Source organism: Megalobrama amblycephala, linkage group LG14 (assembly GCF_018812025.1).
Source record: "Megalobrama amblycephala isolate DHTTF-2021 linkage group LG14, ASM1881202v1, whole genome shotgun sequence".
Taxonomy (NCBI): domain Eukaryota; kingdom Metazoa; phylum Chordata; class Actinopteri; order Cypriniformes; family Xenocyprididae; genus Megalobrama; species Megalobrama amblycephala.
In genome coordinates, this window is record NC_063057.1 from 21,270,681 (window position 1) to 21,414,859 (window position 144,179).

At 37.5% G+C, this 144,179-nt stretch overlaps 3 protein-coding genes and 1 long non-coding RNA gene across 11 annotated transcripts in view; 1 reads left to right on the forward strand and 3 right to left on the reverse strand.

Moving 5' to 3' along the window:
- Window positions 1–16,965: 16,965 nt before the first annotated feature.
- LOC125246054 lies at window positions 16,966–21,490 on the reverse strand. 2 transcript variants are annotated; one of them, XR_007179699.1, is made up of 5 exons: window positions 21,193–21,490; window positions 20,329–20,444; window positions 19,187–19,361; window positions 18,653–18,800; window positions 16,966–17,376 (listed from the first exon to the last, which is right to left on the reverse strand). It is a non-coding gene; the product is annotated as an uncharacterized LOC125246054 (long non-coding RNA). The 2 variants fall into 2 exon arrangements; XR_007179698.1 differs by lacking the exon at window positions 21,193–21,490 and having other exon boundaries at window positions 20,329–20,758.
- A 2,357-nt stretch (window positions 21,491–23,847) lies between these two features.
- LOC125246007 (NACHT, LRR and PYD domains-containing protein 12-like) lies at window positions 23,848–81,490 on the reverse strand. 5 transcript variants are annotated; one of them, XM_048156839.1, is made up of 12 exons: window positions 63,717–64,174; window positions 61,517–61,572; window positions 55,036–55,125; window positions 54,826–54,960; window positions 53,716–53,763; window positions 47,143–48,922; window positions 42,344–42,517; window positions 39,047–39,214; window positions 38,778–38,945; window positions 36,431–36,604; window positions 34,100–34,146; window positions 23,848–25,099 (listed from the first exon to the last, which is right to left on the reverse strand). In XM_048156839.1, exons 3-12 carry the CDS (start codon window positions 55,103–55,105, stop codon window positions 24,570–24,572), a joined length of 3,294 nt encoding a protein of 1,097 aa, XP_048012796.1. In that variant the 5' UTR covers window positions 55,106–55,125; window positions 61,517–61,572; window positions 63,717–64,174; the 3' UTR covers window positions 23,848–24,569. The 5 variants fall into 5 exon arrangements, with proteins under 5 accessions (XP_048012796.1, XP_048012799.1, XP_048012800.1 ...); XM_048156842.1 differs by lacking the exons at window positions 61,517–61,572; window positions 63,717–64,174 and adding an exon at window positions 81,397–81,490; XM_048156843.1 differs by lacking the exons at window positions 61,517–61,572; window positions 63,717–64,174 and adding an exon at window positions 81,397–81,470 and having other exon boundaries at window positions 55,036–55,122.
- Window positions 81,491–110,037: 28,547 nt separating this feature from the next.
- Window positions 110,038–119,879, forward strand: LOC125246014 (oocyte zinc finger protein XlCOF6-like). 3 transcript variants are annotated; one of them, XM_048156859.1, is made up of 3 exons: window positions 110,038–110,319; window positions 115,988–116,655; window positions 116,827–119,879. In XM_048156859.1, exons 1-3 carry the CDS (start codon window positions 110,235–110,237, stop codon window positions 118,132–118,134), a joined length of 2,061 nt encoding a protein of 686 aa, XP_048012816.1. In that variant the 5' UTR covers window positions 110,038–110,234; the 3' UTR covers window positions 118,135–119,879. The 3 variants fall into 3 exon arrangements, with proteins under 3 accessions (XP_048012816.1, XP_048012815.1, XP_048012814.1); XM_048156858.1 differs by having other exon boundaries at window positions 110,039–110,319; window positions 115,988–116,739; XM_048156857.1 differs by having other exon boundaries at window positions 110,040–110,319; window positions 115,988–119,879.
- Window positions 119,880–137,750: 17,871 nt separating this feature from the next.
- LOC125246027 (gastrula zinc finger protein XlCGF57.1-like) overlaps window positions 137,751–144,179 on the reverse strand; it is a 9,735-nt gene continuing 3,306 nt past the window's right edge. Inside the window, exon 3 of the mRNA XM_048156873.1 lies at window positions 137,751–139,587. Within this exon, the coding sequence (XP_048012830.1) occupies window positions 138,374–139,587 (1,214 nt within the window). The 3' untranslated portion in view covers window positions 137,751–138,373. The remainder of the gene's footprint in view (window positions 139,588–144,179) is intronic.

The window sequence follows — 144,179 nt, forward strand, 5'->3', positions numbered from 1 at the left end:
GGTGCCGTGACCCGGATAGAGCTCTTCACCTCAATCCAGATTGAAACTTCAAGCACAACAAAGATCTGATCCAAAAGAAGATCCAAGCTGAATTTTCCTGTACACCCAAGGGTTGGTGAGTGGTACTCTATCCAAAAGAACCATTAAGACCAGTACAAATGTTTTATCCTCTGCGCCGTCAGAGAAGAGTTATCAGACAGCTGTAGGGTTTGGTTAACTAAGTTATCCTCTAAAAATGTTCTTTTAGAGATGAAGTTTATCCTCTCTTTAGGCAGGGAAGATTAGTATCACGTGATAATAATTGGGTATCTTCTGTTCAGGCAGGGAAGAATTATTGTGTAAAGTGCTAATAATTTGTGGTGTTTTCTGTTTAATCAGGGAAGGTGGTGTGTTAACAGAATAGTCATCCTCTACTTTGCTAGAGAAGAAGGTTCATCCTCTGTTAATTCAGGGAAGGTTACAACTGTTACAGAAGGTTGAATACATTACGATGTGTATTAACTAGGTTAACCTCTGCTCTGTCAGGGAAGTGTTGAAGTGTATTGTTGTGCCAGAAAGACATTACAAAATGCTGAGAAAGAATGCTAGACTAATTCCAACAACTGAGAAAGGTGGTCTAGCTACTCCTTTATGGACAGATAGTGAGTTCAAATCATTGTTAGGAAAGCACATGGACTCAATAGTGACTGAGTCAGTCATATTGGATTTGACAAAGAAATGTGGGATTCATCCAGAAAAAGTTTGGTCTATTGAAGAATGCAAAAAGGTACTTGGTGCTTGTATTCGGAAGAAAAATATGAAGGGCATTATCTGCTGCCACAGAGAATTTACTCTATCCATTGCACAAGAACAAATCCAACGTATTGCTAAAGCCGGGTTCACACTGTGCGATTTATAATAGTCCTTTACGATGGTTGCTTGTCAGACTGCACGAACATGATCCTCATGTCACATTGTGGGATCTCAGCTGGCATTAATGTCAGACTGCACGACAGTCAAGACGCGTTAAAAACGGACACGCCAATAAAAACTTGTCCGGAGTTATACATCATCAAAACATACACATTTGATGACTGTGAGCTGCATTACATGCAGGACTGAAATGGTGGCTAACAAAGACATCTCTATCATTAATTTTGTTCACGGCTTGTCTTGAAAAATGAAGACAATTTGACGTAGGAGAAGTCACACTGGAGGATTGTGCGCCAAATCTTCTGACACTGCCAGAACTTTGTCGGAGGAAAAATTTGATCGCAACGGTGATTAACCGGCTGTCAGTGAACATGTCAAACTAGCGATCAAAGACAACAGATTTTAGGCTAGGATTATAGGAATCTTTTAGGATTTGCAAAATTTGTCTCAGACGACCAAATCGTGGCTAAAATCGCACAGTGTGAACCAGCCTTAAGTTAGAAGAGCAGAACAAACAGTTGCACACTCGAGTGTCTCGTCTGACTCAGAAGTTGGGCCTTAACGAAGCCTCAACCAAATGTGACTCAAAAGACCAACAGTCAGATGAAAGCTATCCTGACTTACAGTCTTTCTGTAGACTAGAGGGCAATAGCAATACTGGATTCATGGATAAAGATGTAAATGCAGTTGAAGTGTGTGGAGCGAGACAAAAGGCTCAGAGTAGGGCAAAAGGGGTTGACACAGTTCCATCTGTAACCCCCATACTGCAGTTACAAGCAGTCAGCACTGCTATAGGTCCTGAAGACAAAGAAAAACTTGCTGAGAATTTGCCATCAGTGCATAGAAATTTTTCTGAGCTTATGATAGAGTTGTCCATAAAAATGAAGCTCTATGATATGTCCCTAGCTGAAGTCACACAGCTAATGTCACAAATCCTGAAAGAGTCAGAATTCAATGATTTTGAAAGTGCTGTAAATAGTTCTGAGTTTCAGCATTCCAGCAAAGGTGAATTGAGAGAAGGAGTTCTGAGAGTGTTACAGAACCTTGTTGGACCAAAGGTAGACTGGTCAAAGATCACTAGTTGTGTACAGAAGAAGGATGAAACTGTAAGTGAGTACACTGAAAGATTTTGTCAGTCAGCTGCAGCATACAGTGGAATAGTTGACACTCCAGAGAAGGTGCTACAGGATAATGGACCAATGGTCCGCATGTGGTTTGATGGGCTTTTATCAGAATACAGAAATGCATTGCCTTTCTTAGACATCACATGGTCCAGTGGAACCCTGCAAAACAACTTGGATAGGTTAGCTATTTGGGAAAGAGACTCCGATGTCAAGACAAGAGTAAAGATTGCATCAGCATCCTTTAACCCTCTGGAGTCTGAGGCTGATTTGGGGCCTGGAGAAGTTTGGACATGCCCTGACATTTGTGCTTTTTTCATTTGTTCATAAACACATTAATGACACAAGTGTCATTACACTGTATTCAGCACAAACTAGGCTACCATAATATGTGAGGAACATGTATGTACATGTTTGTGTTTTTGAAGGAATAACGTTTATGCGTGGTTATTGAAAAATAAAAAACTTAAGTCACTGAAATAAGGCCAAAAAAAGTATATTAAATCTTTGTTCACAAGACTTCTGGGTATTGGAGGTTGTAGACTAGAGTTTTTGCTTCAGAATTATGTAAAAATTATGCTGCCTACTCCTTCATATAAAACAATATATTGATTTAGTTTTTGTAAGTCACTTTTTGTCAAGAAACACATTATGCATGGAGGCGTGAATGATCATGAATAATGGGCCATTTACACCTGAGAAGACAAAAGAATCAAATAATAATGACCTGAAATGACTTGCATATTAATGAGGCCTTTGAGTCAGGTAGGGTGTGAAAAAACCCTCTGTAATCATGTCTCAGCTCAATTTAAAATAATGGTATTCTATTATATTCTTTAAAATATAATGTATTTCTGTGATGCAAAGTGTCTGAACAATTATGTTACCTCTATGGCATTTCATATAGGCTTTTAGCTTAAAGCATGCACATTTGGAGAAATATTGATGGATTCTTATATGTTTATGTCAAATTTCTATACAGAGGAGTAATATTTATTCTATATTTATTCTATATATCATCACTATGAGTGCTGGATACAATTCATACTTGCAGCCGGAGGGCGCTCTGTACACCTTTAGGCCACAAATCCATATAAAGAAGAAGAAGAACCAGGAACTAACTGCATGTCTTCTAGAGTTCGCTAACCATGGCTTTAACATCCAGATAAACACTTTTCAAGACAATAAATACATGATTGAGACGATGTATGCATGTATTGCTTCTGAATTTGCGTCTGAATAGCGCTGGCTCCGTGGGCGTGGCCGCATTAGCGGATAATGAGCTGAATCACTGACTTCTGACATGGCTCTCTTTTCATACAGATTACATAAACACAGAATGTTTGTTTGACTTGCACGATTTAAAACCTGACATTTCAACGTTTCTTTAGACATAAGTTTAATTTTTTTGTCATTCGTATTCACTAAGTTACAGTTCATTTTCTGAGAACTATCAGATTGGACTTCGTTCAGAGGGAGGCGAGAGATCACGCATCATGTTAGTTTTCTTTATTTTACAAAAAGCACAGCATTTTGTTTTTACTCTTGAGTGTACACAAATGAAAGAAGATATTCCACAGATTAAAATGGTGTATAACTCTTAATTGTATGTGCAACATTGACGGAGTATTTTGAGTCTCTTTCACACTGGTAAGAAAAAAACGCGGTGGTATCGCCAGCGATAACCTCAGACCTCAGAGTGTTAAGGTCAACACAGAGAACCGGCAGAAACATAAATGTCCTAAGAGAGAAGGCAGTTGTCATTACTGTGGTAAACCTGGACATTGGATGAAAGAGTGTTGGAAAAACAAAAAGACATTTAAAGAAATGAACAGATTTACTCAGCTCCTACTCAGTCTACTTGCTACATTGAAACTGCCCCTCCCCTCTTCTCCAAACTCTTGGAGCAACAGCTTGCTGACATGCTAACCATTTGGGCTGTGAGTGCGTAAATTTACAAGAAAGCTGAAAGATTCATTCTGAACAAAAAAAAGTTGACTGTCACTTCCACCATTTGGGAGACACTGGTTAAGTACACTCACAGCCTTAAATGTTATGCTACAACACACTCCATTCACTTATCCATCCTCAATGGATTATGTTGTCTGCTATGACTGATGTTTCAATGGAAGATGGAGATGTAGCACAGTAAAGTTTGCAAATTAACTACAGGGAGAGAATAGGACACACAGACCAGTGAGGAGCCCAGGGAAGAACTGAAGTGCAACAGGCCTTGGGCACCAACCCTGTGGTGAAGACTTCCTCATAGGTTTCCCCATCTCAGTACTTTATCCCCACCTTACTGGTCTATAGGTGTCAAGTTGATTAAGACTAGGTTAAGAAAAAGAAGAACAAAATCACTATACGATCACTAGAAGTTTATGATTATCAGAGTTAGACAGAAAAACTATACGATCATCAGAGGTCTAACGTACATAGAAAGTCTATGCATGAATACTGCTGGTCTGTATCATAACTCAGCAAGGCCTGCTTTACCACCAACATCATTTCCTTCTCCAATACCCAGGCAAGTCACTAAAACGTATTTAAAATAGTTAATGTAACTACATTAATTCAACTTTTCTATTCTACAAATGTGACACCTTTTTATAGAACAACAACAATATTGCCAAATATTTAACAACATCTAGAACTGTGCGATTTTAAAGCTATGGGATGCTTCGCCACTTTTACGAATCTATACACCTTTTTCACAATTCTACGTTCTTCAGTAACACAAATCATAGTAGTTGGTTCTGGTTCTATAGCACTGCATGAAACAATAGATTACATGTTTTTTCCCCCTTGTTTCTTTCTGTTAACTTCCATTTGCTCAAATGTGAAAAAAAAATCAACTCTACTATTGTGATTTACCTACTTTCAAAAAATACCGAAAACTTAACAACACTCGCAAGACAAAAACATATTTTTTTTTTACCATCACTATCATAGCTACAGTATTACAACCACCATCTCAGCAGCATTCACTACACTTTTGTACTTTGGTGCAAAGCTTACACTGCTATGTACAGGCTTATAGCTATACCTACATTTTTCAACAATGCCAATATAAAACCTTTTACTGCATGTTCACTGAAAATGCCCATTTAAACTCTCTGTAATACATTATTTCTAAACAGTGCTTCACATCCCCATCAGTCACGTGATCTACAACCATTTCTAAACACTTGACCATACATAGCCCTAATTTCCTAACATCAAATACTTTTGGCGTTCTAACTTACTAATAAGATGGTTCAACTTTGCAGGTTCACACAGCAGTGTTTTCAAAATTGCCCATAACTACACAAAATTAAATTGAATCGCTTTTTTCACACACTAGTATTCTCGTCGCTTTTCAATATTCAGGTTTAGCTAAGATTATCACATGAATGGTTTTACAAGTTTTTACTAACTTTTTGAACATTATGCGCCAATATTTCTCATATTATATAATATTTTCGTTTTGGGCCTACTACTTTACGCCCCTACCACTTCTTCCCCATCACATTCACACGCATCTTTCTTACTCACCGATCTCTCTCCGCACACTGAAAAATGTTGTGTTTTTGGGTGTCCAACACAACAATCCGACTGTTTTTTGCCGGCTTCCTGAAGTACAGCAGTAAAATACCGTGCGCTTCCCGAACCCGACTGCAGTACTGTGGACATGTCATGTATGTACCCCTCCACCTCGATACACGCTCGCTTCGGGCTAGCCATTTTGCTGTTGAACACAAACACACATAAAAACATCACTTTATAACACTTTCTCTGCAATTTCCACCTCAAATTTACATGCACATCTATCCAGATTGTCCTCTTTACATACTGTTTTATGAAAACAACGAAAGATGAAGCTAAAAAATAACACAAATGTTTAGAGAATAGAAAAATATCATAGATAAAGAAACTATTTTAGCCAAAGGTATGCAAATTATTTGTTTACCAGCAAATAAAAGATTTATAGAGCCTTCTGAGTCTCAGCTCTTATGGAACAAAAATATATGGTAATATACTTCAAAATATAATGCGATTATATTACATAATACATTTCCATATATGGAAAACTAGTGCTTATATTTTTCAATATACTGCAATATATGCATTGAACATGAATGGCTATATATTGATAAGTATAAAATATTTATAAATAAAGACAAAAATAGCATTACATTCATAAAGTTTCATCCTTTATTATGTACATATATTGCACATGTTCCCATGTAAATGTGAATGTATTGTACACACACATATACACACACATGCACAGAATGAGTTACAATCAGTGGTCACAACAGACTTCTAGTTCCCAGCATGCTTTGCTTCTGACTGTTAAAGGAAAGTAAATGTTAAAATTAAGTGCTATTTCATGTGTTTTGCTCAATATTGATATAGAGGGAGATCTTTTAGTGTTTAAAGTTGTATAATTTTGGAATTTAAAAGGTTTTCTGGTATGTGTGAGTTTTTGGGGTTACCATTGTGCTGAAGTGTAGAGCCTGTGGTGAGGTTTATGATTGGCTGAGCACCATTAAGACTATAATAACTTTATTTAAATAGTAGCAGCTGTGCACAGTATTGCACAGTGATAGTCTATTTCGTAGAAACTTTAGTATATGTGAATGTGTTTTTGCTAACTAACATAAAAATTTTAAAATATAAAAAATATTACATAAACATATTACAAAATATATTATGCATGCAATACCATATCTGATCACATATTAATCTATATAGTATATTACTGAATATAAAATTACATGCATTGTGATATATTAGTATATTAATATATCATCGCATATTTTTCAATTTACGAAAGGCTGCAATTCCTTATTTATTCAATATATTGTAGTATATTTATGCAGTATATTTTTCTGTATATTTTCAAATATACTGTTAAATCATGTAGTATACTGATCATTCATATATAGGGAAATATATTTTCTTTCCATAAGGAAGAATTGTTCTTTGTGTTTGTGACTAAGTTTCTCAACCTTGTATTCCTTAATTTTGAACCTTGAATCAACATACGAGATAAAAAGTCAAACCCTTTCTAAAGTTAAACACTCCAAAAACAATAAAACAATACCAAAATCACACACAAAAAAAATCTTTTACACATTTTAAAGGGAAAAACCCCAGAGATTCTCAACTTATAAGGTCTCTGTTCAATATGCAAATATGATATGAATTAGTAACACAGTCACAAATGTATGGGTTCTTTAACGTTGGTGCACATACAAAGCTGAGGACTTCTGAACGATAGGGATGGGCGATACCACTTACAGACTGTAAACGCCTGTCCAACAGCAGGAACGCGCTAAATTTACCCTGTGTTTCTGTATATAGTTATTGTACTTGGATTCATTTTGTTTACACTCATATAATTAAGGTTTATTGTTGTTATTTTGTTCTGATGCTAAATTGTTTTCTTTAAGGGGTGGTTCAGTGTTTTTTTTTTTCTTTTTCCGAGGCTTGATTGTGTTTTTGGGGTGTCGTTTTAATGCTTTGTTTTTTTAAAAAAACAACAACGTATTTTTCATATATTTTACCTTTTATTCTACACCTCTGTTTCCACTGTCATATGAACGGCTTGTTTGACTTCCTGCTTCTATGAAGCCACTCCCTCCGACATACGCAATGTGCTCAGATTGGTTAGCTGGCCCAGTGTATTGTGATTCGCTGAAGCGTCCGGAAACACCACACCCCTTACCATTCATTGTTATATGTGCTTCAGTGGAAATGTAAATAATGACGTCTATATTGCTGTATCAAATTGAGCCGAATCAGACCCAGATGAAGAGGGTCAAGCAGAACCTCTGCAATCGTGGCTTTTAAAGGATGTTCATGAATGGTATTTCATTTTGTATTTGTGTCAAAGTGTTCAGATGCTGTCACTGCTGTTTGTTAGCTTTCAATATACAGTTTTACTGTAGCCGAATACATGACTGAGTAGTAGCATTTTTGTAAAGGCAGCGTTTAATTTATAGCATAAACAGCTGTTTGTCTATGAACATAGAAGTTTGTTGGTGTTTGTAGAATTTAGCTAACTGGCTAGTGAAGCAAAATCATTTTGGTCTTTGTTTATGTCCTTGATGCAACCAAAAATAGCAACAGAACTATACATTTAAAAGACATGTACAAACAATAAAACGTACTTACAGTTTGACACCAATAAACAGCAAGCTTCTGCTTTTAACCCTCAGGGGTCTGAGGATTTTTGGGGCCTGGAGAAGTTTTGACATGCCCTGACATTTGTGCTTTTTTCAGTTGTTCATAAACATATAAATGACAAAAGTGTCATTACACTGTATTCAGCACAAACTAGGCTACCATAATATGTGAGGAACATGTATGTACATGTTTGTGTTTTTGAAGGAATAACGTTTATGCATGGTTATTGAAAAAAAAAAAAAAACTTAAGTCACTGAAATAAAGCCAAGAAAAGTATATTAAATCTGTGTTCACAAGACTTCTGGGTGTTGGAGGTTGTAGACTAGAGTTTTTGCTTCAAAATGAGGTAAAAATTATGCTGCCTGCTTGTTCATATAAAACAATAGAGAGATTTAAATTTTCTAAAACATCTTTGGTCAAGAAACACAGTATGCGTGGAGGCGTGAATCATCATGAATCATGGGTGATTCTCACCTGAGAAGACAAAAGAATCGCATAACCTTTAGTCCACAAATTCATATAATGAAGAACAGGAACCAGGAACTAACTGCATGTCTTCTAGAGATCGCTAACCATGGCTTTAACATCCAGATAAACACTTTTCAGGACAATAAATGATAATGAGCTGAATCACAGACTTCTGACATAAACACAGAAGGTTTGTTTTCAATTTGACTTGCACAATTTAAAACCTGACAACGTTTTTTTAGACATAAGTCTAATTTTTTTGTCATTAGTATTCACTAAGTTACAGTTCATTTTCTGAGAACTATCAGATTGGACTTCGTTCAGAGGGAGACGAGAGATCACGCATCATGTTAGTTTTCTTTATTTTGCAAAAAGCACAACATTTTGTTTTTACTCTGAGTGTACACAAATGAAAGAAGATATTCCACAGATTAAAATGGTGTATACCTCTTAATTGTATGTGCAACATTGATGGAGTATTTTGAGTCTCTTTCACACTGGTTAGAAAAAAAACGCGGTGGTCACGCCGGCGTGACCGCTGACCCGAGGGAGTTAAAGTGGGAACTGCTTCATCTTTCAGTAAAAGCCTCTGTGCAAATCCAGCACTGAACTCGTGTAGATTCTGGAAGCTGTCTTCAGCTCCGCATCCGGTGTAAAAAAAAAAAATCACTGATTATTATTATTATAATGGGTTCTATATCTTTTGACACGTCGGGCCGCTCACGTCTGGTGTACACAACTCTTCCGCTTCCACATGCTGCGCCACATGGCCTCGGCCACTTTGTTGCGTGTTCCCGGGGGCGTGTTTTGCAGGGTTTATGATGTCATCAACCCGGGAAGAAGCTCGTTGTAGTCCAAACCGGTCATTTTTGTAGGCATTAAACTGCCATAACTTTAAAAGACAATATCTCCGTTTGCGCAGTAACTTTGCAGATACTGTTTATGCTCAAGCAGCAACATTACACACTAACTGAAGTTAAAGTTAACATGGTTTAAAACCATGTTTGAGACCGGACAGCAGATAATCAGTGAATTCAATGTCCGGGTGGTGAGATGTATACATAATATATAATATTCACAGGAGTTGATCAGTAACTTTGTTTTTTTTATTATCAGCTTTAAACACGGTGCACACAGGACAAACATGAGCACTGCTACTGAAATTGCAGATGTGCAAGTACCGACATCGTTGTCTGTTGCACATGCCAATATTAAAGTTAGGGCTGTCAGAGTTGTATGGATTGATGATTGCTGGTCTTGGAACATACTTGGTGGATTTGACAGAGGCTGTGTCCGGGCAGTGAGGAATGGAGGTGTTGATTTGTGGGCATTCGACAGTAGAATGTGCTACTGACCTGCAAACAGTGCATGAAATATTCCTGCAGCCTAGGAATACTCTGCTGTGTAGGTCAGGGTCGAGTGAACCCCAGTAAGGGCACTGGTTCCACTGTGCAACCCTGACCGCGCATTTAGCAGAGAAAAGCTTGTGGTAAGTGTAGAAATGTCCTCCCCATAGGACAACGTGAGCTCAGCCATGAGCGTTAGGTAGTCGTTAAGTTTGCGCTGCTTATGGGGGAAGGCTGAACAAATTTATGTGAAGCGGAATAATTAACCTGATGTTTATTGAATTTATGGGAAAAATAACATACAGGGTGTTCGATGCCATCCCTGTCTTGCCAACACGATCACATCAGAATGCGTATCAATAGTACGAGTGTGTAATCTCGTAGAATATATACGGCAAAACTCATTTTGGCGTGCTTATGGTACGCAGTTTTTCGCGTGCATATGATACGCACTTTCTGGCGTGTATATGACACGCTCTTGGTTAGGATGGGGGTGGGGGGTGGGGGTTTCGTATGTATAATACGCCATAAAGTGCGTATCATATGCACGCGAAAAACTGTGTACCATAAGCACGCCAAAATGAGTTTTGGCATATATATTCTACGAGATTACACACTCGTACTATTCAATACGCAGTACGAGACCATCTTCATCAACACCAGTCATTTCAACGGAAGAAGAAACCTTGTTAATCACTGCAATGGATGAGATAACAAGTGCTGATGGTTGTTCAGCAGTTTCTTCATGTGCATTTTCTCTACAATTATATGCTTTCAACATGTTTAAATGACAAACTCGTGATTTGCGTTTCCTGTCAGGAGTGCAAATTACATAGTCTGTTTCACTCAAATTTTTCTGTACTACATATGGACCAGAGAAGCGAGCAGACAAAGCTGTTCCTGGGGTTGGCAACAGTACGAACACTTGGTCACTGGCATGAAAAGAACAAACTGCTTTTGTGTCATACTGACGTTTCATGACCTTTTGTGCAGCTGTGAGCGACTCCTTTACCAGCACCCAAGCATTATGCAAATGCTCTCTAAACAGACTAACATAACACGGAACATTAGTTTTAGGACTTGCATCAACTTCCAATATGTCTTCTCTTAGGAGTTTAAGCGGCCCTCGCACATTGTTACTGAAAACAAGCTGAGCAGTACTGAATCCGAGCAACTCTTTGACCGTTTTGCGCACTGCAAACAACATCAAAGGGACACCCTCATCCCAATCTTTACTTGTCCTTGCAGTACTTCTGTAACATAGACTTTAGCGTCTGATGGAATCGCTCCAGTGCACCTTGACTCTCCGGGTGATACGCACTTGAAACTCTGTGAGTGATGGAAAGTGACTGTAAGACTTGAGTAAAAATCGTATACATGAAATTTGTCCCTTGGTCAGTTTGTACAATTTTTGTTAATCCAAATGTAGTGAAGAATTTAACCAATGCTTTGATAATGACAGATGCAGTAATTTTGCGAAGTGGTATTTCCTCAGGAAACCAGGTACCCATTTATTAACCATTGTTAATAAAAATTGATTTCCTGACTTTGTTTTAGGTAGTGGGCCAACACAATCAATAAGTACGTGCTCAAATGTTTTTCCAGTAACTGGGATGGGAGACAGCGGAGCAGGTGAATTAGGTTTCCCCGTGCACTGACAAGTATGACGGGTGCGACAAAACTGAACAACTTCTTTAACCCAGGCCTAAAGCAATTGCAACACGCTTTCGGATTGGGACACACAAACGGTATTTTGTGTTTCTTTTCCCCATGACATGCTTGACCTGACTGCAGATGTACTCAACATTGACATTGTACTGTTATGCACTTACCCTTATTTTCGCTTGTAATTGCCATATTACGGCGAGCTAAACGAACACATTGGATTCGCTGTGTTTGGATGCCGATGTAGGTTCACGAGCCATGAACACAACGTCCGCCATTGTTGAAGGTGTTTGTTTCGTGCTAGTGTTGCTGGGAAAGATGAGATGTAGACAGTGACGTAAGACCTGGCTCTCTAGCCCATGGAAAGGCAAAACGGTTCTTAGAAGGCTCCTCAATTGAACCAACTCCGAACTGGCACTGGCACTAGCTCCGACCGAACCAGCACCCAGTTCATGCTGCTGGAAAGGGCGTATATGTTTCAAGGCAAAAAAAAAAAATTAATTATTGGCAAATACACCCCCCTTGTTTCACATAGTTACAGAGTAAGTACATCATCTGCAGGCCGTGAATTAAAAGTGGTACTTCTTACCCCTTTGTTCCACCTCGTTATAGAGTAAATACAACATTACACGTATACTAAAAATTTTAAAATAACAAGAAACTGTAAAAAGAACAGCTGGTTTGCTGCCTTCATTTATCAATTTTCAATTTCAGCTGGGGACAGGATGAAACAAAGAGCAGCAAATTGTTGTCATATGACTGCAAGGTTGTCCCTGCGGGATACTGTTACATCTGCCCGCTCTGATGCAATTGTGACATGTAATCAGAGAGGAATATATGTATTTAGCACGATGTCAAACAATGTTTTGCACCAGTACAATACTAACTAAGGTATCAGATAATGCATTATTTTGTGTGGGGGAATTCCATACCCACAGTGCTGTTGCTCCGACGTAACCATTCTCTTTCATCGGTTATTATAGTGGCATTTGTTTGAGCCCTCCAAACACACTCGGAGCGGTTCAGTGTGTCTATGTGAACAAACCAAGTGATCTCAGGCCCTGTCCCTAAAAGGACTCAAAAGCGAATTCTTGGTGATATGTGAAAGCACCAAGGTCCCGGTCCACTTTGCGTTTGGTTACGGCTTACTACTACACCCTTCATCTCACATACCCCAAGTGTGTGGAAACCCTGCTTTCTGTCATTCAGACCCAAATATTAGAGGACTCGATTCATGAGATTGATGCCACTGCTCCATACAAAAAAGCCACGGCAGAGTGGAAAGATTTTATTGGGAAGCAGAGGTTATTAGTGGGAATTGGTAGGAGGACCATACCAGATTAAAAGAAAGAAGAAGGCATCATCAGTGTTCTGGTGAACATCTGGAACGGTTGGAGGGACTGTTCTGTGTTCAAGGAATTTAAGATTTTTTTTTACTAAAGTTGTTCTGTAGTTTTATTTTATTCTCATTTTACATATTTTCCAGTAATGTCACAATGCATTCAGTGTTTTGTTGCATTAAGTTGAAGTATTTTGAGCAAGTAATGTCTTTACATGGCAACTACTGTTACAAGACAGTCTTCATTTGAATAAATAGTTGTTGACAATATGTATGCGTGATCTTGATTTTTTTTTTTTTTAATCTTATTTTAAGTTTAAATGCTTTTGTCTCATTTGAAGTCAGAATATATAATGACATAATTCTTAAATTCAGAAGAATTATCTTGTTTAGTAACTCTGGTTTAAAAAAAGCTAGTGCTAGTCTGCTTAAAAAGCTAGTTTTTAAGTTAAATAGACTAAATACACCGCTTGGAATAAGTGATTTAATGCTTATTTTAAGACATTTTGTTCTTTTCTGAAGCCTAGAGACATTTTCTTATTTTAAGAAGTCTTACCATGCATCTTACTGCACTGCAGACAATTTGACTTGTTTCTAGTCTTTAACTTCTTAAATCATGCATTTGTTTCTTATGTTTAGATGGTAATTTTTAACAAATGTACCTTCAGGCTCTCCATTCCCGCTCTTCCGTCACTGCTGAAAACAAGGTCCATTCACGGTCGTGTGCCGGGGGAATGCTTAATATATAAAATATCACATTCTTTTGCTACACTTAATATAAACCAGTCATGATCACTAGCGGCATGTAATCTTGGTTAATGTCAATATTTAATAACCCGTTATGTTTAGAATTTTACATAGTATCAAATTTCATAGGTTTTTGTATGCATAGAAAAAGTTATTAGCAGAAAAAATTGAGCAATATTCAGATATTAGGTACCACTGATACCATATTATGGGCCGCTGCACACCCCTAATATAAATGCTGTTAATTCATGATACTTAAAATAATTACCAAATTTAATGAATAGAACCTTATTGTTAAGTGTTTTATTGTTCTTTTTGTGATCTACAGAAGATTTACAGCAGACATGAAGATTATAATGAGGTTGAACCAATCGTGTGATGTGATAAACCTCTGATCAGTTATCTGCTGCTTATTCTTTCTGTATTTTTTGCCTTTTTCAATTGGAGAGATGCAGTAGTGTTACTGAAAACACATAAAGCCAGCGTCTGAGTTCTTATGAAGTTGTGGTGTGAACAAGAATAATTACTTACATGTATTTCTGCAGTTATACTTGACAAGGCCAAGGTGGTTTTGTCCACATTGTGCATTTCAAGGCTGCGGGGATGCTTTTAACTCTCCTGGAGGTTTTCAGGATTTGCAGGTACCAGTGTGTAACCTGCTCACTAGAAAGAGAGACAGTTTTGGTCATTATTATATCAGTTCTTCTGCACTGTGCTGTTGTTTGATAACTATATAACATTATTGAGTCCATACACATTGATTTCATAATTGTTTGTATCATTTGCTGCTATGCTGCTTTAACGTGGACTTTTACAATCCGTTAGTAATGGGACTAAGACCTCAGTTGGATGTAAACACCTCTAACAATCTGTGAGATTCTAGAAACATCTTGTGCCCTGTCTCTCTTCATCATGTGATCTTTCTCTGTACACCCTAAAAGGATGCAGGCCTCACGTCATAGTAATGAGTGAACTTATAGTCCTTTTATGTACTTCAGTTACTGAACTGTTAGTTTAATTATATAGTGGACCCCTGGACAATAAACTGTGTGCCAATGATTGAACTGCACTCGGTGTCTGTCTCATTTTTTGGCATCCAGGTACCTGCTTTTCTGTGCTAGATTGCTCAACCTGAACGACTTTCTCAAAATACTTGATCTCCAAATTATTTTATCTAACACTTACTGTACTTGTCTAACTATTATATAGATAACCTAAGTTGTGTCATAAGCTTATTAAAGTTACATGTATTAAAGGTGCTAAAGAGGATGTTTTGTTTTATACACTTTTGCAATATTACTTGAAACTGTCTTTACTAACTGATAAAAGACTATTTATTAGGTGCACTGAAAGGAATAATATTAATATACATCATCTGTGCACGAGGTAGGGCCTTAAAAACATCAGCCAATCGTTTACTGGCTTGTCAATCACTGCCGTGACGTTCCTTGTGAGAGACGTGCGCGGCTGCGCGCTCCAGTAACTTTCCACAGGCGCAATGTTTTTGTCAGGAGACAGGAGTAACAACTGCAGATTATGAGTTACCTGCGGTGAGTCCGACATAATGAATCCACTAACACGACACAGCGAATGCCGGTGGTAAACACTCGTGTTCCAGGCGTTCCTTTGAAATGAGCTGTGAAGGAGGGGGGCTGTTCTTACGCATGCGCTCATTTCAAAAACTCACTAACAGTCTTTAGTTTCTCAGTTGACGAAAAAATCCTCTCTATCACCTTTAAGATCAATGAAAACAAAAAATATGCTTAAGTTATATGCCCATTTTGATTTCTTTTAATTATTTTATTATTGTGGGGCTTGTGAAAATTTTGGCAGGGAAAATAAACATTTTAACTCTGTGGAGTTGGCTGTATTGTCTGTTTTTTTCTTACCTGTGTGAAAGAGACTAAAATTACTCTTGTCAATGTTGCACAAACATTTAAGAGTTATACTCCATTTTAATCTATGAAATATCTTATTTTGTTTGTGTGCAGTCAGAGTAAAAACAAAATGCTGTGCTTTTTGCAAAATAAAGGAGAGTAATATGATGCCCACAGAGCCAGCGCTATTCAGACGCAAATTCTGAGGCAATACATATATATATCAATCGTGTATTTATTGTCTTCAAAAGTGTCTTCATGGTTTGAGTCTTAGATCTTCTTCAATGATTTATAGTTTGTCAACTGCACATTAACATTTAAGCTATATAATATAACAAATATAGTAGCCTATATAAAATGCCATAGAGGTACACTGTAAAAAATTTCCCTGTAAAAAAACGGTAATCTACTGGCAGCTGTGGTTGCCAGCATGATACTGTAAAAATACAGAGCACTACCGTTTTTGAAATTAACAGCCAAATACCGTTTTTAAAAAACAGTATTTGGCTGTTAATTTCAAAAACGGTAGTGCTCTGTATATTTACAGTATCATGCTGGCAACCACAGCTGCCAGTAGATTACTGTGTTTTTACAGGGAAATTCTTTTACATTGATAGCTGTTAAATGATATACTAGTCACAACCAAATCATTCAAATTTTAAATGCTATAATAACTCAGCATTTTATATTTGTCTATGGGTAACTGTTAGGTTTTTGCTCCTAATTCGTGCCTCATCCCAGACCTCTTATTTGGCAATTGAATGAGCAATCACTCAGCGCTGAGGGAGAATATAGTCTCATTTTATTGATAAGAAAAGAGAGAATATATAGAAAGAGTACAAGGGGTGTAGTATAGTTTCAGCCAATGAGAAAGAGAATACATCATATAGCTGATGGTATAGGAATGTGATACATATAGAAAAACAAGTCTAAATATGGTCATCTATTGGTCAGGTACCCATGAGGTCCCTTAAAATCCCAAGGACCTTCTCCTATTCTGGTGATGCAGAAAAGCAGGGACCATTCCCTGTTTCACATTCACTCCTAGTAGAGCCTTATATGGAAATGGTTCTGGTACATAGAAAACCATATGTTAAGACATAGTATACAACTTTGACAGAGGAAAAAAAAGGAGCCTCAGTCCACATACTTTCAATGCTGAGACCAACATAAAATCTATCAGTAACAAAAAGGAATAAAGCCAAGTTAGTGTTTTTTTTATTCCGATAAAAATGTAAAAGTATTCAAGTAATATTCAGTGCATATAAAAATAAACACCCATCAACATATCAAAATACAAAAATGGCTAATGAAAAAGCAAAAATACAAACAAAAACAAACAATATATAGACAATCTACCTGTATATAAAATACAAATCAAATCAGGCTTCACCAAACATTACTCCAAATAAATAAATAAATAAATAAACACTCAAACAGGCTTTAACAAAGCATCAGCATTTTTAATACCTAAATAACTTGGTAAAACAAAGTATAACTCACCAGGCCAGCATATTTTTCAGAAACCAACCTGCATGGGTGTGGGGTGTGTCAACTACACTTTTTAAATGAAGTCCCACTCAAAGTCCATAAGTCTCTTTAAGAGGTTTGACACTTTGGTGTTGACAGTTATGGTTTTCTTTTGCACTTTTTTCCCAGTTTTTTTGGATGTAACTTTTCCCCGTGCAGCCTTGGTCCCCTTTTCCGGATTTATTCCAACAAAACGTCTTTAAAATAAGAGAGAAATATTTTTAGTGAACAATGATTTTATATGGTATGATCAAAATTTTGGTAACACTTTACAATAAAATTTAATTTGTTAAAGGAACACACCAACTTTTTGGGACTTTAGCTTATTCACTGTATCCCCAGAGTTAGATAAGTCCATACACACCATTCTCATCTCCGTGCGTGCCATAACTCTGTCTGACGCACCCACCGCTAGCCTAGCTTAGCACAAAGACTGGAGGTAAACGGCTCCATCTAGCCTACTGCTCAATAAGAGACAAAATAACGCCAACATTTTCCTATTTACATGTTGTGATGTGTATAGTTACATTGTGTACTAAGACCGACGGAAAATTAAAAGTTGTGATATTCTAGACCGATATGGCTAGGAACTATACTCTCATTTTTGTGTAATGATCAAGGAACTTTGAGCCGTCCCACGAGTGCAGCGGCGCAATAATATTACACAGCGCCTGAAATAGTCCCCAGCACTCTCTGTGTAAGCAGGTTGTCACATTAGTTATGTTGACGGAAGTTAGCCTATTTTCAGGCGCTGTGTAATATCATTGTGCCGCATTGTTCCTTGATTATTACGCAGGAATGAGAGTATAGTTCCTAGCCATATCGGTCTAGAAAATCACAACTTTCTGTTTCCCGTTGGTCTTAGTACACAATGTAACTATACACATCACAACATGTAAATAGGAAAATGTTGGCGTTATTTTGTCTCTTATTGAGCAGTAGGCTAGATGGAGCTGTTTACCTCCAGTCTTTGTGCTAAGCTAGGCTAGCGGTGGGTGCGTCAGATGAGAATGGGGTGTATGGACTTCTCTAACCCTGGGGGATACGATGAATAAGATAAAGTCCCAAAAACTCGATGTGTTCCTTTAACAATTTTAGTTAACATGAACTAAGAATGAACAATACTTCTACAGCATGTATTAATCTTAATTATTTTCAACATTTGCATTATTGTTTTTAAAATCAAAAGGGTGTATATGTTAACATTAGTTAATGCACTGAACTAACAATCAATGAACTATATTAAATACTGTAACAAATGTATATCTCTTTGTTAGTTCATGTTAGTTAAAGCATTCACAAATGTTTCCAAATGATATATTATTGTATTGTGATACTATGGCCTTTTAAAGAAAAAAAAAGTCACAAGTTTGAGAGAACAAAGTTAAGTAAATTATATAATTATTTTAGGTGGAACTATTTCTTAAAGGGTTAGTTCATTCAAAAATAAAATTTCTGTCATTAATTACTCACCCGTAAGACCTTTGTTCATCTTCGGAACACAAATTAAGATATTTTTCCTGTGTCAACATCACATGCATGTATGTCTGCTCACGTGTTCAGCTTCGGCCAATACTGTGTTGGCATTCGGATGTAAACAAGGAATCCTGCACTGAGTTCACTACGTATGACAACAGTTCATATTGTTAAATAAAGTCAATTTTTTTTTTGCTTTGCTTTTTTGGTGCACAAAAAGTTCTTGTCACAAATTTAAGGTTGAACTACTGCAGTAACGTTGACAATTTTTCTACAATTTGAATACACTTTTTGGGCTTCCAAAACTTGGACAAATGTAATGCCATTACAATGCTGGAAGAAGCCAGGATCTTATTTAAAATAACTCAGATTTTGTTTGGCTGAAAGAAAAATGTCATATTCACCTAGGTTGGCTTGAGGGCGAGTAAATCATGAGATGATAAATTTCATTGTTGGGTGAACTATTCCTTTAAGTCACCAAACTAATACTAACATATGAATTAATAATAAATAATATGAGTGCAAATTTACCTTTGAAGGAATTCCAGTGTGGATGCTGCTTCCTCCTGGTACTGCAAATTAAAGATATAATACAGAGAGAACAATGCAGCAAGTCCAGTGAGAAAAGTTGGCTGCACACCCTCGCAGATTATGCGGCCTTCCAGGCTGATCATCCACCGTTTCATCCATTGCCCCGGATTTTCACCTACACCATAAAGGAATGGATAGAACAATGTTTATTCTATGATCTCTAGAAAGTGTAGAAAAGGCAGTGAGAAAATTCTTTCATAACCTAACAATGTCTTTGAATGGTAAGTGACATTGCTGACCCATAGACAAATTCTGTCATTAATTCCTCACCCTCGTATCGTTCCACACCCGTAAGACCTTTGTTCATCTTCAGAACACAAATTAAGAAATTTTTTATGAAATCTGAGAGCTCTCAGTCAAAAGTATCTTAATTTGTGTTCTGAAGATGAACAAAGGTCTTACGGGTTTGGAACAACATGAGGGTGAGGAATTAATGACAGAATTCAAATTTTTGGGTGAACTATCCCTTTAATGGCAGACCATCTTTCAAGATGGAAAAAAGGTTAAACACAATAAATTGTATAGTGATTGTATAGTGATAAAAAAACTATGAGGTTTATATAGGTGAACTAAATTCTCAAACTAAGAATAAGACTTGGCTTAGTATATATTGCACATGGAAAAGACAGTTATTATTAACACTACACACAGTTTTAAATTGAACAGACACTGAACTGTTTAGTTGAATGTTTTTTTTAACATAATTAGAAACTTGTAAACTACATAAAAGAGGGTGTATGTTTATTACATTAGAAAAAAAAAAGACAAAATATCATCTTAACAAAAGCAGGGGTGTGCAAAAGATTGTGTGAATGTCTGTTTTCCAGGTAGCCACAGAAGAGTGAATAATTATGTGGTTGATTGATTGTGTGTCTGTAAGCTATGGGTGTATTCTGCATGCTACTGGAAACATGCATGTGAATTTGCATGTGCTTCATAAATGCACAGATAACACTGCATGTGTTACATGTGTGCATAAAGTTTGCAAAAGTACATAACTCTGATTTTACTAAATCAGGAATACATGTAAATCAATTTAAAAGCTCCTATAAAAGAAAATCAAACCACTTTTGCAATATTACCTGTTTATACTACAGCTGTTCAAGGCAGTAGTTCCAGGCATCTTGAGGATTTGACCGCATTACAGTTCCATATCACTTCGCCAAACGATTTCAGTTATCTCAAAGGTCCTTAGAGCCTAAAAACCGCAAAAGAACAAAACCCCACAAAGAAATTAATCAAGCAAATTATATAACAAACAAGAGGAAAAAAATGAAAAACCTTTTCCATGCTTTATTGTCATAAATGTTTTATTGTCGCATACTCTCATTCTCCCGCTCTTTATCACATACAAACGCACACACATATAGTGCAGACGCACATAGACTTAAAAATACACTGAAACTTTATCAAATAATTTTGCAATTAAAAAGCACTGTGACATTTTTCAGATGTGATGTAATAACGTAAGTTGTAAAATGACGATCTGAATTAGCAACGGAGGACTGGGATGATATGTTTAATAAATAATTACATACAATTTCGTTTTAAGAACAAAAACCTGAAAAATGTCTTGAAATACAACATCTGAACAATATCTTGAGGTGTGGTGACCGAGGAGGAATAACGTTACTGACGACGAGCCGCTTCGAGTCGTGGCTGCATTACAATCTCGGATAGGCCCATGCATTGTTTTTTCTAATAATTCAGCGGCCCGTCGTCAGTTATTCCAAAACCTAACGTTAAAATCGGAGTTTGGAGAACACGAACCACTGAAAAGCCTCACCTTTGATAACTGTCTATCGGTCTCTTTTACAGTCGTCTGTCTTTCAGTAGCCTAACACGCGATTCGCGCCAACAGCCAAAAATATCTCAAGAGCCACGAAAAAGGCGATTTTACATGTTGAGTGCAACATAATAAAAGTACAACAAAGAAATAATCTTACCTTGAACAGTTTTCTTCTTAAGAGATTCCATTGGCTGACCGCAGTACTTCAGCAGTAGTTTGAATGAGGCTCGTTGAAGATGCTCCGCCCCCATGTGCTGTTTTTTTGCAGTATTAGGCCGTTTTTCTCAGGAACAAACCTTTTTACTGTTGCTGTAAGTGCTGTAAATTTACTGCAAGTAATTAATTTACCGACCATTAGCTGTAAATTTACAGGATTTAACTGTTTATTGAAATTACGGTATTTTACTGTTGGAAATTGGCTGTAAATTTACAGCAATTTTTTACAGTGTACAGTAGCCAGCACAAATGTCAACTTACATAATGTTACATAAAGCACCATCACTTCAAAGGAATTATATTTGAAATTCTTTTGAATGATTCTGAATATATTACTATAAATTACAGCAACACCTCCCCCTTTGCCTTTCTGACGAGGATTGTGTCGATAGTCATAACCTTGAGGACTAGACTCATTTAAAATAATGTAATCGTCTGGTTTTAGCCAGGTTTCTGTCAAACACAGCAAGTCTAGTTTATTTTCTGTGATAATTTCATTTACAATAAGTGCTTTTGAAGAAATAGATCTAATATTCAGTAACCCAAGCTTTATCATTTGTTTATCTAATTTATCTGTGATTTTCATTTTTTGAACATCAATAAAATTTTTACCCTTAAAAGGTTTCGGAAGTTTTTTGTATTTACTAGTTCGAGGTACAGACACAGTCTCTATGTGATAATATCTAGGTGAAAGAGTTTCTATGTGCTGTGAATTATCTGAGTTCTGTGACGTGAGGCGGCTAGCAGACGGTCGGTTTAGCCAGTTTGTCTGCGTCCTGATCTGGGCCCTGGTTTGTCATGGTTTAGCTCTAAGACTATTTGCCAAATTTCTAGAGAGAAGAGCAGCACCATCCCGGGAGGGATGAATACCATCTCTTTTCAACAGATCAGGTCTGCCCCAAAAGCTTTTCCAATTGTCTATGAAACCTATATTATTCTGCGGACACCACTTAGACAGCCAGCCATTGAGTGATGATAACCTGCTAACTATCTCATCACTCCGACGAACAGGAAGAGGGCCAGAACAAATTACTTCTGCTGACATTGAATTTGCGAGTTCACACACCTCTTTAATGTTAATTTTAGTGATCTCCGACTGGCGAAGTCGAACATCATTTGTGCCGACGTGGATAATGATTTTAGAATATTTATGTTTAGCATTAGCCAGCACTTTTAAATTTGCTTTGATGTCAGGTGCTCTGGCCCCCGGCAAACATGTGACTATGGTGGCTGGTGTCTCTATTTTCACGTTCCGTGTAATAGAATCGCCAATAACTTGGGCACTTTCAACAGGATTCTCAGTGGGTGCGTCACTGAGTGGGGAGAACCTGTTTGATGTTCTAATCGGAACGGAAGAGTGGTGTTTGTTCTTGCCATTATGCCGCCTCACAGTCACCCAGTTAGCCTGCTGCGTGGCTTCTACAACCGGAACCGAATGTGCAGTGTTTACTAGGCTAGTCGCATCCAAAGCAGTATCTAAGGCCCTTTCATTCTCACTATCCTCAATTAAAGTTTGGATGCGTGTCTCTAGTTCTGAGATTCTCTCTGTCAGCCTGACAATATCCCTGCATTTATCACATGTGTAAGTCTCACTGCTGACAGAAAGAGCTAAGCTGTACATGTTGCATTTAATACACATGATAATCGTCGGACATGACTGACCGTGTTTTTGTAGAGTAGTCTGTCCGTCGCCGTCCGAAAAGCTGCATCGCACACGGGACTCGCTAGCTGGATGTCTCGGTCGCTTGCCGGTGCCTGGGGCAAGGGTGATGTGCGGGACGCTGTACCTCACGGTGGATCTGTGAATGCCGGGCAGCAAAGTCTCCACAGCTTCCCGATCTGGCGAGGACAGATCAGAATAACATACATCGGATAAATCCGCCATTAGATCGACAAGGAAGGTTAGTTTAGAGGAAAAAAATAGACGGTAGCTAGCAGGCTAGCGGGCTATGGCTGACACTAGGTGATTACGCTGGTAGATTACTAGTAATAAATCGTTCCGTTTAGTAATACAATGCAATAGGTTAAGTAATCTAGTGAAAAATAAGAAAGTTATATTATGTGAATAGGAATAAAGAGAAGGATTTAGGATAAACTCCACGAAGCTTCGAGCGTAGGTCAGACAGCAGGCAGGCAAAACACTGAGCAGAGAGGCAGACAGGAGCAATCGAGTCTGGAAACAGTATAGTGCCTATAATCAGTGTAATGACACTTACATCTGGTTCAGAATAATGCCTAAATTTATATACCTAACAATGTATGTCCTGTGTTAACTTAGTGTGTTTTAGGTGATTATAATCTGGATGTCCTTAGATAAAACTAAAATGCATTTCTGCAAAATGCATGTCTTTTTTACAGATGCAGTGATCCAGAAATTTCCTGGAACTACCAGGGGCCTACTAGGGGTCGCTATTAATCAAAAGGTCACTGAGCCGCAGACATCCAGAAAGTCTACAAACTTAAAAAATGAACAGGCTGTATCATATACCTGTTGGTGGATTTTTGGTGGTTATGTTTTGTTGTGTTATTCAGTTTCAATTGTTGTGTGTTCAGTAGTTTTCTCATTTTGTACAGCTTAACATTTTTTCTCTTTAAATTAAACTGTTGTAATAAAGTTTTAATGTTTTATAACTGTTTTATGTATTACTTCTTTTTTGCTAACTGCACCGTTTAACATGTAAGGCTTAAGCATGCCATGTGCATTGCATTTCAAATGTTTAAATATACATACATAACCTTTATTTAAAAATATGCAAGAAATTAATGAAAGCATGTTTATTAAATTTGTTTCGTTTACATCACACATTAATGCAAAATATTTTACAATTCATATACCTAATATAAGAACATAACATATTCAAAATATGTGCACACAATTATTTTACATATGCCATTTATATATTCCATATACACTTATCAAAAATATATTTTGCATATATATTTCACTTTAAATGTAAAATTTATACTAAGGCTATATAAAAACATATTAGGGACATATATGTGTCAGGTATGTAAGCAATATGCTATGCATATATGTGTAATTTGTATATTGAACATTTATAAAGAAATATGTCATGTATATTAATTATATATGTGACATATATAAAAGACTGTAATATACATTCATAAACATATATATCTATATGGGCTAGATTTATGTCAATATATAAAACTGTTCCATTTTCAAAAAGGATTATGTATGGGCAGATATATATGTACATACATGTTTTCACCTTATATGTGGATATATTTCATATATGTATTTTTCATACATGTACATATATTACATTTCCGTATGGGCTCACTGTCTCTTATTCATCAACACAGTTTCGCTGATGATCCAGCGTAATCAATCCTAAACCCAGGATAGAGCGGTTGAGTGAATGTGGTCTGGACTGTGTGGATGAGGCTCATTGTGTCTCCAGAGATGCTGTAGAAGGACAGAGTTCCTGCACTCTGATCCACATACACTCCTACTCTACTGCTGATGGGTTTTACAGGGAGATGAATCTGTTTGTTATTGTGTCTGAATGAGTAACTGTAGGAAAAGCAGTTTAAACTCCAGGAATGATCATTCCATCCTAACAAACACTCATGACCCTTTCCCTTCCTGCTGATGCTCTTATATGACACTGATATAGACACATCACGTCCACTCCACTCAATCTCCCAGTAACAGCGTCGATCACTCACACTCTCTCTACACAACACCTGAGGCCACTCATCAAATCTGTCTGGATGATCAGGATATGACTGCGGTGGGAAAGTATCAGTAATCGCTGTGTTCCTCTCAGACAGATGGAGGCGTTTATGCACTGTGTTCAGATCCAGAGTGATCCGATGGGAATCTAATGGAGATAAAACACATCACAATCAGGAATCATCAATCTGTCCATCTTTTAATCTACACTGTAAACATGATTTCTGCTGCTTGTTAAATGTACTTAAAGTTAGTTAAAACCACACAATTAATGAACATTCTGCCCTAATTTAATAGTGTAAAATCCACTTAAACATGTCAAACTGAAGAAACTACAACGGTTTCTTTGGAAATTTCTCCACTGCTGTAGCAGTGATGTTCCTTCACGCTCATGTAGGAGCTCAGTTCCCTTTTGATACTACACTCGTACTGCGTCGAATGTCTTATTATACATAAGACGAGACTCATATAGGGAAAAGTCCTTTTTTTGTACGATTTCTGAAGCCTTTTTCAATCATGCAGTGAAACTGCATGGCCATTTGTTTGTGAAGTTAAAGTAAATGAACCAACGACGGCTCGGCAGAGCCTTTAACTGCAAGCAGCTGGAATTCGCCGCTGATCAGCTCAGATTGCCGCTCTCGTGCAGCGCTGATCAACCCGCCGTTTCACAGCAGCCAGGTCAGCTCGCCACTCTCAAGCAGCTCTGTTCCCATGCCACTCTCAAACAGCCTGGTCAGCGCTTCGCTCCCGAGCCGCCTGCAGCATTGAGCAGATGCACTTAGGTGTATCCTTCTGCAACGCAGTTGCATTATAAATAAAAGAGCTATTCTAAAGAGCAAATTTCTGCAACATTGTTGCACACTGATGACAGGCACAGTGAGTGAGTGCCTGTGATGTCTGGGGAAGTCCCACGCAGAAGCCGCACTCACTGAAATTACCTGCTCTCACTACAAGAGTATGAGTCTGGCCTTTGCACTCTTTGCACTCGTGGATCATTTTCTTTTCAGAGAGCGACTCCGCCCCTCGTGCCCTACCGTTTTCGTCCTCCCAGGGACCTGTGAGGAAAAAACAGCGAGACATTACCTCACTCTCTCCACAAAGAGAGGTTTCCCTCGTCCGTTTATGCCACCCTGTCCAGTGCCCCTCTGCCATTGTGAGCGACCTGGTCTCGTTCAGGGGATCTGATGAAGAGCCGCTGGATGGCAGCATGTTCATAGCGGCCTCGGATGCCAAGGAGTGGTCGGGCTCACTTCATGAACCTGTCCCCTTGCCGTCTTTGGAGCTAATCGACGCCAGGGTGTCCATTGACTATAAACTCACCCGAGTGCTGTCAAAGGCCATTGAACAGCTCAGTCTGGAGTGGTCTTTGCCTCACAAGCTGACACGCAGCCAGTTAGATGAGTGGTTCCTGCCTGGACGCCGTCACGCACCCCCTCAGCGGGCAGCACCCTTCTTCCATGAGGTCCACGATGAGCTCACGAAGTTGTGGCATGCCCCATACTCAGCCTGCCTACATTCTCCTGCCTCTCACACTTTCACTTCCCTTGACAGCACCGAGCAGACAGATTATGAGAAGCTGCCTCTTTTGGATGAAGCTGTGGACGCACACCTATGCCCGCCCGCCGCCATTGGATGGAAAATGAAGGTCGCCCACCCATCCAAGCCCTGCCGCACAATGTCAGCCCTTGCTGGATGTGCGTACTCATTGGCCGGCCAGGCAGCTTCTGCACTCCACACCATGGTGGTACTCCAGGTGTACCAGGCTAAGCTCCTGCAGGCCATGGATGAAGCTGGTCACTACTCAGCCACCTTCAGGCTCAGGCTATTCGGAATTCGATGGCCAGCCTGGTGGTGCTGGAGCACTACCTGTGGTTATTGCTGACCGAAATCAAGGACGCAGACAAAGGCGTCTTCCTCGACTCGCCTGTCTCCCCCACTGGTCTCTTTGGTCCCGCTGTTGATGGTTTTCCTGAGCGCTTTACAGCCACACAGAAGTCATCCCAGGCTATGTGACACTTCCTGCCAAAGCGCTCCTGCTCTGCCTCTTCGAGCCGCCCCAAACCTGCGCCATGCCACGACCTGAGCACCTACAGTGCTCACGCTCTGCTAAGCGCCACCCCCAGAAGTGACAGGGACCCCGGCCCAAGATAGTGCTGGACCCTGTGCCTCAGAAGACGGACTGATGCCCAAGAAGGGAAGAGGAGAAGGTTAAGTCCCTTCCTCGCTCTACAAACATACTCAAACAAACATACTCAAAAAGAGAGCAAATTTCCTCTTCCACCCATATGTGCACCACAGTCCCTCACAGTGACTTAATGCCAGAACCTATCCGGCCCCTTGCTATGCAGGCCGAGGCCAGGGTCTGAGACCGCCATCCTAAACCTGGTTATCTAATATTGTCTAAAAATGTGTCGATTAATGCAGCTTGTCTGTCTTATTGGAATTATGATCAAGGATGGAGCACGACTTTTGTTTACAGAGTGTAATGCATTATCAGCTATCCACATTTGTGCTCGGCTAACGTGGGAGTTTACAACATAGCTCGGCCTGGTTCACTTACATAACTGTAAAACTGTTTTTTTCTTCTGTGTTTTTATTATTACAGTAGATTGGAGCTCTGTCTGTATTGTAATAGGATGTTAAGATGCTAGTCCGCGCTAACTAGTTGAAGTATTCTCTCTGTAAACGGTAAACACCCATTGTAATGTCAAACAATGTGGATAAACATCCAGATAAACACTTTTCAAGACAATAAATACACGATTGAGACGATGTCTGCATGTATTGACTGAATTTGCGTCTGAATAGCGCTCACTCCGTGGGCGTGGCCGCATTAGCGGATAATGAGCTGAATCACAGACTTCTGACATGGCTCTCTTTTCATACAGATTACATAAACACAGAAGGTTTGTTTTCGATTTGACTTATATGTTTTAAAACCTGACATCTTAACGTTTTTTTAGACATAAGTGTAATTTTTTGTGATTAGTATTCACTAAGTTACAGTTCATTTTCTGAGAACTATCAGATTGGAGTTCGTTCAGAGGGAGACGAGAGATCACACATCATGTTAGTTTTCTTTATTTTACAAAAAGCACAACATTTTGTTTTTACTCTGAGTGTACACAAATGAAAGAAGATATTCCACAGATTAAAATGGTGTATAACTCTTAATTGTATGTGCAACATTGACAGAGTATTTTGAGCCTCTTTCACAATGATAAGAAAAAAACCACGGTGGTATCGCCGGCGATACCCTCAGACCTCAGAGTGTTAATATACTTTTTTTGGCCTTATTTCAGTGACTTAAGTTTTTTGTTTTTTCAGTAACCACGCATAAACATTATTCCTTCAAAAACACAAACATGTACATACATGTTCCTGACATATTATTGTAGCCTAGTTTGTGCTGAATACAGTGTAATGACACTTTTGTCATTTATATGTTTATGAACAACTGAAAAAAGCACAAATGTCAGGGCATGTCAAAACTTCTCGAGGCCCCAAATCAGCCTCAGACTCCAGAGGGTTAACATTAGTTAATGCACTGTGAACTATCATGAACTAACAATGAATGACTATTTTTATTAACTAACATAAACAAAGATTAATAAATACTGTAGCAAATATATTGCTCATTGTTAGTTGATGTTGGTTAATACATTAATGTTAATAAATGAGACCTTGAAAAATGGTCTCAATGGTAACACTATTGTGAAGTGTTACCATTTTTATTTATACTGTTTTTATTTCTATGATCAGTTTGTGGAAAGGATTTCAGTTAGGAGGTCAAAAGTTGTAGAAGCTCATAAATCATGTACAGTAAGGTCTGAAGAGACTGAAATCATACAGAAGAGAAGTCAGTCAGTTGAGTTTGTGGCAAAACCTTTTACAATACTTGAGTATTGTTGCCTTTTACTGCATATGATAATTCATACTCAGAAAGTAGAACTGAAATGACATTCATTACAAGATGATTAGTTAAAACATTTCAAACACACCTGCAGAATATTTTTTCTAGTCATGTATTTTGCCATCGAGGATTTCTTAAAAATAGTGTGTAAAAATCTTGTCTCGTCTCGTCTCGTGAATTCAATCTCGAGTCTCGTCTCGTGAGATACCTGTCTCGTCACGCCCCTAGTTAATAGTCTTATAAATAACACAAACTAAGGTGACACTTACTATAGACAAACATCCTATTTCAGTCATGATTGCAAATCAGTTTATGGTTGATCGACTACTTCAGACATTTAATTGTCAGACTCGGTCTTGAATTGATACGGTAAAATCGATGCCATTTTTTTCTGTCCATACATTGCATACAATGTCTTGCGAATTGATAGCTATCATTCAGTTATGGAAATGGGCGCAGTAGACCAATCACAAAGGACTTCTGACCAATCAGAGCAGTGTAAGCTCACGGAAAGGAGGGGTTTAGAGAGACTGATTCTTTGAACTGCTTCTAACGAATCGTTTATGAACTAAGGTGAAATTAAAAACAAAGTTTTTTTTTTTTTTTTGACTTTGCAAGCATGTAAAAATGTTGTAGGAGACTCCCAAAACAATATTAGGAACCTAAAGAAAGGCATAAATATTTATTTATATATTTATATATTTAAAACCTTCTAGTAAAAATATTAATCTCTTAACATTGAATTTAAATGCAGCCTCACTAAACAGTCTGTAAATATACCTAAATGCGGTTCTTCTGTACCACCTCTGGAGTGCAAAGATGAATTTAGATGATACTGATTTCATTTGATTGGTAACTTATTCTTCCTTGGCTACGTTTACATGCACCAATTTCCGTCAATCCGAATGAATTGAATCCGAGTGCAGATCAGTTTACATGTACTCTAAACTTTGTAATCTGATTATAAATCCGTTTATACGTGCTTTATATACATTCTGATCAAAACTTTTGTGCATGCGCTCTGCGTGTGTCATATCAATCACACTTGCTGTAACCCGGGTTTGTGTCAACAGACGATGATGTATCATGTATCAAACATCCAGAGATATTGTCAAAAGCATCAAATCTTGGCAATATTAAGAGGATTTGGTATTTCCAATTAATGTAGGCCTGTTACATTCTTCTAGTCTACTATTATAACAATTAGATTCGGCTTCTTTATTTATAGCTCTATTAGCTAATGTTTAGGTCTATTATACAATGAATTATAGGCCTATAATTAAAATTATTAAGAGTGTAGGCTATTATATTTCCTAACACTGCAGTCATCAATGAAAATTAGGCGCAGCTTTACTTCAAGCACCGACTTTAAAAAAACAACCTGTTTAACAAGAAATACTATTATTCTCATTTGTTTCACTACCCTATATGTACAGCTAGAAGAGAAATGGAATATATTAAGACAGTTATATACCGTTATCAGCATATTATGTTGAAATTCGTCTCTGAGAGAATATGCTCCATTAATGCAGCTTCAGACAGCTCTGTCACTTTTTACTTTCACTTTCTGTAGTGAATACTAACCGAGGTTAAGATTTTTCACAGGCATAACTCTTGCGCAAAGTTTGCGCGTTTCTTCTTATGATATATCCACTGGCTCCCCGGAAAGATTTCCAATATTGTGACGAAGGGATGCAGCTACGCTTCTGCCTGTTGGCATACATCTTTACAACTAAAGACCTGAATGTGAACTTGCTCATTTCATAAAGTGTGTCAACATTGCACTACGCATGTGCTCCAGACACTTTTGAATACGATTGAGAAAGTAGTCGGATTCAAGCGTTTACATGGTCATTTTTTGCTGTTGTATCAGATTAGAAAAGGAATAAACCACCCCTTCCAATCCGATCGAAATTTCATTCAGATCAAGCTCAATCGGATCGATTAAGGTGTTTACATGAACATTTTTCAATTTGATTGAGCCGTCAATCCGATTACAAATGGATTATTTGGGTGCATGTAAACGTAGCCATTGTGTCTTATTATTGTAAACTAAATTTATAAATATAAATGTATGAATTTGACATAAAAGATGACACATTTAATAAGGTTAGAAAAAAATGTCCTTACAAAGGTTAAAATAAATGCCCCGGTAAGTCATTTTAAAGAGTCAAATATCGCCTCAAAATGGAAAGGGTAATTTCTGTCATTGATCAGAAGGTGCTCCTAAATTTTTGACTGTGCTTCTAAATTTGTTTAATTAGGAGCACAATTGCTTAAAAAAAAAAAGAAATTTAAGCGTAGAGCCCCTGGTTTGAATTGTAATGAGCTGATCTAAACATCTGGGAGAAAGAGAAGAGCAGACAGCCTACCAGTACTAAATTGAGCTCTCTTTCACATGTTTTGTGCCTAAATGGACAAATGCACACAACATTATATCAAAATGCCTGTTTTAGAACTTTTATGACACAGTCGCTGGCGCCGCTTCTGCTTTCCGGTCATGCGGTCATGAGTATGAGGTAACGCTGCTCTGTTTATCGTATTAGATTAGATTATCAGATTTATCATTACCTGATTTATGGTGTCACAAAAATATGTATTATATATATATGCCTCCTCAAAAAAAATGGATGAGAAAATAAAATAATAGTTTCACGAGTTCACACTTACAAATAAGTCAGATAAAATAAATGGTATTGCTGCCTATGTGTGGATCAGATACCCTCGTATTTCATCAAAAATATCTTAATTTGTGTTCTGAGGACAAACAAAGGTCTTACGGATTTGGGACGACATGAGGGTGAGTAATTAATGACAGAAATTTAATTTTGTGTGAATTAACCCTTTAATGTCCTCACCTACCTGGCTATCCCTAAACCTAACCTTAAAACACTGCAAATATAGTGTTGGTACTGGTAGCACAATCTGATAGGTAGCATTATTCAGCAGAACACTGGCGAGCTGTGTGAAGTTGCTTTCTGTGCGCATGAGTTGTGTGTGTGTCACACAGACAGGATATTTACAGACAGCACTCCACAGAGTTCTCGTTTGTGTCTTGTGCTTGACTGGTTATTCATTAGTGATGGGAATCCAGTTCTTTTCTGCAAACCGGTTCTTTCGGACAGTTTCAATGAACTGGTTCAAAAAACTGGTTCACCGGTTCTTTTACGTCCATACATAATTACATAATGACTTCATTTCTATCTTCCCGGCAGATGAAAATACATTTAAAACAAACAAAAAAGTTAAAAAAATTTAAACATAACTTCAGTTAAATAATAAATAATCATCAATGATATCGTCTTGGATACATTTCTTACATTTACATTTTGCAAAAGCACCCACACAGATGATTCACATGGCTTAAAGATATAAAGTTAATAATCTTCTTCAACTTTTTACAGAAACCATCCACCTCATAAAGCTTAAAATATAATGTGCATACACAATAACTGATATAATCCTTATATTAGCATGCTGACAGGTTTTTTTTTTTCTTTTCCTTTATCTCACAGATTTGAGAATCATAGTGACCAGGTATTGGACTGCATGCATATGATACTGAGATCACTGACTAGAAGCAGGAAAGTGTTTTTCTTTTTTTTCTTCTTCTTCTACTTTTTTTTTCTCCAGTGCACCAAATGTAATGTTCACTTATAACTTTAAACAGGATTTATCTCCAGGTTTAACTGTACTCAAAATGTGTCTTTGACTCTCATTTTTATAGTTAACTATATTCTAAATAAACTACAAACAAAAAATTAAATATTTGTCATTGCATTCTTTCTTGTTCACTCAGTAACATAACTACTTGATTGACTAGCTCATTATGCGGTTTATTAGGGGCAGGGTCTTAATCTCCTCAGGTGTGAATCACAGCATTATTCATGAAAATTCACGCCTCTATGCATATAGCCTTCCTAAACAAAAAGTGTCTTAGAAATTTAAAATCAATAATTTTTTTTACGTGTCCGAGTAGGCAGAATGATTTTAACATCACTTTGAAGCAAAAACTCTAGACTAAAATAAATAGTTCCCAAAAGTCTTATGAAAAAATGTTTAGTATGTGTTTTGAGGCCTTATTACAGTGACTTTTTTTTCTTTTTCAAAAACCATGCATACATGTAATTCTCTCAAAAATACAAACATACTTTTGCACATATTATTGCAGCCTAGATTCTGCTGAATGGGTTAAAAGAACCAAAAGAACGATTTGGTCACGAACCGGACGTAACTATTATTCATGCAAAAAGCATTTGCATATCTCTGCCCCCAAGGCAAGTTTGGGAAGAATTTCTGCAATTCAGTCCACATCACAAGTCACAAATTGCAAGAATTTATGGTTGTATTTTAGGTTTAAATGACTGTTATATTGACAAAATTAAAACAGCTTGGGAGTCAGAATTGGGTGAAACTTTTGAAGAGGACTCGTGGGTGGGTGCACTGGACAGAATACGTTCCAGTACAATTTGTGCACGTCTTGGCCTCATACAATTTAAAGTATTGTACAGGATTCATTTTTCCAAGGCCAGGTTATCTGAAATATTTCCTAATATTGAAGACAGATGCGACAGATGTCATGCTTCTCTGTGCAATTTGAGTCATATGTTTTTTACTTGCCCTATGTTGCAAAATTTTTGGTTAAATTATTTTACAACTATGTCTAAAGTGTTAAAAGTTAGAATTGGTGTTTGCCCCACTATAGTAATCTTTGGGATACCAAAAATCTGGTCTCAGTTTAATTCAAAACAATTAGATATTTTATCCTTTACTTCTTTGTTAGCTAGGCGCCGTATTCTGCTCCACTGGAAATCTAATATTCCTCCAACAACCTTCCAATGGCTAGTGGATACCATGTTTTTTTTTTTAAACTGGAAAAAGTAAGATGTTCTAGGAAAAGTCATTTCTTTAATAAATGGGGTCCCTTTATTGATTACTTCAAGTCTCTTAATGCTCTACCTCCTAGTTAATATATGATTGTATGTACAAATATATATACAATATGTATATTGTATTAAGTATATATTGTATTTATTTTTTCTCTGTTCTATTTTTTTTTTTTTTACGGTTATGTATTATGGTTAGGTTAAGTTTCAAAATGGAAAAAATGTTACATTTGTAATCTATTTTCTTGTAATAACATTTGCTCTAATAAGAAGTTTGAACATAAAAAGCATTTGCATGAATAAGAATGTGATTGTGTGTGTGTGTGTGTGTGTGTGTGTATAGACGTACATTTGCGCAGTCCTGCTGTAATCCTGGACTCTCCTCCATGATCCACACTAAAAAACACACAGTAAATACACATTTAATCAGTAAAACCACACACACACACTCACTATGCTCACACACTAACACACTCCCATTCACGCACACAAGCACTCAAACACTCACTACAAACACACTAAGACACACACGCACACACACACACATTTACTCACTATACAAACACATAATACACAATACACAATAACACACACGTCACACACTCATTCATACATGCACAACAGTGCAGGGTGTTTAATCAATTTGATTGTAATTTTGAATTACAATTTTGGCTTCCAATGATTATGGAAAATAAAATGACATGGTAAAACATACTTTAAACAGGCTAGCAATATTCTATCTATGGGGTTCATACGATCATGAAAAACCTGGAAAAGTCATGGAATTTTAAAATAGCAATTTCAAGGCTTGGGAAAGTTTTGGAAAAGACATGGAAATTTGTTTCAAAATATGAATATAATAGAACATATGTTTAACACTCTGGAGTCAGGAAACGCACCGGCACATTTTGCTGGATTTTTTTTTTTTCACATTGCAGCAAAACAGATTTAAAATACTCCATCGTTTTTGTTCATACTTACAAGTGTTATACATTGATAAAAAAATGCGAAATGTCAACTTATTTGTGTACACTCACAATAAAAACAAAACTTTGTGCTTTTATAAAATAAATAAAATATACAAGGTGCGCTGTCCTGCCGTCTCTGCAAACATCATTCTAAAACGTCACTAAAATTAACTAAAATACTCAGCTAATATGTGCCACACAGACATGAGAGATATGTCTTTGGAAAGCTCAAAGTATCTACTTTTAAACAAATCAAATAAATTCTAAAACAAATATTCTCCTGTACTGTTTCTCCTGTCTGACCTAATTATCTTTAATGTGTGCCTGCCCACGCGCAGAGTGCTCTATTCATAAGATAATATGCTGAGGCGATCTATGCAAATTGTAAACGCCCCCAACAATGTCTTAAAAGGCATCAAGTTTCATCAGATTCATTCACTTTCCTGCACGTTTGGAAGATGGCATGCTACACAGGTAAGCAGGCTCTTCAGATGGTCCTGGACAGTGAGGAAGAGTTCACTTTTTCCTCAGAAGAAGAGCGTGACTCCGACAATGAACGTCTGCATTTTGAAGAGTGACTTGATCCAGCCGAAGATACAGTTTCTGATGAGTAAGTGATTTAGATCTGAGGATGCAGTTTCAACTCTATGCCAGAACACCAATGCTCAGGCTGCCAGGGCAATTGCAAAGGGATGCAAATACAAATGGATGTACCACTACATTGGGCTGCTGTTTTACATGGCCATGGAGAATGTAAACTCCATCAGCCGCTACTGGCGATGGGACAGTCTTTTCTCTGTGCCTTTTCCTGCCACAATCATGTCAAGAGACAGATACCGCACCATTTCCTGGAATGTGCACATGAGCCACCCAGATGAAGACAAGGAGAATGACAGAAAGAGGGTCACAGCTGATCATGACAGTCTTTTCAGGGTCAAACCTCTCATGGACACAATCCGTCATGCTTGTAAAGCCATCTATCATCCTAAACGGAACTTAGCTGTGGATGAAAGAATGGTGGCATGCAAAGCAAACACTGGAATGTGACATTACATGAAAGCCATGCCAACCAAGTGGGGCTTCAAGTTGTTTGTCCTTGCTGATTCATCAAATGGATACACTGTGGACTTTTCAAACATCTATCAAACAACTACTGAAATCATGTGACTCTGGTGTTCCGATTCACTGATTCGATTTGTAAAGCTCTGAAGCAGTGTTTTGAAATTGGCCCATATAGATATTGTTGAAAAGTCAAAATTGCATTTCATGTGATCTTTTGCCATTCACACTGTCTGATTGGATTTCAATTGGACATGCAAAAAAATAGATTTGGACTGACAGTTTGACCCTAGCCTTTGAGGAGCAAAAAGATGGTGGATCGATGTTGGTCAGAGATCAACACTGTTTCGATGCCATGTGAAACATCGGTTCTACATTGAATCTACATTGAACAGCACGAGTTCATCACTAATGCTCAATCATCACTTAATCATTTAATTATCTTATTAGCTTCAACACTATTTTAAGGTTACTATTTACTCTCTGTAGATTGTGCTACTTTACAGCTATGCACTTCTCTAATTTATTTTTTATGTATTATATTACTTAATATTATGTATTACTTATTACTACTATATTAATTAGATTTTAGTAAGTTGGAGAAGTGCACTAAAAACATAGTAGAAGTTATTCACTCTTCCTATTTAACATACCTGAGTTTGAGCTGTCTGTGGATTGGATGGTTAAGTGTATCCGAGAGAAGCTTCACTCCTGAGTCTCCTGGGTGATTGTAGCTCAGATCCAGTTCTCTCAGGTGTGAGGGGTTTGCACTCAAAGCTGAAGACACATAACGAAAGCCTTCCTCCGTCACCATACAGCCAGACAACCTACAAACACACAGCAACAGTCCATGTCACATTAGTTTGGCAGTCAGACGTCACTAAAACACAGTCATTTGGGAGCAGACTATCTACAGGACAAGTAATAATGTGCTGCTGTGTATCCCTGTGTGTGTAATAAGCAGAGTGTACGCATGTTGTGCACCCGCATATAGGCATATATTACTAACGCACTCTTTAAATAACAAAAACAATACTGCGCCATTGACTTTAGACCAGGTTTCAGTTAGTCAATGGTGCACTCTTAGTCTTCTTCACGAATACTGTGTTTCTTGACAAAAAGTGTCTTACAAAATCTAAATCAATATATTGTTTTATATGAACGAGTAGGCTGGATAATTTTTACATCATTTTGAAGCAAAAACTCTAGTCTACAACCTCCAATACCCAGAAGTCTTGTGAACACAGATTTAATATATATATTTTTTGGCCTTATTTCAGTGACAATTTTTTTTTTTTCAATAATCACGCATAAACGCTATTCTAACAAAAATACAAACATATACATACATGTTGTTCACATATTATGGTAGCCTAGTGTGTGCTGAATGCAGTGTAATGACACTTTTGCCATTAATATATTTATAAACTGAAAAATGCACAAATGTCAGGGCATGTCAAAACTTCTCCAGGGTCCCAAAAATCCTCAGATCCCAGAGGGTTAACTCGGATATGATGAGCTTTTGGGTTTGAGTGAGAGAACGAGCAGGAGCTGAAGAACCTAGCTGATAAGTGTTCATTGATCTTCTTTAAAGTGGAAGTGATTGAAATGAATATGGTTCCTAAAAGCCTCTGATGATCAGCAACCAAGTGTTTGAATCTGATGTTGATGATGAAAGGCCTTTTTTGGGTAGCTGTGGTTTCTGTTCCTATGTGGAACAAATGACTGGAAAAGTGGTCTGCTGGGATGCTGGATTGAATGAAAATGGATTTAAGGTGTTTGTTTTGGTACCAAAAACTTGAGATTGATGATTGGGCCTGCACCACTAGCGGAAGCATCCTCACGCAAGGATCTGTAGGCCACAGACAATGGGGAGCTAGCAGAAGCAAAATCACTCTAGGGTGGGAAGGCATTCGCAGAGAGGGATAGGCATTGTTGAATGGGGTGCAGCGCCAGGAAAAGCCGGGGTGTGTGGCTAAGTGGAGGGAGAAGGAGAGTGGGGTCTAGCAGCAGCGGAATCTGGGGCATGACTCAGGCTTGCTGAAGGCCTGCTGCTGCAGCCTGACACTTGTCTTCTAGTGTGTGAATTTAAGATGCAACGGAGAGGAGATATGAGATGAAAGGGCGGCCTCATGGGATTATGCACATCATGAAGTTTTAAGTAGCTAAGCAAAGATAGCAGTTCCTCTTTAGAGCAGTTTGGACTGTGAAAGGGAAGTGAAGGCGACCAGAAATATAATATTGATTTACTAGTGCAGTGAGGCCTAGACATTAACTGTATTCAAGTTAAATCCCAGAAATTCAATGGACGTGGCTGAATCTATTGTTTTATCCTGGGCGATTGGAATCCCAAGCTCAGCGAAAACTGTGCAATATTCTTGTTTTCTCAGAAGAAGCCTAAAATGCTTTATAACCTCCATATAATCACCTCTGACATGTTGGTTTGATACTGTAATTGTTGTTTGATGTTGAATGATCATCAAACAGCAAAGTACAGTCTGATTTAGATGACTGTTTGTTGTTCTAATGGTTGCTGGTTTGAGTGGCATAAATGCGCCTTTAGTGAAGATCAAAAGAGACTCAATTATGGAAGACAAAAAGAGCAAAGACAAAGAGCTTTGTGTAATAAAAATGTGCACCTTGAATTTATTCAGTTGTGTTTCACACACAAAGGATCACTAAAATTTGCCATGAACACAGTTTTATATGATCTTTTTTATAGTAATTCTTTTTCAGTAATTTAAATTTTTTTAAATTTATTTAATTTTTACTTCCCTTTCGAAAGGGAACTAGCACTGAATCGAAACGCTATCGGGGAACGCCTCCGTGTGAACCGGTGTCTGAGACATTTATCAAAGAATGGCAATCCTATTGGCACGATCAGGAAGTATATGAGGAGCACCTAGAGAACATGTCATCGTCTTTTCATCTTCAAGGACTGTCTTTTGGAGTCTGTATTGTGGTAGAATTTTGTTAATTATTTTCAGGAAAACCATTTACCTTAGAATCTCCAACTGACAGCTCTTCAGTCCATCAGAAAGAAGCTTCACTCCAGAATCCTGCAGGTCATTGTTACTCAGGTCCAGCTCTCTCAGGACAGAGTTTGAGGATTGTAAAACTGATGACAAACTCTCACAAGACTGAGCAGTGAGATTACATATGGAAAACCTGAACAAGTAAAAGACAGTAATTGCATATAGAATAAATTCAGCAGTGTGGTTTTTAGCAATTAACTCAATAAAAAAGTATTGAAATAATCTGAAACAAACCTCAGTATCTCCAGCTTACAGCTCTTCAGTCCATCAGAAAGAAGCTTCACTCCAGAATCTTGCAGGTCATTGTTACTCAGGTCCAGCTCTTTTAGGACAGAGTTTGATGATTGTAGAATTGAAGACAAACTTTCACAGGACTGACCAGTGAGATTACACCCACATAGCCTATGTAGAGAACAAAACAAACAGTGAAATCAATGTGTTTATCAGGGAAGGTTTAAAATCTGGACTGCATGTTTGTGCTGAATACAGTGTAACGACACTTTAGCCATTAACCCTCTGGAGTCTGAGGCTGATTATGGGCCTGGAGAAGTTTTGACATGCTCTGACATTTGTGCTTTTTTCAGTTGTTCATAAACATATAAATGACAAAAGTGTCATTACACTGTATTCAGCACAAACTAGGCTACAATAATATGTGAGGAACATGTATGTACATATTTGTGTTTTTGAAGGAATAATGTTTATGCGTGGTTACTGAAAAAACAAAAAACTTAAGTCACTGAAATAAGGCCAAAATAAGTATATTAAATCTGTGTTCACAAGACTTTTGGGTATTGGAGGTTGTAAACTAGAGTTTTTGCTTCAAAATTATGTAAAAATTATGCTGCTTACTCCTTCATATAAAACAATATATTGATTTAGTTTTTGTAAGACACTTTTTGCCAAGAAACACAGTATGCATGGAGGCGTGAATCACCACTGAAAAATGGGCCATTCTCACCTGAGAAGACAAAAGAATTGGATAGTAATGAGCTGAAATGACTTGCATATTAATGAGGCATTTCAGTCAGGTAGGCTGTGAAAAAAACCTTCTGTGATGTCTCAAGCTCATCATGATATATGAAACATACAGAAAAATATTATTACAATATAAAGTAATGGTTTTATATTATACTTTAAAATATAATGTATTTCTGTGATGCAAAGAGTCTGAATATAGGCTTTTAGTTTACAAGCATGCACATTTGGAGAAATATTGGATTCTCATATGCTTATGTCAATTTTCTATACAGAGAAGTTATATTTATTTTATATTCATTGTCATTACTATGAGCGCTGGTGTTTTCAATTCATCCTTGAAGTCGGAGGGCGCTCTCTGTGCATTTTTAGTCCACAAATTCATCTAAAAGAAGAAGAGGCTATTCCATGAATGGAGTTTCCAATTCATACTGCAGCCGGAGGGCGCTAAAGAAACAAAAACTTATCTAAAATTCATCTGTAGAAGAAAAGAAAACAGGAATTAACTGCATGTCTTCTAGAGCTCCCTAACCATGACTTTTACATCCAGATAAACACTTTTCGAGACAATAAATACACGATTGAGACGATGTATGCATGTATTGCCTCTGAATTTTCGTCTGAATAGCGCTCCCTCTGTGGGTGTGGCCGCATTAGCAGATAATGAGCTGAATCACGGACTTCTGACATGGCTCTCTTTTCATACAGATTGCATAAACACAGAAGGTTTGTTTTCGATTTGACTTACATGATTTAAAACCTGACATCTTAACGTTTTTTTAGACATAAGTTTAACTTTTCTGTGATTAGTATTCACTAAGTTACAGTTCATTTTCTGAGAACTATCAGATTGGACTTTGTTCAGAGGGAGAGGAGAAATCACGCATCATGTTAGTTTTCTTTATTTTACAAAAAGCACAACATTGTGTTTTTACTCTGAGTGTATACAAATAAAAGAAGATATTCTATAGTTTCAATTGATATATTACTTATGTCTCTATGACAAAAAATGACGGAGTATTTTAAGTCTGTTTTGGTGCAATGTGAAAAAAAACCTGCAAAACGCGCCGGCGCGTTTTCAGACCTCAGAGTGTTAAAATGTCAGGGCATGTCAAAACATCTCCAAAGTCCAAAAAATGCCTCAGGGTCAATTCCTGAGATTTAAGTTATTAACTCATCTGTGCATTTGTGATCAACATTGCAGAAAATCATACATGAATGCAGCTGATCCAGTTCAACTCACTGACTCAATGATCCAATCACATGAGTTCTCAAGTTATCAACACACTGAATCTGTACTTCTAAAATGAGGCAAGAAATGGGAGTAATATGATCCTTGGAGACCAGCGTGCAGAGGATTTGACAGATTACATTTTTGTTATTTTGGTTTTGTTATTTGTATTATTTTGACTCGATTCTCAGTTTCACCATCATTATAGTTACACATTAGATTCTTCCCCCCCAACTCTTTACATTCACTTAAGACAGAGGTGGGGAACGTTGAGCCTGGAGGGCTATTGTCCTGCAAAGTGTAGCTCCAACCCTAATTAAACACACCTGAAGCTAATCAAGGTCTTCAGAGGGCTGTTTCAAAAAACAAGATTAGAAAACAAGCCATGCTTATTTTAGTTAGTCAGACTTATTGTCAGGGACTTCTGTTTCATAAAACAAACTTACATTAGTTCAAACTCAGTTACTCTGGCAACATATGCTGGGAAACTAGCCTGGTCCGGGGCAGGATAACTGTCAGGCTTAGCTGAGCTCCTCTAACACTGACCAATAGGAATGCAATGATATTACAGCTGACTCTCTCACATACAATTATTTGATTTTATTAACCACTATCAGTCCAATATATATATATATATATATATATATAGAGAGAGAGAGAGAGAGAGAGAGAGAGAGAGAGAAAGAGCTAAATAAAAAAGGTGTAAGTTTAAGGCAATTTTTTATGGAAAGGTAAGCATGTTGAACCAAAACATTTAAAGAGAAGTAATTTCTCAACAATTAAAAGTCTTATATAGCCCCTCATTATCAGACTTAATACTGACAAAAATGGAAGCACTTGGGAAAGAACTGTCAGGAGATTTATTCTTAGCACAAAAGAGGACAGTTGTACATGAGGATTACCAAATCAAGTGTGAAAATATAGCAAAAGTAACACAGAAATTCAAAATCAACAACCCACTGTAATAACCCACTTAAAGCACAACACAGACATAACATTGAACATTTCATTCATTAATACAGTTTATTTACTATAGTTGAATATATTTTTTAAATTGGTAATAAAATATGACAAAAATCACAGAGTTCAACTGTGTTGGAAATTAATCTTAATTATATCAGATAACAGTTAAGCCAAGTTGGCAAATAACACAAGTCAAAGTGTCTGAATAATTTGTGGTTCCAAATTTTGATCAATTTTACTGGTAGTCCACTGTATGAAGAATTTTTGGATATAATGTGTCACACACACAAAAATCTGCTAGTCATAGTCATATTTTTTAACATAGAAAATTAGTAATTGAGTAAATGTGAATGTCAAACCTCAGTAGGTTCAGATGACAGTGTAAACTCTTCAGTCCATCAGAAAGCAGCTTCACTCCTGAATCATTCAGCTGATTGCTGCTCAGGTCCAGCTCTGTCAGATGGGAGTTTGGTGATTTTATAACTGAAGATATAGTTTCACAGCATGATTCATCAAGACCACAGCTTTCAAGTCTGCCAAAATGAAATATAAGCAGTGTGAAATCAAAAGCAAGAAAACCCAGGATTTACCGGGGTTTACAATGACCCAGGGTTACCTATTTTACTATTGAAAAGCCCTATTTTGTGGGTTTATATTAATTTTGTTGCTTACTTTTTATTTGTTCATTTTGTTGCTTTTTGTTCATTTTGTTGCTTGTTTAGTTCCTTTTTTGATCTCTATGACATTGCAGTGGTTTATTTTTCATGTTCTATTTGTACAGTTGTACAGTTTCGTTTTTTTGCACATTGAAATATATATTCCTATGTTCTGCATCACTGTATTGTTTGTTTCCTTTTTCTGTTTAGAAGATAACTGAGCCATTAAAAATAGTTAACTGACAACTATTAAACATATTAAACAAGTACCTGAATTAATCATGGAATGCAGTAGGAATATGTTTTAATAAAATATTTATTAACACACTGAGTAATTATTACTATATGAATACATTTAGTATAAATAGTATAATAGTGTAATATAAATGGACATTTAAGGTGTAAGATTTTCTTTTTCCCGAAAATACTAGTTAAAGTTATCACATTAGACTGACACTTTGTGACTTTGCTCACACAGGGAATAACTACTTCTCAATTTTTTTTGATCATTTTCACCTTGTCACACTTGTGGTGTGAAAGGAAAAAGTAAATCCTTGTTTATTTGCATTATTTTGGAGATGCATGTAAACATTTGTCGAGTTAAAATTTGAAATGTCTCACGAGTTCGAAGGGAGTCATCATTTTTAGTAGAAGGAGAAAGAGTGAATAGATGTTTTGTCTGTAGGTGTTGTTTTTAAATGCACTTGCTTTAAATTGAGAGAGTAGCCAACAAGTTTAAGATTTAAATATGGCATCCGTTGAAGAATTTGTTAAAGCTCCATCAGAAGACGTGTTGAATTTGTTTGTGAAGCAACATTTTAAAATTGGTGATGTAGATAAACAAATAAAGAAAAATAAATTTCCTTCTATTGTGAGAAATTGGTTGATTGAAAACAAACATTTCCACATAGAAAAAACACAAGATTGAGAGAAATCCAGTGTATATTTTTTCAGGTTTATCTTTTGAACAGAGAAAAGAAATTTTGCAAATGCAACAGAATCATGATAAAGAATTGGTCAAGGAAACTAAGCGATATGATTGAAAAATTAAGAACAGATAACTTACTCAAAAAATTAAATATGCACAAAAACAATTAGAAGCTGAAAAATCAGCATGCGAGTTTGAGCTGTAAGCGGAGCATTTGAAATTGGTAAAGGACAGTAAACTATCTCCAGAGCATGGTGAGAGAAATTTTAATTTGTCTGGTGGTTTTGACTGGGACAGTTATTTAAGATTGATCTCTAAATTTAACGAACATGACTCTGATATGATTTTTTTCTTTGTTTGAGACCATAGCTGAAGAGGGAAATTGGCCAAATGCTGTCCAAATTATTATGCTCCAAACTGTGATTACAGGCAAAGCACAGGAGGCATATGCCGTGCTTCCGATGGAGGACAGGAGAGATTATGATAAGGTAAAAGTGACAATCCTAAAAGCTTATACAAGTTAGTTCCTGAGGCATACCGCCAGCATTTTAGAAACTGGAGGAAAGGTGACCGCGAAACATTTTCTGAGGTGGTAAGAGAACATGTTTTGCACTTTGATCATTGGTGTATTGCTTCCGATATTGATAATTTTGAGAAGTTACATGACCTAATTATTTTAGAACAATTTAAGAACATTGTGCCTGACTATATGGCTACATATATAAATGAAAAGATGCCACATGATGCGATTAAAGCTGCAGTCTTAGCAGATAATTACATTTTGACACATAAAACTGATTGATCACTGATCAGGGCGTCACCAGGTAATTTCAGTGAAAACAGAGTTGCATCAAGGAAATTTGAACCAACTTTTTCTTCAAAATTTGAGAAAAATGGTCGTGGGAAACCTGACCGAGATTTAGTATTGCAATAGGTTGTTTGCAATCACATGGTTCTGGTGACACGCGAAATACTGGTGGAGGGCAAGCAGTGAAAATTAGAATGGAAGAGATGGAGTAAAGTCAATAAAAAGTCAATAAAAATTAAAACAGAGATTCTAATTTTTGGACCAAAAACTTCTTCACGTAATAACCTAGAATACTGTCTAACACTTGATGGCTGCTCTGTTAAGTCTTCGTCGTCAGCTAGGAACCTGGGTGTGCTCTTTGATACCAATCTTTCATTTGAAGGCCATGTTTCTAGCATCTGTAAAACCACATTCTTCCATCTTAAAAATATATCTAAACTACAACATATGCTCTCAATGAAAAATGCAGAACAGTTAGTTCATGCGTTCATGACCTCAAGGCTAGATTACTGTAACGCTCTACTGGGTGGTTGTTCCTCCCGCTTGATAAATAAACTACAGCTCATACAAAATGCAGCAGCAAGAGTTCTTAGCCCAGTTCTGTCAACACTGCATTGGCTTCCTGTTAAACATCGTATAGATTTTAAAATCTTGCTAATTACTTACAAAGCACTAAATGGTTTAGCTCCCCAGTACCTGAGCAAGCACTTAAAGCATTATAGTCCTTCACGTCTATTGCAATCTCAAAATTCAGGCCAGTTGATAATACCTAGAATATCAAAATCAACCGCAGGTGGTAGATCCTTCTCCTATTTGGCACCTAAACTCTGGAACAACCTTCCTAGCATTGTTCGGGAAGCAGACACACTCTGTCATTTTAATCTAGACTAAAAACGCATCTCTTTAACCTGGCATACACATAACACATTATCAATTTATATTTTCACATCCGTTGAAGGATGGTTAGACTGCATAAATTAGGTCAGCCGGAACCGGGAACACTTCCTCTAACACCAGATGTACTCGTTATACAGAAGAAGAATGGCATCTATGCTAATATTAGTCTTTCTGTTTATCCCGAGGTTTACCGTAGTCAACCGGATCTGGGTCGTATCCAGGTAAGATCAAGGACTTGAGCCTTGACGTGACCACAACGCAGCCCTGAAGTATCAGCAGAGATTGAGGGTGCGTTCACACTTGTAGTTTGGATCGTTTGGTTCATTTGGTCTGGACCAAAGAAGAAAAAAAAGACATTTAGTCCTGGTCCGATTAGCGTTCAGATTGGCAATTTTATCACCGAACCAAAAGATATCAAACCTTAAGGCATAAGAATACATTCACAACGTGATAGGTCTGATTTTATGGCGTATTGCCTATTTTGAGACGGAACTTACCGAACATCCAAAACAATGCTGTGTGCTGAGGTAAATGCGCTCGTTGTGTGTGTGTAGCCTGCATGTGATGGTATTTTGGCCAGCTGGGAACTCGTGAAGAGCTTATAAAATGTGTAAAGTAGTCAAAACAGTGGCAGGAATCACTCCGTCACACACACAAATTATCTGCTGCGTGGAGACGCGTGTGTGATGCCTGTGATGGGCAAACTCTCGACTATGACTAGAAAAACTGACATGCGTGAGGATTCTGTCCATTTTAGGGTCTCGTCTTCCTGTTTTTGGTTCGTTTACATGTCTTTGGTCCGTGTTGCGTTCATATATATTTCGAACCGCACCAGAGTTCGTTTGCAAGCGAACCGAGACCCATCTTTTCAGCGGTCTTGGTCCACTTGTTTGGTGCACACCAGGGTTCAGATGGCAGCGTTCACATATGTTCAAATGAACCGCACTAACCGAGCAATCGCACCAGGGTTCGTTTTAATCGAACCAAACATGACAAGTGTGAACGCACCCTGAGTCAACTAGATCATCCACTGTGAAGGTCTCATCAACATGACAACCAGTGGCACAGTTCCTCAACAAACCGTCCATACCGGCATGATGAATACGATCCTCAACTGGACACAACCACAACGCAGCCCTGAAGTATCAGCAGAGATCGAGTCAACTAGATCATCCACTGTGAAGGCCTCATCGACACTACAGCCAGTGGCACAGTTCCTCAACAAACCGTCCATACCGGCGTGATGAATACAATCCTCAACTGGATTGAACTGGAATAAATACTTTGAATGTTGTGATCCCATCGGACTTATGATAGCTACCTGAATCATAATAAAGCACTGTTCGCCAGAGGAGAACTGGCCCCCTGACTAAGCCTGGTTTCTCCCAAGGTTTTCTCCATTCTTAACACCTGTTTGCCACCTGATGTCACCTGTTGGAGTTTGGGTTCCTTGCCGCTGTCACTTTTGGCTTGCTTAATTGGGGACACTTGACATTAGATATTCAACAGTGTTTTGATCTGCCTGCATTGACACCATTGCATGTGAACTGAACTAAGCTGGATGATGACATCACTGTTTACTCCAGTGCTGATATAGATAAATTAACTAAATTAATAACTATTGTTTCTTAAATTGGAATGAATCAATACTGATTTTACTTAAGATGGATACTGACACCATTTTCTTTAAGAGCTGCTGTGCAGCCAAAATGATATACCAGTTATCACTGTAAAGCTGCTTTGACACAATCTGCATTGTAAAAAGCGCTATATAAATAAAGGTGACTTGACTTGACTTACCCAGTATTTTTACATTTAGTAATATACATTAAATCCTTTAATTAAACAGTAATCAGTGAAATTACTCACAGGGCTTTTCTGCAGCATCTCACAGCTGGAACGAGTCTCTTGTAGTCTATCTGTGATGACGTGAACCTCTTTGGGTTGAACTCATCCAGCACCTTCTCTGACATCAGCAGTATGTAGGTCAGCACTGTGCACATTGAAGAAGAGAGTTCTCTTCCTGGATGTTCACCTGAACTGAGGTATCTTTGGATTTCCTCATATATTGAATGATCCTTCAGCTCAAGTAAGCAGTAGAATAGGTTGACTGAAGCTTCGTCTGAGGTAGAGTACCATTCTAGTACTTGTTTAATGTATTTAGTTGTTTGTGCGATGCTCTCTGTGGTGTCTTCAGTGTGTAAGATCAGGCCTTGGAGCAGGTTTTGACTGGATCCCAGTGAAATTCCCATTAGAAACCGCAGAAACAGGTCCATATGTCCTCTCTCACTCTTCATGGCTTTATCAACAGCCTTCTCTAGTAGCTCCTGCAGTGTGATATTTTCTTTAGGTCCATCAAAGAAAAACTGAAGCTCCTGCATGTTCTTGTTCAGGTAACAGAGGAACACATGCACTGCAGCGAGGAACTCGTGAACACTCAGATGCACAAAGCAGAAGACCTTTTCTTCATGAAGTCCATCTTCCTTGTAGATCTCAGCGATCATTCCTGTGAACTCGGTGTATCCACTCACATTAATACCACATGCTTTCAGATCTTCCTCACAGAACTCAATGTTTTCCTTCTTCAGCTGTTCAAATGCTAGCTTGGCTAACTTCAAAATCATTTCTCTGTTTGAGTCTAAGAGCTTTTTACGTTGTCTTTCTTCTTGTTCATCATACTTTTGGTTCTTTATTTTCATTTGTATCAGCAGGAAGTGAATGTACATTTCAGTGAGTGTTGTGCTGATGTTCTCAGTGTTGTTCTTAAGAATATTCTGAAGTACTGTGGCTGTGATCCAGCAGAACACAGGAATGTGGCACATAATGTAGAGACTACGAGATGTCTTAATGTGTGAGATGATTCTGGAGGCCTGAGTCTCATCCGTGATTCTCTTTCTGAAGTACTCCTCCTTCTGTTGGTCAGCAAATCCTTGCACCTCTGTGAACAAACCCACATACCGAGGAGGGATCTGATTGGCTGCTGCTGGTCGTGAGGTCACCCAGATGAGAGCTGATGGAAGCAGCTTCCCTTTGACCAGACTTGTGAACAGCACATCTACAGATGATCTTTCCTCAACATTGTTCAATGTTCCACTGTTAAACTTCAAATCCAGGCGAGACTCATCAAGTCCATCAAATATAAATGCAAGTTTACATTCCTTATATAACTTTGATTTCTCCAGATCTTTCAGTTCAGGATAAAATTTTAGCAGAAATTCATGGAGATTGAACATCTCATCTTTAATGCTGTTAATCTCTCGGAATGGAAGCAGGAACACACAGTGTATATCCTGATTGGCTTTTTCTTGTGCCCAGTCCAGGATGAACTTTTGCACAGAGACAGTTTTTCCAACGCCAGCGACTCCCTTGGTCAGCACAATCTTTTCTTCATTTTTTCCTCTAAGTAATGTAAATATATCATTGCATTTGATTGGTTTGTCCTGTGTTTTTTTGTTCAGGTAAGCATCATCAATCTTCAGAATCTCACGCTCCTGATTGACACCTTCCATATCTCCCTCTGTGATGAACAGTTCTGTGTAAACATCCTTAAGATGTGCTTCATTTTCTTTTTTGTACTCAAAAATACGTTCTGCTTTCCTCATCATGTTGGTTTTGTGAGTTCCCAAGATATGTTTCAGAATAAAATTATCTGTTATAAAAGATTGGTGGAAGTAAATAAAACATAGTAGAAAGCAAATACATATTTCATTTAAGAAAAAAAAGCTTTCACATTAGCATGATCTGATCAGATCATCTGATCTTCCATTTAATTCACTACATTTTGATAAATATATTACACTCATCGAAGGGAATACCCTTAAGCATTCAAATGAGAACTGTCATCCAGGCATATATACTTGATTATATTAATGCCTAATTTGTAAACTCAGTACAGAGGATGGGGTTAAAGCAGTGTTTCTCAAACTTTTTCTGCCATTCCCCACTTTGAGCCCACCTGTCCCCAATCGCCCCAACAAAATGAAAATAAACTAGACTTTAAGTTTAACTGTTTAAATATATTAACATTTACTTTATTAACATCACATTTTAAAAAAATAACATCAAATAACAGCATTAAAAAAGTGCAACTGTATTATTGTCACGGAATGCACAGACACAAAATTATAAGATCCACGTGCAGTTTAATGATGTAAGTCCAGGGAATAAACAGTCCACAAAAACAGAAACCAGAAACAAAGTGCACAAAACAGTAAACAACGAACCACAAACACAGGCAAAAAACACTGAAACTAAATAGACAGAACTAATGAGCAAACACAAAACACCTGAGTGCAATGACATGAGGCTGATAAGTCCAAGGGGTGAATTATGGGAAATGAAGTGAAAACTGGTGACGTAGCCCGTGCTGGAGTGCCCTCTGGTAGCCAACCAGGGTACTCCAACAGGATATCGTGACATTACCCCCTCCCTACGGAGCGGATACCAGACGCTCCACTTAAAACAAAACAAAACTCAGGAGGGAGGTGGATAGGAGGAGGATCAGGGGGAGGGATGGCGGGCCAGATCCAGCGTGCTCCCCCGAAGGCCAGGGCGGTGCTGGAGGAACCAACCAGGCGGGCACTGGCAGGTCTGGAGTCCTAGCTGTTTGCCAGGGCGGCGCTGGAGGAACTGACCAAGCAAATTTCAATGGTTCAGACGGCCTGGGCAGTAGCAGCAGAACATAAGGCCTGGATGGCGGCGGCAGAGCAGAAGATCTGGGCAGCGACGGCAAGACCGATCGAGGGTGCTCCGTGGCCATATCGAAAAGAGCGAGCAGCTCTGGGACGGCAGCGGCCTCGGGCTGCTCAGGAACGACAGCAGGCTCAGACTGCTCAGGTGGCGTCGGCAGGGCAAGGCGCTTCGGTGGCGGCGGCAGGACAGAAGGCTTGGATGGCAGCGGCGGCAGGGCTGACCAAGGGCACTCCGTGGCCGTGTCAGGGAGAGCGGGTAGCTCGATCACGGCCTCCACGGCCGTATCAGGGAGAGCGGGCAGCTCGATCACGGCCTCCGTGACCGTATCAGAGAGAGCGGGCAGCTCGGTGATGGCCTCCGTGGCCGTATCAGGGAGAGTGGGCAGCTCGGTGATGGCCTCCGTGGCCGTATCAGGGAGAGCGGGCTACTCCGGGACAGCAGCGGGCTCGGGCTGCTCCAGAACGGCAGCGGGCTCTGGAGTGAACTCACTGGCTAAGGTAAACTCACTAACTAGAGCGGGCTCTGGAGTGGACTCACTGGCTGGAGCGGGCTCTGGAGTGGACTCACTGGCTGGAGCGGGCTCTGGAGTGGACTCACTGGCTGGAGCGGACTCACTGACCGGAGCGGCCTCCGGGCCCTGACGTCCGAAGGAAACCTTCTTCCTTCTCCTCCTCCTCGCTTTACCGGGGTGAAGCTGAGGCTCAGTGCCCACCTCCCCGGTGACTTCAGAGACGGATTCATGGTCAGGGGCATGCACACTGCCTGGTTGACTAGGTGAGGCCCAATCTACCCGGTGGCGAAGATAGGCGGCGAATCTCCAGAAATCCAAGTCCTGTAGCCCCTCCATCTCACACCGAGGTAGAGGATCGTCAATGCAGCCATTAAAGATATCCTTCAGCGCCGCATCGTTGTACCTCAGCCCCACCGCCATCGTCCAAAAGACCTTGGCAAAGCATCCTACTTCTTCTCCCTCCTGGCGTAACGCCATCACTGCCCCAAGCAGAGTCACACGCTCCCTGCATGTGCCTGACAAAATAGTCCTCATGCTGCTGGATCTTAATTGGTGGTTCGTTCTGTCACGGAATGCACAGACACGAAATGATAAGATCCACGTGCAGTTTAATGATGTAAGTCCAGGGAATAAACAGTCCACAAAAACAGAAACCAGAAACAAAGTGCACGAAACAGTAAACAACGAACCACAAACACAGGCAAAAAACACTGAAACTAAATAGACAGAACTAATGAGCAAACATAAAACACCTGAGTGCAATGACATGAGGCTGATAAGTCCAAGGGGTGAATTATGGGAAATGAAGTGAAAACTGGTGACGTAGTCCGTGCTGGTACTCCAACAGGATATCGTGACAATTATCACTTTGCATTATAATTTATCAGCGGCGTAATGTAATGAAGTAATAATACTTTGTTACAGTACTTGAGTTTTTAGATTTCTGTCAACTTTACTTTTACTCCACTACATTTCCTAAATAAAATGTATAATTTTACTCCGATACATTGTCCCAAAGCATTTTCGTTACTTACTACAAAATAAAGTCTGAAGAACACAGACTGCAAGCAAGCATGTGCAAACAAGTGCTCGCACAACCGCACTTGATTTAAATTTCCAGGTTGCATTCGTTGCTGGAGCGGCTGAGAAGAGTGCGCTGAGTGAGCTTACTTGCACAACTTCTGTGCAAAGTCCAGGAGGATGAGGAGCAGGTACTTCTAGTTGCGCCCTATTGGCCCAACTGGACCTGGTTCCCCGAACTGATGCTGCTCACGACAGCCCCTCCCTGGCCCATTACTCTGAGGATGGACCTTCAGACTCAGAGATGGGGCACCCGCATACGGACCTCTGGAATCTCCATGTCTTGTCCCTGGATGGGACTCAGAGGTGAGATGAGACCCCAGTGAGTGGTAGACACCATCACTTCTGCTAGAGCTCCTTTGACAAGGAACCTCTATGCTCTGAAGTGGAACCTGTTAGTCGAGTGGTGTTCTTCTCATTGAGAAAACCCCCAAATTTGCCAGATTGGGTCAGTACTTTCCTTTCTGCAGGACAGGTTGGAGCAAAGGCTGTCTCCCTCCACCTTTAAGGTGTATGCTGCCGCTATTGATGCACATCATGACGCAGTTGATGATAAGTCTTTGGGGAAACATGACCTGATCATAAGGTTCCTGAGGGGGCAGAGGAGACAGGTGAATCTGCCTCATCCTCCCTTTATACCCTCTTGGGACTTGTCCCTTGTGCTTACAGCTCTTCAGGGACCACCATTCAAACCTTTGAAATCAGTTAAAAGCTCTGTCACTTAAGATAGTTCTCCTGGTTGCACTGGCCTCCAACAAGAGGGTAGTGGACCTGCATTATTTTTCAGTCAACGAATTTAGCCCAGGTGACACTCACATTATCTTGAGACCCCAGCCCGGATATGTGCCCAAGGTTCCTCCCACTCTCTTTAGAGATCAGGTGGTGAACCTGCAAGTGCTGCCCTCGGAGGAGCACTTGCCCTTTGCTCTGTTCTGTCCACGCATTGCGCCTGTACATGGACAGAACATGAAGCTTTAGGACCTCAGATCAGCTCTTCATCTGTTACGGAGACCAGCAGAAGGCAAAGGCTGTCTCCAAACAGAGGATGGCCCACTGGATAGTGGACGCCATCGTCTTGGCGCATCAATCCCAGGGTGTGCCTTGCCCGCTCGGGTTGAGAGCTCAGTCCACTATAGAAGTTGCTTCTTCCTGGGTGCTGGCACATGGCTGGGCAACACCTAACACGTTCGCTAGATTGTATAGCCTCTGTGTGGAACCGGTTGCTTCCCGCATGCTCGCCCCTAGTGGTCAGTAATGCCTGAAGTCCCTGTACATCTCGGTTACGTATGTAACCCCCGTTCCTTGAAGGAGAGAACGCAGATTGTACATCCCGTCGCCACAGATCCTGTGCCACTGCTGAGCGTGGGCCATGTGCTCATCTTCTCAGCGAAAAACAGAGTGTGAGTGCACTCGGTTCCGCATTTTTACCCACTCGCGGGGAAGGGTCATATGACGCAAAGCTCAGATGCCAATGTGCATCGACTCATTTAGTTTACACTCTAAGGTGATTGGGCTCTCATGTGATATCCAGATTTGTCGGTTCACTTCTGACGTATGTCTCCTGAAGGTGAATGAGGGTTACATATGTAACTGAGGCGTTCTTGTATGTAAGGAGTATTTGGCTGTTGAAAAGGTCAGGGGTGCTGTCTGGTTAGTAGCTGTCTGGTGATACAGTACATCACCTCTCACAGTTAACCTCTGTTCTAATATTAAAAATGCCCCCAACCTGCATGGCAGCATTCAAATGTAAAAAGTCATAAGTAATCTTATACTAACTCTGATTTATCAAGTGAAAATTGTGAAAAACATAGTTTTATAAATCAACCCTTCATAGACTTTACCTTTTGTGTGCACACAGGCATTTAGGATGAAACAGATTTTCTGTACGTTAGGCCCCTGGACTGGTGTAAAATACATCAAATAAATCACTTTAAAAAGGCTAGCTCACACTGCACAGACTGATGCTGAGCAATCACCAGATTAACATTCCTGCTTAAATATTCCACAACCTGACAAAGGTGAATGTTCAGTCGGTGAAAACAAACAGACCAACACTAACAGGAAAAAAATGACAAAACCTGGCATTCATGTCTATTGGTGTTGGATAACATCTGTCTGTGCAGTGTGATTTAAGAGAATACTACTGTTAAAGACGGCACCTTGCTCTTCTTTGTGTTTCTCCACTGTCTCTGTGATATTTTGTGGCTCTGTGTGGAGAGACAAAAGGAGGGAAGTAAAAAAATATATAATTTTTTTTTTAGATACACAAAAGAAAATAGGGTGATCATACATGCCATTTTTCCCAGACACGTCCTGGCCAGGATTTCTAAATTCGATATCGGTCAGAAGGCGATTTCAGAAAGCGATTTCTATGTGGAGGTCTGTGCATGCCACTGTTCCTACTGACAGTCCTCATGCAATGCATTAAAATGTTGTCGTATTTGCAATGCTTTGATCTCTGTAGATCCCACCTTCTCACAAGCCATGATTGGTCGATTATGTATAATGCACGCTATTGGTCAAATTACTTTTCAGTCATTACCTTCAGCAAGTATGAAAACAAAGCCAAAGCTGGGACATTTTAGGCAACTTAGAAATCCTGGCCAGGACGTGTCCAGGAAAAATGGCGCGTATGTTCTCCCTAGCTAAAGCATGTGTGCCTTTGAACAATATGAACTTAAAATAAACTAACAGATTTACAAGCCTCTTACAGCCCTTCCTTTTATTCTATTCCTGAGTGTGATATACTGTTAGTCACCATTGACTTCCCTTATGTTCAATCACCATAGAGAATATATGAGTAAAGAAATGTCACATATCATCTTTTTTATTTTCCATAACTGCTTTGTATTACTTAAAAATCAACTCATTAAATGTTTCTTTTCCTCTTATTTCTAGCCACCTTGTTCCTGTCTTTCTTTGTTTAAGGTTATATTCAATATTTGTAATTTCCGATTGTGATATATTTCCTTTTATGGTTTTATCTTTGTCCGCCCTCTGGACAAGGTGGGGTGTCACTTTTTTTTCTATGTAAAGTATAAATTGTGTAAACTACTCAATAAATATTAAAAATTTGTGACATGACTATATTAATTCTTTTCACACTGAGAGTGACTGAAAAGCAATTATACTTGATTTAAGAGTAAGAGAAATCTAATTCTTACATGAACTTTAATAGGAAAAGACACAACCACTGAGCATTATTTCACTGATCAAGCTATTAAATGTCTGCTAATGTGTCTCAGTGAGCACAGCTGTAGTGATAGTACCGTTTCCTGCAGTGTTATAGTTGAAGATCACTGATGTGATGGTGTTTCCAGTGAGTACAGGAGCATTTACAGTTGCTCCCGTCTGAGCATTCAGATCAACACTGACTCCAGTGTGAGCGCTGCTGCTCATCTTGACTGGAATAGAGACAGAGATTAATGACATTTCCTAAATGACAACTTTAACATTACTGATATTCTTTTCTTCGTTACCTTTCTTGTATTCAGGCTCGTCTTCTTCCAGCTCATCTCGTGTGTCACAATGCGGATCAACAGATGCCATCGTCCTTCACTGACTCACTGCTGTTGGACATGAAGAAAAAGGTTTAGAATTGCTCCACTGTTACCAGACACTTTCCAAAAACAAATAAGGCACAATTTGAAAATGAACAAGTAAATTAAATAAAAGTGGATATTATAAAAAATAAATTACGGGTTATTAAATGTCTCTGTATGGATGTATTATCTTATGTACTATTTTAAAAGAGGCAAATAATATTAGGTCTCATTTACTCTCATGCACAAGGATTCCTTTCATCACTCTCATCAAACATGATCTCTACAAACATTCTCTCACCTGAGAGAAGGCCAAGTGTGCCATTCTCAAAACCAGTTTAATACCCAATAAGGTAACACTTTAGTATAGGGAACACATATTAACTATTAACTATGACTTTCCCCTCAATAATTTACTGCTTATTAATAGTTAGTAAGTTAATTGCTAGGTTTAGGTATTAGGTATGATTCAGAATGTAGAATAAGGTCATGCAGAATAAGGCATTAATACGTGCTTAATAAGCACTAATAAACAGCTAATAATCTAGTAATATGCATAAAAAGAAACTATTTAAAATACCCTAAAATAAAGTGTTACCCAACAAACACACCAAGATTGCAGACTTCTGATTAAACAGCTGTACATAAATGGTCTTTATGCAGAGGACTAGGGCTGGGTATTGACACAATTTTCACAATTCATGATTCAATTACTATTCACATGCTTTCGATTGATTATGATTACGATTACGATTTTGATTCAATATCGATTATTTTGGATGTAGTATTTCAGTTATAGTACATGGCAAATTTTCTAGAGGAAAAAAATCTCTCAACTAATGCTGTAAACTACACATGAGAGTCAGCTGGTACTACTATAATAATAATAATGAAGGTTAAATTTACTTATTTATATACAAACACTTAAATCACACTCAATGATGTTTTTTTTTTTTTTTTTCCCAAAATATTTTTTATTAAGATTTTCTTCATGTAAATACAATCACAATCTTGTTAATAAAAATTTGTCCATGTGAACATAATGACTGCGTTACATGAATTTAAACCCATTAAAAGGCAAGAAATAAGCAAGAAAGAACTAACATAGTGAACAACGCTTCTCTCTTCAACATAGGTCATTAATCATAGAAAATAAAGAACATAATATAACATATAATCTTATCTCAAAGTGTATATTCTTCCATTTTTATTTAAAGTAAAATTTAAACTTAAGCTTAAATTGTGGAACTACCAGTTTCCTTGTCTCAAAAGTCCAAAAAATCATCTGTCAAATCTAAGTCCTTAATAAAGTCTATGAAAGGTCCCCAAATCCTATCGAATAAATGTTGTTTAGATTTCCTAATGTATGTTATTCTCTCTAGAGGGAGGCTGGACATCATCTGCTTTAACCACTGGGTGGCGCTGGGTCTGTTCACATTCTTCCAAGACAAAGCTATACATTTCTTTGCAGACAACAAACTTATATTTATAAAAGTACATTCAGTTTTGCTATAATTATGTTTGTCTGGGTATAAAGCTAATAAAAATAATTTTGGGTCCAAAACTATCTGTTTGGAAGTAATTTTTTCAATTAAAGTTTTTACCTCCTCCCAGAAGATTTTTATTTGCCTGCATTCCCACATGCAATGTATTAGAGTCCCTTTAGATCCACACTTTATGCATACATCCGGTATATTATTATTATATTTATTTAGTTGTACAGGTGTAATATATACGCGCATTAGCCATTTATATTGTAGCATTCTAAGACGGCTATTTATAGATATGGTATGGGTTTTAACACAAGCCCTTTCCCACTCCTGCTCTCCAAGCGATAATGACAGGTCCACATTCCATGACATAAGTTTATCCCTCGAATTCTCTGCTACAGTGGAGATCAATAGATTATAAAAATCAGAAATAATGCCTTTTCTCAATTTATTTTTAACCATCAACTGTTCAAGCGATGTAAGGGGAGGTTTACTTAGATTATTATGATTTACTTTCACAAAACTTCTCAACTGGAGGTATTTAAAATAGTGTTTTTTATCAAGTTTAAATTTGGATTGTAACTCTTCAAAGGACATAAATATATCAGACTCTGATGGATACAGGTCATTAATTGTTTTAAGTCCTGCCGATGCCCATCGTTTGAAAGTTGCATCTGCCCTTCCTGGTACAAAGAGCTGGTTGCCCCATATTGGGCTAAATTGTGACAAAATGTTTGATTCTTTGAACGACTTACTTACATCATGCCAGACTTTAATCATATTTTTAAGTATTGGATTCCTAGTTTGTTTCCGTAGGTTTTTTGCCCTGTCAGAATACATGAATAATGGGAGAGATCATTTTAAATCATGAGACTCCATTTCGACCCAATGTGGATTGTTTTTGCTTGAAAAGTAAAAGATGATAGTCCTTAACTGTGTGGCCCAATAGTAGAATTTGAAGTTGGGACATTTTAGCCCTCCACCATCGAATGGTAAATAGAGTAAGGAAAGACGAATCCTAGGCCTCCCATTATTCCATATAAAGCCCACAGTAATTTTTTTCAACCATATAAAAAATTCAGGAGGTGGCGGCAGTGGAACATTTTGAAAAAGATAAAGTAACTTTGGCAGTACATTCATTTTTAGAATATTAACTCTTCCCATTATGGATATAGGCATGGATGTCCATCTGTTAATTGAATCATTTATTGTTTTCATTAGATTCTCATAATTAGTTTTAACAACCTGATTCAATACTGGAAAAATCTGGACACCTAAATAGGTAAAATCTTCCACTACCTTAAATTTAGTAATCTCACAAATAGGATTGTTTCTTTCAGCTACATTTAATAAGAGAATGGAGAATTTAGTATTGTTTACTTTATAACCTGATATTTTCCCAAACTCCTGAATTACTTTCACCACCGCCAGGATTGACGTCTTGAGATTTGTCAAAAATAAGATGACATCATCCGCAAACAGAGAGATTCTGTGTTCCGTGGGTCCCACTGTAATTCCCGAAATTTGTGGATGGACGCGAATGGCTGTTGCCAAAGGCTCTATTGCTAGCATAAATAGCAAGGGAGAAAGTGGACATCCCTGCCTACAACCCTTTTTAATTTTAATTGGCTCTGAAAATAACTTGTTTGACATGATTTCCGCAGTCGGGTTGTTATAGAGCATTTTGACCCATTTAATAAAGTTAGTTCCACATCCAAACCTTTCCAGAACATGAAAAAGATAGGGCCATTCGACCTTATCAAAGGCCTTTTCTGCGTCCAACGATAGGAGCGCAGTATCTTGGGTATTTTGCTTAGACCAAATAACATTCAAAACCCTTCTTACGTTATGATAACCTTGTCTTCCAATTATAAACCCATTCTGATCCCTATTTATTATGTCCGGCAGGATTTTTTTGAAGCCTTATTGCTAATAACATTTACAAATTTTAACATTTACAATTTACAAATGATCTTAAGATCAGAATTAAGTAAACTGATAGGTCTTAAGTTTTCGCATTTATCAGGGGGTTTACCAGGCTTTGGCAGCAAAGTAATTAGGGCATGATTCATGGAAGATGGAAGTTCGCTTTTTTCAAATGCCTCTGTAAACATATCTAATAGAGGTATTTTTTATAAAGATCAATAGGAATACCATCTGGTCCTGCTTGCTTACCAGAACTCATTCCATCAATTGCCCGTGATATTTCAACCTTATTTATTCCTATATTTAAATTAACCCTCGAATCATCTGAGATAACTGGGATATTTAGCGCATTCAAAAAAATTTTAAGTCGTTACCATCGTGATTTCCTTTGGAATCATATAACTTGTTGTATTATATCAAGAAAATGCAATTACCCTGCCTCCTTGTTAAGGTTTTGGATCTCTGTTGCTACACATTCGGCCAATGTATTAAATATTAGGCATTTCTTACAATATTATTGTTATTTATATTTGTTTGTTTCTAAGAAATGCATTATACTGAATGGCCAGAGATATACAGTTATTGTTAGATATGTGTGTGTGGCTGTTTACGAGAGGGAGGAGCAGAGCTGGACTGCAGCACACAGAAGTGTGTGTGGTTCTATGTGTGTGTGCTCAAGGACACAGAACTGTGGTTCTACTCCTAAAACCTTATAAGGACATCAGCCATCTTGGCTGAGTTTACTGGAGTCCAAGGACACAAAAGCCAGACAGTTTGCACCTGCGAGGCCTTGAGAAGTGTCTGGAAACTTTGGGAAAGTTACAACGTATGTCAATCAAGAAGATAATGTAACGTCTGTGATAAACAACACGAGTATAAAAGACGGATGAGTTGATTGCCTCTTCGGATACTGATACGTCAGTACCCCCGACGCCTAGAAGCCCAGAGCTGAGGACAAGAAACCCCAAGCTGAAGATGGGAAGCCCAGAGCTGACTACACCTTTGACTCGAGATTGATTACTGTATTTTATACCTTTAATGATTAAGTTTTATTTGCCTTTACATTTTTGTTTATTATAAAAGAAAAGTAACCAATTAAAAGAAATTTAATTGATTACAAAAGCTGCCTACCTTGATTATATATTTACTTATAGCTTGATTTATAGTGTTTTAAGACTTTGAACAAGAACATACCACAGAGGAGTCTTCTGACCAAATTGTAAGTAATTTAAAATGCTTATAATTTAGGCCAGACTCGATTTACTTTACCTAACCTGAGAATAATAAATAATAAGGTTAAAAGGTGTTAAGATCAAAATTCACACCGCAAAACATGGCGCCCAACGTGGGGCATTGATCCATCGACCCCTGGCCACGGTCGATCGAGCAATGCTTTCCCATTCACTTCCGCACTCGTGCACTTGAGTTTTAGATGTAAAAACTTGGAAAGCTATGAATCACCAGGTAACCTGTAAGACCCAAAAATGTAAATAATCAAGTGGGATTATTTATAGACGACCCAGAAAGGGTTGAACGTGCGTAGAACAGATAACTTTACGAGCCAGGGAGCCGTAAAGGTTAAGAAAGCTGTAGGAGAGACAGAAAGTCTCACATAGCTAGCCTTAAAGAATGAAAGGCAGAGACGGGCTAAAGATATGACCTGTTAGTGAAGGACGCTTCGCTTATGGCAGGGAGAGCCCAGCGAAAATCCAGCAATGCGTTTAACAATGAGAAAGAAAAATTAGCCTTTCGAGCAGACACACCGGTTCTAGAAATGGAAAGTGGCTCCTGTGACAGACCAAAATTTTTTAAACTTAAAGACTGAGGTAGGTCTAGCAGCAATGCAAGAAGAAAAAGTGGAAACGGGGAAAATGTGTACCTGTGATAAAATTACAGTATAAAGCTACTAGAACAGGAAAATGTGATAGATACTGTTGATACATAAAGCTAAAGAAAATGTTTTACATTCTTATAGGTGTGGTAGATTTCCAAAAAGAATACTATTTAAACCACCAGACCTGGATTTATCAAATAGTTGTTAAAATAGTTATAAATAAATGGATGAAATTCACCTAACATAGTCAGAGGACAGTTTTATGAAGTGGATATAGGCATGCTAAAATTAGGACTTTTTAATCTGTAACAATATGTGTTGAGAAAATAATCTTAAGTGACATGGTAATTTAAGAAAAAGTGAATTGAAAATATGATAATTGTTCCCGGAACAGTCGGGATGATTTTAGAGTAAAATAGGTGTACAGGTTAAAGAGTCTGTGAGCAGAAGCTCGGACTCAAACATGTAACAGCGGTGTACGTAAGATTGTCTCTCACACTGCACTGTCTGAGGAGCGAGAAGAGCTCATAGTTCAGAACGCTTAATGCTTAAAGACTGGAAAACAATAGTTGTTGTTATAACTGAAGAGAGGCACTGACTACAAAATAAGTCAGGTAATTTTTCTTTTAATAGAAAGTTAAATAAAGTTTAAAAGGAGTAACAATACTGTAGTATTGAAAGAATGTATTAAAAAATTCCAGACAATGAGGATAATGGAAGATATATTGCTAACAATAAACTTGTTAAATAACAAAGCAAAGTAGTAGGGAAAAAAATAAATAAATAATAATAATAATAAAAAATCTAGGATGAGAAAAGATGATGTTATAGGACCCTCTCAGTCATCCGCACTTCAGTATGAGAAGCCTGCGATAGGGAAAGATTTACAACAGAGTCAGGGTGAGACAGAGCCAGAGGAGTTAGAGCTCGTATTCAGAGCTTGAATTTGACTCTGATACCACTGACAGTGAAAGCAGATAATCTGATATATTATATTAAAAGACGTTAGACTACTGTAACAGTTGACATAAAAGTAACACTTTAAATATTGAATGATTAGCCTGAGGTTAAAGATGGAATATAAATATTCAGATATAGTGAGAAATGATGTAGGATACTTAAGAAAAGAGGGGCAAAAAAAGTTGTGCCTTACAGAAATTTGACTTACGGACAGATAAAGTCAGCTCGGTGTTCACCCTTAACCGTATTGCTCAAACCGAGGGTCTAAAATGGGAAACAGATTTTTTAATGCACTAGTTACAATAAGTGGAAAAGTAACTAAAGTTTTAGAGCTAGTAATATTGTCATTAAAAAAAAAAAAAAAAAAAAAAAGGATTCTAAAAAGAGTTAGAGAGAGTAAGATGCCAGCAAGAATATCAAAAGCCAAGAGAGTGAGAGAATTTCAGAGTCCAGATAAAGAGTTGGAAAAAGACCAGAGTAACAGTGGGATTTTGGTGATTCCAGTCTGGATTTTAACCCTTGGAGTTCAATGACGAACAGAATAGTGTACAACAAAGAATATTGGAATTAAAATTGTAAATATAACTGTGGTTAGTTATATTTTAATTGTCAGTAAATTAGTTAAGTTAAAGGGAAAGGACATTATAATTATATGGTGCTTATGCGGACAGGAGAAAAATGCCCCTGCAAGACAGACCTGTATCAACTGAAGTTTAATTAAAGTAATGAAATTAAAATAATAAATTAAACAGGTTATTACTGAGAGATATTAATGGATAAAAGAAAAAGTGATATTGAGATAAGTAATAACTAAATTTTCAAATTACATTTATATAGACATATAAACTGGCTGTTGAAAAATACCAGAAAAATAAAGGGCAATAAATTGAAAGAAAGAAAAAATGAAGCTTAGCACTATCTTAGTTTGTAACATGATAATACAATTTAGAGAAAGTTAATAAAAGTTAAGAAAAGGATTTAAAAACCAAATCAACAGAAGACTACTCTAAAAATAAATAAATAAATATCATTAGTAGATTTGTTGGACAATATAGTGATAGGGGAAAGGCTACAAAACATGCTGTATAGCTTAACATATTGCAAATCTAAGGTCACTTTAGTCCTTATTAAAAAGGAAATAATGACTATACAGCAGGGGAAAAAATGCTAATATGATAGAGTAACTTAAAACTTAAAAAGTGATTTGAGAAAAAAAAAAAAAAAAGATTGAGAGTAGAAAACTGAAGCAACTTCAGAATGATTGACTAGAAAAGCCTAGAAAAGTTTAGAAAAAGGAGAGATTGAGACTCAAATACCACAGGTTTTCTACAGGAAAACTTTGCTACCAGGTAAGAAAGAATATGATTTTTATTTTGCTAAAATAAAATATTGAATTACTGTTATTACAGGTTATACAATTTATTAGCAGTAAGAAATTGTAAGAGATTTAGTGATTAAAACAAGTAAAGAAGAAAAAGAAAAAAGTTATAATTGGCAAAAGCATAATTAAAACCATAAAATCCACCTATACATGTGAAGTACTATGATTTTTTTTATACAAAAACTGTATTTTTAAAGTCAAAATTATATTGTAGAATTATTAAAGAGGTTAAGGAACCTGTTACTAATGGTTAAATTCAAACAGAGTCATTTAAGGTATAGTGACTAAGTCAAGTTTAATGCTTTAAGCTGAAGGAAAAAGCCATGATAGAAAAACAGAATAAGAGATGGAAAAGTGATCTTAAATAAATTTAGATTACAATGTTAGGTCTATACATAAGACATTTAGGAAAAGAAAAAAATTGTTTTACTTAAACAATAATTATATTAATATTATTAGATTAAAAGCTATTTTAATTTGTGAGCTATTTTTTAATGGTAGAAGGTATTAAAATGAATTAAATGTCCATCCTTCCAGCCTCTAAATTTAGCCAAGAAAACACTCTGGATGGATGGTACTTGAAATGTGTATTTAATCAATTGATTTTGAAGTCTTTTATAAAGAAAATAAAATGTTTAAAAGCTATAGAGGTAGTACTCAAATTGCTTAGGAAGTAAAGTTTGAGGATACATATAAAAATGATGATTAATGATTTAAAAAAAAAACATTATTAATGATTGATGTGGTTGAGTTTTAAGCATTTTGGATTTTGACAAATACACAGTTTGTAAAATATTACAAAATATATATAAATTATATAGTTTAATGGGTTACATTATATTAGGATAGTCGAATGGCAAAGCCTATTCACACTTAAAAGAGGATGATTAAACTAGACAGAATTAAGCAAAAGAAGTGTTAGTGTGATTAAAGGAGATTTTCTAATGTATACATTAAACAATAAAACATTAGACAATAGATTTGAATATTAGTACAATAGGATATCAATAATAGAAAAAAGACATACCTGTTTGAAAAGAAACTGGCAATAGAGAAAATCCATTATGCTTGATTGTTTTTGTTAATAAAAAGTTAGCAGTTCTTTGTAAAAGATATTCCAAGCTGAAAAGTTGGGACCAAAGTCAGCAGCTCATATGACGAAGATTTAAAAAGTGCCTCAAATACAAAAATGGCAAAGGAAGAAAAATTAATAAATGGTAATAAAAAGAAAATAGATTTCTTATGTTGTAACAGCTGTCAGTGACAAAAAGTTAGAAAAAGGAAAAGAAAAAAAAGAGATTTGTTTAAAAAGTATAATTGTTTGTAAAAAAATATGTGCACTGAAGATTTAATTTTGAAGCAGGAGAAACAAGCCGAGATAAGAGAGTCAGTTCCAGGCACAGCCCAGAACGCAGAGTTCACGGGAGTGTCAAGGTCACTCTGAAAAATTAGGAATGAGAATTTTACCAGACATCCCAGCAAAAGTGTAAAACTATTTTTAATGGAAAAAAAAAAAAATAGATTATGCCGAATTAAATAAATTGGACTGATTCCTGATTTAGTTAAAATGTAGAAAAGTTGTGAGGACTTAACCTTTTTACCCAACCAGACAATTCTAAAGAAAACACAGTAATATCTGTGGCAATAATAAAGCTCATAAAAGATTTATGAACAAGTTTGACACCTAAGTGAAAATTTGATTGAAGTTTGACAGATAACAAGATATTCCTAAATGAGGACAGACATATTTAGAAATAGGATTACAATATTAAAAGGTATTAAAAGATATAACTGAACTATAAAGGTTAAAGATATAACTGAAGTATAAAGTAAGAGTATGTGTATATATATGAGAGTATAATAACAATATATGACAGAGTGAATCAAATATGGAGGTTATAGATAACAAGGAAAAATATATTTAAATCATTAATTAAGTGGGTTACATAATGGATTTTTAGACTGACAGTCACTGGGGTTGCATGAATGCACTCTCAGTGCTGGGTTGCACCAGGAAAGGAATTTGTTGTAAAATCTGTGCCAAACTGATATAAGGATGATCCACTGATGCAGCCAGAAGAAACAGAGAGAGATAGAGAAAGAAAGAATGGATCACCAGAATGAAATTTGAAAATTTGCAAACATAACAAAAGCATTTGTCATTTTAAATTCAGAAGAGATAGTGACTGCTTTTGTTCTGACCACAAAACAGTTATTTTAGGAAAATAAAGAGAAAGTTTGAATATTGATTAACTGAAATAATTTAATTCAAGTATTAAGATATGCACCAGAAGGATAGAAATGCTAAAAAGCTGTAGCAAACTGATAAAAGTTGCATGCAAGATGAAATGAATGAAATTAATGTTTTTAATTTTGCAGCTATTATTTAGCAAATATAAATTACAAATTGCTTAATGCAAAGTGAGGTAAAAACTATCTGAATAAAGTAACCATTTAAAAAATTGAAAAGAATTATAAAAGTTTGGATAGTTGACAAAACTATTGGATTATTAGAACATTTCCTCTGATATAAAGGGAATTTGTTTATTGCTATGAAAAAACAATGTGATAGAAGATATTTAACAATAAAATTATGAATACTATAATTTTAGTAAAGATAACTAGTCAGAAAGATATTAGGACTAAGAATAATTTAATCATAAAATGAAATGCATATTGTCAACGAACATCGAAAAAAAAAATGTTTTTTTTTTTAGAAAGAGACAGGTAGGTTAATAACACCTGTAAAACTAATTCACTAAATAAATAACATGCACAAATGTGTTGAGAAGGTATTCGAATATACAGTATTTACTGTGATGATTCAGTTAAAAATACAACCAGGGTTCAGAGAGGAACTAAAGGTTAACCCTCTGGAGTCTGAGGCTGATTTGGGGCCTGGAGAAGTTTTGACATGCTCTGACATTTGTGCTTTTTTCACTTGTTCATAAACATATAAATGACAAAAGTGTCATTACACTGTATTCAGCACAAACTAGGCTACAATAATATGTGAGGAACATGTATGAACATGTTTGTGTTTTTGAAGGAATAATGTTTATGCGTGGTTACTGAAAAAACAAAAAACTTAAGTCACTGAAATAAGGCCTGTGTTCACAAGACTTTTGGGTATTGGAGGTTGTAGACTAGAGTTTTTGCTTCAAAATTATGTAAAAATTATGCTGCTTACTCCTTCATATAAAACAATATATTGATTTAGTTTTTGTAAGACACTTTTTGCCAAGAAACACAGTATGCATGGAGGCGTGAATCACCACTGAAAAATGCACCTGAGAAGACAAAAGAATTGGATAGTAATGAGTTGAAATGACTTGCATATTAATGAGGCATTTCAGTCAGGTAGGCTGTGAAAAAAACCTTCTGTGATGTCTCAAGCTCATCATGATATATGAAACATACAGAAAAATAATATCACAATATAAAGTAATGGTTTTATATTATACTTTAAAATATAATGTATTTCTGTGATGCAAAGAGTCTGAATATAGGCTTTTAGTTTACAAGCATGCACATTTGGAGAAATATTGGATTCTCATATGCTTATGTCAATTTTCTATACAGAGGAGTTATATTTATTTAATATTCATTATTTAATGTCATTACTATGAGCGCTGGTGTTTTCAATTCATCCTTGAAGTCGGAGGGCGCTCTCTGTGCATTTTTAGTCCACAAATTCATCTAAAAGAAGAAGAGGCTATTCCATGAATGGAGTTTCCAATTCATACTGCAGCCGGAGGGCGCTAAAGAAACAAAAACTCATCTGTAGAAGAAAATAAAACAGGAACTAACTGCATGTCTTCTAGAGCTCCCTAACCATGACTTTTACATCCAGATAAACACTTTTCAAGACAATAAATACACGATTGAGACGATGTATGCATGTATTGCCTCTGAATTTGCGTCTGAATAGCGCTGGCTCCGTGGGCGTGGCCGCATTAGCGGATAATGAGCTGAATCACGGACTTCTGACATGGCTGTCTTTTCATACAGATTACATAAACACAGAAGGTTTGTTTTCGATTTGACTTACATGATTTAAAACCTGACATCTTAACGTTTTTTTAGACATAAGTTTAACTTTTCTGTGATTAGTATTCACTAAGTTACAGTTCATTTTCTGAGAACTATCAGATTGGACTTCGTTCAGAGGGAGAGGAGAAATCACGCATCATGTTAGTTTTCTTTATTTTACAAAAAGCACAACATTGTGTTTTTACTCTGAGTGTATACAAATAAAAGAAGATATTCTATAGTTTCAATTGATATATTACTTATGTCTCTATGACAAAAAATGACGGAGTATTTTAAGTCTGTTTTGGTGCAATGTGAAAAAAAACCTGCAAAACGCGCCGGCGCGTTTTCAGACCTCAGAGTGTTAAACCACTGATAATGCCTGAAAACTACTGAAAAGTTGAATATTTTAGAAGGAGCCATGGAGGTAAAAAAGAGCCTTGTGTGTGTCTGCCAGGAATGTAGGATGAGTTATCCTCAAAGTAATAATGACCCAGAGACTAAGTGAGCACATGGATGACTATAGGACTGCCTATGGTCCGGTATACAGTGGAATACAATGTGATGAATGTGTGGAAGACATTCGTCAGAAGTAACTTGCTGGTATATGTGGTAGGCATAGAATTTGGGGCATGGACCTATGGTGATTTAACCAGTAAAGGCAAAAGTGAAGGGACAAAGGTGTAGAATCAGAAACAGCTGGGTATCTCTAGCGTCGTATCTGTAGTCAAAAGTATTGACAAACACGAATGACATACAAAGCAAGGGGTTGCTGGTTTTGTCCAGGAGATTTGGGAGAAATCTAGAGAGCCTGAAACCTTGCTTTAAAGATGGCAAAATGTTCCAACCAGAAAACTGGTTAATGGGAACAATTGCTAAAAGCTATTTAGAATATAGCAAAAGAATGCATAAATTAATTTCCCAAGAAGGGGAGAATTTGATGAAATGTATTATTATGCTTTATCAATTTTGACAAATTGGATAAAAATTAAGTGTATAGCAGAGCTGAGTTTCCTGTGTGCCAGTGAACTTCAGGAAGGGGGAGAGGAGCTGTATCTCCTGGCAGAGAGCCATGGAAGGACAGGACAGAAGTTCTCTGGCACAACAGAACAACTCACAGCAGACTGCAGGGTTTAGAGCAGGGCTGGGCAAACTCGGTCCTGGAGGGCCGCTGTCCCTGCAGAGTTTTGCTCCAACCCTAATCAAACACACCTGAACCAGCTAATCAAGGTTTTCAGGATTACACGCAGGTGAGTTTTATCAGGGTTGCAGCTAAACTCTGCAGGACAGTGGCCCTCCAGGACCGAGTTTGCCCAGCCCTGGTTTAGAGGTAATAGTGAACAGGACCAACACCTCAGAACCTCAGATTCTTACCTGTGCCATGGGAAAGAGCTGGCACAAGATTAACAGAACAGTAAATTATTAAAAGATTCTGATGTGAGTGGGGTTATTTTGAATTTACTTATCAGAAACAATGAAAGTAAATAAAGACCACAAAGAACAAGAGCAAATTTTTGCCCAAAAAGAACAAAAATAATGCTGAAATGTAGAAACATCCAGCCAATAAGAAACAATTTTTGTGGGATAAATTATTAATTTAATACAAACAAACAAACAAACTATAGATGTTGCAGGAATGTGGCTTTTAGTTGATTTTACTGTACAATTGATTGTACAATTGACCATAACTTTTGGAAGTAAAAGAATAAAAACATATACTTATACTTATAAAATAATAATTCATAATAATTCTTTATAAAATAATAAAGAACAGATATATCTCTGTTGTATGTGAACAACATTGGAAGAATCGAGCCAATGTGAGAAAAATAATATAAGAATGTTACTGTAGAAAATCTACAAGTTTGTATTACAGAAAAGTGGAAAAATATATTTAATGTTACATAAAAGGAAGATAATTTGGATTTGGCAGAAAATGCAAGTTATAAAACATATTGACACTGAAGAAGAGCGTCACCAAATGCATTTAAATTAAGTGGTTATATGAAATAAGGAATAACAAACTGGTTTAAAACAGGTAATAGCAGACATTGAGACATATTCCTCAGATAAAATTTTTAATTAAATATAAAATATTATATGATGGAACAGCTGAGAATTATGGGATATGAAGAATCCAGTAGGTAAACTAGAGTCCACTGGAAGATAGATGAAGTAAATGAGGGGTAAATATTGTACAAAACTGAAAAACCTCAATGATATTGGTATGACTAAAACAGCAAGATGTTTTGGGGAGAATGTTCAGACAGAAATGTATGAGCAGAGGAAGGCAGTACTTATACACTATAAGGTGATTATACACTGTAAAACGAAAAGGGACTTTATAAACCTAAAGAAAAATGACTGGAAATTAAAATATTGTAGATAAAAAGGAAAAGTATATATATTTATTTAAAAGCTGGAATAATTTTGGAAAAGGGAAAGAGAAGGTAAACATACCTATAGCAACATTGGTCAGACTTGCCAAAGTTTAAGAAGAACGTGTATGACAAAAATAATATACTGAATTGTGTAAGAATGTAATTTTAGAAAATCTGACAGAGACAAATCCTAAAAACCACAATACAGTTAAGATTAGGATGCTTATTTGGTGATATTGAAACAAATATTTTGAAAACTACTAATAAGTAATTAAGTAGAAGATTATAAGAAAATTAATCAAGAGATAGTGGTGATATAAAACAGAGTAAGAGTGTCCATGGACAGGATAATATTACCTTGTGCTTTTAGTAAGAGTTAGAAATGAAAATTGTCTAAATAAATTCATAAAAAACATAAAAATAATTGAATAAATATGCCAACACTTAAATATAGAATGAATGTTAATATTAGTGGAATATTTCATGGTTGAGAAGAAATGTATGTTGACAGAAGTATATGGACAGTATATTATTCAAGAAGAAAACATTTTTGTGCACATTTTTGTTTTTAGGAACCTAGAAAGAGTAATATTAATCAGTGGATAAGTATGATGATAGCACAGAGCATATAGGCCAATAATATTTAGAGAGAGTCATTTAAAAAATAGATGATGGAAACTAAGGAAAATATATGCCTCACTATCTATTATATTAAATTGCAATATTTTTTAATATGTAGAAAGAAGATAAAGAGAAGATTTGGACTGAAAAGAGAGAAACTGGGAAACTGAGAAAACAGCCAAAACTATAATTAGTTATGTATGTTATTATAGAATACAACATAATTAAATTAATAATAGAAAATGAGCTCATTATAAATAAGATGTGCTAGTAGACATATTGTAGTATTTGAAATGACAAGTCATTTTGCTGTGATTGATGCAGGGTGTTTGAACACAGCAAGAGAACAGATGAGGAGGACAAACAAGCTCTCATTAGAAACCAAGAGCACTGAACGGCCTTGAGTGAATCTGAAAACCCTGAAAGAAGGGGGCAGAAGTAACATAAGGAGTCCTGCATAGTTTGTGTATGCTTATTCAGTTATAAGATAGATTATAGCAAGTAACGACAGCAATACATCCAGCAGCACTGAGACCTTATAGCTGGGGTCAGTGAAACCCTTTAGGTGATCCTGGAACTCAGGAGAGCTTTAGGGGGAGAACCCTTGACAAGACCATTTAATTTCTGGAGGGTGTTTTGAGGATTGGAAAAGTATGAGGTACCACCTGAAAATGATGTACCAAAGGATGAACCTTATAATGGGGATTTATGTAAAGATTTATTATAATAAATTACTTTATTAAAAGTATGATTTATGCTTTAAATACTTAAAAGCCATTGTGTGAATTAGAAACATTATTGGCTTCAGTTGACTTTGAAATATAGTTTAGGAAGCGGCTGTCGGCACTTGGTGTAATAGCAATTAGATTGTGTTTGTATGTGTGAAAGTAGTATAGTTTATTAGTGTAAAGACATTAGACAGTATATTAAGGAAGTTAAAATATGTGTTATGGTAAATGAAGATGAAACTCTATGATTGTAGTACAGGTTATAAGATTCATTTGTAAATTTTTGAATTTAAAATATGAAATGCTTAAATGATGGTGAATTTTAAGCTTGGGAGACACATTTTGTTTATAAAATTGACAATGGGAACATTATTGGAACAAACTGATTTATTGATATAGAATGTATAATTTATGTTTGAACATAATAATTCAGAAAGTATAATAAAGACTAATGTTGACACAAAGGATTAATTACTGGATTGTTTTTAAAATAATGAATGTACTGGATGAATAATGAATGAACTAGAGAAACCATTTTTGTAATGTATTAGTTGTAATGTCAATATTTACTATGTATTATATGTAAATGCAACAATAAGTGCAAAAATTTTGAATTAAATGTATTGCTTGAAAATATTTCACCCAGAGTTTTGCAATTAGATATACCTTGTGCACTGTTTGAATTGGTTAAAATGTATGGGTTTTTTAAATTTGTAGCTAGAGCAAGAAACACCCCAGATACTAATTTTGTGCCTAAAAGATCCGAGGGAATGTAGTCGGCCCAAGTTTCCAGGGTACATGGCCTGGAAGCTCAGATCCCCTTTGGTTTCTGCAAAGTGTCTAAGCCAGGGGAGGAGCCACACCTTCCTTTGGGAGGACCTGAAGGGTGCTCGAAGTAATTAATGGATTCTTTGTAAGATCCAAATTTGGCTTATACTTGAAAATCAAGCAGAGCACAAAGTTTTGCCCTTAAATGATTCTGTACAGAAATATAATTGATTATTAAAATTATGGAAACCAGAAAACTGGGTGGAATGTTACCTGAATGTGTTACTAACTAATGTTTAAGAATTATGAACAAATGTACATGTTACAGTTAAAATTTAAAGTGCACAACGTTTGTGTGCCACAACTATGCTTGAATAATGATGTTGAATAATGAGTCCGGATAATTGCATGAAGGGGGTGTTGTGTTATATCAAGAAAATGCAATTACCCTGCCTCCTTGTTAAGGTTTTGGATGTCTGTTGCTACACATTTGGCCAATGTATTAAATATTAGGCATTGCTTACAATATTATTGTTATTTATATTTGTTTGTTTCTAAGAAATGCATTATACTGAATGGCCAGAGATATACAGTTATTGTTAGATATGTGTGTGTGGCTGTTTACGAGAGGGAGGAGCAGAGCTGGACTGCAGCACACAGAAGTGTGTGTGGTTCTATGTGTGTGTGCTCAAGGACACAGAACTGTGGTTCTACTCCTAAAACCTTATAAGGACATCAGCCATCTTGGCTGAGTTTACTGGAGTCCAAGGACACAAAAGCCAGACAGTTTGCACCTGCGAGGCCTTGAGAAGTGTCTGGAAACTTTGGGAAAGTTAAGACGTACGTCAATCAAGAAGATAACGTAACGTCTGTGATAAACAACACGAGTATAAAAGACTGATGAGCTGATTGCCTCTTCGGATACTGATACGTCAGTACCCCCGACGCCTAGAAGCCCAGAGCTGAGGACAAGAAACCCCAAGCTGAAGATGGGAAGCCCAGCGCTGACTACACCTTTGACTCAAGAGTGATTACTGTATTTTATACCTTTAATGATGAAGTTTTATTTGCCTTTACATTTTTGTTTATTATAAAAGAAAAGTAACCAATTAAAAGAAATGTAATTGATTACAAAAGCTGCCTACCTTGATTATATATTTACTTATAGCTTGATTTATAGTGTTTTAAGACTTTGAACAAGAACATACCACAGAGGAGTCTTCTGACCAAATTGTAAGTAATTTAAAATGCTTATAATTTAGGCCAGAGTCGACTTACTTTACCTAACCTGAAAATAATAAATAATAAGGTTAAAAGGTGTTAAGATCAAAATACACACCGCAAAACAAACTTCTGATAGTAGTCTTTAAATGCATTATTAATATCTCTAGGGTCTGTGAGCGTTTTTTCCTGTGTTCTAATAGATGTAATTGGTGTTGATGATTCAAGTTGTTTAATTTGCCAGGCTAATAATTTTCCTGCTTTATCTCCTTGTTCATAAAATGACTGTTTTAATCTTAAAAGACTTAGACGCAGCCCTAAAACTAGATTGTTTATCATATTCAGCTCTTAGTAACAGCAGTTCTTTTTTCAAATCTGTGTCATTTGTTTGATAAACCCTTTCCTGAATGGTCCTGATTTTAGTTTCTAATTCCAACCTATCCCTATTCTAACCTATTCTTAGATTTATTGCCCGTGTAGCTAATAATATGCCCCCTAAGAAACGCTTTAAAAGCATCCCATCTCACGCACTCTGACGTTTATTTTGTATTTATTTGAAAAAATTCTTCAATCTGATGTCCAATATACTTAACAAACTCTTCATCCTGCAGCCATTTATGCTGAAAGCGCCATCTAGGTGGATCACATGTAAGTTTGTCGTCTCTATATATAAGACAACAGGGTGCATGATCTGAGACTACTATGCTGTCGTATAAGCAATCTTGGATTTTGGATAGTAATTCTGATGAAATTAAGAAATAATCTATTCTCGAGTATGTCTGAAATGTTGCCGAATAGCATGAATAGGCTTTGGTTTGTATACATTAACCAAGTTTAAGTTCTCTAATAATAAAGATCCCTGAACTATTAAATATCTGCCCTTCTTATCTTTAATAACATTTTTTACATGAAATGGAATGGAATCATGGATCAGAGTCATAACTCCTCTTGCTCTAGATGTGAATGCTGCCGTAAATACACTACCCCGCCACCTCCTCCTAACCCTTCTCTCATCCTCCTCCACAAGGTGTGTCTCTTGCAGAAATATTATCTTAGAGTCCATGTCTTTTAATTTTGTCATAACTTGTTTAATCTTCTTAACACGTTGTAGGCCCCTGCAGTTCCACGTAACAAACTTCAGGTTCAATGTTTGTAACATTTGAGATATATTAAAACTGTAAAATCAGGAAATAAGTATTTACCTCATAAGATAGGATTTTTCCATAGAGAAGCGTAACCAACCCGGATATGAGAACATATATCCAACACCATGAACGCGAACTACCCCTCGTTACGTCCCCGTATCCCTCCCTCGACAGTACGTCTCCCGCTATCGCATGTGACCACTCCATACCCATTGAGGAGCAGCCTAACCACTCTTCTCTAGCCAAACCAAAACCCTTACTACCGATGCTGTTCACTATTATTAACAATCAATTAACCACTCTTGTTTCACTGCAAGTTTACACCCTTTGTGCTCTTTTTATAACGCACAATAAGTGCGCCTCCATATTCAATCACCCTTTCCTTGTGGGAAAAAAAAAAAGAAAAAAAGAAATGCACCAATAAAACTGGACACTTCAAAACTTAGACATTTCGAATTAACTCAATATCAAAAATCTAAACAAAGACAGGTGTTTACCGCACAGCGTATCTGGAAGTTTCTCACTGATAAGAAAATAAAGAGAGAGTGTGGTTTAGTCCAAGGCTGGCAGTGATTCATCCTCTTCTGCTGCCTTCTGAACTTTCTTCACAAACTCTCGTGCCGTCGCTGCTGTTGTGAAGGAGTGAGTCTGACCCTTATAAGTCACCAATAGTTTGGCCGGATGAGCCACTCCGTGCCGCAGTCCCAGTTTGCGTAACTCCGCTCGAACCGAATCAAACTGCTTCCGTAGTTGATGTAGTCCAGCTGCTGTATCCGGGTATATCCGTACCTGTTGATTTTGGAACCGAATGTCATTTTTTGCTCGTGCTGCTGCAAAAATCACCTGTTTATCCTTGTAGTTGAGGAATCTCATTATGAGAGTGCGAGGTGGTGTGTTGCTGTCCCTCCTAGGTCCAACACGGTGCGCTCGTTCTATGACAACTGCCCCTGTGCCGAGCATCTCCGGTAACCACCTCTCTAAAAACACACATGGGTCCTGTCCTTCAGCTCCCTCCGGCAGGTTGACCAGTCTTAGATTGTTTCGTCTAGATCTTGCCTCGAGGTCCATAACTTTGTCTTCCAGTACTTTCTCATTGGATTCCAGTGTGTTCACTTTAGCACGTAGGATTTCTATCACGTCTTTCCGTTTGTGATACTCGCCGGATACAGTCATTTATCTCTTTCCTCAAACCATCAATGGATTCCACCACTTTGTCAAATCTAGAGGAAAAATCCATTTTCATGGAGTTGACAGTGGACAGTATTTCGTCTAACTTGCTGTTTTGGGTTTTCTGTTTATCTTCTCCATCAGACGCCGCCATTAGAACAGAGCTAGCATTAGAGCAAGGGCTCGAGTTAGCATTAGCATTAGCCTTCTGCACTTCACCACGAAGATGATAGTCCGTCAGCTTGGGTTGTTTTGATTTTTCGCTTGCTTCTTGGCTTGCTTTTGCTGCTTTAGGCATAATTCTATCCACACGAGTGTATTAACGCGCCACTTTGTTGCAAAAGAGAGGTTTTTAACGAAATTTTGACAATAACAGCAGAGCGGTACAGAACACGTCCTTTGTTGTTGTACTGTATATTTTAACATACCTTCAGATGTTCATGCATGATTATTTCACGCTGTAACTGATATTAAAGCAGAGAAGAGGATGATCACATGCTTCTCTTTAACTGAGGCGCTAAAGCGATCTGTCACGCCACATTAAACAGCGCCAAAACGGTATTTATTTTTTGAATCTCATAATAAGATGGACGTCATTTGAAATCTGAGACTTTGCTTCATATCAAAAGTAACAAAGCACAAAGTTTATTGCGATTTATTGGATGGGAGGCGCTACATATTCTGCTCATTCATCAACTGAAAACAGACTAGACTAATCGATTCTTGGGATTTAAGAATCGATATCAGTTTGTAAAAATGAGAATCGATTAAAATCGAGAAATCAATATTTTTACGCAGCCCTACAGAGGACTGTTTAATGGTAAACATGTTGAAGATAAGTGGACAGCCTGTCAGTTCAAAAAGTGATCTTAAAGATATTAAAGCCTTGACCATTGACATCCATTCAAATAAGCCAACCCATTCTTACTCCAAAGGTATCCAATAATAATAATGAAAATCATGCTCCAAAATATTGTCATGATGACAATACCCCAGCATATCATTTCATGATAATAAAATAACTATGCCCTTCACGTAAAAATTGATGGAATATGTTTTTTCTATAAAAGCCAATGAGTTTAACTGTGCATAGCAATAAAGAGGCGATGGCGCTTTTGCACAGAAGTCTTGGACATGCAGCATTTATGAGAAGGGGTTGTAAAAAGTGGAGCGTTACCCAGACAGGAAGCGTCACACCTCAGACATCTCACAGGCAGGTTTATCGGTTGTTCCATTCTGTACTCATGTTCTCAAGGCAGTCCAAAACAGGCAATAGTTCACTTTAAGAATGAGCAAAGTGACATCAATAAGTTTAATTTAAGGTATTTGAAAAAACAAACAAAAAAACAGCACAAACGGAAAGAGAAAAAGGTGATCTATATTATTATTTCTCTATATGAATATTTAGCAAAGACTTTATTCAAGCCACAAAAACAAACTTGTTACTGAAGTATGCACAATACACAATCTTCCAGCCTATGGTGAAGTCAGTATGCACATATATTTGCCCCAGATTATTGTATTTTATTTGGGTGACGCTGTGGTGTGTTGAACAGCCTGAGTCACATCCCTATATAAGAGCTTTACACGACAGCATTGACCTTTGAAAGTATGTTCATTCAAATCTGCATTTGCGCTGCCGCTGATCCAGAGAGAGCAGCTGCTATAAATGTACAGTATTAAGCAGCCTCACTAACAGCATTTCCAACCACACATTTTCTCGACAATTAAGACTTCCTGATGGCCCGGGGCCAGCGTGAACAACACTCGGGACAGTAGACGGAAAGGTCACTTGCCCGATCGGGCCAGTGCTGTAGGGTGTGCGATATATATCATCTATGACATCGTAATTGTTGATTTAATGGTCTGACATTATAGAATATGTCCCTCACTTTACAAAAAACAAACAAAAACACACCCATTGAGTAGGGCTGTGCAATTAATCACAGTCGCAATTTGAGCACATGCAATTTCTAAATCGCATAAGACTGCCATTTTATTTGTTAATTTATTTAAATTTTAATTCAGAATGTTTTGGAGCATTTTGGATTCAGGAGAGAGGATGTGTCTGAGGGCAAGGTAATTTCCAAGACCAGTGAGATTTTTGCAACGAAATGGGGCAATACAACACACCTGTCCCAGCACTTAAAACAGCGCCATAAACTGTATGATCAATGCATTTTCGACAAAGTCCATCGAAGCTAACAAAAGCACACCTCAAAGCCAGCCTGAACCGACTGAACAAGTATCCATCATTCAAGCATTTGCAAGCATCACGCCTCATGAGAAAGGATCAAAACAGCATATATATATGTAAAGACATGGTGCCTGTGGACATCGTCAGTAAAGACGACTTCTGAAGACTAATACACTCGACAAAAGATACCAAAAGATGCCATCTCTGTTTATCAGCTGTTAATACTGTTATTTAATTGTGAAATGTTTCGTTATGCATTTGTTATGCACTGAATGCATTCAGAATGTAGCATATTTGAAAAAGCAAAACGGTAGCCAAAATTGAAAATAAAATTGCAATATTCTTAAAAAAAAAAAAAAAAAAAAAAAAAAATCGCAATATGATTATTTTGTCCATATTGCACAGCCCCACCATTGAGTCCACGCATACACTATGTGATGCAGTCTAGTAGACTAGTGCACATGCATATTTAGGCCCAATCCTATTTCTACCCCGTACCCCTTCTCTTTTCCCCTACCCCTTCGTTTTGCACGTTCACCTGAAGGGGCAGGGGTGTCTCGATTGCCTGGAGTGGTAGAGGTAAGGGAAAGGGCCCGATAGCCCTTCAAGCAAAGATTTTTTGGGACCACACTTCGAACGAAGGGGTATGAGAAATTTCCCAGCATACACCGACCCTTACACCTTACCGCTGCCCTTAAACCTACCCATACCACCAAAGCTTTCCCTAAACTTACCCGTATCCCACCTCAATAGCAGCAAAAGTGTTTTGCAAATCAGTGTGAACACAATAAGTACATTGTACTTATTTTTTTTGATGTAAGTACATAGTAGTTAAGGCCACTTGATATAAAGTGGGACTGTATGATATAACATAATATAATATAGTGTGTGTGTGTGTGTGTTGATTGTCGTTTACAAACCTGATCTAAAAAAATACATGTAATTTTGTTTTAATAGTTCAGAGGACTCTGGCTACTTTGAAGGGTTGTTTCTTTGCAAACATTCCTCTTTTGTTCAGTACATCTGCAAAAAAGTGCAACATGTAAGTTTACTATACTTGCCATCAGATTGCTTGCAAGTACATGATTTTGTGTGTGTGTGTGTGTGTGTGTGTGTGTGTGTGTGTGTGTGTGCAAAATTGTATCCAGTGATTTCACAAAGTCATGTTTACACGAATGAATCATGCCTGTAAGTTTTTTTCCTCTCTATCCCAAATGCAGTGTTTTCCTTCGTATCTTGTATTTCATGTAGTTGGGAGGCAAAGGTTTTTGTGGATCTGCAGAGTTTGCTGCTGCGAAAGAGTTTTCCTGCAAGACCAGCAGTAAGCTGGATGAAGAGGGAATTGAAGTCGCAGTCTGTAGGCATGTGCTCTTTTGAGGGCACTCAATATGTCCAGAGGAGAGATCTATGCTTACCCTTTGTACTGCAGAAAGAGCTCTGCACAGAAAATGCTACTTTCTTTTGTGCCGACATCATGTGCAAATACTGGCCATGCCGTGCTGCTAGAATGCGTGTAGTGATCATGGTAGTGATGTTTCCACTCAGGATGGATCATTTGTGTGTTACCTGGCTGAAAGTTTCTCTGAAGCTTGCTAAACGCGCTATATGAATGACGTGACCACAAATGAGTGATACAGTTAAAAGAAATATCCTGTCATCCTTCATAGCATAGTCGCTATTTACAACATATAACGTTTTAAAAAAAATTACGCTTTTACGCCTCGCGTTTTTCGCGACGGTGTTCACACTCACATTGGCGCCCTTTGTTTAGTCACGAGGCGTTAAACGTGCGCGATATTCGCCCCGGTGTGTACAGGCCTTTAGAATGTACACTTTCACTGCATGATTTAGCCTATTAAAGACCCCCTGTGGTGAAAATCAAGTTTTTAATGTTGTTTATATGTCTGTCTGGTGTTTTTAACATGCTTTAAGACAAACCATATGCAAATTCATAAGTCAGCACCATTGCCGGGTATTTTCTCTTTAAAACTGCAGTAAACCAAAGACAGTCTCAAACCCGGTGTTTGAAATCGCTGGTGTTTCTGCCGTCACAAACTACCTTGTAGCCAATCAAGTCAACGTGCCGGTGGGGTTTAGCATATCATTAACTGACCGCGCAAGAGTCTCAAAAGAAGGTTATCCTGGTATATTTTTCTGTTGATATGAAAATCGTGTATATTCAGCAATATGGTGGTTGTATGATGTGTATTACAATGTTATGATGAACTATATGCCTATATTCAAAGCATTTGTAAGGATACCGATTGTTAGAAGGCAGCTGTCTGACTCGTGAATATGAACATGGTGTGTGTAACATTTGCAACACATTATTAGCTGTTTGATAACATAGACAAGCATAGGGCTAATCATATTAATTACCATTATGTGACTTACATTTTAGTCATCACCTGTTTCACTCTATTTTGCCAACAAAAATAGTCCACACAGAATAGTTGTGCGTCTCTGAGCAACTCTTCCTGAATGAATCAGCCGCTTGAATGAATCGGTTGAATCTCAATGATTCGCTGATTTACAGTGATTCGCTGCCACCTACTGGCGGGTATAATTTCACATTTGAAATGTCTACATTTTATAAATAATTTCAAATAACAGTATTTAACATTTTATATTTCCAACATTTCAAAACATTATTTATGCATCTGTAACTACTGTTGACTGATTAACGTTAATAAAGTTTAATAGTTAGGCTATACATTAGATTACAATTTCTGAACCTGAAAATCTCCTGTTTAAACCTACATGAAAAACTTGAAAAGCACCGTTTATTTCATTTAAATGTTTGTTGTTGTATTTATTTGTGTTATTGCTCATAATTTGATTATTTGCTACTATTTTATTACTTACTGTTTATTTGTCTAACAATATTTAAAATTTAAGTGAGTTAATTTAGTAGCTTTTGGTGTCATAACCTTATTTATTAAGGTTAAATGTAACAAAGACAACGAAAACAATAACTAGGCTTATTTTATAGGCCCATTTTCTTTTCTTGTACTTTATTAATTTTTTGTTGTGGGGCCAGTGAAAATTTTGGCGGTGCAAGTAAAAATTTGAAAAACTCTTTAGCGTTGAGCCCTGACTCATTACAATCCTACTAGCCCTTCATTTTAGACTAAAAACTCAATGTAATAACTGCACATAATGTCTTACATTATTATTGTAATAAAATGCTCATAATGTAATATTTTTCTAATCTTGAGCTTATAATGTAATAACAATTTTTACATCATGAGAAATGTATTAAATTATAAACTCACCAATAACATGTCATATTGTCATAATTGTGAAAGCTTTTAAAACATAAAACATATTTGTATTCCCTTACAGTACATTTGTAAAAATCTAAATCCAGTCTTATACTACCTGCGAAATCAACATATTAAATATGATATTCGTGATATTCATAAATATTCAGCTTGATGATTAGTTAATTCTAAAGTTATTTGTTTCAGTGGCATTGCATAGGTTGTAATTTCACATTAATGGTGCAAAAGTTCTGGTACATGATTGTAAGTTGTACTGTATTTTTCAACATGCCCTCTGATGTACATTCAGGCTTTGTTTTGCTGTAACTTGTATTGAAGTGAAGAAATGATTGTTTAACTTGGGCTCTGTGCTGCCGTTAGCTTCAGCAGATAACGTTATCTATCACACACACTCACACACACACACACACACACACACACACACACACACACACTCCTCATTGCTAGACTGATACTGTGAGTTGCTTTTTTTGTATACAGTGTTGGTTTTTAACACTGTTTGTAATTTAACTGTATATATACTTAATGTATGTAAGAAGTTGTTGTAGTAATAATAATAATAGTAGTATCTGTAGGCAGGTTAAAACTGAATTTAGATTTTAAAATGTACTGTGAAAACCCAACATTTTTTAGAGTGTACATTAAAAAATAATGTAAAATACCCGTAAACAAAGCAAAATGTTTACAAACATTTTAAACACACATCAATAGGCTATTTTAGCTCCCCTCACTCCACATGAAATCACATGAAATCACATGAAAACAGTATTTAGGCTAAATTCACGAAACTGAAGCAACATCTCTCATTCGACACGAGTCCAGATGTTTCCATATTCGTATTTGGATGCTGTTATTTATCATGTAAATGAGGCATATTGTACTTTACTCGCATTATAAAACATCATCCTTCACATTCATAGTTTAATTCTGTTTCCTCCGCCCACAGAAGCGCGATTAGCTGCTTATATCATGTGTGGAAATGTGCATTATGAGTCCCAACCATCAGGATAAGAGAGTCTGGAGAGTGACAAAGATTCACCTCACGGCGCTAAACACATGAATGAGCCCATCACTCACGAGATAGACTGAGTAACTGAAGTTGCGACATTAAAGTGTTAGTATATGACAGAACAAGAGAGAAACATAGAGATAAATGAACTTACACTCGTGCGCGCACATCTAGAGCTGGCAGAGACGAGAGAGGAGACTGAAATTCAACTGTGACAGTGATGATGACGTCACACACAGCCCTGCACAACTTTACTTACTTAGTTGCAGAAAATCTGTATATCTTGAGAGATGGAAATCCAAAGGGATTTGGGCGGTTGCCCATTTCTTAGATGATAATGGAAATCTGTTACTGTATAGAGAATTTTGTGAGAAATTCCAGCTGCAGTGTCCTGATAATATTGACAATAGAATGATTAGAGCCATTCCAGTTGTTCTAAGATGAATGGAGAACAAAATGTCTTCTTTAACCAAAGTCTCCCCAGGATTGAGGCAGCTCTCCTTAGAAGGTGGTGATTTTTGTGGCAAAAAATGCATTAGAAAATTAATTTTACATGCATATTATCCAAACCCTATTAAACAGGATTACGTTTAAGGATTTTGATACCTCCGAAAAAAAAGAAAAGAAAATGATCTGTCTTTTCCCCTCCCTCCTAAAGCTAAAGAGGTGAACTTCAACATTTTAAATGAGATTTTACCAATGAATTTTTAAGATTGAAATTTAATTTTGATGTAATTTTTTTTTTTTTTTTTTTTTGTGAAACAAATATTGAAAATGTAGAGCATGTGTCCTTTTGTTGTGATTTGGTGCAATCTTTTTGGAGAGGATATAAGCAGAACTGGTTACGGTCTAGGGAGCTTGAACTCCCTCCAGTGGTGTGTATAAAGTACTCAAAAACCATACTTGAGTAAAAGTATAGATATCTTACCAGAAAATGACTTTGGTAGAAGTTAAAGTCACTGTTTAAAATGTTACTTGAGTAAAAGCTTAAAAGTAATCTCCACAAACAACAGGAAGAGGAGAACGAGAAAGAGGTAATAGAGGGCGAATTCGTAATCAACGATGAGGCAGCCGTTATCCTTTATCCACAATTACTCTAACGAATGCCTGTTCAGTTAAAAATAAGATGTCTGAACTTGCAGCATTAATGAAATATAACCGAGACTTCAAGAGAACGAACTTGTTTTGCATTACTGAAATATGGTTAATGGAGGAGACTGATGACATAAACCTCGAGGCATATTCGTTAATTCGACTGGACTGCGACAGCCAGAAATCATTTAAAAGGTGTTTGTCAACGACAGCTGGGCAACCAATACTAGGGTACGTGGAAACTACTGCTCAGCCGATTATCGGTTTCATTCAGACCACATTATTTGCCTCAAGAGTTCAGACAAATTACTATTATTCTGGGCCAAATTTTACACTTGCGGCTAGAGATGCACCGATCCCGATCCGATACCTGGATTTCAGTATCGGCCAATACTGATCCAATACTAAAATATAAAAGAGTGCTGAATTACCTACTAAACTGTGTGAAAGAGACCTGGATCATTGTTTTGTGCAAGGCATCAGGCTTGACTTATACATTACTCTCCTAACTTAAAACAAATCAGTTGAGAGAGAGTAAAAATGAGTTTAAATAAATATATTCTATTCATCCTGCTCTATAGACAATACAAATCTGTATGTCTTCTGTTCCAGATGTATACCACATTGTTTATACTTATTTATATTCTTAGTTTTACTTATTTAAATGTTCTTTCTCTTCTCATGTCATATATATGTGAGTACCAAGAGCTTCTCTAAGAAAACCACAACAAATTCCTTGTGTTTGTGCACACCAGGCGAATAAAGCTCATTCTGATTCTGATTTATTAAATGATTGTCCACCAGTGCAACAGCTGTAAATAAACCAATAGCTTGGTGCAAATTCACAACAGGAGTCGGCTCTTTGTAATGGTTTAGTGCAGAGGAATTCAACATCTACTACAAAAGCATCTGAATATATCAATAGCTTCACTAGCTTAGTAGAAAAGGAACATGAAAACAGAAACAAAATCCCTTCGTAATGATTTGGTCAGTGCAAACTGCAAAAAAATTAAAAACCATAATATAAAAACAATATAGGAAAACTGAAAAAAAATAACAGCTTCACTAGCTTGGTAAAACAAAACAGCATGTATAAATAAACAACAGAAACAAAATATCTTTATAATTTTAGTCTATGAAAATAGAAATGTAAAAACCAATGTAATATAAACAATAAAGGAGCTGTAAAACTAAAGAAACAAAAGCTTGGTACACATTTAAAATGAACATTCAGTCAGCTCTTTGTAACGGTTTAGTGCAAATAGGAAGGAACTTACTTAACATCCAACATTCATACAGAAAAAGCAGCTGAATAAACCAATAGCTTCACTAGATGGGTAAAAAAACGAAATAAACCAGAGACAGTAGGCCCGTGGATTGATGCCTATTCAGTAACAGAGAGCAAGAGCATTTCACATTTGAAGATTTTGCAGATTTGTGAACTTGTGGAGTGACCTGCTCAAGCAGAATAAGATTTCTCAAGCTTCTCAAACTCAGGCTTAAGCACATCTGGCAGGTTCTTGATTAGGAAAGCAAGCATTTCTGCTCTCTCGGCTGTCAGCCTGTTTCGCTTCCCGGGAAAACGCTGATGGTTGACTCGCCAGTATTTGTATGGGTTTTGTGTGGCAGGAATCGTTTCCTCTGTAAAAAAGCCATGAACTTGGACAGCAGTGCTGGAGCTGCTTGCTGCACCAGGAACTTCCTCACGCTCCTCCCGAGTTTTGTCAAACTCTTTCCTGAAGCTGCTGCTTCCTTCCTGGAGGCCTTTTCTGGTGGCTCTGAAGTTCACACCACAGGACGAAACCCACTCCCAGGATGAGGGACCTTCCACCTCCACAGTAAGTGATATTTTATACTACTTTCAAACTTAGGCTACATGACCTGTTACACATGCAAGCTCATGCAAACATACACATTCACACACACACATACAATTTAGTCCCTAATCATGAAAAATGTACACCAAATAATTATCCTATTTCTTGCAATAACAAAGGCTCTTTTTGTTATTTTCTTTCTGTTCAGTCTGTGAGATCGGACTTGATCTCAGTGTCGCAAAGGGAGAGGGCCACCATCATATAACCTCACACGTGAGCAACACACTGAATATATTAAAACAAAAACATCATCCAGCAAGCAGCCAGCCAAGCAAGCAACCAAAAGGGAAAAAAAGCAGGACAAGAGAAGCAAATCACCTGCAACACCCACTATGGTGACCCAAATGACCCTAAGGCTACTGAGGAATGGGTCAAATGTGATCCATGTTCTGCCTGGTTTCATGAGAGCTGTGATGACGATGGCTTCATTTGCCAAGACTGTGTTTGAAAAACGTTTTCATCACACACACACTAGTGATATCAGTTTTCAATTTTGAATGTGAATTTGTCATTTGCACATTTTGCTCTAAATGTGTTGTACACATACACACACACACACACACACCAGTTCACTGATCTATGCTGTTCCAAAATGGACTTTTTTTACATACACATTTGAATATGTGAAAATGTGTTTCTTTTTTTAATGTCACGTATGAATATGTTTGTTTAATGCAGTTTAAATGTTATGTGGCTGTATAAGCAATTGTGTTTTAAAAGTAAAATTGATGATAAATTACGCAGTTTGACTGGCCCATTTTACCTGAAACTGCTCATGCAAAAAAAAAAGTTGGCACAGCTGATTTTTCAAGAACTGTAGGGCCTAAATAATTATATTTTATTACATAATTTCAACACAAAATTATCAAAAACACTAATTATTAATCATAAAAACACATGGAAAAGGCATATATGGTATTGTATTATTGTCCCAAGCGATTTACCAAAAAGTGGCCCAATTTAGCTGATATCACCCTATAGAAAAATAATGTAGGAATTAGATTTTCTTTAAAATACACATAAATATGCTACTTAGGCTTCTGGAGTCATTTTTTTTGTGAGAATATTTTACTTCCTGAAAAATGCCAAACCGGAAGTGACGGAATGGGAGGGAGTGCGGTCAGTAATAAACAACTGATAGTTTTCACGTGTCGTCACGCCCTGAAGGGAACGCACCACCGGCTGGGCTCATCTGCTCGCCTGTATATAGTATGCATCATCAAAAAGGGATGAACTGAATTTGATCTTTTAATATCACTCTTTTAGTACATTAATGGACTTTAAAGGATTAGTCCACTTTTAAATAAACTTTTTGTGATAATTTACTCACCCCCATGTCATCCAAGATGTTCATGTCTTTTTTTCTTCAGTTGAAAAGAAATGAAGGTTTTTGATGAAAACATTCCAGGATTATTCTCCATATAGTAGACTTCAATGGGCACCAAACAGTTGAAGGTCAAAATTAGTTTCACGGCAGCTTCAGAATTCCGTGAGTGTTGACACTGCTAAGTGTATTACTGCCCTCCACAGGCCAAAGTTTGAACTAATCGTTATAAACTACTGAACTAGAATATTGCATATAATAATTAGTTCAGACGTTGACCTGTGGAGGGCAGTAATACACTTAGCAGTGTCAACTAGTTCAAGATGAGCATTTCTGGTTAAAACTTATATAATTTTCAATTTTTTTCAGAAAATGAGCGATGGTTTCACTAGATAAGACCCTTATTTCTCATCTGGGATCGTGTTCAACAATTTGAAGCTGATTAAACTGTGTGAGATGTTATGAGTGTTTAAAAAGATGAGACAGACGACAGAGATGAATAAATAAAGTGTATTTACAATTTCCACATGGAACTTAAAAAACACAATAAAACTAGAAAAACGTAGGTTGTTTAAAAGCGTGGAGTCCGTTTGTACCATACCCTAAAACAGTCCTTAAGAGTCCTAGTAGTGTGCTGAAAGTCCCAATGTGAAAGTGTCCACCGGTGTATATACAAAGTCCTGAAAGTGATAATCCAATGGAAAAGTGATGTGGTTTGCTGGAAAGTAGTGATGACCGTCTGACACCGACGCTCCGACACAAGCTTCGAACTCGGAGCAGCATTTTTCTTGAACTACTGCTTCGGAGCTTGCTTTGGTGCGGAAAAACACACGTGACCGATGACGTCCGAAGCAGCAACTGCTTCAGTTCTCTAAGTGAATCACGTGAGTGGTTCAGACCAGTCGATACTGCTTCGCATCGCGAGAGGCTTCATGACGCGAGACTTTGTTGCACGCACGCTTCAGCAGCTTTTTAGGTGCGTAATAGGACTATATAGACACCCAAAATGATGCACAAGATGTGGGTTTGTTGTATTAGGAGTTTGCATAGTTGTTATTATCACTGCATTGTTTGATCATCATCATGGAGCCAGCTAGGAAGAGAACCTGTTCTCCAATGTGGGAACATTTTTATCTGATCAGTCCTAATAAGGTGCTTTATTATACCTTGGTTATCCTACTGCACCTGGCTTATTTATTTTGTGGCTGGTTTATTTACATCATTCACACAAACCCTAGTTATACTTATATAGACATTATATTGCTATCTACAATTTCGCCACTAGATGTCACTGAAACGAAGCTTTGAATGAATGAACCCATTTTCAAAACAATTGATGAAGTGGTTCAATACTGATTCGTTGCTTCATTTGGACATCACTACTGGAAAGGTAAGTCCGTAAAATGAAACTCCACAGTCCAGCTAGCAGGTGATCATGTTTGTAATGAGGGGGTGATTGTTTGTCATGCTGCCTCCTTTATACTGGCTTACTTCCTTTTTCCTGTCATGTGATCAGTCACATGACAGGCAGACCCATACACATTTAAAGACATACACACATTAAAATAAGTAAGAGAAATAAAATGGCTAAGACAACATGTAACCCAATTAAAACTCAAAAATACATAAAACCATCATGTTATATATATTGAGCAGGTAAAACACGTGTCTTATGTGACAGTGTCACAGTGGTGCAACACAACTCGATTTAAAATAAAACCCAGATCCTTGATTAGCGTTAAACTTTGCTTAATGTAATCCTTATTGGTACAACCCAAAGTGTTGGAAGGTCGGCGTGACTGGGACTCGTATTTTATTGACAGTTTTCTCATACAAACAAAAAGGGTGTTCACTGTGCTTTCTACCAGCAAAATAACTCAAAATAAGTCAGCATATCACTCCAGCTCTGACGAACAGTCTCTCCCATAGCACGAGTTCCCAGTCAGTGTCTCTCTCCAGCTCTCCCTTTCCTGGTGGCTTTTAACCAGTCTCTCCACACCAATTACTGAAACGAGACACGGATGTTTATCATTTGCACTTGACCTGCTTACACACCGCTCGTCTCCTGCCTCTCTCTCCCATTGCAGACTTCGCTGAGCCACGCCCCCCTTGCCACACTCTGATTGGATGTCTGTGATTATGGCATGTCCCAGACACTGCTCAGCTAACTTCAGTGAGTGTAAAAAGTGAACAAATGACATAAAATTCAAAAACCTTTTGAGTGTTCTTATTGTCCTTGACAAGTTATTTGATAAAACAAGTCATTTTGATCATTTATATTCTATTTTCATAATAATATTAAATGCAAAAACATGACATGTACATGTTTTTTGCCACATTATAATAATGTTTTCACTAGGGCTGTCGATTTAATGCGATAATTACAGGGGAAAAACACGTTAAAAAAAATTAACGCATTTAGCGCATCCGGTCCAGACTTGTACAGCATCTAACATAGCATAGTGATGTATAAGAAAACGACTCGTTGTGTGATGTAGCCTGTTAGAATGTAGTTAGAATGTGCCTAAAATTCAAAAGGATGATAAAAAATGCCCCGAATGGGTTTTATCTTCATATATCATATGATATAGTTAAGCAGTCACACTAGAAAAAGTGTCATTTTCCTGAATATCTGCAGGAACACATTTGCAAATGTGTTATATTGTATACAACAGTAAAATAAGTGAAGTTCCTAAACGTAATTTAGGGAGGAGCGAGCCCATCTAATCTTCCAATCAACAGCCAGAGTATATAAGCAGCTGCTTACCTCTCTTCAGTCTCAGCTGTTCCAGCATCCCTCCACCTCCCCAAACTCCACCTTCATCTCAGGTATCTTGCCCTATGTAATCACATCCTATATTTAACAAACTCGTTAAACGAACTCGTTAAACACATATTGTCAATATTGTCAGTTTTTGTTCTATTTTGCCAACAAAAATAGTTCCAAACAAAGCCACAGCAGAACTGTTGTGCGTCTATGAGCAACACAAAGCGCCGATTCGTTATGAATGAAGCCACGGTTTTATCAAGTGAGCAGTTTTAGTTTCATATTTAGAGTATCATATATTGCTTAAGGGTTTCTTCTTGTTCCTGTTGTTTCTCTGATGTTTCTGTTTTCTTCACCAATTAAAGTCTTTGTCCACCCTGTCTTCTTCATCTTTTATGAAAATTAGCAAATTGATAAATGAAAATACAAAAACTACTGAAAACCCACTGATTCACGACCGCTGTTACTGCTCTTGTCCTGATGCGGAGGAAGTGGCGCACCAGTAAACAATATTCCTCAATAATCCACATTCCTTGTTTTTTGCCAGTGCGTTTAATTTCTTAGACAAACCTGATCTACACAAAGGAAACCAAAACCTTCATTTCTTTTCGACTGACGAAAGAAGGACATGAACATCTTGGATGACATGGGGGTGAGTAAATTATCAGGAAAAGTTCATTTAAAAGTGTATTAATCCTTTAACATGGAGTACAGCATACAGTGCTTGTGTCCCTTACATTGCATTACAGTAATGATGGTTCTAAAAATAAAGACTCGGAGAGGAAATAATCAGTTTTGTTTATGTTAGTGAAGCTAGCCCACAGCGCAGTGTGGTAAACACTGATGATTATCAGACACATCCTGCTTTATCAGGAAAAAATGCAGCTTTTCTGAGCTAGTTGTACCTCTTCTGCTTATAAAGAATAATAATGACAACACAACAGAGCTTTAAGAAGAAAATACATTTTTATTGATAGCTTTTTTATATTAAAAAAATCTAAAGAGATACCTTGTTGGAAAAACGTGTAAACAATATTGTAAGTATTTTAAAATGCTTTTTTATTTTAAAATTTAGATCAGATTTGACTTACTTACCTAACCTGAGAGTAATAAATATAAGGTAAAGATGTGTAGAGACGCACCATAAAACAAACACACAGTCATGGTATATATGCATTAGCCCAACGCAGAAACATTTTGAAAAAGCACTGCAGTTGTACACTAACATATTGCACTATTCTTTATCATAACTCCAAGTAATACCAATGACAATCATTTGACACGTTTCTAGACGACTGCAAGCAAACACACATTGCGGTTAGCCAGAGACCTACGAGCTGCGCAGAGCGTACACAACACACACAACTAAATCTGTACTGTGAAACTACACTGAACATAATAGCAGCAATTATTAATCACACTTACGGGTTGTGATTCAGAGAAGGAAGAAGCTGGTCCAAATAAACCGGGTACTGACCCATCCTTCAATAACAACCAAATTTCTCTTTGAATGCATTTATGCTGAAGAAGCAGTCGATTCTGACTGAAAAACCCTGTGATTTCCTTCACATTGTAGAGCACAGCATCTTCTCGACATGATGCTGTCCAGCGTTGTGGCAAAAATCAACACTGACTCTTACTGCATAAGAGATCAACACATCCAATTGTCTTTCGAAAGTCTAGTCAAACAGTCAACGAGTAGCTGCAGAGCGTGTAAGACAGAAAACGAAAGCTTCCCCTCACTTTTATATCTCTAACCTCTGTCCTTTTACCATATTAGGAACATCTCTATCACTTCTTCCACGTTTTTCCACTTGTCAGCCTAAGAATGCATACTTGAGCACTTTTGAGAAAAGAACTAAATCATTTAACCATAAACATATAAGTAAAATCATATGGAAATTATACAGAAACTCAAAATTCCCCCCTCTTCATCATTCAATGCAAGACTTCCAGTGAGACGGGAACGCTGGAGCGTCTTGGCTGCCGCTCCTCTCAACCTACACTTGTTTTATCGTTGTTTTATTTCTGCAAATCACAGGTGTGGCTTTTTGGAGCTTTGGAAAGTGCCTGGGTTTCCCCTGCACCTACGTGATGCTGTACGCCATTTTAACCCTTGGATTATTGGTTTTATCACAGAGCTATAACCGCCGGATCATTGGATTGTTTACAGATTGTGCATCCTACGGCTGGGTTCAAGACGCTCTGGGCAACAGCTCTCTGGTTTCCATGGCTGTAAGGTACACTGCTTGTAATCTGCTGAACTTAAAGAGAAACTATTATCTGCCAAATGACATATACGAACTGTGACGTAATGTCTGTGTTTTGCGACCCCCGTGCTACATTCATCGTGCGTCAAAGCGCAGATTTTCTCCTTCTTCAGTGGATAACATATGTGTGTCGGCATACCAGTGTTCAGTATTTCGAATGCTGAGTGCGGGCGCAGACTTAAATAACTTGTCAGCGCTGCCTCGCATAGAGCTGTCTTCACTAGCCTCTACACTAACAGACTTTTCATCGGATAACAGCGGTGTGTCGTCATCTCAGCGCAATGTTCAACGAGCACTGTGTGCTGACAAACTGCCGCGACCTCAACGTACTGAGAAGTCGTCACAATTTTCTACTATCCTGCGCGTGGTGAAATCTGCGCTTTTTAACACGCGTTCTGTGAACAATAAATCCCTCATCTTATCTGACCTTATCATTGAAAAAGGACATGACTTGGTGTGCCTTACAGAAACTTGGCACAACCAGTCAGATCGTCTTCTGTTTAATGAACTTACACCTACTGGCTATGGTTTATTTGATTCCCCTCGCTCGTCTGGTAGGGGAGGGGGTATTATTGTTTTGTTTAAACAAGATATAACATTAAGTCCAGTAGTTATCCCCCAGTTTAAATCTTTTGAGTGTCTGGCTTTGAGTGTCTCTGCTCCCAGTGCGATTGTAATTGCTACTGTTTATAGACCACCTAAGTCAAATGCGGCCTTCTTATCTGAATTTGCTGACCTGTTGTCAATGTTGTGCCTTAAGTTTGAGAAAACTCTTATCCTAGGGGACTTAAATATTCATGTGGACAAAAAAGACTCTGCGATGACAAAGGACTTCCTTTCTTTACTAGAGTGTTTTGATCTTAAACAGCTGGTGGATTTCTCTACACACAACAAGGGTCACACCCTAGATTTAGTTATCTTCAGTGGCTCATTTTTGTCCCAGCCTTTCACCGTAGACCTAGGTCTGTCTGACCATTTAGCAGTCCTTTTTAATATGGAATTGGAAAATCCCAAAATCTCTACATCCCAAACTATAAAGTATCGGAATTGGAAATCAATTGATCTCCAGGATTTTTCTGCTTTTATTGAGTCCTCTTTAATGTGTTTCTCTTTTACTGACCCTTTGGAGGACAAAGTCTCTGTGTTAAACTCAGTTCTTTTGTCTGGTTTAGATTCATTCGCACCTATGAAATCTCGCTCTGTTTCATATGTTCGCTCTGCCCCTTGGTATAATGATGAGCTGCGTTCCAAGAAGGCAATGTGTCGTAAGATGGAGCGAAGGTGGCGTCTCTCTGGTATGAACGTTCATCATCATGCTTGGAAGGACAACATAAATGAATATAAGGCTGAGATTGCTTCTGCTAGGTCCCAGTACTTTTCTCAGATTATTATTAATAACCAGAGCAAACCCAGACAATTGTTTCATGTTATAAACAAACTTTTAAAAGGTGACAGTTCCTCCCATACACCCATTGCAGCTGACCTTTGTGATAGGTTTCTTGATTTCTTCAGTTCTAAGATCGAGAAGGCTCGTAGTTTGAGTCACACTGCTGTGATCGATGACTCTGCTTTCTGTACCCTTCACTTTTCTGGTTCTCCTCTCTCAAACTTCTCTATACTTGATTTGACCTCTCTGGGCAAAGAAGTTTCACAAATGAAGGCTACCACCTCCATAGCTGACCCACTTCCTACTTGTTTGTTCAAAGCATGCTTTTCTTGTTTAAGCGATGTGGTGCTGAGCATTGTTAATGACTCTCTTTCCTCAGCGGTTGTACCAGCAGCTTTTAAAATAGCTGCTTACTCCGGTACCTAAAAAGCCGAACGTTGATCTTGACAATTTATACAATTATCGTCCGATTTCTAATCTTCCTTTTTTAGCAAAAATTATGGAACGTACAGTTGCATCTCAGTTGTATGCTCATCTAACAATAAATAATTTGTTTGAGCCCCTTCAGTCTGGTTTCCGTAAATTTCACAGCACAGAAACAGCCTTAGTGAAGGTTACTAATGACTTGTTACTTGCTGCGGATTCTGGCTGCCTGTCAATTTTAATCCTTCTCGATCTCAGTGCTGCCTTTGACACTGTTGATCATTCTGTTTTACTCTCTCGTATGGAATCTGTGTTTGGCATCACTGGTACTGCTCTTGACTGGTTTAAGTCCTACCTCACCGACCGTAGGCAGTTCGTTTCCATGGGTGGGCACAAGTCTAACATTGGCTCAGTCAAATTTGGGGTGCCCCAGGGATCTATTCTGAGTCCTGTACTCTTTAGTATGTATATTTTTCCCCTTGGTCATCTTTTGCAATCTCTTGGTCTTAAGTATCACTTTTATGCAGATGACACTCAAATTTACATTCACTCAAAACCTGAAGATCACACTGCAGTGGCGTTTCTCGAACATTGCATATCGGAGATTAAATTATGGATGTCAAAAAATGTTCTCTGTCTTAACAGCGATAAGACTGAGGTCATGCTGCTTGGCTCTATCCATCAAATACACAAAGCTGGTTTTCCTTCACTCAGTGTTGATGGCTCTGTCTGGAATCTGAAGAATCTGGGGGCGATATTTGATTCTCACCTTACATTTGATCCACATGTACAGAATACCGTTAAAACATCATTTTTTCATCTCCGAAACATCGCAAGCCTTCGTCCTATGCTTTCTTTTAATGTTGCAGAAAAACTGATCAATACGTTTGTTTTTTCGCGCATTGATTACTGCAACGCCCTGCTCGCTGGAGTATCGAAAAATACCCTCAATAAACTCCAATATGTTCAAAACTCAGCTGCCAGAATCCTAACAAGGACAAGAACTCGAGAGCATATCACTCCTATCTTGGAGTCCCTACATTGGCTTCCCATCAGGTTTCGTATAGATTTTAAAATTCTCATGTTGACTTATAAGGCCTTACATGGCTTAGCCCCACACTATTTATCTGAGCTTTTAACAGTTTATACTCCCAGGCGTGAGCTCCGTTCTTCAGAGTTAGGCCTCCTGACCGTTCCCACGACTCGCATGCGCTCTATGGGTGACAGGGCTTCCTCTTCCTTTGCTCCAAAACTCTGGAACTCTCTCCCCTGTGATATTAGGCATGCAAACTCTCTTAGTGCTTTTAAAGTTTCTCTTAAAACTTATTTCTTTAGACTGGCTTATATGTAATCTGTATTTTTATTTCTCTTCTTATTTTGTATTGACTGTTTTTTAACTTTGTACTATGTGTAAAGCGCTTTGAGAATATCCTTTTAAAGGCACTATATAAAATAAAGTTTAATATTATATTATTATTATTATCGTTCATTGAGAACTAATCGCTACATCTATTTACAACGCTTCACTAAGGTAAAAATGCATATCTTCTCCAAAAATATGAAAACAAGCAAATTTACATTATTACATCACATTTACACTCTCTGATTTTCATACAAACAACTAATCGAGGTACATCATCCAATCATAGAACTAAAGACAACATCCTTCATTTTACAGACGTTCAGCATGCACCATAACATCTTTTCACGACAGATCTATTTTGTGGCCCATGATGTGTCATCGTCCAGCCTCAGTGGTGATTGGGAATTCCTTGAGCTGATTTCAACTTAATATAGTCGATGGAGAAATGTTTCTCTAAACAACATTTGCCATCAACACTGAACTAAATGCCATCTTTAATTCTGCAACCAGATTTCCTCCAGCTTTCTCTGCTTCTGAACATGCTCTGTAAAGAGTTAGAAGAATCATGGTTATTTTCAGATTACACACAGTCTCCTGTGTCTACTCTTCCTACAGAAACAGATATTTTCAGATAACAGATTACACGCAGAGAAACAAAGACTTTTTTCATTAGTTTGGGCACAAACAGAAATTCAAACCCCAGCACCCCAAAAATCATCTACTACCCCAAACTAATAACGGGCGTCTGTGTAGATAGTCACAATTTTTTCAGTCATCAGTTTACCCGCTCCAGTGAGAGTCACAAGCTCATCTGCGTATACCAAACAATTAGAGGACTAACACTTCACAGACAGAGTATCCTTGCCTCTACCCTAGGCGTCTCTCTCTTACTGCACAAATAATCTTTTCAACAGCCTCACAAGACTATAACTTAGACTAGGAGCTTTTTAAAGTGACCTCACAACAAAACGGCTTGGGATTTGTTTTACAAACGACTCATTTAATAGACTCGCAGTCGACTCTTTCTTTTACCTTCTTTAGCAGGAGACAGACTAGGGTGTACATTACACAACATAACATACAAAATTTTGAACAATCGATAGAAAATATAAACATCAATTATTAATCATACTTTTCCCCACAATAGACCCTTTTCACAGATTACGACTCATTTTAATGGTCATCATTATCGTAAATCCTGCAAAGTTTTTTATATTTTCATTTTTTTTTTTTTTTAAATGTATGTACATTTATAACAGAATTTTATTAAGAATGAGTATCTAGAAGGTGGTTAAGATATCAGAACACCAGAAATCTCTGAACAACAAGCAGCAGGAACTGAACAAAACACAGTGGCTGCTGTCAATGCATTGCATCACAAAACTGCCAGCGGACGGATGTTTAACACCCAATGCAGAAACTGTGGAGGAAATATCCACATCAAGATGTTTGTCCTGCTAAAGGGAAAGAATGCAGATCATGCAGAAAGTTAAATCACTATGCAAAAATGTGTCGTTCCTGCACCAAGAAACCCATGTTCTCCATTAAACACAGTGACACTTCATATCATCAACAACAAACCACAAAGGGCCAAACACAATTCATCAAGCAGTGACAATAAATATCTTTGCTTATGACTCGGAAACAGCTTTGGTGCATTTCAATGCAACGTTCAACCGTCACACAATGCTAAGGGTAAGTTCAGTGTTCTTCATAACAATGGGTCCACTCAGCACGAGACCTTATAAACATCATCAGTGCTGTTGATTCAACAAAGCACAAACGCACAGCAGCTGATGAACTTGTTGACAGCCATCCAGAACTGTTTGAGGGAATAGGAAATCTGCGTATCAATCCCGAGATCTGACCCACATAGGCGTGTGCCATTTCACATTCGACAGAAAGTGGAAGCCGAGTTACAAAAGTTGCCAGATGATGACATTATAGAAACGGGTCCAGCACCATGGGTCTCTAACCAAAAGATCCTGATGAAGTCAGAATATGTGTTGACATGCGCCAGGCCAATGTGAGCGTCACATAACACCCACTATTGACGATGCCATACGAGAGACACAGAGATCTTCTCAAAACTTGAGCTCAGAGCAGGTTACCACCAGCTGGAACGTCTTCACCACACATTTAGGCTTGAGAAGGTACAAACATCCTTCGTCCACAGCCAAGGTTTTCCAGAATGCCATATCTCAAACGCTCCCGGGCATAAGAGGTGTCAGAAACCTCAGTGACGATATCATTGTGTATGGCGTGTCACAAGAAGCGGGATGCGTGAGGGATGCTGTCAAACTGTCGAGGAATATGGGTGAGTCTGTATATATACGCTTTCACTCATGCTGATTGGGTAGATGTTGATTACTGATTGCTAACAGCTGTCTGAAATGTGATGATTAGTCAGATTATTTGAACGATGATTGTTAATAAAACATAATTTGTGGACGAGTTGAGTTGTGACCGTCCCTAATTAGGCTTAATATTTTACATTTTAGGCTCATTTGGAGCACAGATGTCCTTTATGCAAATGGAATAGCTGCAAGTATAATTGTTTAGATGAATATTATATTTATTTGTTTATATCTCTGTGTACTCTGATCCATGTGATAGATGAGAAGTCTGCATTGTGACGACGGCACTAACGTTAGCGGGAAAGTTTAAAAAAGTGTGCAAAACAATCCTACATACACCCTGTTCAGTCCCTGTTAGTACATACAAATTGTATTACTTTAATTTAACATTCAGTGTAGCTCGCAGCCCCCTCTGTTGGTGAAAATAATTACTACATGATTGCTCTGGTACTCCACAGTCCGCAGGCTATATACTTTTTACCGTGTATTTACAGGTTGTTTTGATTGAACATGCTGTAAAATGGGAACATTTCCGGGGACAGTTCCATTCCTGGTTTTTGATGGTCTGTCCCCGGAAAATGGGGACGTCTGGTCACCCTTGGATTGGAGGACATACAGAATTTACAGTCAAACCATTGTTTTGCTAGAAAAAAACCCTCTCTGGAGCCAAGCAGAGGAAATCTTTGCTTCTGTTGGTGACAGAAAGACAGGATTCCTCATGGCTAGAGCTGCATGAAAAAATAATAAAAAAAACTGCATTTTTAAAATTTAAAAAAAAAGAATAAATCGGTCAAAGATCAGTGTTTAAAAAAAATAAAAAAAATTCACGCGTAACTTCCTGTGCGAGTCTACGTGATGCTGCGTGGAGAAGACACGTGTCCTGACCAGCTGTGAGGAAGAATTTGCTTAAGCTATGTCTAAAACAAATATATTTTAATACTAATTGTGTGGTGTCTGTGATCGGTTAAATAAATAACCTTGAAATTAGGATTTACCACACGTCATGCTCATTTCAGCAGCAGAATATTATAATGAAGTGGATAAAAAATCATCATCAGAGATGGCTGTTTAGAGTAAATTGAGCAAGTGATAGTGTCAGAAAAAGAATTTTACATGAATTCAGAGCATATCAACAAATAACTTAAAAACATCAAATAAATGCATGTAATAGTGCAGTTGAAGCCACTGAGGAATACATTTCCTCAGGTTTTCTTTTTTTTCACAAAATGAGAACTTTTGAGTGAAGGTAAAACATCTTTGTGCACTACGGCGCCACACCATTAGATGGCGCATCGCGCGCACATGAAAGACGCAAGAGATTTACTTCCGCCTGTTCGGCGCGTTCAGTAATAAACTGACTGCCGCTGTGGAGAGACACATGCTGCGTCCGAAATCGCATACTTCCCTACTATATGGTATGCGAAAAACAGTATGCGAGGCAAGTAGTATGTCCGAATTCATAGTATTCGAAAAACAGTAGGCGAGAAGTACCCGGATGACCTACTGCTTCCGCCCGAATTCTGTAGTAGGCATACGATGGACGCTGCGCTATCCCGTGATGCCACAGGAGAGGATTCTTCATCTTCATATTCAAAAATGGCGGAAAGCGGCGATATGCTGCTCATTCAAGTCCTTAAGTACCTCAGGGAAAAACGGTGTTTATTGTGGTTAAATTGCACTTGTTTAACATTATGTAAGTAAACGGCTGACTTATTGAAAGTTTAAACAATGTAATGAGAAGATTAAGAGTTGACTGTTAAAAGATGTTTAATCATTATTACTGACAGCACATCAAGCTAACGAACAGGTCGAGATAACGTTACATCAGCTTATTAACACTGTTTTATTTAACGGAGACGTTCGTTGTTAAGCAGTTTAATGAGATTAGAAAACTTAACGGACAGCAACATTCAGGCGGCAGTAGTTTAACTTTATAGAGCTCACAGTTTGTAGTTTTTTTTTTTTAGAATATGTATATTATTATCATTGTATTTATTTGTATATATTGTATATAATATTTAGGCTATGTTGTGTATTTCTCTCGCCCTCTCTTTCTATCTACACATTATTTATTTTTATATAATGTTTTCAAGTTTGTTTATTGATTCATGTCTTTTGTTTCTCGTGTATTTTTATATGCATTCATTTTTAACAATAAATTACTTAATTTCGTTGCTTCAAATCAGCCTCTGTCGTGATATTAACAGATGTATTTTTTTTCTAAGGTAAAATTTGATAGCTAAATAGGTGATTATACTTTGACATATTTAACAAGCTGTTGAAGAAAGCGTGATCTGCGAGCAGCTGACCGACGCCTCCTTTGAGCTGTTGATTGAATCGACATTAAAACGATGAAAGCGGTAAACATTAATAAAAAACATTGCTGATGAAAGCGGAGTAGCCCTTTAAATTTTCGCGCTGTTGTGACGAAGCATGACACGTGACAACATTAACATGGCGGATGTAGTACGTCCGAATTCCATTCATACTACCCATATTCATACTATATAGAACTTACTGTTTTAACGGTCGGGTAGTACGTTCAAATTCAAATGTAGTACCTACTCGTGTAGTATGCGATTTCGGACGCAGCCACAACTTCTGTCCTCTTGTGTTTTTCACAGGTATGAGTAGATTTCACTAAAAGGTTCAGTTCATTGTACTTGTGTGAATCGACAGGGGTGATACAAGGAGTTTGAGCGAGTTTGGAAGTGTAACGTTATCTAATCTAAAATAGTGTTTAATTCACAAAGGACTAAAAACAGGTAAAGAGCGAGTTTAAAAATGTTTCATGCGTGGTTTATGTTGATTGACATTAGAAAAATGTTAATCAGGTAGAAATATTGAGTTCATGTCAGATATATTATCGTTTTAGAAGCGTTTCTGAGTGTTTTCTCGTTTCTATCGCCATGTTGAGTGTTCAGCGCGTGTATTTTTCCAGTGTGCGCATGAGTTAAAATTATAAGAGACTAATTCCATCAAAATAATATATCAAGTGTAATGACATCTAAAGTATTGTCTTCTGAAATCTGGTCTTGAAGACTTTATGGTATCTTGATTTAATGTTCCTGTTGTGCATTTTTGACACTCTTTTGTCATTGTAAAGTATCTGATTATTATAAATCTATGAAAGATTCTAAATGAATATAATGCATATCTGCATAAATTGTTACCATATACAAATATACACAATATTATGTACAAAGGTTTATTTTACATACACTTATATAGTGTTTTAATGGATTTGTTGTTTAATTGTATTCCACCAAGTGCACTTTGAGAGTGTTAAAGGTCCCGTTTTTTGTGGTTTTTTGAAGCTTTGATTGTGTTTATAGTGTGCAATATAACATGTGTTCATGTTTCGCGTGTAAAAAAACACAGTATTTTTCACATAATTTACTTATCTGTATACCGCTGTTTCCACTGTCATAAAAACGGGCTGATGACTTCCTTGTTCTATGAAGTCCCTCCTTCAGAAATACGTAACGAGTTCTGATTGTGCCAGCGGTTCCTGTGTTGTGATTCGACAGCAGTTTAGCGCATCTTGCCCGGAAAGGTCACGCCTCTTACCATAACGTGGAGATGCACGCGCTCAGTGTTATTGTAAACATGTCTTTAATTTTACCCTATCAATCTGAGCCGGAATCAGACCCGGTGATTGGACTGCGGGATGAAAATAACAGCGTTTCGACGACATGGCGACAAACACACTCTACAAACGCAACTCTTGTGTATTCCTGTGGGTGGAGGTTAGTCAAAAAACTGTTTTAGTGACGTCATTAAAGAAGGAAGTAGAGGGATGTAGTCCAAACTGGCCGTTCGATGTAGGCGACTTCTGTTAAATAAAATATCTCGCTTGGCATTGAACTTTGAGCTTTAAAATTTTACAGATTTTATTTATAGTCTAACACCAACATTACACACTAACTAAAGTTTGAAACATGGGATCACGAAGAACGGGACCTTTAAATCTTTTTCAGAAGTTTTTAAAGAGAAATTATTGCAGTAATAATCTGACTGCCGCTGTGGAAAGACATAACTTCTGTCCTCTCATGTTTTTCACAGAGGTTATTCACCGATCCACCTGTGCATCATTTGCTGCCGGCACAGATATATCCCCTAGATCTGAGGCCGCTAACACAATACTGCTGCACAGTAGTTACTCTCGTACACTGGATAGGCTACTGAGAAATTATAGAACACAACTGAGTGATGTATTGCTATTGTTATATATTATATTTCTATACATAAAGACTAATATATCATCAAAATGACTTTTTTAGAAAATTACAGAATGGTGAAAAAATGAAGAGAAGCTGGCTGGTCTATTCTAAAAAAGCTTCTGCTGTAAGATCTTCTCAAGTAGAGATTGTAATCTAATTACCAAAGGACTGAATGATCGTCTGTGCTGACATCCTGAAAAACCATGAGAGTATTCCGGAACACAACAGGCATCATGGAAGGAATTAGAGATTCGTTTGGAATAAAGGCAAACAATAGTCGTCTTCATATTTAAATAAAGAATATTTCATGGGGTTCCTTGAATCTGCAGAATCGTCTGGAGAAAGCCTATCATCCCTCATTCTGAAGAGACTGCAGGATCTCTTTTGAAGATTGCAGGGGACAGTCGTATGATAATGGGGCAAATATGAAGGGGAAAAAGAAAGGTGTCCAAGCCAGACTGTTAGAAATCAACCCGAAGGCCTTTCTCATGCCATGTGCAACACACTCTTCAAACCTGGAGGAAAAAGCTCCCCAGAAGCTGCTTCCCTATTTGGTTGCCTGCAGAAGCTGTTCACTCATTTCTCAGCCTCCACACAACATTGGTCTATTCTGAAAAGCCATGTCAGTCTCACTCTGGGTGGGGGGGTTGTCAATAGGTATCTCACCTAGGGTGCCAAAAGGGCTAGAAACGGCCCTGTCATAATCACCTGTTAGCTATAGTGAGCGAGTTGTGCACGTTTCTGTGGTTGGGCAACGACACTTTAACTGATCGGTTAACCTTAACAAGCTTTCATATCTGCTAAATGCAACCTTGGTGAGCATAAGACACTTCTTTAAAAGAAAGTAATTTTTTTGCAAAATCTTCAAGTAGCGTGTAATCATGCACACTTCATTTCATTAGTAGCTGTAGGTTGACGATTCACGTTTCTTACCATTCTCTGCATAAACCCTCTGTCTGACAAACTTTGCTCCAGCCGGTCTAGATCCGCAGTGGATGCAAGAGGAAAGATGCCATCCTCTTCATCGTTCTGCACTGGGGGTAAAAAGCGCCTGTTTCCCACTAGAGACTGGGCCAGTGAAGTCAGGTGGTTGATCTTCAGGTCCATTTTCTCTAGGGTTTGCAGAATTACCCTTTCTACAGCTGCAGTACAGAAGATCATTTAATTTGGCATGTAGATTCAATGAATAAAATGATGCATTTTACAGTTGATAAATAACTTATATGTACATTGATTTGGTCCAAGACTCAAGACTGGATTTTCCTGTCTCACGCCAGAAGTACCTGTAAGTAAAAATTTACTGTGAGGTTTTCAATTGTCACGTGTGCCTCTGACTTGGTGGATGTTACATTTCATTGTAAATAATGTGACATTTTCATAAAATGACCCCCACTCATTTTATATATATATATATATGATAGTAGGAAAACAAAGAAAAACTTCTTTTTTTTAAACACAGTCCTTTGTTTCGGATGAAGTCCCGGATGTTTTGGATTGTTCGTCCATGCAGTATTTTTTTCTCCACATTTTTGCACGAATGCCATTCCTTTAGAGAGGCAAGATGCCCCTTGATTATGTGAGTTTTAAAGTGCCTGAAAACGGCTTCCACTTCTTGCTTTGCCCATGCTTGGCTTTTTTACATAGTTTGACTTCATAGGTGCTACAAAGAAACAAGATCAAAATCTTAAATTTAAACCATTTTTTTCTAAATGATCTTACAAATTCAGCGTATACATTTGTTTGCAGTGACCACAGTATGGTTAACTGCATCTGCAACTCCGTTTGTTTCCATAGGTTCAGACTTTAACTTTCATTACACACCAGAAGTGTCATCCAGATGTTGCTCATCTTCACATGAATCTTCACTGTTACTCTCATTCTTCACTCTCTTCTGCAAATTCTAGATGAGGGGGACATATGCAATAAAAAAAATTAAATGGGTATAAAAACATAGATCTGATTGTGTGGCTTATTTACTAAATTATGTAGTTTATTGTTACAAACACACCCACAAATTGTATTCTGGGCTGAACAATATTTGCATGCAATATTTTTTTTTATTTTTTTATTTTTTATTTTTATTTTTTTTTTGAAGTGCCCATATTATGCTCATTTACAAATTGGCAGCTAGAATACATTCACATAAATTTAAGTTTAATAAAACATTTTTCTCATACTATACAGCAGGTGTTCCCAACCACATTCCTGTAACCCCCCAACACTGTACGTTTTGGATGTCTTCTTTGGCTTAAAATTTAATTTTTACGTATTTCTAAATTCAAATAATAATAAAACATACGTAGAACAATATTTACCAATGACGTGCATAAAACAGTCTGTAATTGTTTAAATAATGCCGCTTCTGTGCCACTTCTGCAGTGCTAAGATTCATTTTTTGATGATTTCTTTTGATTGGTAACAGTCTGATTGGGTCTTATTGTTCTTATTGTAACTGAATTTAATGTTTAACATTTAAAAACAAATATGCATACTTTTAATATGATTAGGGGAAAAAAAAATCTTATAATGGTAAAAAGGCAAGGCAATTTTATTTGTATAGCACATTTCATACACAATGGTAATTCAAAGTGCTTTACATAAAGAAGAACCAAATACATAATAATAATAATAAAACACATAAGAAATGGATATAAAAAGGCCCCTGGAAATTAATTTAAAGTAATGGGAAAGTTAATGTCTGTTATTAAAGAGAAAGTGCTCCAAAGTGAGTTTGGAGTAAAAACATGTTATTAAATGTTGTCTTTTGTTGGACAATGATAATAAATGCTTCTCATGTCTGGAAAGAAGTGTTGCTTTTTTTAAATGTACATAAATGACTCAAACTTGCAGTGCTTTTAGATTTGACAAGCTGCTAAAAAAGTAAATAGATAAAATCGCGATTTCCAGAATGGTAACTTTAACCACATTACCAGTACATTAGCAACATGCAAATTAAACATTTAGAAAGACGATTTACAAATATCACTAAAAATATCATGATATCATGGATCATGTCAGTTATTATCACTCCATCTGCCATTTTTCACTGTTGTTCTTGCTTGCTTACCTAGTCTGATGATTCAGCTGTGCACAGATCCAGACGTTAATACTGGCTGCCCTTGTCTAATGCCTTGAACATGGGCTGGCATATGCAAATATTTCGGGTGTACATATTAATGATCCCGAGTGTTACGTAACAGTTGAGATTCGCCTGTTCTTCAGAGGTCTTTTAAACAAATGAGATTTACATAAGAAGGAGGAAACAATGGTGTTTGAGACTCACTGTATGTCATTTCCATGTACTGAACTCTTGTTATTCAACTATGCCAAGATAAATTCAATTTTCAATTCAAGGGCACCTTTAAAGGGATGTTTAACCCAAAAATGAGAGAACCTGTATTAATTTAATTTAACTTTCTTCTGCTAAACACAGATGATATTTTGAAGAATGTGGTTAACCAAACAGGGAAGCCACTGACTTCCATATTATTGACAATAATGGATGATTAATACCTTTAATCAAAGACAACTCAAAGAATACTAATTAAGTTCATTAGTTACTGAAACGTACATGTAGATGAGTTTGGTCAGGGTTTGAGCTAAACTCTGCTGAACCCTGCACTAAGGTATCATGAACACTTACACCATGAATGCCATGAAATTGTAAAAAGCGCTATACAAATAACATTGACTTGACCTGCTTAAAAATTACAAAAATGTACATACCTTGGTGTTACGTGGCTGTGTAGTTTGTTTTAAAGACCCATAGGTGGCGTTGAAGCTCTGGATTGGTGGAAGCATGATGACGTCACCGAGTTTCCGGCATAAATAAGCGAGGATGGCGTCAATGGAGTCTCTCTCGCTGGGCTGGTCTCGCCGGTGTCTCTCTCTCTGCGATTTCTCTCGCTGCGGTCCCTTTTGGAGCATCTATCGTCCGCTCTCATGGGCCGTTTAGTCTGTGTTTTGTTGTAGTTTTGTTTGTATTCCTGATCTTTCATTGTTTTGTTCGATATGTTTTCTTTATATGGTTAGTGTTTAATTTTAACAGTAACGGGTAGTGGATTTGCTTAAACAGGTCACTGTTTATTAATGTAGTAAGTATAGTGAAGGAAGCAGAGGCCCGGAAGACTCACTCCTTTTGCTTTATCGGAAGCTAGGTAAGAACTATCGGTGAGAATAGCCAGGCAGGCGTTCTTTGTTTCTTTGGCTGTTTTTCCCTACCTGTTTACTGTTAATTCTTTTGTTAAGATTTTGTCTAATTTTGTATGTAATATTATTTATGAACTGTTTATTCTTCTTTTTATTATAATTAAATGAGGGCGATTTATTGTCCTGAAAATTGACAACCGTGTCTGTGGCTCTTGCATGTGTGCGGTCCATGTCCTCATTGGAGTTATTATTCTGAACGAGCTGTTAACTCGGACATGGGCCGTAACACTTGGATTTCATAGAGAGATTTTCCCTGAAGTTCTGCAACATTTCCTTTTTCCAATGCTAAAAGCATCGCGACCTGAACTGTTGCATCAGGGAGTCTGTAATAATCCCTGTGAACCCTTATATCATGGCCCAAAAAATCAGCGAGTTGGTCCATCTCATTGTTTTTCAGGTTGAGTATTTGTGATGTTGTTTTTGCAACTGAGTGGATCTCAAGTATTCAGGCTGCTTTGCTCCAGATTCTAACACAGTCATGTCCTCTGAAATGTGTCAGACATTTTGGAACTGCGAACAGGTATCCATTTTCATCCAGGACACCGCAAACCTTTCTTTTTTCTACCATCAATTTGAGTGCGTTCACAAGATCTGGGGTCAGCAACTTTCCGGCCTTTCTTTCCCTTGATTTCAACCCTACTCAAGTAGGAACAAAGACGTTTTTCATAGTCCGAATTCTGGAAGAGTAGATGAGGCATCCCTTTTAAGAAAATTCTTCAGTTGTATTCTAGAAACTTCTCCAGAACGTCGTCGGTTGAAGATAATTACTCTTGCAAGGTCAGAATAATACTGAATTGAGGCAGATTTTTTCAGTTTGTTGTTGACATAGAACGCAAACAAAATGGCGGCGCCCATTGTCCAAATGTCATGGATTTTTTAAATCTTTGATGTGTTTTCTACTACATATTTCAGTAAGAGACATAATTTACGTTATATTAAGCCATTCAAGTCTTAACACCAGGGGTTTCCTTTAAAACTAGTGTCTGTAAAAGCAAATGAGATCTAGAGGCGTTTTAAGTCAAATCAAATTAGTCTCATAGCACAACACTGCAAATCATTATCTTGTAACAATGGGCATAATGTATACTACAGCAATACAACAGCCTCTATTTTTTAACTCGTAGAAACAGCAACAAAAGAGGAACCCTTTGGTTTATGCAGGGTGAAACATGCATTTGATGTTATGATTGCATTTAAAAATGCACTTAAGTTACAATACTTCACAACGTGGGTTTAAAGGGGGGGTATCACACACAGTTTCTGCCAATCTCATGTTAATCTTGAGTACCTATAGAGTAGTAGTGCATCCTTCATATCTCCAAAAAGTCTTTAGTTTAATCATATTTATAAAAGATACATACGCTGTACCAAGTATTTCCGAAAACAGCTGAGCGCCTGGAGGCGTGCCATGTGAGCGGAGCTAAAGAGTCACGAGCACACGCAGCTTTTGTGTAGAGATCGTCTACAAGCTATCAATGGTCAGCTAAACAACTGTATTTAAACACACACAATACACCATTGCATTATCCCTGGATAACTTTTGAATCACTATAATAAATATAGCACATAATGAATGATAAATAATAAATTTATGAATTCACTATGTTTGTGTTCTTTACATCATATGCACTTAGGCGCCTATTGCCAACAAAACAGTCATTTGAAGCAGTTTTACTCTCCACCTGCTGTTCCGACTCATGACTGGGATCATTATCGCTGTGACCGCTCCATCTTACAGTTTCAAACTATCTGTAAATCCAGTGCTGAAAATCGATCTATCTTACTGCAGTGTGTAACAGTGTCTCACAGCAGCCGCCGAGCGAACGCTCAGAGTAACGTTATAACATCATTTTCAACACTCTCAAATGTATCTAAAATGATAAACAGAGCTGCGTTACCTCATACTCATGACCGGAAAAGCGGAAGCGGCGACTGTGTCATAATAAAAGTCCCGCTGCTCGTGAGGCGTGTGTTGATCAATCGCTCCAGCTCCTCGTTCAGCTCCACAACACTCGCTCCTGCTCTGCTTCATACTACAGTAACGTTAATAATCACATCCATGAACATGATTTCTGCCAGAGTCCTATCCCTGTTCTTTTGCACCGTCCGTTGAGATGGAGACCACATGTCCCAAGATTCCATGTCCCTGTGGAGAACAACATCTCCAATAATGGAATCTGCTGGGCTTCTGTAGCTGGGGTTACAGGTCCTTTATATTTGCATCTCTTGACAAGTGGTCTATATTCTCACTATAGAATTCAGTGTCTTTAATTAAGCCTGGCTCTACTTTTTCAGTGCACACCTTATTCCACTGACATGTAAGATCAGTGCATGCCACTTTGTTGTAACCAAGATGGACAGATGCCTCTATCTTAAAAAAAGTACAGCCCCCACATGATAACATGTCCCCCAAGCCTAATAGAAAAAGAAAGACAATGAATTGGTACAGGGCTTAAAACAACCTAAAACAAAGTGTACATTTCTACTTTGCTGCAATCTGCTTTTAAGAACTGTGCAGTCTGAGTTGGCTGGTTTGTGGTGGTACACAACTTGCACTGATAAAAAAGTTTTTCATCAGTGTATGAAAATAAATTCCTAACAAAAGGTAAGATAAATAACAATCAGATTCAGTTAACTCAATACTCATGCCAAACTTTTAGTAGTTTCTTTATTCTTTGCATTGTAAAAAAACGCTATATAAATAAAAGTGACTTGACTTGACTACTGGCGATCTCACATGATAAAATACTATAGTAATCTATAGTAAATACCATAGTGTTTTTGAACCATACTATAGTAAATTGTAGTATACTGGATATATTATTATTATTTACAACACTTTGTTAATGAATGCTGCAGTATACTGTAATATTAACTATAGTAAACTGATAAACTGTAATAAATACTATAGTATACTTTAGTGTATTGTAGTATAATATACCCTATAATTGTAGAAAACTTAAAGTAATTTGTTTATATTACTATAGTTGTATTACCACAGCAAATTTATTGGAGTATAGTTCAAAAACACTATAGTATTTACTATAAATTACTATAGTACATTTTTTATAAATATAAAAAAAATGGTATCAAGTAGTTTATAAAGTAGTAAATTAAAGTGGACGAATACCAATTGGACCAAGCTACATCTTGCTAACACACATAGCTATTACCTGGTGATTCGATTAAATAGTTGTAGCTGTCACCGTTATTGACGTTGGTACATTCAGTTGGGTCATTTTTCCATGAAAAGGAAGGTAAGGAAAATGGGCACTGACACCAATAATATTTAGTTTATCAATATATCTCCTCCTTTCAGGTTCACATAGGGTGACCTTCTGGAGTCTGCATGACTGTTTTAATTCTAATACAAAGATTATCTGGTAAAAAATAGTTTGATTTCTATGCATTCTGTGATTGTAGCCAATGGCTGTTTCTCCATATGCGTTCTTCAGCGATCTTGCATCCCTGTGTTCTTGCTCAATCATCAACCGTCGAATGCAAGTACAGGGGTGTTCTTGATATTGATAAGTTTTTAACATTGTCTTAACAACAAAACCCCAAATATACATTTACATATATAATTTAGATTAGGAAATTTGGTTGTTGACAAGTTAATTCACGAGTTTATGTATTCCTCAGAACATAACGTTAAGCGTTTTAATTAATTAACTACGCTAGCTTTCATTCTGAGGTCATTGTAAACTAGTTTTAATTACCTTACTTTAATTAAATTAGCTTACCTTAAACCATGCTTAACTAATCAATAATAAATTGATTAATTATTAATCTGTTTTTTAACAATAAAATCTATTTTACTATGAATCTGTATTCGTTATGGAGCAGTGAAGAGACGAGCGAATGAAGCCCTCCTCACTCATCCAAGTCTGGCTGGGAGAAAATAACTCTAGTTTTATTTTGTATGCATTTTTTCCCACGTAGAAAGCGACGTTCTCATGACCTTGTGCAATGTTCCCTAAAAGTTCTCTAAGGTGACACAAATTCTGACCCTTTACAGAGCATTCGGGACGCTCCTAAAACGTCCTCTTCTGGTAATGAAAGCGCTGCAGTTCAAGGTTCCTACTAGGCAACATCCTTAACACCAGTGGGGACCTTCTGAGAACGTTCTGGGAACGTAAAATTTCTAGTGTGGTTATTTCTTGCTGTGATTTATTTTAGTTATTGTAGTTTTCTGTTGCTGATTAAATGTCTTCTCTGTTCAGGGTTTTTGTTAAGAACATGGCTGTTCCAGTTACGGCTAAACAAGCCAAGAATAATATGTGAGTATAATTATATAAATTGTGTGTGAGTCTAATTATATAAATTACAGTGCTGTAATAATAGTAACAATAATTATTATTATTATTATAGCAGCTGAGGGAGCCACCAACGGGGAAAGAGGCGGGAGGAGGAACAGCAGCCCCCTGGCAGTGGTATTCAGAAACGGATGCCGTGCTCCAGGGGCAGCATTCGATTAATCCGATTAAATAGTTGCTGCTTCCTCCATGCAGAAAGAGGCAAAGCTCTACTGAGCTCACTGACCTTCTGCGTGAGCAGGCAGAGAGAGATGAGGAAAGAGAGAGGCAGGCAGCCGCTAAGAGGAAGAAAGAGAGAGGGCAGCGATGGACAGGGCAGAGCGCTACCTTGCTCTGTTTGAGAAACTTGTTAATAAACTGTAATAAAATTTAGTTGAGATGACTATGATGGATTTAATCATTTATTCATTATTATATTGAATTATTTACAATTGCATGGATTAATGTGACCCATCCTGTTATCCTACACTACATAAAACATGAATAACTGCCAGCCACTAATTAATAAGACGTTTTTAAATGTGTGTGTGAACATACCTGAGATTACAGCTGAATACATTAGGATTACATACTACACACACACACACTCAGAAGGAAGAAGATTTAATTATATTGTAAAGTGTATTATTTAGTGAAGGACTGTCAGCATGACCTCGATGACATGATGCACAGATGTTGGCATTGCAAACACGTCTGCCGTCACCCGGTAAGACGCCCCACATGAAGGACTGGAATCTCATGGCTCCAGCCGAGATGCTTTCTCCTCGTCGTTGCCCTGCTGAATCTCGGTGAAGGTCTTCTTCAGAAAAACACACTCGTTAGACTGCCACTGGACTGTTCAGCAGAAGTGTAATTAGGAATGTGTGTTTTTACTGTAAATACAATCATCATGTTTAATGTATGACCACAATTTATTATGTTCAAATTTAATTTTACACTTTTAATACATTGTTTTCTATCATCATAATTTAATAATTGAATGAGTAACATTTACAATAAAAATATTAAATGTTTTGTTTACTTTCGATATGTTGACAAAATATTTAAATATTAACTTAAAATCACAGGTGGACTTTAAGAATAAATAATTTAGGCCAAGGGGGTTCTGTTTACAAAAAAACAACCTGAATCCCTGCTTTACAATTAAAGATTAAAAATTAAGCGTTGTGTGTCCTCGTGTCCTTCCAAATTCGTTCTTTTCAAGTCCTTTCTCTGCGTTCCTGGAATTGAGAAACACAATGCAGTGTGTGAACAGGACTTTTATTTTGGAGTGACGCCATGACGTCATAAGACTGCGCCGTGCTGCTGCATCTGTTGTGATTCTGCTGAAGAGAGTAAAAATCGATAGAAACGGTTAACTCTGTTAATTATTCTCTTATTAATTATGGCGTTTATTAAAGAGGAGTCTGAAGACATGAAGATTGAAGAAACATTCAGTGTGAAACATGAAGATATTGAGGAACAAACAGGTTGGTTTTATTCTCACAGCTGAACTCAGTCATTTGATCATTATTAAAATGTCCAGCTCTACAGAAATAGACAATATTACAGAAGTATAATCTTACAGAGAATATTACAGAAGTAGCCAAAACAAATTATTATTTTCTGCAACATTAAACCCAATATCTTCTTCTGAATAGATAATAATGGAAATTATTTTTTTCTGTTAATGCTGAAAAGTGCTGTACTAACATTTAAACATACCTGAACATAATTACTATTTAAAATATTTTGTACATAATCCGTATATCAATAACCATTTAACCAGAAAAGATTTTTGAACAGGATTTCAAACCACATATGGATGTAGTTCAAAAATATTTGTAAAAATTGCATTTCATGTTATTTATTTACTTGAAGCTGGCTTCTGCTGATGAAACTGCAAACTATTCTTCAGTAAAATTTTCTTCAATTCACTATTGTTTTTAAACTCTGACTCTGGGTCTATATTCAACATATCTGGACTTTAACTGTAAAATTCCCCTACAGTATGAATAGCTGATACAGTACGTCAAAATAAACACAGCATCTGATTCTACCTTCATGTGATCTTTTTATTAAGACTTTAATGTTGATTGCGTTAGTTGCATGTACTTGATCAAAGCTTTTATCGTTTGTTTCTGCTTCTCCTTCGTCTGATCTTGATTCGTAGTTTTTGTACTGATTCAGATGAGTAATAGAACCCCCACCATATGTGATGTTTTATAACAAATTTCGGGAGGAACAGGTTCAGATAATTAAACTAATTAGTTCAGGTGGAGAGCATTCAGTTAATCAACACAAACCAGGGCTGTGAACAGAAATTTTAAGGGGCAGCGGCCCAAAACAAAAAAGTGGGCACTAAAGGGATGGTGCTTGTTAAAACAAATTATTCATTTGTTACAAATATACAATTAAAAGAGAAGACTGCACCTTCACTCTGACTCTTTTTATTTGACTCTTAATCCTGGAATACACTGCCCGATTTAACCTGTTAATTGTCACCCCCACTTTTTTTATAGACATGAAAATGCACTATCCGAATTTAAATGGTTGTAATTCAAGAATACTTTGGAAGATAGACATAAGGTAGACATAAGGAAGATTTTTGAAAAGTTGTGTTCCAAATTTCAGGTTGATATCTCAAAAAAAAGAGCTTTCAGTAAGATTTTGTTTTGGCGCAGTACCACACTTTTCCACTAGATGACACCCAAGCTCCATTACTGACCATATAAAGGCGCCTCCATTTCCATATATGGTTTGAGTGATCTGAACCATATATTATCATTATTTTCATACAATTTATGAGACATATCTCGAGAGAAGCCAGGTTATCCTGGTATATTTTCTGTTGATATGAAAAATTGTGTAGATTTATCAATATAGCGAGTCTATTACGATGTTATGATGAACTATAAGCCTTTCTCCGCTGACGTTCACTGAGTGTTCAAAGCGTTTGTAAGGACACTGATTGTTAGAAGGCAGCTGTCTGAGATGAAGAACAGGAACGGTGTGTGTAACATTAGCAACACATTATTAACTGTTTGATAACGTAGTCAAGCAAAAGGCTAATTATATTAATTCATATTAATTAATGACAGAACTATCTCAAGCGCTGTGCCAAGTGTGCGAGCACATAGAGGCTCACGCCAAAGTAAAGTGACAGCTGACTTGAAGTAAAGCCAATAAAGTTCATGTTTTTGTCCTTCAAAATATTTGAATCCTATAAAACATAGCTAAAACAGTATTGCTCTGAGTGTGGACTCGCACGTCAAGTTCTGAGAGAGCTATTCAGTTCATTATAAATTCTGATTTTGGCCGCCTCTGGAATGGAACAAACCATAGATATTAGCCTACCTGATGAGTTCAAGTAAATACGCTGGAAATCCGCGCTCATTCAAGGATGTGGATTTATTTCATGTACGGAGAAGGCACAAACAACAAATTGCTCGTCAGTCGTCACTACAGCAACAGTAGCCTATACTCACCGAGCTGCCGTGAGCGAGTGGAGGCGGGGCTAATTTGCATATTCATTTATCCGTGTATATTAAATGAGGCTAGGGTGTAGAGTTACATTTGAGCTATTTTAAGGTATGAATTTTTTTTACTTGAATTTTTTTTAAATATGTCATTTTGATGATCAAAGATGAGTTTTAAGGGAAAAAATAATTTACTACAGGGGGACTTTAATGTTCCTGTGTCCACTGTGCACAGTATCATCAAGAGGTTTACAGCCCACGGCACTGTAGCTAACCTCCCTGGACATGGACGGAAGAGCAAAATTAGTGGACAATTACAATGAAGGATTGTTGACCACTGCTGACACAGGCATAAAAAAGTCTCCACCAGAGGTCATGGGTATTCCAGCAGGACAATGACCTGAAATTCACTTCAAAAAGCACTCAAAAATAGTTACAAACAACTTACACTACAATGTAATGTAGTGAGTGTACAGCTTGAATAACAGTGTAAATTTGCAATTTTCAAAATAACTCAACACATAGCCATTAATGTCTAAACCGCTGGCCACAAAAGTGAGTACACCTCCAAGTGAAAATGTCCAAATTGGGCCCAATTAGCCATTTTCTCTCCCCGGTGTCATGTGACTCGATAGTGTTACAAGGTCTCAGGTGTGAATGGAGAGCAGGTGTGTTTAATTTGTTGTTATCACTCTCACTCTCTCATACTGGTCACTGGAAGTTCAACATGGCACCTCATGGCAAAGAACCCTCTGAGGATCTGAAAAAAAGAGTTGTTGCTCTACATAAAGATGGCGTAGGCTATAAGAAGATTGCCAAGACCCTGAAACTGAGCTGCAGCACGATGACCAAGAAAGACCATACTGTAGGACCAAAATCAGCTCAAATTAAATAATTTAATTTATAGGGAATTATAAAGAGTCATTTAGTTTACAACCGAGCAACTGAATCGTCCAGCGTTCATCTGCTCGGACCGTAATAAGCTCTCGTAGCGGATGTGAATATCCAACTAATTAATAGCTCAGTATCAGGATCGACAGTTTATGACATTAAATTTTCGAACACAAAATACAAGACACTTTCTTTTAAAATCTACAAGAGACTTTACTAAATAACACAAACTAATCTAACACAAACACACACACACGCAAACATTCATACACGTTGTAGAAAGAAAGGAAATGAGAGAGAAAGAGTTTTAAGAGAAACTTTAAACTTGTCGACTTTAAATGTGAATCTCCTTGTCTGCGTCCTTAGCTTGGAGAGAAGGGTTTTTCTGAGTCAAAGATTTGTTGCAGGATCTTTTCAGGTCCGTACTGTGGTTAGGTAAAAACCAATCACATTTGAGTGTGCTGGCAAATGAAATTAAGTCTTTTGTCGTGGCTGGAGTTAAAGTTGAGGTGGCAAAAGTCGTTGGGTAAACTTTTCGGAAAACTTTAGAACACGAGACACTCAACGGAAAAGAAAGTTAAGTAAAAGAAACAAAATGTGAGTAAAGTTGGATGGCTTGAATGATGGCTTTTCTGTCCTTTGTCTTCAGCTCAGTCTGGTCTTGTCGTAGTCTTTTTTTTTTTTTTGTTGTTACTCGTTCTGTCTTGTGATTTGACTATTTAAACTTAGGTGTTTGTCCCACCTCTGTGAGGAGTTCTGACCAATCGGGTATCGTCTTGTATCAAAGGTGGCTTTTCTCCGCCTCAATCATAAACTGAACGTTTACCTCGGGCCGATGGAATTACCGGTCTTGGCAGAGAGTACCATTTAGACATGATTTCTATTAAATGGAATGTGATACATTTTACACAGATTTCATTCAAGCCATGATTTCAATGAAAAAAAAAAAGAGATTAAAATATATATCAAACAAGAAATACTTTTATTCAACCATTCAACAGTTATACAGTTTCATGAGTTGTGGGTGTTCTAAACCATAACTGGTTACATGTAGCATCAGGACACAGATGTGTATAATGACATAGGTATTACCAAAAGAGGTGATTTATGAGAACATTACTCCATGTCCCCACTTTTCAAAAGGCTTATAAATCATACAGAATGAGTTTTTGTGAGAAAGTAAAAGTGTGCAGTTTCCTGTGATGGTTAGGTTTAGGGGTATGGGTAGTGTTTGATAAGTCCGTTTCATATTGTTTGAAACAGTTTGATGCAGTTGTAGAAACAATCTCTGTGGGTTTTTCTGTAAAGTTAGGTCAGGCCTGCATCGTCTCCATGTCTCTTTTGATCTGTAGATCAAAGACTCTTTATATTCTGGAGACCATTTGGTTTATACAAATGGCTTAAAGGTTTGCCACCTTTCCTTCAGTCAGGAAACATTGGTGCCATAAAAATACCTAGCAGGGGGTTGTTATGTAGATGGACTGGAGCCGAAAATTAGATTCTCTGAGCTTTGGTTTCTGGAAGAAGAGAAGAGAAGCCTCTTCTAAAGATGATGCACAAGAATGCCCGCAAACAGTTTGCTGAAGACAAGCAGAATAAGGACATGAATTACTGGAACCATGTCCTGTGGTCTGATGAGACCAAGATAAACTTCAGATAGTGTCAAGCGTGTGTGGCAGCAACCAGTTGAGGAGTACAAAGACAATTGTGTCTTGCCTACAGTCAAGCATGGTGGTGGGAGGCATCTCCTGATATTGCTTAGTTAGATGCGTTCCTGGGTCAACATATTTTGTTGATTCTGGAACAACATTCAAGTCTGAAAATTTAGTCTTAACCCTATTCCTACCCCTAAACCTAACCCTACCCATAAGTTATCCCAAAAATCAGAGGGAAATGATAGATGAATAACACTGATGTAGAAGCACCAATTCATGATTTTAAGCCTAAACTTGACATAATCTGTAAACTTGTCCCTCAAATCTGATTGGTTGATTTGAATGTTGTTCCAGGATCAACAAAAATGTTGACCCAGGAACATGTTGAACTCAGGAATATCAGGTTATGCGTGGTGGGAGCATCATGGTCTGGGGCTGCATGAGTGCTGCTGGCACTGGGGAGCTACAGTTCATTGAGGGAACCATAAATGCAACATGTACTGTGAACTATAGTAAAATAATCAATATCTGCCAGTGTGGTAATAAAAATAATCTTAATGCAAATGGAAAGTGAGATTATTTGTATTATCTATCACTAAGTGCAAATTTACAGTTTCCCTGCCCACCAATGTCAAAATGTTCAATAACTTTCCATTTGGCTAGTTTTCACTTATGATATAACAGTGATAAGAATTCAACTTGCATTAACTTGGAAGTATGCAGACATCTTTTGTCGGGTTCTGTTGCCATGGTGAATCATAATACTGGAGCTCTATTGATAATGGCTTTTCATAGTCGTGGTTCACGCACTTAACTCTGAGTCAACCTACTCAGAGTCGACTGAACTAACTCAATTTAGCTGTTCTGAAACAGAAAATTGTTTCCCATTTCAGGGTCAGTCAACTCAGAGTTGGTTGAACCTCATTGTTGAAACGGGCACCAGAACTGCTTGAAAATTATAGTTCTACAGGTGTATTTGATTAGGGCTGAAACTTTACTCTGCAAGACGGTGGCCCTCCAGGACCAAAGCTGCCCATCCCTGATCCATATGATTGGTTAGGGTATAGATCATACATGTTGTTGGTTTTGATGTTTTAAATGTCTAAATTGTTTTATGTCTGATTTTACCCTAGACCTAACAGCACTGAAAGAGACAAGTCATAAACCTAATGAAAGGGAAGAAGAGAAAGAACATAATGATAAACATCACAATTTCATGACTGGGGAAAGATCTACACAGGCTAAAAAGACTTTCTCACAAAAAAGAGCTCAAAAGACAGGAACTAAAAGATATTTCACCCGCCAACAGTGTGGACAGAGTTTTACTGTAAAAGGAAACCTTAAAGACCACATGAGAACTCACACTGGAGAGAAACCCTTCACCTGCCGGCAATGTGGACAGAGTTTTAGTCAAAAAGGAAGCCTTATAGCCCACATGAGAATTCACACTGGAGAAAAGCCTTACACCTGCCAACAGTGTGGACAGAGTTTCAGTCAAAAAGGAAGCCTTATGGTCCACATGAGAATTCACACTGGAGAGAGCCCATTCGCCTGTCAAGAGTGTGGAAAGAGTTTCACTGTAAAAGGAAACCTTAAAGACCACATGAGAATTCACACTGGAGATAAACCTTTCACCTGCCAACAGTGCGGAAAGAGTTTTTGTCAAAAAGGTAGCCTTAAAGTCCACAGAAGAATTCACACTGGAGAAAAGCCTTACACCTGCCAACAGTGTGCACAGAGTTTCAGTGAGAAAGGAAACCTTAAAGTCCACATGAGAATTCACACTGGAGAAAAGCCTTACATCTGTACTCTGTGCGGGAACGGCTTCACACGGGAACAAAGCCTTAGGGAACACATGAATATTCACACTGGAGAGAAGCCTTACATCTGCCAACAATGTGGACAGAGTTTCAGTGGAAAAGGAAAACTTGAAATCCACATGAGAGTTCACACTCGAGAGAAGGCTTACTACACCTGCCAACAGTGTGGAAAGAGTTTCTATGAGAAAGGAAACCTTATAGCCCACATGAGAATTCACACTGGAGAAAAGCTGTGCACCTGCCAACAATGTGGAAAGAGTTTCAGTGGAAAAGGAAAACTTGAAATCCACATGAGAATTCACACTGGAGAAAAGCCTTACACCTGCCAACAATGTGGAAAGAGTTTCAGTCAAAAAGGAAGCCTTACAGTCCACATGAGAATTCATACTGGAGAGAGCCCATTCGCCTGTCAAGAGTGTGGACAGAGTTTCACTGTAAAAGGAAACCTTAAAGACCACATGAGAATTCACACTGGAGAGAAACCTTTCACCTGTCAGCAATGTGGGAAGAGTTTCAGTCAAAAAGGTAGCCTTAAAGTCCACATGAGAATTCACACTGGAGAAAAGCCTTACACCTGTCAACAGTGCAGACAGAGTTTCAGTGAGAAAGGAAACCTTATAGTCCATATGAGAATTCACACTGGAGAAAAGCCTTACACCTGTCAGCAGTGTGGACAGAGTTTCAGTGGAAAAGGTAAACTTGAAATCCACATGAGAGTTCACACTCAAAAGAAGGCTTATTACACCTGCCAACAGTGTGGAAAGAGTTTCACACATAAAGGAAGCCTTAAAGTCCACATGAGAATTCACACTGGAGAAAAGCCTTACACCTGCCAACAGTGTGGAAAGAATTTCACATATAAAGGAAGCCTTATAGTCCACATGAGAACTCACACTGGAGAGAGCCCATTCACCTGCCAACAGTGTGGACAGAGTTTCACTGTAAAAGGAAACCTTAAAGACCACATGAGAATTCACACCGGAGAGAAACCTTACTCCTGCCAGCACTGTGGAAAGAGTTTCAGTCAAAAAGGAAGGCTTAAAGTCCACATGAGAATTCACACTGGAGAAAAGCCTTACACCTGCCAACAGTGTGGACAGAGTTTCTGTGAGAAAGGAAACCTTATAGCCCACATGAGAATTCACACTGGAGAAAAGCCTTACACCTGTCAGCAGTGTGGACAGAGTTTCAGTCAAAAGGGAAGCCTTAAAGACCATATAACAACTCACACTGGAGAAAAGCCTTACACCTGCACTCTGTGTGGGAATGGCTTCACACGGGAACGGAGCCTTAGGGAACACATGAATATTCACACTGGAGAGAAACATTTTACATGTGATCAATGTGGAAAGAGTTTCAGATTTAGAGGTGACCTTAAGTGCCACATGAGGATTCACTTGAAAGAGAACTCTTTTAGAAGTCGTCACTGTGGAAATAGAAGAGGTGTAAAGAGTACCTGAAAACAATACTTAAGTAAAAGTACAGATACCTTACATCAAAAATGACTACATTACAAGTTAAAAGTCACCAATTCTAATACAACTTGAGTAAAAATCTTGGAGTATCTGATTTTAAAAGTACTTCAGTATTTTACTCATGTTGAATTTAGGCTCAAAGATGCACTAGTCCTCGGTACCTGAGAGACATGCCAGTAAAAATGAACAATTGATTTGATTGATGAGAAATCAATGTTTGTTTTCTAAAATCAAAATAAAACTGAACACCTCAATATTGCAATAAATCAACGCTGACACAACAGCCTCTCAAAAGTCTACAAACTCTCAAGTCTCAGTTAACCCTCTGGAGTCTGAGGCTGATTTAGGGTCCTGGTGTAGTTTTGACATGCCCTGACATTTGTGCTTTTTTCAGTTGCTTATAAACATATTAATTACAAAAGTCTAATTACACCATATTCAGCAGAAACTTGGCTACAATAATATGTGAGCAAATATATGTGAATAGTATCCTGAGCAACAAGTATGTACATGTTTATGTTTTTTGAGAGAATTACGTATATGCATGGTTTTTTGAAAAAAACTAAAAAAATAAGTCACTGAAATAAGGCCTCAAAATACACACTAAATGAGTTTTTGCTTTAAAATGATGTGGAAATCATCCTGTCTACTCGGACACCTAAAACATTGTATTGATTTAAAAAAGATATTTTTTGTTGACACAGGCCGTATGCGAAGAGGCATGAATCCTTATGAATAATGCTGTGATTCACACCTGAGGAAATTAAGACCCTGCCCCTAATGAGCCGCATAATGAGCCATTCAGTAAGGAATGTGACTGAGTGAACTAAGAAAGAATGCAATGACAAAAGAAATATATCTTTTTTTTGTTTGTTTAAAGTTTATTTACAATATAGTTAACATATAAAGTTATTTGAATATACCACATTTACTGCAGCAGTTGGTGCCTATATGATCAAACCACAACAGCCACATCCATTCATCTAAATTTAGATGAATTTCATGTCATAGAATGTCATAGGTCAATTTCAAATGATTGCAGGATATCATCCTAATCTGCCATGTCTATGTTTTTCTCAGACTACCTCTATGAAAATTCCAGCGCAAATTATATACTGTTATTTGCTCAAACTCCACAGTGCTAATCCAGTCTTAATGCGAATGTCTGTGATTGCTGATGTTGTATTATTCTAACAAATCTCTTCATGTGTTTTTTGACCTCCCTGAACTATCGTTTGTGCACCAGTCTTATGCTCCAAAAGCATGCTTTCATTTAATTTCAATATATTTTAATATCAGTCTCAGGTAATAGTAAGGTACATGTCTAAATTTTTCTGCTCACTTATGCAAGTTTATTTTAAATGGCCTTTTTTATAAAATCAAGTGAAATGTACTTAAATTATATCAAATATTTAATTTAAAGACATGGTGTACATGATGTTTGCAAACACAGCACATGACTTTCTATAACACCCATGTATTAGAAAACACTCTCCTCTGTCAAAATAAAACAAAGATTTAAGTCTTGTATGAATCAGAAAATGAAATCACAGGTGTTGGTAATAATAATTGTACCTCAAATGACATTTGAAAAGTAGTCCTGTCTAAATAGTGATATAATGTCATTGTTCAATTTCAAATGAGTGTGAAGTTATCATTTGCAGTTCAATATTTCTATAAATTTATCAAAAAATGGGTAAACACACACACAAACAGGTTTGTTTTTGTGAATCGTGGGAACATTCCATAGGTGTAATGGTTTTTATACTGTACAAACTTTATTTTTGTAGCAAATTAGCTCAAAATAAATATGAATAATTAATCATAACTAGTTATAATTAATTATTGATATTTGAATCAGTTAATAAAATTAACTTAATGTAATAAAATTAATATTACAATCAATTAACCTGTTGTCCAGTGAACACACAGTGTTAATCGTTTATTAATTCTAAAAAATGTTCATTTCCAAGTTAGGGGAAATAACAATCTTATTCTACTAAAAGCCTGTAGTCAGGACCGACATGAATAGGGACTCCAGTATATGAGCGAAAAACACGGACAACTTTACGTGTGACATGAACAAGACTTTATTAACTAGACTAAACACTTAGACTACTCTAACATTCACACACATACATGCATACAGTTTACCAAGAGAGAGAGAGAAAAGCAGAGTACAGTAAAGCAAGAAGTTACAGCATTGTTGGACATTCAGCAGATCAACAGCCTTGAGCAAACCATCAGTTTAGTTTTAACAGGCCCTTCTTTAAAAGGGGTAAGGATACTCAGTGTATCAAATAATGAGACTAAGTTTGATACTTGCATGTCTCTCCAAGTTGAATTAAAACTGTCCTGATGCTATTTGTGGAGGTTTCTGTTGAATCTTTGCTGATATTGTCTTGATGAAAGAGAACCAGTTGGATTCAGAGGATCTTTGGTGAATGGAAGGTCTAGGCCGAGGCCTGGCACAAGCTTGGGGTTCCTTAGAAGCTTCTAGCTTCTTAAAGCATCATCTTGACGTCAGCATTTGTCAATAAAAAAAAGAAGAGGAGGAAGAGCAGGAAGAGAGAGAAAGGGGTTTGATCTTGTGATCAGTGAATAAAAGGGGTGAAGATGTCACACCCTCTTGAGGTGTCTGAGCCAATAGGGAGTTTCCCTTTCAGAGGGAAGTTTTACGAGTCATGGTTCTGTAGCAAGATATTAGCATAAGACACTGGATTGGATAAATGAGAGAATAACCTTCTAGATTCTTATAATACTAACATGTCACAGAGTTAGTAACATGTAACATAAATTACCAAATAGGAAATGAAAGTTGGAGTCCGTAGATACCAAACATGCTGCCAATGTGATCTCAGTTAACTATACATTTGCAACTATGGAACATTAATACCAAAATAGTTCAAAAGAGAGAATTAATACATAGAATAAAGCCTATAAAAGGAAAGTCATGAGATGGGAAAATTGGATACATGTTTATACATTTCCCAAGTGGTTATATAGAGAATACATAGGATTAAGAGAGTTTATTTGTCCTTCTCAGGAAGAATGAGTCACTAGTCTCTACAGCATTCTTCCGGATCATAAAAGTACCATATATCTGTAACAGGACACCTAGGTTGGCCTGTGTGCTGGTTGCAGTTTTAGGGGGATGGGTTCACAAAACTTTGATAAAGTGAGTTCATAGGTAATTCATTAAATATATTGAATAATTTTGTGTGCCTGATTGGTCCAGACGCTACATATATCCCCCCTTTCGATCGTTGTTGTTCTTTCTGTGGACAACAGCGAGCAACGTTGAAGGTGCAGAAAGATCAGGCACACCACTAGCACTGGCTGGAAGGCTGTGATGGACTCTGGTTGTATGTGTCTTCTGGAGTGGTGATCGTTCCATGGCGGTTGATGTAGACAGTAGGCAAGCTCAGGTCTCTGAGCTGGTGCTGCAGGAATCAAGGCAGCCAGTGCCTTGACAGTGTGTCACCTGTCAGTTAGTGTTGGTACCGTTAATGCGGGCAAGATGTTTGCTGGTGGCAAGGTTCAGGTCTCTGAGCTTGCTCAGCAGGTGTTGAAGTAGCAGGTGCCTTGACAGTGTCACCTGTCATCTGGACGCCTGTGAAGCAGGTGGTTGTAGGAGGAGGTTACAGGAGTTGTAGTGTGAAGAGGGTTTCAGACTCACCTAGGTCTGATGGCAGAGGAGCAACCGGTGATTGTAGCCTCTGCTCTCAGTCAGAAGCAGCCTGAAGTTTGCAGTGTCACTCTGCTCTTGTGGCGTGGCTGGCTTGAGCAGGGCTGCGTGGTGTTGTGTGAGTGGTCAGAATCTTGTGCTTCTGAGTACTTCTCAGGTAAGAACTGTTCAAGGAGCTCTTTTACTAGCATTAGAAGCTCCTGTGGGTCCGATGCAGGCGTGTCCAGTCGTCCTTGTGCTGCCTGCTGTTGGAGATCCTGCTGTGTCTGCAGGAAGAGGATGCTCCCATCCCTGGCTTCTCCCTGTGGTAGGTCTGGTACCTGGGTCTGTCTGAATTAATCATTCTCCTTCTGCAGCTGCAGAGGATTCTGCAGTGATTCTGTTTGCTGCAGGTAAGGGAGTCTCAGTTCTCTTTTCTTCTGTGTCTCAATTCTGTCAGGGTCCTTGTGTCTGTCCCAAGCCTCCATCTCTAGCTGGTCTATGTGGCTTTTAGCATGCATCAGCTCCTTGTGAGTCTATGTGATCTGGAGTTTGAGGTTGTTCACCTCCTGTTTCAAAACAGCGAGGATGTGGGCCAGGAAGAAGTTGACTTCAGTCAGATCATTGTGATCACACCTCTGGTTTGAGTCATCTGCCTTTACTTCTCTTCCATCTTTGTCCAGTTGCTTTTGGCTCTGGTGCTGTAATTGATCAGCAGCACTGGTTAGGAGGGTGTTCCTCACGACACATAGCCAGTCCTTTTGGTCTGCCATCTGGGCAGTTAGGCTGAGCATCTGCAACATTTAGGCACGCTTGTGGTGAGAGTAAGGGCAAGAGACTACTGCAAGATCAAACAGAATTTAGGGCTAAAGGCACAGTGAGCAGCCAGGTGTATAAAATACTGCTAGGTTTAACAAATGACTTAAGATGGTTCTTGTGGTCAAATTATTTCTTAGTATTTCTTACTGATGGCTTACAACAGGCTTGACCTCTGAACAAATGGAAAAGAGAAAGAGAGAGGAAGAGGAGAGCTTTCCTATTAGATTGTGCTTATTAGTGGTGCTCAAAATTATGCCATAGCAATTATTCAGATTCCTTTGTACTTGGCTCATAAAATTGAAGCAACTGTTGTAAATAAACACAATCAAGAAGGAGAGTATGTCTAGTTGCTTGTGGTTATATTGGGAAATTAAACCACACAAGACTAAACAGGAAAATGTAAATAAATCACATAGATGAAAGAAATAATACTAGTAAAAACAAATAGCTGACTGCTATTATAATTAAAATCAATAAAATATTTAAAGAAGTGATTAAAACAGCAGAATGACCTGGTATTGGGAATAGTCAATAGCACTAGTGATTAACAATTAGATTAGCTTTGGAAATCACTCTATAGTTGGTCACAGCTGCAGCGTGTTCAGGACCACACCATGTGTGTGTCCCTCCCAGAAGTTTAGTCAACGTGCTATTGAAAAATCTCAATAAATCCTAGAATTCTTCTTTAGCTAAACAGTTTACATGTAATTAAATTTAGATTTAATTACCCTAGTAACTGCAGATTTAGCTGAACAGTGTTCAGGGAGAAATGCACCTAAGTGCAGGAGAAGAATTAAAGGTAAGGAAAGAGAGAAATCAGAAAACCAGGAATGTGGTTAAGGGAAATTGGTTTAGATCAGTTCACACTGCATACACACAAGCTATAGTTAAAGGCTTCACGTAAATGATGCTAACCACTAACTGTAGAAGCTATTAGTTAGCTTAGCCTGAGATGCAGGGCTGCTAGGTGAGGTTAGCTTTAGCCACCTAGCCTGGTTTGTTTACAATATGGCATCACAGGGTGATGAGTTAGCACTTCCTGTGACAAGTCGTTGTCATGGGAACCAATGCACATCAGGGCAATTCAAACAGTTTATTGAGATTGTCTGCTCATTTCAAACAAGTTACGTATAGAGTTAAAATGTGACGCTTATACTTTCAGATTTTCAAAAACTTGATATTACATTCAGTAAAATGCAAATATGTTTTGGCATTTGCAAATTTTAGTCATGTAAACTCTTCTCTGTACTTTAAACAACGTCTTGTACTTGTTTAAAGGGTAATTACACAGTTTGCTGTAAGTCAAAGCTTGTTTAAGCATATATAGTTAAGTCCGTCTTGTGCATGAATACTGATATTCCTTTCAGCGAGTGAAACACAGTTTTGGTCAAAAGGTAGCTATGCTTGTAGATGCAGCCAAAGTTTAGATGAATGACATCAATCTTAACTATAAAAGGGGAGCATTACCCAAATCTACATTTATAAAACACTGTACTGAGATTCATTCATCAGAAACAGGTTAAGCAATACTGCAATTGGTATTTCTCCAACCAAAGCAGAATAATCAATTCTGGTACAGTTTACATGCCGCTGAGCTGAGATTCCTTCGTCAACACAGGTTTACGCTCTAATACTGAGATTAGGATTTCTTCGCTATAATCAGATTAACTTTACACTGATACCATTTGAACATATGCTAAAATGTGTCAAGAGTAGACTCTTTCAGTTACAGTAGAGATGTCAATTCAAGCCATCACTTTATCAGCATCTAACAAGCCAGCAATTAGTGACCAAAATGCGCATCATCTGACATATTCTGACTGGAATTATCAAATGCACACTTTTAACTTGACAGTGGTTTAAGCTCATAACCTTTGTTTATTCATGCCCCCAAATTCTCCACCAAAAATAATATGTAGCGACGTAGCGGTTATTAATCAATTTATGTATGAAATATGAATATAATAATTCATAAAGCCTTATGAATAAATTATGATTCATATATCGACCCAATGGGGAATTAAACATATATTGTGAATTAATTACAACAAATTATAATCAATTACATATATGTTTAGTTCTGGTTTACTAATTATTTAGAGAAACTGTTGGTTTGTCCAGCAAACTGCAGCTCCTCAGAATGTTATAACATATTAGGAACGGAGTTATTCTCTGGCCAATGAGAATAAATTCCTATTATAGCATCAAAGCATAAAATGATCGAAAAACGTTAAAAGTGACTTGGTCTTCAGTTGAAAGAACAAATAGAGCAATCTAGCATGAATTAAGTGTTTAATATATGCAGCTACGACTACAGAGATTATATGTCTAAAATATATACAGAAGGTATACACATATATATACACAAAAGTGAAAATGAAGAAAAGACAGGAAAAGAAAGATGATCAAAGAATGGCAAATTACACAGTTAAACCTTTTTGAGAGAGCCAGCACAGAAATCAGTTTACCCCGGCGGGGGTTTTCAAAAGAGGTTTAAACTTAAGTAACTTAACCGAAGAGAGAGAGAAAGAGAGAGTCCAGAGAAGTGGTCCCAAAGATGAGCGCGATGGCAGCGCGTGGTCACAGGAGGCGTCCGTGCACGAGGTGCTCATGAGACCATCGGGAGACAAAGGAGAGGAAGGAGGAGGAGAAGGTGTGTGTCGTTGTTTTTATGGAAACCCAAGCTAACACACCTCCTGAATTGTAGCGACCAATAGATGCGCAGCACTATTTGGCGGGCAAAGTTCCTTTGTTTGGTCTCCTAGCTGAATTTGCATACTTAATGACTATCAGATCGGATTTCGAGATGGAGTCCGTTCTTCACAGGATCATTAAACACATAGAAAAATGCATTTGTCCGCTGTGTGACATATCTCAATGAATAGCTCGAGTCCGGAGCTTTACGGAGAGATCAAACTCGATACATCAGAAATGCATATAAAAGAAGTTATGGTTTACAGACAAAATTCTATCATTAAAATGCACACTAGCACAAATACACTAATTTAAACACTAGGAAACATGCATACGCTTCAAAATACAGGAGGGGTATATGTTGGCATAGTGGTATTTTACATATACAGTCAAAAATGTATGTTTGTGTGTTTCTGTATGTGTCTGTGTGTGTGTTTTTGTGTGTCCCTGTGTGTGTGGGTTTTGGAATGTGGATCTGGTCAGTCTCTGGGGGGGGGTGCTCCTTTTGAAGTCACCAAAGTGAGGAAGTTGCACTTTCTGTTTACCCTCGCAGGTCCACAAAAGTGTCAAGTGGGCTCATCTTATGGCAGACTGTTCGTAGCCGGGATGGTTTTACAACCCAGTCCAGCATGCTAAAAGCGTTCTGAACATTCCAAAGTTTATTGATTATCCTGATACGTGTGCATATGCTACATTTTCTACCACCCTACACCTAACCTTTTTGGGTTAGTTCACCCAAAAATGAAAATTCTGTCATTAATTACTTACCCTCATATCGTTCGACACCTGTAAGACCTTCATTCATCTTCAGAACACAAATTAAGATATTTCTGTTGAAATCCGATGGCTCAGAAAGGCCTCCATAGCCAGCAATGTCATTTCCTCTCTCAAGACCCATAAAAGGTACTAAAGACGTTGTTACAAAGTCCATCTCACTACAGTGGTTCTACAATCATTTTAGGAAGCGACGAGAATAGTTTTTGTGCGCAAAAAAAAAACCTAAACGACTTATATAGAGATGGCCGATTTCAAAACATTGATTCATAACGCTTCGAAGCTTCAGGAAGCACTGTGTATCGATTCATGAATTGGATCGCGTGTCAAACTGCTGAAATCACGTGACTTTGGCTATCTGAATCACGAATCTATACACTGATTAATAACGCTTCGAAGCGTTATGAATCAGTGTTTTGAAATCGGCCCATCACTATATAAGTCATTATTTAGTTTTTTTTGCGCACAAAAACTATTCTTGTCGCTTCATAAAATGATTGTAGAACCACTGTAGTGAGATGGACTTTGTAACAACGTCTTTAGTACCTTTTATGGGTCTTGAGAGAGGAAATGACATTGCTGGCTATGGAGGCCTTTCTGAGAACAGAAATATCTTAATTTGTGTTCTGAAGATGAACAAAGGTCTTACGGGTGTCGAATGACATGAGGGTCAGTAATTTTCATTTTTGGGTGAACTAACCCTTTAATGTTAGTTAAAAAACAGTTGTTCTTTGTTCATGTTAGTTCAGTGCATTAACTAATGTTAACAAATACAACTTTTGATTTTAATAATGTAATTAACATAAACAAAGATTAATAAGGCTGTATAAGTGCAGTTCATTATTAGTTCATTATAACTAATGTATGACTTAAACCCTATCGTAAACTGTTATTTTTTTTTTTATCTTAATAGTATTTTTTCTTTAATATTTTGTATTTTGTGGGGATTTCACTGTGCTAAAGAATATTAACTTCTAAATTATGCAGTATTCAACAGACATAATTACATTTGGGTATATATTTACCCAATGTAGACTATGAAGGTTTTTGAATAACCTGTTTTTCATGTCCTCCTCAAACAGATCAAATATTGACGGACAACAAAAAAACTGCTGCACTGCTACTTTTACGTCGAAGACTGAAAAATAGAGGCAATCGCATTTGGGTCCACCCTCTAAATGAAAAAAGGAAACAATTTGGTGCTTACCACCATCTTGTTCAGGAGCTGCAATTAAGCCCAGAAAAGCACCTGCAGTACTTCAGAATGAGTGCAGAGCAGATGGAGGATCTGTCAGTTATTGGACCTGACATCACAGGGATGTCTATAAATTACCGGACACCAATTGGGCCAAAGGAAAAACTTGCAGTAACTTTGAGGTAAGCAATTTTCTATATAAACTATTTAACTATCTTATCTACTCTGTAATAATATTATAACGTTGAAAGAATAAAGATATTATTTCAAGATTTCATTAAATGGATTTTATTGTGAGCCATTTGTAAAGATAACACAGTAATGAATGAATAGATACTTTTAATAATAAGAATTGCTGACCACTGTAGCCAGCCTTCACATACATTTTATTAAGGGTGGGCCCAAACATTTCATGGGGCCATTCTGAAACTTCTTCACTTCCGGTCCCTGCTGTCTCCGGTACTGGGCTTTCCTCTTCTGCACTCATTTGTGTGTCTAGATCACCTTTATGGTTTGACCCATCCACATGGTTTTCGAAGTCAACATTACTGATTGTACTGAGAAAAAGACAGAGAGACAAATTAGAGCATGCACAGTTTCGTATCATCATTTTTTACAGTTAAAACTCTACTTCAAGTCATACTTAAGTCACTTGCCCTGTATGTTAAATACATTTAATTAGAAGTGTATTACTATAAAAACTACCTTCTATTTTGTAAATCGCGGCAACGTATTGGATACCTGTGCCTTATTATTTTGCATCACTGAGGTTAGTGTATGGAAAAATGGCACAGCAGAGCAAAATAAAATGTTAGAAAGGGCTTCGTTTATTATACATTTTCCCCAAATATGTTTAGACTTTATTCAAGCTGTTGAACTCAGAATGTAAAACAAATGTATCTTGTAGCACAGGGTGAAATCAGTATGTACATTGATGATTTGAGGGAAATATAATATAAATTTAATATAAAACCTTGAAGTGGCGCTCTGTGGCGCGGCAGGATTTTGAACAACTTCCTGAGTCATAGCTGGGCGCTGCGGACAGGCGCCGAATGTCGCCACCAGTGTGTGTATGTGCGTAACAATGTGTTCGAATTTTAAAGACGCTAAGCTTCGCGTCTGGTGTGCGACCCCCCTGAATTGTCTCAAACCCATCCAAAACAAATATTGAAGTTTGATCTGTTGCTACGGCAACAGTGTTTGAAAAATATTAAAAATATTTTTACAAGTCTACATTTGTTATATTTTGACATTATTCTAATTAAGTTTGAAGCAAATTGGGTAAAAATTAGAGGGTGATCTTAAAGCATTTTCAAAGTATTCATGCAGGGGTGTAGGCATCATTTCAAAAGTGTGGGGGGAAGGAATGTCAAGTGTTATACCTGTTTTTTCAGTTAACCCTTGTGTAATTGACAGGTTTTATTTTTAATGCTGACATTAATTTTTGACGTTTTAATGTTTTACAGGTACTCATGCTCATGGAGAGCACACAAATGTTTGGAGCAGACAGCGGCAGCCAGATTGTCCCGCCCATCTTCTCCCACTCTTGCTTCAAGGATGTGGCCTTCAGAGTGTTGGCCATCGAATTTATCATTTTTTGATGCCGCTCAATGTGCATGTCGCACAAGATTTCTCCTTTAGGAGATGTCAGATTTGTAATTAATTAGACATACACATATTATAACACATGTTATTACATGTATTAACAATAAAACAATACAATTATCAAGGTTCAAAACCTTTTAGTCATACACCTCCAAAATGAACACAAAAAACGATGCGCATTGTATATTTCAATAGTTTGTAGCCAGTTTTTATTTTCACTTTCATTACCTCCTCACTGTCATTACTCCATTAATTTGTAAAAAAAAAGAAGTTACACATTTACAAATACAACTTTAATATTGCCAAAAAAACACAAGAATTGCTTTTTGTATTAATTTGTTTTAGATAAAAGTCCCGAATTTGAAAACATTCAATAGTCAAAAACAGATTAAAATTTATTTATTTATTTATTTGTGGGTGTGTTTTTTGTTTCATTGTTATAAATATTTAATATTTATTTTGTCCTTGTGCCCCTTGTATTTATGAAAATGTCAGAGGACAGTGCCCACATGCCGATTCCATTCGGGGAAAAAAGTGCAGTAACTTAAACTTCCCACAGGGTGGCGTCGGTAATCCTCAACCTGAAACAGGCAGTAAAATAAAATTGATGCTAATCCTCACTTATTGAAATGCACACGATCAGACTCTGGCAATTACCCCAAAAATAGCCACCAGGAGTCCACCATCCACTTCACATCAGCATTGAAAACCAATGTAAATACAGTTTAGAAGCTTTTATGACAGTTTTTCATGCTGCCAAGTCGGACTCGGGAGTTTATCACACTGACCAGCTTCATGCACCGCTGGTAACTCTGGTAGGATGAAATTCAAGACTGTGCACATACTATAGGCCTACACTGTGAATTCTGTAGTTTTTTTTTTCTGTAATGTTTTTTTTCCATGGGTACTTTGGTGTGCATAAATGTATTATTTAATAGAATTAAATGGACTGCTTATATCATTTGGTTATTTAGTGTCCTTTTGGAGTCTCCAAAGGTCCTTGAAGCTTGCAGAAAATCCAGTTTTGTGAGAATCGCCCTTCAATCTGATTGTTTACTTTGCTGGATATAGCAAATTATGACAAAATTAAGGTTTTAACCAAGATGAATGGCTTATTAATTTCACAAAAAGTGCGAGATTAATTAAGTGTGTGTGTGCACGTACATGGTGAGTGTGATTATAATTATAATAATAGTAGTAATAATAATGTATTCGATCAATACATTAATGTATTCACTGTTCAGGGAACTCAGTATTCTGTTACTAAGCTGCACAATGCCAAAAAAGAAAAAGGTATAATACATACAAAAAATGAAAGAGAATGAGCGCCCGGAAACAGCCAAGAGTAGCAAATCACTAAATGCATGGTTAAAACCAGGTACCAGAAGCAAAACACAAGAAACAACACATAATGCAAGATGTTGAAAGTGTTACATCTGAGAGAGCAGTAGAGATCTCTCAAGCAACAACTGAAAGACAGGAGGAGGCTTTAGTGGTAACAACTGACACAGTTGACAAAGTTAAAAACTTAAGGCCAAAAAATCTATATTAAATCTGTGTTCACAAGACTTCTGGGTATTGGAGATTGTAGAATAGAGTTTTTGCTTTAAAATTATGTAAAAATTATCCTGCCTACTCCTTCATATAAAACAATAGAGAGATTTAAATTTTGTAAGACACTTTTTGTCAAGAAACACAGTATGTGTGGAGGCGTGAATCATCATGAATAATGGGTCATTTACACCTAGAAGAAGACAAAAGATTCGCATAATGATCTGTAATGACCTGCATATTAATGAGGCCTTTCAGTCAGGTAGGCTGTGAAAAAAACCCTCTGTGATCATGTCTCAAGCTCATCATGGTGTATATCAAACATACAGAAAAAACAGCAATACTGTGAAATATTATTACAATTTAAAATAATGGTATTCAATTATATACTTTAAAATGTAATGTATTTCTGTGATGAAAAGTGTCTGAACAATTATGTTACCTCTTTGGCATTTCTTATAGCCTTTTAGCTTAAAAGCATGCACATTTGGAGAAATATTGATCGATTCTCATATGTTTGTCAATTTTCTATACAGAGGAGTAATAATTATTCAATATTTATTGTCATCACTGTGAGCGCTGGATACTGTGTTTTCAATTCATACTTGCAGCTGGAGGGCGCTCTGTGCACCTTTAGTCTACAAATTAATCTAAAGAAGAACAGGTCATGTGACATTCCAGGAACTAACAAAGGCTTCCAGAGGTCGCTAACCATGGCTTTAACATACAGATAAACACGTTTGAAGACAATAAATACACGATTGAGACGATGTATGCATGTGTTGACTCAGAATTTGCGTCTGAATAGCGCTGGCTCTGTGGGCGTGGCCGCATTAGCGGATAATGAGCTGAATCACCGGCGTCTGACATGGCTCTCTTTTCATACAGATTACATAAACACAGAAGGTTTGTTTTTGATTTGACTTACACGATTTAAAACCTGACATTTCAACGTCCCTTTAGACATGTCTAATTTTTGTGTCATTAGTATTCACTAAGTTAGTTCATTTTCTGAGAACTATCAGATTGGACTTCGTTCAGAGGGAGACAAGAGATCACGCATCATGTTAGTTTTATTTGTTTTACAAAAAGCACAACATTATGTTTTTACTCTGAGTGTACACAAATAAAAGAAGATATTCCACAGTTTAAAATGGTGTATAACTCTTAATTGTATGTGCAACATTGACAGAGTATTTTGAGTCTCTTTCACACTGGTAAGAAAAAAACCAAGGTGGTATCGCCGGCGTGACCGCCCCACCCGAGGGAGTTAAGGTACACCTTCTTAAGTGCGACGTTACCAGGTGCTGTCCATGGTGGTGGTGCTGAATTGGTTGATATCGATGGCTCGAGAATCGATTATTCACTCTATGCAGGGGCTGCTGTGAAAAAGCGGTGTTCTTTATAAAAGAAGCACTTCAGAAAATAGTTGAAATTGCATTTATCAGGATTCAAAAATAATCCACATTGCAAACTAAATCCAAACCTTGATATTTTATATAATTTAGAAATGAGTGTGAGAACCCGCAACCTCATGGCCAAACATATCGTGCCTCAACCCGCTACACTAACTGGCAGTATGCCTTCACTGGCCGTTGAAAGGGTCATTTATATTATCATAATATATTTTCCATAGTGTCTTCTACTCCTGATTGACCAGCATTATTGGTGTAAATCACTAATTTCTGTTATTGGATGAGCTAATCAATAAAAGTGCAACTTGAGAAAAAACAGAGAAAGAGGAAAGCCCTCAGCTTTACTCCAACCGAAATGGTGCGATTGTGCTGCCGCTTCACGCTGGTTACCTGTCTGTTTGTTTGTTTGTTTGTTTATCGACTGATACATTTCCGGACATATTTCTACTGGGATTTGACATATTTGGATTACTTTCTGGACTACTTTCACCTTCACTCAATAAGATTTGGATGACTGACCTTCCATTTTTCGTGATCCTGTTACACTGATCAGCTACAAGCCCTCTCCATTTCTTTTCATATCCTTCGCGACATCTGATACAGTGAGTCTCCACTCTCTTTATCATTTTGTGGTCCAATCCTCGGTATGGTTGGGTAGCCTTCCCTTCCGTGGATTGTGTGGATGGTGGATTCGATATGGTTCTGGCTAACGTAGTTAAACCAATAAGTTATTGTTGTGGGTCTCATTGGATTTTGGTCATGTCAATGCGTAATCATTTGCAGATTTTGTTCTTTGGTCTTTTTTTGCTTTTTTTGGATGACGTTAATAAAGTGACTTCTCCCGAGACGGCTCTGCAATTTTCTTCTGCTCAACGTAGAACATTAAAAGGATCTCCCTGCTTAGCTCCGGACACTTATAAATGGTGTGAACAACTTGGAATTTTACGCCGACCCCGCTACATACACCGTTCACAGAAGAGACTTCGGACTTATCACTGCTCGTCTTCAAATAGTATTTTTAAACCTCCTAACTCCACCTGGGTACGTCTATTTCTCTCAACCTCATCGTCATCGTAGAGGTGGAGGGTTGGCTGTAGTTTGTCGTGAGAGTATCAAAATATCTAAGATTGAGTTACATGACGTTTTATCTTTTGAATATCTTGCATTGAAAATGACTGGCATAACATCTATGGCTGTAATCTTAATCTATCGACCTCCAAAACTGCATTCAGACTTTTTCTCAGAGATTAGTGAGTTACTTACTCTTGTCTGTGCTAGTTATTCATCTGTAATTTTTCTTGGTGACTTTAATATACATGAACACACTGTACAATGCAATGAATTGATGTCTGTTCTGGATTGTTTCAGTCTAACTCAACATGTAACTTTTGCTACTCACTCCAGGGGTCATATATTGGATCTTATATGTACATCTGGCTTATATAATATTCTTGTTAGTGGAACTGATTTTGCTTTTTCAGATCACAAACTACTAAACTTCAGTTTTAGATTTCCTACATTTAAATCGCCTGTGAAAAAAATGCTCACTTATCGTAAAATCTGTTCTGTGGATCCATCTGCTTTCTCTTACTCTATAAGGTCTTCCTCAAATACTTGAGAAACATGCTCTTGTTAAAACTAGACTGGTTCCATCTGCACGTTTCACCCTGGTTCACTCCGGAACTTCGAGCAATGAAAGCTATGGGACATCGCTTGGAAAGACTGTACAGGAAAACTGGACTCATTGTGCACTCTTTAGCTCTGAAAGATCATTTGCTCAACTACCGTACAGCCCTCAATGATGCAAGATCCTCATATTTCTCTTCTACTATTAAGAATTCTATGTGCAGGCCCAAATCTCTGTTTGCTATGGTCAACAAACTCACTAACCCTCCACAACATGTTATTTCTGGCTCTGAGGTGCTTTTTTCTCATTACTTTTCAGACAAATTGAAGTCATTGACTGAATCCGTTTCCAAAGACACCCCTCATACAGCTGACTCGGCTCACTCAACAAACTCTCTCTCTGCTTTTACTCTCACTACTTCTGCTGTCATAAGTGATCTAATTGTGAAGTCTAATTCCACATCCTGCCAGCTTGATCCTACATCTACTGTTTTGCTTAAGATGTGTGTTCCTAAGGTTGAACCTTTCATAACATATATGATAAACTGTAGTTTAGCGTCTGCCATTGTTCCAGCAGAATTAAAACTGGCTGCAGTGACCCCCATTCTTAAAAAAACGGACCTTGACCATCTAAACATGGATAATTACAGGCCAATCTCAAATTTACCATTCCTCAGTAAAATTCTTGAAAAAGTTGTGGCTTTACAATTGAGATCTTACTTAAACGCTAATGGCCTTTTTGAACCTTTTCAGTCAGGATTTTGCTCTTCACATAGCACTGAAACAGGTCTTCTTCGTGTGGTTAATGACATTCTTCTGTCCACAGATTCTGGGTTAATGAACATCCTGATTCTTCTCGATCTAAGCTCTGCATTTGACACAGTCTGCCATGAAATACTCATCTCTCACCTTTCTGATATCGGTATCACTGGTTCAGCTCTTTCTTGGCTCATTTCCTACATCAGCGACAGAAAATATTATATCACCATACAAGGTTATAAATCTGCCTTTGCTCCAGTCTCACAGGGTGTCCCTCAAGGTTCAGTTCTGGGTCCACTTCTGTTTATAATTTATATTTCTCCACTTGGTGACATCATACACATGCATGGACTTCAATTTCATTGCTATGCTGATGACATTCAAATCTACCTTACCACCAGCTCTGATAGGCTGTCCCTGCCTGACTCACTTACTGCATGCATCAGGGATATCAAGCATTGGATGTCCTTGAATTTTCTTAAACTATATAATAACAAAACTGAAATATTGATGATTGGCTCTGCTACCTTAGTGAAAAGGATGGACCTGTCCTTTGAAATTGACGGGGTTCATGTTAAGCCTTCTTCATCTGTCCGTAATCTTGGTGTCTTATTTGACTCATCTCTATCTTTTGCCTCTCATATTTCCTCTGTCATTAAAAACTCTTTTTTTCCATCTTCGTACTATTTGCACGTCTTCAATCTTCTCTCACTCTAGCTGATGCTGAAATCTCAATTCATGCATTAATCACATCACGTCTGGATTATTGCAATGCTCTATTTCTTGGTCTGCCTAAAAAACTCACAGCAAGGTTACAGTATGTTCAAAACTCAGCAGCAAGAGTTGTCACCTCCACCAGGCGCTCTGCTCACATTACTCCTCTACTGCATGATCTTCACTGGCTACCTGTGGCATCACGTATTCACTTTAAGATATTACTCCTTACGTTTAAGGCATTAAATGGTCTTGCGCCTCCATATCTGTCTGGCCTTACTCTCCTGCCCGGTCCCTCAGATCATCTGAGCTTGGTCTTTTGTCCATTCCTCGTTTTCGGCTGTCCACTGTAGGTGGTAGATCATTTAATGTTAATGCTCCTGAATTATGGAATTCCCTACCCCTTACACTTCGGAACATATCATCTTTGTCTACCTTCAAGAATCAGCTAAAAACATATCTTTTCAATATGTATTATGGATAATGTGGCTAAATCTGGCCTTATGTGTTTGTATTGTGTATGTTGATGTGCAAATGTATTGTATAGCACTATGTGAAGCAACCTTGAGCTATGGAAAGGCGCTATATAAATAAAACTACTTCTTCTTCTTCTTCTTCTTCTTCACTGAGGTTGCCAAGCACCAGCAATCCAGCAGTGGCTCCAGAAAGCGCCCTTTTATCCAATGCGACTGCAGTCAAGAGCTGGTAAAGCTCGAAAAGGAGAAGCTGGAAGTGCTGAGGGGGATCGAGAAGAGTTTACAAGAGGCCAACAACCTAGCCCGGGCCATGCTGTTTCATTAATATATTATATTAATTATATTATACCCAGGGGTTAAATTGGGCCGGGGCTGTGCACATAGGCTTATCAGGGTTCGACATTAACGTTTAAAAGAGAAAAGAGAGTTTTACTTGTCCTGATTAAAACCTCAATAACAAAAATAGCTAGGGAATCACCAAAAGCAAGCATGATTCTATTACATTTAGTGTAAGTGGTGATTGATAATGGATAATAATAATATATATTGTATAATGTACTGACAGATTGAGCTGTTGAGGCCCTCTTGGTCATGTGATGTTAGGTACTATCATATGTTATAAATATAAAAAAACTCCACATTTTGAATTTTTACAGCAGCATGTTTTCTTTGTGCTGCACTCATTTGTTTCAGTTTCTCTTCGAGAGACTGCGATTTCGATTTGGATGCGTTTTTAGTACCTTTATGGATCTTGAAAGAGGAAATGTCATTGCTCCCTATGCAGGCCTCACGGAGCCATCGGATTTCATCAAAAATATCTTAATTTGTGTTCTGAAGATTAACGAAGGTCTTACAGGTGTGGAACAACATCAGGGTGAGTAATTAATGACAGAATTTTCATTTTTGGGTGAACTAACCCTTTAAGGTCTCTTGGGTCGATGCATATTCTTATCTCCTCTGAATTCTTCTTGTGGGTTGCCACCATTGATGATACCTATTCAGTTGAAAGATGTATCAGAAAGATGTATCACTGTCTTGACAAGGATGCAGACTGAAGGCCTTATTTACCACAAAGTTATCAATTCCCCCTACTGACCTCACACTTCATGTTTTCAACCTCGATTTGTTTATTGACTGAAAAACCTCGCTCCACGGTTGCATTTCCATGCGAGAGCATTGGGAGGAGAGACACAACATTCCACAGTGTTTCGTACACCTTTTCTCTTGCTTTTTTTATAGAATAGGGTATCTACCTGACCTGTGACATTGTATCAGGCTTGATAAAATGATCCATAATTGACCTGATAACATTAGAAAGATCAGCAGCCAGAAAAGGAATCATAGGCCGATCTGTTTGATATAGATTCAAGAAAGGTGCAACCTTTGCAGGCAACAGTGGGTCTCTGCACCTTTCTTTGACTGTAGTATAGGATTTAGTTCCGGGGTTAGGGAATTTGCCTGCCTCTACTGCATCCACATTTCTTGAAGTTCGTGAATATATTGATCATTCCCTCTGTAACTGGGACATTCTCTACCTATTTTGTTTTACAGAATTTGAGTGGCATTAGAGGAGATGTTTGTCCGACAGCTTTAGCACAATCCTCTCTTCAGGCAGGGGAATTTTTCAGTAGCCAATAAGCATTACTTAAGAACTGGTCTACATTCCAATTTGAGGCATCTGCACCCTTTTCAAATACCCCATGCAAAATATGTAGGCCACAGCTACCCACAATTAGTAACACAGTATTGACATCTTGTCCAAGTTCCGTTTGTACAAGGTCTTGGAATTGAAAATTAACATTAGGTCCATCCACTGAAAGCTGTACAAGACCTTTGTAATTCAACCCCTCTGTCGACTTGTGGAAGACCTCCACCATATCCTCTGCTGTGGCCCATGAATCCAGAAGTGAAGTAGCGTGTAACGACAGCATCATTGAAAAATCTTAAATGAATGCCCATTTACTTTGTTGGGGTCTTCCAATTCAAGCTTTCATCAAAAAGCAAAACATGTCATTTCTGATGGACAGAATAAGGTCTCTTAAGGATGGATATATTCCTGGCATGTTTGCCTTAGTTAACAGGTGGTACAGGTGACTGCATTTGATTAAGTGATTGCCAGTTGACGAGCTTAAAGAAATAAAAAGGCGCTGAAAAATAGCCTAACCACTACAATACAAAATGCGTGAAACAACGTGACCAAAAAAAAAAAAAAAAAAAAAAGGTATAGAATACATTTTGATAAATGGAAACTAAAATTGAAAGCAACAAACAAAAATCCCTGATATTCCATGACTTGGACAAAAAAAATAAAATTTCCTGACTTTCAATGTGTGGAAATAGAAATTTTAAAATTCCATGACCCGTGGGAACCCTGTATGAACTAATACTTTTGATTTAATACTTGCTCACGCAAGTGGCAAAACATTTAAACATCAGCTTTATGTTTAAAGACTACATGATTGGTAATGTGTTTGTAACTGTCCATAATTAATTTATTTATTTACCAAACGACGGTAATTTTCTTTAAATCTGCCATTTACGGAGACTGTCTGTGGAACTATTTCCCAGTGGTGTTAAGTATTTGAGTAAATGCAGTTAGTTACTGTACTTAAGTATCTTTTTGGCTACTTTGTATCAAGATATTAGCAACTTTTACTCTTTCCTTGACACAAGTGAACAAGTAAATGTATGTTTTACTCCAATACTTACATTACATTTTGCATGGCACCTAATATTTCTGCAGCAGTTTCTGCTATAAAGAAGGCATTGTAGGTACTATATCTTGTATGTTTGCCTTTACTCACCCAAACTTGCCAACAAGGCTACTTTACATGAATGCAAGTGCATTAGCAGTTAGTTGTGAATCACAGGTGTTTGATTTAGGAGATGAGGCAGATAAGGTATCTGTACTTTTATTCAAGTATGATTTTCAGGAACTCTTTACACCTCTGCTCTTTCCAGAGTGACGACTTCTAAAAGAGTTCTCTTTCGAGTGAATCCGCATGTGCTCCTTAAGGTTAGCCATTAATCTGAAACTCTTTCCACACTGATCACACATGAATGGCTTCTCTCCAGTGTGAATTTTCATGTGAAAATATAGTGACAATTTATGTGCGAAACTCTTTCCACACTGATCGCATGTAAAAGGCTTCTCTCCAGTGTGAATATTCATGTGTTCCCTAAAGATTTGTTGCCGTGAAAAGCCATTCCCGCACAGAGTGCAGGTGTAAGGTTTCTCTCCAGTGTGAGTTCTCATGTGGCGCTTAAGGCATCCTTTATGACTGAAACTCTTTCCACACTCTTGACAGGTGCACGGCTTTTCTCCATTGTGAACTCTCATGTGGATGTCGAGGCTTCCTTTACCAATGAAACTCTTTCCACACTGTTGGCAGGCGAATGGGCTCTCTCCAGTGTGAATTCTCATGTGGACTGTAAGGTTTCCTTTATGACTGAAACTCTTTCCACACTCTTGACAGGTGTAAGGCTTTTCTCCAGTGTGAACTCTCATGTGGATTTCAAGTTTTTCTTTTTGTCTGAAACCCTTTCCACACTGTTGGCAGGTATGAGGCTTGTCGCCAGTGTGAATTCTCATGTGGGCTATAAGGTTTCCTTTCTCACTGAAACTCTTTTCACATTGTTGGCAGGTGAATGGACTCTCTCCAGTGTGAATTATCATGTGGACCTTAAGGTTTCCTTTATAATGGAAACTCTTTCCACACTCTTGGCAGGTGTAAGGCTTTTCTCCTTTGTGAATTCTCAAGTGGATTTCAAGTTTTCCTTTTTCACTGAAACTCTGTCCACACTGTACGCAGGCGAATGGGGTCTCTACAGTGTGAATTCTCATGTGGACTTTAAGGTTTCCTTTTTGATTGAAACTCTTTCCACATTGTCGGCAAGAAAAAGGTTTCTCTCCAGTGTGAATTCTCATATGGACTTGAAGGTTTCTATGTCGATCAAAACTCTTTCCACACTGTTGGCAGGTGAAATATCTTTTAGTTCCTTTCTTTTGAGCTCTTTTTCGTGAGGAAGTGTTTTTAGCCCATGTTGATCTTTCTCCAATCATGAAATCATGTTTATCATTATGTTCTTTCTCTTCTTCCCTTTCATTAAGTTCATGGCTAGCCTCTCTCAGTGCCATTAGGTCTAGAACAAAAATAGACAGAAAACAATTTAGACATTTAAAGCATCAAAACCAACAACATGTATGATCTATACCAGGGGTGTCCAAACCTGCTCCTGGAGAGCTACCATCCTGCAGATTTTAGGTCCAACTCCAATCAAACACACCTGAACCAGCTAATCAGGATGTTCAGGGTTCCTTGATAATTACAGCAGGTGTGTTGGAGCAGGGTTGGTACTGAAGTTTGCAGGACGGTAACTCTCCAGGAGCAGGGTTGGACACCCCGGATCTATACCCTACCCTATGGATCAGGGATGGGCAGCTTTGGTCCTAGAGGACCTGCAGAGTTAAGTTTTATCCCTAATTAAATACACGTGCCTGTAATTTTCAAGCAGTCCTCAAGAATAAGGGTTAAATTTTGGGGTTGGGTTAAATTTTGCAGGTGTGTTTGATCAGGGATGGAGCTAAACTCTGCAGAATAGTGTCCCTCCAGAACCAGAGTTGCCCATCCCGTCTATAGATCTTATACTCAATACACCAGTGGTTTTCAAACCTGGTCCAAAGGGACCCACCACTGCACATTTTGTATGTCTCCTGTATTTTTCACATCTGAAGAAGATTATCAGTTGTTAGAAGAGAGCTGACATTGATGGAGGAATTTGCAGACTACTATTCCTGTTCACCAATAAGGCGAGAACCAGACCTGTTTTAAACCTAAATATACTTGAATTAAGTTAATTGAAAAGTGAACTATTCTATTAGTAATAGAAGATATTTGTTGTTATAATGATGTCAGACATAGCACACACAATAGTAGTAGCTTTTCCGGTAGGGGTGCTTTTACTTATCTGAATCAGTACAAAACCTCCAGATCAAAACACAGAAGAAGCAGCAGCAGGAAGAAGCAATAAAAGCTTTGATCAAGTACATGCAAACTAACCCAATCATCTGTGTTATTTTTCTTGACATATTGCATGTTCAGCTATTCATACAACAAAATCTTCTGGGGTCATTAAAGTTTAAAAAAAATAATCAAAAATGCTGGTGATGGCTGGCAACTTAAAAAAACAACAATTAAAGAATTAATTTCCTCAGCACAAAACTTACTTGTAGATGTCCAATACTAGCAGAATCTGTCTAGTACTTTACATGTAACTCTCTAAGCTCTTGATTGCTTGAAATCTGTTATGGAGCCAACCTGTAATCAGTTGTCAGTTTTTTATAAAAACCTAATAAAGGACTATTTTAAAGGCTTGAATATGTGCCACACTTATTGCTGCCAGCTGGTGGCATCATGACCATGAACAATTAATCAGCTCCTATGATTACACATACAACCTCAGCATGATCTATATCAGGGGTTTTCAGTAGGGATGCACCAATACCAGTATCAGTATCAGGCCTGATACCAAGCTCATATACTTGTACACGTACTCGTAAAAATACCCCCAATACCAAAGACTGATACCTCATGTGACGTAACTGACAGAATTTTACATGCACAGAGACACCGACGCAGCGGCAAAAACAACGTCAGCCTCAGAGGTGTAGAAATACTTCAGAATTAATGATGACGGAAGGGGGGGCGCTAGAGAGCAGCACATGGAGTAGGATGCGTTTTGACTTAGCTCCGTCACATTTGTTGAAATGAATCATTTAAAACATTGTTGCTCTTGCTAAATTTGATCACTCAACATAATTAACACGCTGATGATGAATAAATATAAAAAGACTGTCAAAAAGGCTCCGTCCTTGTCGGCCGACACGGTGGAAGTCACTCTAGCAGGTTCGCCTTCAGCCGATGCGAACACCTGCGGTCAAGCTAACTGTGTTAATGAGACCACAGACACCTATGTTTCTCTTAGAGGGCGAAGAAGTGGCTTCACCTAGGGTTATTCTTTTGGCCATTAGAAAGATGGATCGTTCTATGAATGTCCGATTTAATGACTTGGAAGCTTCCCTGTCAGGAGTACAGTCAGCAGTAGCTGCCAACACATCCATATTACTGACTTGAAGAGGCTAGCACTGATTACAAGCGACATCTCTCATCTAGCCAGTATATCACAGGAGAATGCATCTCTGAAGTCCAAGGTAACGGATTTAGAAGCCAGATCTCTTCGACAAATGGTCAAGATAGCTGGTCTTCCTGATAACATCGAGAAGGGCAACCCCACACAATTTGTCTCTGGCCTATTGCCTTCACTTTTGGGATAAGCTAATTTTTAGCGTGGCGTAAAGGTTGACAGAGCTCACCGCATTGGCCCCATTGTGAACAACAGACCACGAGTCATGATTGCCAGGATACATCATGATAATGTTGAGACTAACGGTGCGTTCCAAACGGGATATATCGCCCTCCGAAGGGCACTTATTGAAGGGTCGTTCCAAACCAAAGTGCTCAAAACTGGCCACTTCAAAGGGCCCTTCGGAATGAAGGATTTCGAAGGGTACAACTGATGGTCACTTTGGGCCCCCATGATCCTTTGCACAGGAGGTTTTACGTCATAGAATGGGTACAGGAGGCTCGGAGTTCGATTTTACCTATAAATGTATGTATAGTATTTTTCTATACTACTGCAATATTTATACGAGTTAGATTTGGTACATTATTATGGTCAAAACGACATTGTACTTCAGCAAAAATACTTTACAGCTCCCTTTATCATTTCATTCAAATGTTTCAAATACAGACACAATATAAAATATGGTGCGATAAACCAAAAATAAATAAATATATAAACTAACGTTAAACAAAAGGTGTAGCTTGCACAATCCGAATGGAACGCAGGGTGAGATACTGCAACTCGCCCGTAACCAAAGCCGCTCTCTTTTGATAGTCGTATTAGTATCTTTCCGGACTTTCCAGCAGAGGTGTCTTCCCAACGCAAGCTGTTTGACGGTCCACGGGACAAACTAAGGGCTAAAGGAATACAATATGGCCTGTTGTACCCTGTCTCATCTTCACTCATGAGTCAACATTGAAGGTGATTCATCTGCGATATGAACGCGATATTGCGTAGCTTGTCAGTGATCTACGGCTCTGTCTATTAAATGCCGCTTCATTTGAAAGCAGGTGATGGCGATTTAGCGGTAATCACAGTCGGGACAGTCGTCAATCTCAGTTGGGCCATCTGTATATTTTTTCATTAAATTACTCGACTCAATATATCGACTCAATGTTATTGTTGGAGGGGACTTTAATTGTATATTGGACCCTTTTATGAATAGGCACTCCTAAACCTTCTAACTCAGCTACTGTTCTTAATAACCTCATTCAGTTATTGAATATACTTGATATTTGGAAACTCCATCATCTTACTAACAAGGACTATTCCTTTTTTCCCTAATGTTCATAATTCAAATATACAAGGATTGACTATTTTCTAACTTTTTTTCAAATTAACCTTCAGGATCTTATCATCTAAATATCATATTCTAATATCGCATTTATGAGCACATAAAAATGACCCATGTCCGACTTTGTATTTATTTGGCACTTACAATCAAAATTGTGGCTTTTGGCTTGCAATATTAATGGGTTAGTAATGTAAATTCTGTCATCTACTCACCATTATGTTTTTCCAAACCTGTACAAGTTCTTCTGTTGAACACAAATGTTGGTGATCAGACAGCTGATGGTTTCCATTGACCTCCATAGTGCTTTTCTTCTACTGAGGAAGTCAATGTTTGGTCAAGATTCTTCAAAATATCTTCTTTTGTGTTCAGCAGAAGTAAGAAACTTATACGGGTTTGGGACGACAGCAGAATTTTCATTTTTGGGTCAACTACCCCTTTAATGTTTATTCACACAAATCCAGTGTTGCTAATTTAATTTGTTAGCTTAACTGAACTTATTTCAGTTTGAATCAGAACATAAATAAAAACATGTAAACGACAACCGTGATAATTTTGTCATAACATGTAATTTTCACACCATTTCATCTGCCAGCGCTAATTGATTTCCAACCTGCATTACGACATTTTACAGAGTAAGTTGTGATTATTTTACTAGTCATGGAATGGGAAATGTTATATTAACCTGTTAACAGTGATTTTCTGTGTTCATATATTTAAATAAAGGGTGATTATTTTAATAAGTACCACGTTTTCTTTACTCGTCTTACTCAGCGTGATGTAGCTATGCATGCAGTTATATGCCCTCAAATTTCAAGATACACGGGCATTTTTTGCCCCGACGAGTTTGTCATTATATCATATGATAAAATGTAGTTGTTTTACAATATCACATGAGCAAAAGTGCCATTTTCCCCAAATCAGCACAAATGCAATGTTCCTTCAACTTATTTTTAAATAAAAAATGCGAGTTACATTTTAGACACAGTATTGTTAATATTGTTTTTTCCCTTTATTTCGCTAACGAAAATTTTAAAATGTTGAATAGCAGAACAGCCTCCGTGCAACAGAAGTGTTTTTGTTATTCTGACTGAATCTGCAATTAGAGCGAATGAATCCGAGCTTCGTTCCTGAATGAATCAGTCATTTGAACAAATCGGTTGAATCACACACTCATTAAGACAGTGACTTGCTGCCACCTACTGGCAGATTAGTTTAGTTTCATATTTAAGGTACATTTTAATTAAAAAGTCAAAATCAG

Coding starts and splice junctions, on each gene's coding strand:
- LOC125246014 (XM_048156857.1), top strand. CDS start 110,235: ATGGCGTTTATTAAAGAGGAGTCTGAAGACATGAAGATTGAAGAAACA. Junction 110,320..115,987: donor AGATATTGAGGAACAAACAG/GTTGGTTTTATT, acceptor ATTTTACCCTAG/ACCTAACAGCACTGAAAGAG.
- LOC125246007 (XM_048156842.1), bottom strand. CDS start 55,105: ATGGCATCTGTTGATCCGCATTGTGACACACGAGATGAGCTGGAAGAA. Junction 54,961..55,035: donor CGAGCCTGAATACAAGAAAG/GTAACGAAGAAA, acceptor TCTCTATTCCAG/TCAAGATGAGCAGCAGCGCT. Junction 36,605..38,777: donor TGTCAGTTGGAGATTCTAAG/GTAAATGGTTTT, acceptor GTGTGTTTGTAG/GTTGTCTGGCTGTATGGTGA.